This window comes from Castanea sativa, chromosome 5, assembly GCF_040712315.1.
Source record: "Castanea sativa cultivar Marrone di Chiusa Pesio chromosome 5, ASM4071231v1".
NCBI lineage: Eukaryota > Viridiplantae > Streptophyta > Magnoliopsida > Fagales > Fagaceae > Castanea > Castanea sativa.
This window is the reverse complement of record NC_134017.1, coordinates 43,598,003-43,742,181: the sequence shown is the minus strand read 5'-3', so window position 1 is coordinate 43,742,181 and position 144,179 is coordinate 43,598,003. Positions and strand designations below refer to the sequence as shown.

Below are 144,179 nucleotides of genomic sequence, written 5' to 3'. Positions count from 1 at the left end.
AAGTAGGATTTTGGCAATTAAGAATCCACCCAGAAGAAAGGTACAAGACAACATTTTGCATTCCAAATCACTATTACCAATGGATAGTCATGCCTTTGGCCTAAAAAATGCCCCATCCCAATACCAAAAACCAATGGTAACGTTGCTCTAGCCACTCTTGGCCAATGCATTAATCTGTGTGGATGACATCCTCCTGGTCTCAAAAGATGCAAATTCTCATGAAAGGATGCTCATTGAATTTTATAATCTAGTGAAATCTCAAGGAATAATGCTTTTTGAAAAAGAAAATGGTTATTGGACAGTCTTCTATAGATTTCTTGGAAGTAAGCATTTTAGATGGAAAGTACTATGCAGCATCACATGGCCACCTCCCTTGGCTAATTTCCAGATAAGCTCACAAGTGCCAAACAAATACAACAATTTCTTGGAATTATTAATTACATGTCCGACTTCATCCCGAAGATTTCGAGATACAAGAACTATTTAGCTCAACTCCTGAAGAAAACCCTTCCAGAGTGGAGTTATGTTCACATAGAAGCAGTCCAACAATTGAAAAGATTAGCAAAAAAGCTTCCCCTGCTACAGATTCCAGGACTAGGCAAACAAATTTTGTAGAAAGATGCAAGTGACGAGTACTGGGCAACAACTCTTTTTGAAGAAATTGATGGAAAAAGAAATATTTGTGGATATAAAAGTGGTGCATTCAAGTCTTTAGAACTTCATTATCATTCTACTTTCAAGGAGATTCTTGCAGTTAAACATGGAATTGAAAAATTCTAGTTTCATCTCCTCGGGAATAATTTTCAAGTGGAAATGGACATGTCCTCTTTTCCAAAAATGTTTCAATTCAAACGAAAAATTCTTCCTCATCCTTAGTTACTCAGATGGTCAAATTGGTTTTCACAATGGTCTTTCCAAGTAAGGCACATCAAAGGAAAAGATAATCTGATCACTGATTACCTTTCTAGAAAGCCTCCAACCTTTAACACCACAATTGTTCCTCCACCCTTGTGTGTAATCCTATTACAGATCCATCCTTATCCTCAAGATCTTCCTTTGCAGCCCCTATGATATCCTTAATATGATAGAAAACCTTCCTCCAGACATAAAAGACCAAATAAAGACCTTGACCCTTGAAGCCAAATCCAAAAAAACCATCAAAGTCCTCCATAATTACCTTAAGGAACACCACAATCACTTTCTTGCTATTTATCCTAATTTGGACCAACCAAGGAAAACCATTTTTGCCTTTTGGATAACCAACTGGGTTGTCATGGATTATCTTTATATGTCGTATTTAATCAATGAGTATTACTTGTGCCTTCATTTTGAACTAGGATTTTGTAGACTTTTTTTTCCCCGTGAAAATAGATATATTCAAATATTTTGGTTTGAAATCCTAAAAAATAATGCTCGTAATGGAGATTGGAAAAAGGTATCCCATAACAGAACATCCAAGATTTGGTCATAAAATTACTACTGGATGTATAATTGCTAAGCTCAATTCAAAAAAGGACATTCGAGCAGAAGGTATCTTTCATCAGTTAGAAATGCATTGGGTCACTAACCAAGATGACACCCTCCATTTACACATGGACACCACTTGGGCATTTTGTCACCATGCTCTTACACAGGGTGAATCCCTTAATAAGGGAACCTTATTTGAAACAGGACCAAGTACCCTAGAAGCTTACAGACAACAGTGATGACCCCTATTATGATAACCATAACCCAGATGTTGGCACTGATGTCAACGAAGAATGGTTCCAAGGAAGAGATGGATGGGACTAAACAGGTCCAACACTTTTTTTTTTAAAGGTCCTTGAAACGTCCTGAAGCAGCTCAGCCTATCCATGCATGTCAGGAACACTTATTGCCCCTGTAGCAGCCTTATCTAGCAGCAACTTTGTCTCTAGCAAGGCCTCTACTTCCTTCAATACTTGTCAATCACAAGCCAAGCCCCTATCATCTCATGTAAAGCTGATTGTAAATTGTATCCGGATATTTGAGTTCCATGGTTTATAAATATCTACTTTGTATCATTGTAAAGGTAGAACTTAACCACCTTCAGAAATTCTTATGACTTATGTAAAGAGTTTGTTATATCTAATAATACCAGTCAACCTGTTGTATCTAGTTCTCTATTCTATTCTATACTTTCAAATAATTTTCTTTTTTTATTTTCTATATACGTACATAAATATATATATACACACACTCACATATACACATATGTGTGTGTGTTTATTTATTTAAACGATAGGCATTTAACTCTTTTGGAAAGGAATTTAAGGAGACAACGAAGCAAGAATTTATTGTTTGTGGAAAAGAAAATCGCAGAAGTAATGGCACAACACAACCATTAGGGGGAGCAATTATAGAGGGTGAGTAATTCAAACCAAAAGCAGAACGAATATGTGCCATTGGTCAAAACCAACTAATTAATGCAGGCTTTTTATATAATATTCAAAACTATTTTGGAGAATACAAGTAGATAACATATATATTAGGCAGATTTTTAATTTTTTTTTTTTTTGAGAAGAAGATTTTTAATATCTAATATTATTTTTTAGAATAATATTTAAAACTATTTGTTATATAATTTATGTGTAAAAAATTAACATTACTAAAACTATAAACACTTATTAATATTATCAAAGGTATACACATATTTAATAGGAAATTTGTTATATATATTTTTATAATTTTGAAAGGATTGAGTTCAAGGTGTAACTTCTAGTAATGTTACATCACTAAATATTTTTTAATTGGATGTGAATTTTGACAAATCCACCATTAGATCATATTATCTTTATATATTCTCCATGCTTGCAAATTTTCAAGATGATCAAAGATTAATAATCATGTCATCAATCAATTGTTTAAATTCAAGTTTTTGTAGTTTAAAATAATGCATAAAATATGAGTTTATGGATTGAATGGTAAATAATATCCAATTGAAATGAAAATTGACATAAATGTTAAGAACATATAGAACATGTAATTCAATGGTAGGGTTTTCAAATTATGATTTCTATAAGAAGTTATTGGGTGGTGTAACATTGCTTAGAGTTATACCAGGTGTAACTTGAATCCAACCCATTTTTAAAATTATTAATTAAATTATTTATGACGTCACTAGTTAGATCGCGAGTCATAACCACCAAGACCAACACCCCTAACACGCGCATGCGTGCTCAGAGGCTAGTATAGATGAAAAGTAGTCCCTTAGAGAAAAGTAAAAATAAAAAGAAAAGTCTTCAAGAACGTGCAAAAAGGCTAGTTTCTTCTAATGTGATTGTCAAATTGTTTATATCATTAGAAAATTAGTTTTAGAAACATTACCCAATTTGAATGCTCCTCAAACTAATGCTTATTGGCCAATAACATAAATGTGCTACAATGTACATAATAGCCTTTAATGCATGTTTAGAGACTTTTCTATTTTTTAAACGTCAATACTTTCTTTATCTTAATTTTTTTTCCATTAATATACAAATTGTAATTATAATGATAAGATACAAAAACAACAAACTTTTGTCAATGGATTCATCTCTTTCTACCTTTACTTGATTTATAAAGAAAAAATTACCAAAAATTAGTGTATAATTAATTCCAACATCTTAAAAGAATTATGTAAACATCTAGAATTGACTATTAAAATATTCATAATTTTTTGACCACTTTAAAGTCAACAAAGCATTTGCTATTCAGGTAACAATACTTCATATTAGTGTCATGATTAATATGATACAAAATTAAGACTCAACTTCAACTAAAATATTTATCCAAAAAAAAAAACTTAAACTAAAATATTCTTAAAATTTTATTTTAATTTTTTTTTTACATTCTTGGAGGAGAGAATAAAAATCATTACGTAGAACGTTGCAATTTTTATAAAATCCAAATTCAAATGAGAAAAAAATGGAGGAAAAGGCCTTGAAAGGTAAATGATTTGTATATCTTGCAAAGCTATAATATTTTTAAAAGTTTTGAATGCATGCATGTAGAGACTTTTTTATTTTTGTAAAATTTTTCATTAATGATTTCAACATCAATAAGTTTTTTTTTTTGTGAGTGGGAGATCAGAGCATAACTTTTAAAATACCACTCGTACTATACATGAATTTGTACTATACATGAATTTGAAATCCACTTTGATTTGTAAGATCTTAGACATATTCCCATTCACGGTTTTTTGGAGCCATAATTTGCTAAAGAAATTGTATAAGAAATTCAAAAATCTAAAATGTAAAGGAAAAAAAAAAGAATTTCAAAGAATAAGTTAGACATGGTCATGAACATCAATTCTCCTGAGTATAAAGAAAACCAACCGACAAAAAGTTCTAGGCATGCAGAAGAAATACTATCATGGTCTTCGAATATTTTGGCAAACAGAAGCAGTAAACAAAAAACAAAAAACTTAAAAAGACCATGAAAAAGAGATAGGGATGCTTAACATATAGTTAAAATACTGTCCAACGTTATGAAAAAATTCCCACTTCCATTCCCACTATCCCACATTCTATATATAGAGAGAGATTAGAGTACCTACCTTTTAAATTCTATTTTGAGCAGTGGCATTTTTTTTTTTTTTGCACTTCGTCTCTGCCTTTTTTCTAATTTTTTACTTTGATCATAGTCCTCTCTAGCTCTTAACATAGCAAGGTTGGTTTTTTTTTTTTTTTTTTTTTAATTAGCATTAAAGATTGGACGTGAGGATAAGGATGGCCTGCCTTAAGATAAAATTGTAACTGCAAGATTGCTAAGTGCTAACTGGTTGATGATAATGGGGAGTTTAATCTTTAAATTTGTATTGGGTTTGTGCATGGGTGAAATCATGGATGAGGATAATTATAAATAGTTTTTTTTTCCTAAAGTTTAATAGTTTTATTTATTTTTGTTGCGGTAAAAGGCTCACATGAAAAAACTGAATGAATTAAAAGCATTTTTTTAGGAGTAAAACATGGGAAGTGAAATTTAAATATAATCCGTTGTGAAGGAAAAAAAAAAGAATTTGGTAATTGAAAAACAAACTACCCCATTCGGCCATTCCCACATTTTATCAATAAGCATTACTGTTTACTCAAAAAAAAATTTTAAAAATTTCTTCCATAAAATAAAAAAACCACAAACGTCACATTAAAAAAAAAAAAAACCATGTAGAAACCAATTATAACTTCTTAGAAATAACTTCTCCTTTCATTTGTTCCTTTTCCCACAAACTCCAAACTCCTAATGGAGGGTTCCCTTCAAACTTTTTTTTTTCCACATGTGAAACCTAAATAGAACTTTATTAAAGAATATATCAACAGAGTTGTCTATCCTGTTTATGTTATTTTGGCAGAAAAAGACAAAGACAAGGAAAAAGATATTGATGATTTTTTTTACATTCTATCTTAATTGCTTTAATGATAAAGAAGAAGGGTTAAAATGGTCAACTTATATAAAAAAAAAATACAATTTCCTTTAAGCTTGGGAATTTGGATACCCACCTGATGGGACTGACGAAATCAACTACCGACGAGACTAAGGCATCTGATGGGACTGACGAGACCGCTCTTTGAGACGAGCCTAAACAAGTATCCACGTCACCGACGAGGATATCAGGATCATTCAATGCCACCAATAATACCCCGAATGGTTATGTAACTAGCTGGACGAACCGTTGAAGGCATATTAAAACCCCATCACTCAACAAGAAGCGTTACTAAAAGAGGCATTAAAGTCACAATAATTGCCACAACGGCTAGAATCTAGAACAACATATATAAAGCCCACGCATTGCCAACAGAAGGTACGAACATAGTTACAAGATATCCCTAATCATTCTTATAGTCTATTATTATAAACTCCCATGTACTAACTTTGGCATCGGAGGTGTTGTGGCAGGCACCACACCGGTGACCATTCCAGAGAATTTCTTCTTTCGTCGCGACACAAGCAGACCTTTAGTCCCATCTGGACAACCTCACTACAACTGACGAACCTGTGATTCATCAGTCTAGTTCCATTTGGATGACCTCACTACAACTGACGAACCCGTACTTCATTAGTTTGGCGCCATTTGTGGGAACGACATTTTCGTATTAACGGTTTGAAAGCGTAGTTTCTACCAACTTCAATATTCAGATGGAGTCCAACCAGGATTCAGTGGCCTTAGCCCAGCAAGTCAAAGCTTTTCTGGCCACCGTTGAAGAGCTCACCAGGTAGAATCAAGAGATGAGACAACAGCTTCAGCATAAGGAGAATCGGTCCAGAGTTGTCCAGGAGGATGAAGGAGACAGCCATGGAAGAAGTGACCGACGAAGGACCACTACTCTAGACGAACAAAATTCTGATCTTCTTCAAGAGATGAGGAAAGAGATGGACGAAATGAGAAATGCTATTAAGGGGAAGACAGATCGGAGCCTGGATAGAATGGTCAGGGCAACAGATTCTCCTTTCATCGTGGCAGTCTTGGAACGATCAGTGCCAGTGAAGTTTCGGTTGCCTCAACTTGAGCATTTTGACGGGCTTAAGGACCCCCAGGATCACCTTAATACCTTCAAGACGACATTAGGCCTCTAACAACCCCCTAATGAAATAATGTGTCGTTCCTTCCCTACCACACTTAAGGGAGCTGCAAGAGAGTGGTTCATAAAGTTGCCAACCTCATCCATTGATAGCTTCGAATAGTTGAGTAGTGCCTTTCTGCGCCATTTCGTTGAAGGGCAACGTCCTAAGAGACCAGCGGACCACCTACTCACTGTTAAGCAAAGGGAGAAAGAAACCTTACGGTCATACGTGAAACGCTTTACCCGAGAAACCTTGGAAGTGGACGACACGATGACAAAGTACAGCTGACGACCTTTAAAGCAGGGCTGAAGTCTAGAGAGTTTGTGGTTTCGCTGGCAAAAAATCCACCTAAGACGATGGCAGAAATGCTCTTAAAGGCGCAAAAGTACATGAATGCTAAGGATGCACTAGCCGCCATTAAAGATATGGAGAAAACAGAAGAAAGGGGGAAGAGGGAGGACGAATGTAAAGGACGAAAGAGGGAGCGTCCAGATCATCGGTTTACGGACGAAGCAAAAAGATCATAAAAAATGGCTAGGTAATAACATTCTGCCTTGACGGATGTACATTACCAACGAAGCCAAAAGATCATCGAAAATGGCTAGGTAATAAGATTTCGCCTTGACGGATGTATATTACCGACGAAGTAAGTAATAAGATTCTGCCTAGACAAATGTACATTACCGACGAAACCAAAAGATCATCGAAAATGGCTAGGTAATAAGATTTCGCCTTGACGGATGTACATTATCGACGAAGCCAAAAGATCATAAAAAATGGCTAGGTAATAAGATTCCGCCTTGACGGATGTACATTACTGACGAAGCCAAAAGATAATAAAAAATGGCTAGGTAATAAGATTTCGCCTTGACGGATGTATATTACCGACGAAGTAAGTAATAAGATTCGGCCTAGACAAATGTACATTACCGATGAAGCCAAAAGATCATCAAAAATGGCTAGGTAATAAGATTTCGCCTTGACGGATGTATATTACCGACGAAGTAAGTAATAAGATTCCGCCTAGACAAATATACATTACCGACGAAGCCAAAAGATCATCAAAAATGGCTAGGTAATAAGATTCTGCCTTGACGGATGTACATTATCGACAAAGCCAAAAGATCATCGAAAATGGCTAGGTAAAAAGATTCCGCCTTGACAGATGTACATTACCGACGAAGCCAAAACATCATCGAAAATGGCTAGGTAATAAGATTCTGCATTGACGGATGTACATTACCGACGAAGCCAAAAGATCATCGAAAATGGCTAGGTAATAAGATTCCGCTTTGACGGATGTACATTACCGACGAAGTAAGTAATAAGATTCCGCCTTGATGGATATACATTACTGACGAAGCCAAAAGATCATCAAAAATGGCTAGGTAATAAGATTCCGCCTTGACGGATGTACATTACCGACGAAGCCAAAAGATCATCGAAAATGGCTAGGTAATAAGATTTCGCCTTGACGGATGTACATTACTGACGAAGTAAGTAATAAGATTCCGCCTAGACAGATGTACATTACCGACTAAGCCAAAAGATCATCGAAAATGGCTAGGTAATAAGATTCCGCCTTGACGGATGTACATTATCGACGAAGCCAAAAGATCATCGAAAATGGCTAGGTAATAAGATTCCACCTTGACGGATGTACATTACCGACGAAGCCAAAAGATCATCGAAAATGGCCAGGTAATAAGATTCCGCATTAACGGATGTACATTACCAACGAAGCCAAAAGATCATCGAAAATGGCTAGGTAATAAGATTCTGCTTTGACAAATGTACATTACCGACGAAGTAAGTAATAAGATTCCGCCTTGACGGATGTACATTATTGACGAAGCCAAAAGATCATAAAAAATGGCTAGGTAATGAGGTTCCGCCTTGACGGATGTACATTACCGACGAAGCCAAAAGATCATCGAAAATGGCTAGGTAATAAGATTTTGCCTTGATGGATGTACATTACCGACGAAGTAAGTAATAAGATTCCGCCTAGACGGATGTACATTACTAACGAAGTCTCGTGATAAGATTCCGCCTAGACGGATGTACACTACTGACATAGCCAAAAAATTATTAAAAAAAAAAAATCTTTCATCTTCTATGGTCATCATGGCACATCATGACGAGCACAGGATCCAGGGGCATTTGATGGGACTGACGAAATCAACTACCGATGAGACTAAGGCATCTAATGGGACTGATGAGATAAACTACAGACGAGACTGAGTCATCTGATGGGACTGATGGGATCAATTATCGATGAGACGAAGGCATCTGATGGGACTGACGAGACCGCTCTTTGAAACGAGCCTAAACAAGTATCCACGTCACCAATGAGGATATCAGGATCATTCAATGCCACCAATAATACCCCGGACGATTATAGAACCAACTGGACGAACCGTTGAAGGCATATTAAAACCCCATCACTCAACAAGAAGCGTTACTAAAAGAGGCATTAAAGTCACAATAATTGCCACAACAGCTAGAATCTAGAACAACATATATATAGCCTACGCATTGCCAACAGAAGGTACGAACACAGTTACAAGATATCTCTAATCATTCTTATAGTCTATTATTATAAACTCCCTTGTACTAACTTTGGTAACGGAGGCGTTGTGGCAGGCACCACACCGGTGACCATTCCGGAGAATTTCTTCTTCCGTCGCGACACAAGCAGACCTTTAGTCCCGTCTGGACAACCTTATTACAACTGACGAACCCGTGATTCATCAGTCTGGTCCCGCCTGGATTTCCTCACTACAACTGACGAACCCGTGCTTCATCAGTTTGGCGCCGTCTATGGGAACGACATTTTCGTATTAACAGTTCGAAAGCGTAGTTTCTACCAACTTCAATATTCAGATGGAGTCCAACTAGGATTCAGTGGCCTTAGCCCAGCAAGTCAAAGCTCTTTTGGCCACCGTTGAAGAGCTCACCAGGCAGAATCAGGAGATGAGACAACAACTTCAGCATAAGGAGAATCGGTCCAGAGTTGTCCAGGAGGATGAAGGAGACAGCCATGGGAGAAGCGACCGACGAAGGACCACTACTCTAGACGAACAAAATTCTGATCTTCTTCAAGAGATGAGGAAAGAGATGGACGAATTGAGAAATGCTATTAAGGGGAAGACAGATCGGAGCTTGGATAGAATGGTCAGGGCAACAGATTCTCCTTTCACCGTGGCAGTCTTGGAACGACCAGTGCCAGCGAAGTTTCGGTTGCCTCAGCTTGAGCATTTTGACTGGCTTAAGGACCCCCAGGATCACCTTAATACCTTCAAGACGACATTAGGCCTCTAACAGCCCCTTGATGAAATAATGTGTCGTTCCTTCCCTACCACACTTAAGGGAGCTGCAAGAGTGTGGTTCATAAAGTTGCCAACCTCATCCATTGATAGCTTCGAACAGTTAAGTAGTGCCTCTCTGCGCCATTTCGTCGGAGGGTAACGTTCTAAGAGACCAGCGGACCGGCGAGATGGGATCAACTACTGACAAGACTAAGGCATCTGATGGGACTAACGAGACCGCTCTTTGAAACGAGCCTAAACAAGTATCCACGTTACCGGCGAGGATATCGGGATCATTCAATGCCACCAATAATACCCCGGACGATTACAGAACCAACTGGACGAACCGTTGAAGGCATATTGAAACCCCATCACTCAACAAGAAGCGTTACTAAAAGAGGCATTAAAGTCACAATAATTGCCACAATGGCTAGAATCTAGAACAACATATATAAAACCCACACATTGCCAACAGAAGGTACGAACACAGTTATAAGATATCCCTAATCATTCTTATAGTTTATTATTATAAACTCCCTTGTACTAACTTTGGTATCGAAGGCGTTATGGCAGGCACCACACCGGTGACCATTCCGGAGAATTTCTTCTTCCGTCACGACACAAGCAGACCTCTAGTCCCGTCTGGACGACCTCACTACAACTGACGAACCCGTGATTCATCACCACCTATTTTAAAGGGAATCCACATTTCTATGGAGAGGGGCTTAAAGGGAAAATCTAGATTCCCGTAGCATCTGATTCTCTGGTATGATTTGCAACCAAACATAAGAATCTTTAAACATTCCTAGAAATTCTAAAATATTACCCCGTACCAAACGTCACATTAGCTTTTTCTTCATTCTTTTATCTTCTATACTACGACTTAAGAGGCTTTCCATGTTTAGATTCCTCAATGCCCCTACAATCCTATGTTAAAGTAGGGACAAAACTTAAGGACAATCCGGTAAAAATGCAACTCTAACTCCCACTAAAACATTACCTAAAAAATAGGACCACTCTCCTATTAATTTTTAAAATTGATTTATTTACTTATAGATTAGATTTTTAAAATAAAAATTATATATATAAAATAATTAAATACAATTTTTTTTTTACAAAATAGGACCACTAAAAAAAAGTTTCATTGCACGCGCTTCGAAATTATCTTCTTTTGATTGACTATTTCATATACAAAATTCTTCTCAATGGTTAAGGGTTTCCCAGTCAAAATTGGTAAGTTTTTTGACAAAATTTAAAACTTATATTCTATATCATATTTTCTCAACCACATATATTGTGAATTGGTAATTTTATGACATTTTGTGATGTGCGATCCATATGAAAGATGCTATAGAAAAATTTGGTTATGAATAAAAAACTATGACACAAAATAAATAAATAAATAAATAAATAAATAAGAGTGCATGTAATAAAACTAATCTTTATATCAAAATTGTGGCATAAAAAATTGTGAGATAAAAAATTGTGTTCCTAGATTAACTCTATTTAGTAGAGTACCTTAAGAACTCTAGAAGATCTGAATCTTTCATGGATTCAGATCTTCTAGAGTTCCTAGGGTACTCTACCAAATAGAGTTCTTTTAATCTTGACCTCTCATTTAAAATTCAATGGTTCAGATCACACCATGTCATTAATTCTTAAACAAAACCTTAAAAATAAATTCCACATCAGCTATTAAAATGGACATGTCACATTTTGAATTTATTTTTAGCTTAAAAAAATTTTAAAAGTCAGATCTGAACAAGAGTACCAAAAGCTCCACCAACCAAAACCCAACTACCAACGCCTTGAAAACCTCTCCATCAATAAATCAATCAGAATGAAATAATCAAAATTTTTTTTTATGTATTAAAACATGAACAGGATTCTTTCAAGAATACATAACCACCACAGCTTACGAAGAATGACGTGAAGATGTAAGCAGAAGAAGAGCCAAGGACACCAAACTTTTCTCCAGCAAGATCTGAGCGCCGGAATGAATAGAGAACTGGGTGGAATTGGCATGGCAGAGAGATTGAAGTTTCCGCAATTTGAGAATTGCCAGACGTGAACCTCCACATTTTCTCAGTATATTCCCTTTGAGATCGGTTGCCTCTTCTTCTGCTATTCATGCCTCCTTAAAGAACAAAATCTCCTCATCCGTCATTCTTCGCCGGAGAAAAGTTTGGTGTCGTTGGTATTGGCATGGCAGAGAGATTGGATTCAGATATGACTTTTAAAATTTTTTTAAACTAAAAATAAATTCAAAATGTGACATGTCCATTTTAATAATGGATGTGGAATTTATTTTTAAGGTTTTGTTTAAGAATTAATGACATGGTGTAATCTGAACCATTAAATTTTAAATGAGATGTCAAAATTAAAAGAACTCTATTTAGTAGAGTACCTTAAGAACTCTAGAAGATCTGAATCTTTCATGTGAGAGGGAGAATTACGCATTTATAGTACTCCCGGAGTATTTAATAATTTTCCATAGATACCGAACACCAATTAAACCATGCTCTCCTGTTTCCTATATTGGTCGCTGATTTGCAGTTTTAAACAAACACACAAGTGAAGATGTAAATGATTATTATATTACATAATATATCAAATTCAATTACCTCTACCAGGACACAGCCTCCTAAACACGACCCCATTTTTTGCCTTCCCAAACGGACAATTTATAGGCTGTTCCGAAGCTCTTTTTCGAGCTCTCACATAAATGGTGGGCTGCATATGACGTATGAAGCCCATCCATTTGTGGGAGAGTTAGGAGCACTGTTACGTGATTATCTAAATTTTTTCCCCCAAACAGATCCCATCGTCTATCTTTCGTAAATCTAGGGGAATAAATCCACCAACACCCCCACCACGCACGTTGTTTCTCCAACCTTTTTCCACGTAACGCTTGTGAAATGTCGGTACGTTAATAAAAGCGTTACTAGTCCCCACCGTAATTCCATATCAATCCAAGCCCCAAAGTCTATCTCCTCACGCCAAATCTTCATCATAGAGTAGCCGTTATCCCCTATAAATACCAACCACCAATCAAACCTTCTCTCTCAACCCAAACCGACAGTTACAATGAAGATCGAGATCCAGTGCTTTTACTTCCTTACCCTTCTCGTCCTTCCGATTTACGCTGCCACAGCCCTGGGAGGCAAAAGTGGTGGTGGTGGTGGGGATCTCACCGGTGGGTGGCAGCCAATAAAGAACGTAACAGAGCCGCATGTGACGGAGATCGGAGAGTTCGCGGTGGAGGAGTACAACAAGGAGTCCAAGTCTCAGTTGAAGTTCTTGAGCGTGGTGAAAGGCGAGACCCAGGTGGTGGCCGGAACCAATTATCGGCTCATCGTGGCGACTAAGGTTGGTGGCCTCACCAAAAACTACCAAGCTGTTGTGTGGGAAAAGACTTGGGAGCATTTTAGGAACCTTACTTCGTTTACGCCTGTTAATGCTTGATTTTATTGAATGAATTTGTAAGTGGATGGATGGGTTTTGAGTGTTGAAATGTATTAATGTATCAAACTTATTTTGGAGAATAAATTCTACTATCCTCTTTGCACCAAAGAAGACAATTTCTTCTTCTTCTTCTTCTTCTTTTCTTGGTTTTGGTGATTTGGGTGCCCCACGTGAAACTGGCTAGTCTCCAGTCAAGACCTCAAGCGTTGAAATTGGAAAAGACTAAAGAATACGTGCGGTGGAAAAAGAAAAAAGGAAAAAAACATATAAAAAAGGAAAGAGAAAATCTATTGCCGGTTACAATTTTACCACAATTATGATACAACAAAATTTGAGTGATGAGCGTATATAAAAGTGGTAAAAGATATGGAATGCTAGAAAGACAATAATTTTGTTGAAAAAGGAGTTCTGTAGTTTTCACAAAACAGTGTACGGAATCCATTAAAAACGCATTAAGTAACGCTTGACACAGACGCAAACGTTGACACAGACGCAAACGTTATCATCAGTATCTAAACGTTACTTTAGTTTAGTATTAATGTAGTTGTTGACCCATGCTCTACTCGTTTTTTTATTTTTTATTTTTTATTTTTTTTTTCCTTTCTATTTTGTAAATATTATAAGTATATATGTTTGAGAAAGTATTAATTATTGCTAATCATACTATTTATTATTATATAGAGTTTTCATTATTACTATTTTTTTTTGTTCAATTTTATGCTGAAATTAGTTTCTCAAAAAGAGAAAAAAAAAAGAGTTTATCCTAAAATTTGTTAGAAAGTTTTATCCTCCATAAAAGGATAAGTTGTAAATATCATAATTCGTTAAATTATTATTTGTTAATAGCCTTTGTAAGTAATTCAAAGTTTCATATTTAAGAAAGTATTAATTTTTAATAGTACTATTTATTATTTCAAAAATTTCTTTATTATACTACTATATTTTGTTATTCCGTTTTAGGCAAAAATTTGTTAGAATTATGTATTTATATGGATAAAATTTGCAAGAAGATTATATCCAATTTGAAAGGATGATTTGTAAATATCATAATATGAAAAATTATTTGGTCAATTTAAGAATCAAGTTAGTAATGTTCAGTGATTTTTTTTAGTTCAATAATATGATATAAAGTATTTCATATTATACTAAAGATTGTTACAATTTGGCTAAGAAATGAAATAATTTCGTATATATTGGTATATCAATTTGATATATATTGATGGGAATCTAAATTAAGTCAAGATCGTCCATGATAGTCATCCATGGATAGGTCGTCCAAGAACGTTTTACAAGAAAGGAAGCCCAACAGAAGCATCTCAAACATGAATAACATCCCTCCATAAAATATTACTACTGTCCAAGCACTACATAATCAAACCACGATTTGTTGTTCCAGAATGTAGGGATAACTCCCCGAAATCTGCTCCATTTTCTCCATTAACTCCACAAATCTCCCACGATGATAATGGATCCAAACAAGTAGACCAACTCCTAACTCTCTATAAAAGAATAAAATCTCATTCAACCAAGGTAATGTCAAATATTCACAATTCACCATCTTTGTGTTCTATAGAGAAAACTAACTTAACCGTCAGATGGTCCTTGGCCGGTTAACACTAGTCACCTTTGAAAGTCTTTTCTTTCTCTTAAGGTCATCAAGCCTGAATCATTCAACCTACTGATTTTCGTGCATCATTAGTTGCCGCCGTCTGTGGGAAAGTAGTGAGCAAAGATTCCAAGCGTTAATCGCCTTACTTTCCAAGACAAAAAGGTTGCATGGTTCAAACCGCCGTCTGTGGGAAAGTAGTGAGCAAAGTTTCCAAGCGTGAACCACCTTACTTTCCAATACAAAAAGGTTGCATGGTCTCGACTAGGTCGACGGCCACCAGTCCAGAACATCAGGAGAGTGGAAACTCCTCCAGTCACCCAAATCGTGCACCTGCACCACCATTGACTGTCCAGCAATAGTTGCAATCCACGACAACTGTGATGGCGGACTTAACACAACAACATCAGGAGTTAACTGGAGAAGTTAATAGACAACGTCAACACCAACACGGCGAAGAACATGGGGAAAATTCAGAGAATAGAGGGGCGGAGAACGATGTTGAAGGAGGAGATCAGTCCAGAGGTACCGTCACTCGTAGGGTACCACATTTGGAAAGAGCTATGGAACATATGAAAAAAGACAAGGAGGAGATAAAGGACTCCATGAGGAGGGAAAATCGTGTGGATGACCTTGTCCATAGAACTGACTCTCCCTTCATTGCGTCCATCACAAGTCATCCTCTACCCTTCAAGTTCAAAATGCCTACCTTGGACTCATATGATAGAACGCGAGATCCTTGTGATCACATTGCCACGTTCAAGACAACCATGCATCTCCAAGGTGTTCCAGACGAAATCATGTGCAGAGCCTTTCCTACTACATTAAAAGGCCCCAACTAAGATATGGTTTGGTAAGCTACCACCAAACACCATAACTTTATCCCAAGATTTAAGTAAGTTATTCGTCAACAACTTTGTCGAAGGCCAAAGGCATAAGCATTCCTCGTCCAATTTGTTGAACATAGAGCAAGAAAAAAAAAAAAGTTTGCGGACTTTCATTAGTCACTTGATTAGGGAAGCCCTATTGGTAGACGAGATGAATGATAAGATCCTCTTAGCAGCCTTGTACAATGGGGTTACTTCAAATTTGTTCATCTATAAACTATATGACCAAGAGCCACAAACGATGACTAAGTTGATACACTCAACCCAAAGTTTCATGAATGCTAAGGAAATGATTATTGCCAAGAAAAAGAAGAAGGCTGAATGAGTGGAAACTAGTTGTGTACACCATCCAAAGCAAGGTCCTCATCCAAAGAAGGCCAAGACAAGGGAGAAAAGGGATCAAGACTGCAGGCTAGCAAGATCCTCCTTAGGACTATATTCCAATTATACTCCCTTGAAGACCCCACTTGACCAAGTACTAATGTAGATCAAAGACAACCCGTCCTTGAAATGTCCAGAGAAGATGGAAGGAGATCCTAGCGAATGGAACAAAAGCAAGTGTTGTTGTTTCCACTGAGATCATGGCATGACATGGAGGAATGCTACGACTTAAAGTAGCAGATTGAAGTCCTTATTAAGCAGAGAAAGTTAAAGAATTTCCTTGGACGAGACCACTATGGGCACTAGGGATGAGTCGCCACCTAGTTTTTGCAATGGTTTAGGAACCATATATATAGCGTCCTCTCGAGGGAGGACCTTTTGATCTTACTACCAGAGTATGAGTTCAAAGTTTAGGTACACTCTTGGGAAGGTGTTAGGCACCCAAGTTCGCCCAACTGTAAGGTTGGCCTCCTATATTGTGTCTCATACCTTAACCTTACTAAAAACAATCTCAACACTTATATCCTAAACTAACACACACACTAGAATGCATCTAACATACGATCATGAAATCTTTATCTTTAAACAAGCATACTTATCTATCCACCAAGCAAAAGAGGGCCCAAGCACATAAAAGAAATCCTAGCATTCATCTAGCATATTAAAACCTTATCATACATCTAAAACAAGGCAACAACTTAAACATGGTAGCAAGGCATCAACATATTACAAACTCTAATCATACATCTAAGCATGTTTCATCATATCATCAAAGTAAAACCATAACACAAATGCATGAACATTTTTAATGCATGACTTACCCTTTACTTACCTTGCAGCAACACACCACCTAAGGCATTAATGCATGGACATATGAATGAATGGCGTAGTATTAAAGCAAGAAAAAAAAACATAAAAATCATAATCTAAGCATGTTAAGCATTTAAGAGACACAAACGTATAAACATATGAAAAAGGGGCTTTAAAAGAAAAGAGACAAAACATGTGAAACAAACAACAAACAAACAAGAAATCTAGATTAGGGATTCTAGGTAAGCACCTGCGTACACAGCCTAAAACCTATGTACATGAGCATGCGTGCCTAGGACTTGTTCAAAACCCTAACCCAGAAACAAACAAGGCAGAAAACAGAGCATGAACTAAAAACCCTAATTCTAACAAACAAACATACGTTTTAAGCATACCAAAACTTAAACCTAACCTAGAGAAGCATATTAAAACATGTTTTACAAACAAGCAAAGCAAACAGAAAGATTTAAAGACTGAAAAGAAAGAAAAAAAGTTTAAAAGAAATACCTCACAAAAAGCTTTCCAAGCTTGATTTTGATTGTTCCCCTTTGTCAAATCTATCATAATTCAATAAAATAATGATTAGCAACGTTAAACTAAAAGGATTTGGGCCAGAAAGGTCTTAATCAAATAAAATTGACTTGAGGATGTTTTGTAAAAAATCCCTTTTGATTCACTATTTTCTAGTGAATCTTAGGTTTTTCCTGTGAGATTTCTGTGTGTCTTGAAAATGTATCATGCAAGACTTTTTATAGTGGAAAAAATGAGGTTTGAAGTGGCTCCCAGACTATGTGGGATTCATTCCAAACCTTAGCCATTATTGCAGAAAACTTGCATTTCTTATACTTCTGAAACCCTAGCTGCGTATGTAGGAATATGCTTATGTACGCAAGCTTTAGCCCACATACGCAGGCCATGGCCCGCATACACAAGCCGAGGGACATTTTGGTCATATTATTTCCAAAAATAGATTTTTGCTCATTTATAAGGTTATACTTTCCATTTTAACACTCCTTAAGTCAATTTAATATATGATAGGGCTCGATGCTAGCCTTGGGCCTTAGAGTTTCAGCATCATTGGGGAACGGGGGCTCGAGTTGTAAGGGATACAAAATACAATGTTTACAACCACAAAGAAGAAAGAAAATGATTGAAAGGCAAAGCGGAATTGCCAGTGCGTTAGCCACTTGGAGAGATAAGGGTCATTGTAGGAGGAATGTCAACCGGAAGCTCGTCCAAAGCCAATAAGACTTACTTGCAGGGAGTTCAGAATGTTCAACTCACTGGCCGCCCACCAAGGATGTCCAGATAAGACGAGCCTGCCATTAATTTCATGGACGAAGATGCGAGGCGACTACATCATCCTCATGACGATGCAATTGTTATTACTTTGACGATTGCAAATCATACAACTAGAAGAGTGTTAATAGATAATTGGAGTTCAACAAATATCCTTTACTATCCAGCCTTCCAGCAAATGAGAATTAACAAGGAGTTACTTCATCCAGTGAATGTGCCTTTGATTGGATTTGGAGGAATGAAGGTTCTACCAGAAGGCACTATCTCCTTGCTAGTCATGGTTGGCTCTTACACACGACAAATCAATAAGGAAGTAAACTTCCTTTTTGTGGATTGTTCATCCTTATATAATGCCATCATAGGATGACTAGCTTTGAATAGTTGCAAAGCCACAATGTGCACCTATCACTTATCAGTTAAATTCCCAACGGAGTATGGCATTGGAGAAGTACAAGGAGACCAGCTAGCTGCTAGAGAGTGTTACCTAGCAATGTTAGCGATGGATAAGTAGATGCAGACGATAAACATTGAAGAAAGAAAAACAATGGCTGAACTGATTGAAGTATTGGAAGATGTTCCACTGGACGAGTCCAACCCGAAGAAATTTACTAGAATCAGGACAAGCATGGAAGACAAGATGAAGCGAGACCTCGTCCAATTCCTCAAAGAAGAGCACGGATGTTTTTGCTTGGAGCCACGAAGACATGCCTGGGATTGACCCAAGTGTGATTACTCATTGTCTAAATGTCTCCTAATCGTATAAGCCCATCTGTAAGAAAAGGAGAGTGTTCGCTCTAGAACGAGACAATGCTATCAAAGAAGAGGTCCAAAAGCTAGTGACAGCAGAGTTCGTTCGCGAAGTCTACTACCTTGACTAGCTAGCTAATGTAATGATGGTAAAAAAAAAAAAACTAACGGCAAATGAAGGATGTGTGTGGACTTCACAAATTTGAACAAGGTGTTCCCCAGAGATAGTTATCTGCTACCACGCATTGACCACCTGGTAGACTCAATGGCTAGACACCAATTGCTGAGTTTTGTAGACACATTCTTAGGGTACAATCAGATCAAAATGGACGAGGCGGACCAGGAGAAAACATCCTTTATCACGAGCTAAGGTTTTTTTTGTTACAAAGTAATGCCTTTTGGTCTAAAAAATATAGGAGCTACTTATCAAAGGCTAGTTAACCATATGTTTTGTCCACAAATTAGGGAGAACGTTGAAGTGTACATGGACGACATGTTGGTCAAAAGCGCGAGGGAAACACAGCCCTTGGATGACCTTCAGAAGATATTTGACATGCTTAAACAATACAATATGAAGCTGAACCCGAGCAAATGTGTCTTCAGAGTTTCATCAGGTTAGTTCCTTGGTTTTATGGTTTCACAAAGGGGAATTGAAGCAAATCCTAACTAAATCCAAGCGATACTGAGCATGGAGCCCCTAAAGAATGTCAAAGAAGTCCAAAGCCTCATTGGATGGGTAGCAGCCCTTAACAATTTTGTCTCAAAGGCTACTGACAAGTGTTTACCATTTTTCAAAGTATTGAGAAAAGCATTTGAATGGATGGATGTGTGTCAACAAGCATTTGAAGACCTTAAGGCTTATCTCACCTTGACTCCATTGTTGAACCCATCCAAACCAGGTGAATAGTTAAATCTGTACTTGGTGGTGTCCCCTCATGTAGTAAGCTTAGCTTTAATTGGGGAAGAAGGAAAGGTGTAGAAGCCCATTTACTACACTAGCAATGCCTTAAGAGGAGCTAAAGAACGGTATCCACCGATGGAAAAGTTAGCTTTCTCATTGGTAATAGCAGCAAGAAAGCTTAGGCCTTATTTCTAGGCTCATATTATGAATGTCCTGACAAACCATCCGCTTAAGAAAGCCATCAATAAATTGGAAGCCACTAGACAACTAATTCAGTGGGTGGTTGAGCTTAGTGAGTTTGACATAAGATATCAACCAAAGGAAGTAATAAAAGCTCAAGTCCATGCTGATTTCATTGCAGAAATTACTCCTACCTATGATTAACAAAGTGAAGACCAGGGGGAAAAATAATGGATCTTCCATCTGGATGGTTCATCCATACAGTATGTTGGAGGAATCGGAATAATATTGCAATCACTAGAAGGGGATCTTCTAGAATATGTCATCTATCTACAGTTCTAGACACCTAAAAATGAAGCTGAATATAATGCCCTCCTCAAAGGCTTTGAGTTATCTAAATCACTTAAAGCTGATTCAATTCTCATCCAGGGAGACTCGCAATTGGTGATAGGCCAAGTGAATGAAACGTGTGAAGCTAAGGAAGAACGAATGAAGAGGTATTTAGGCAAAGTCAAGCAGTGCATCAAGGACTTCACAACGACCTAGTTTCAACAGATCTAAAAGAGGAAAATGTGGAAGCTGACATCTTAGCCAAGGCGGCGTCTGCAGATAAGTTGGTTGGTGATCAAATTAAAGTCTAGTACATCCCAAGTATAAACGTTCCAAAAGTACATCAGGTAGATGGAGTAGCCAATTGGATCACTCCCATCATGTCTTATTTCAAGGACGGACTCCTCCTCGACGATAAAGAAGAAGTAAGGAAACTAACGGTAAGAGTAGCAAAATTTGTCCTTATGGACTAGGTACTATATAAGAGGGGTTTCTCTCAGCCTTACTTGAGGTGTTTGACCCCAGATGAGTCCTACTATGTTATAAGGGACGTTCACCAAGAAGCTTGTGGAAATCATTCAGGGGCCAGGTCCCTCGTCCATAAGATAGTCCTCGTTGGATACTATTAGCCTTCCATGAAGGTAGTTGCCAAAGCCTATGTCAGAGCTTGTGACAAGTGTCAACACTACAACAGTATACCTAGATGACCTTTTAGAATACCTCACTCCAATGGTGGCTCCTTCGCCATTCTCCTAGCAGGGACTTGACATCCTTAACCCCATTCATATGGGGACGAGGCAAATGAAGTTCTTGGTGGTAGGAGTTGATTACTTTACTAAATGGATGGAAGCGGAGCCATTAGCAAAGATCATCGAGCAGAACGTCAGAAGCTTTATTTGGAAGAACATTATTTGCCACTTTGGAATCCCTAGGGTGCTCATCTCAGATAACGAATGCCAATTGGATGATACACTCATTAGAAAGTTCTGCAAGCAACTGGGAATCAAGAATCACTACTCCACACCCTCCCACCCACAGGCTAATAGATAGGCAGAAGTTGCAAACTGATCCTTGCCGAAGATCATCAAGACTCGGCTTGAGGGGCCAAAAGGAATATGGCCAGATGAATTACCAAGCGTCCTTTAGGCATACAGAACAATAGTGAGGACTCTTACTAGAGAGACTCATTTTAAGCTAGCATATGGAAGTGATGCAATGATACCCATAGAAGTTGGTTTGACTAGCTATAGGGTGGCCCACTATAAGGATGAAGAACATGAGAAACAACTTCGTCTAAGCCTCGATCTCATTGAAAAGGTGAGGATGGACGTGGAACAGAGGGTGACACGCTACAAACACCTAATGTCTAAGTATCATGATGCATTGGTCAAATCAAGGCAATTCAACATTGGAAACCTCATCTTGAAAAGGGTGTCCTTGGCTACTAAAGACCTCGCTCATGGAAAGTTGGAACCTAATTGGGAAGGATCATATAGAGTCATCAACTACAAGGGACGAGGATCGTACTACTTGGAAGCCTTGGATGGACGAAGGCTAGAGCATTTGTGGAACGTGGAGCACTTGAGGAAGTACTACCAGTAAAAATCCATCAATGAGGTCAACATGGACGAGCCTAAAGACTACTAGCTCCCATTAGCAGTCTGTTTATGTCATCTTTCAGCACTTTATGTTTTCTAGAAGTATTCTACATTTTTAGCATTTGAATTCCCTAAAACGCATGAGCTACTAGCATGTGCAATGTTTGTGGATGATGTCATGCGCAAAGTCATTTTGTTTATAAAGTAGTTTGAATTTCCTAAAAAAGAACTAGGTACTAACATGAGCAATGTCTATGGACAATGTTATGTACAAAGTTCCCTATTGTATATAAAGCAGTTTGAATTTTCTAACTTAAGTGCTAATGATTCTCTATAAAACTAAAGTTCATAAAAAGTTATAGGCGTGCAAATTACCTAAACACAAAGACGTAATGTTGTGAGCCATCCTTAGACGAGGAAATGGTAAATTAATATATATAAAACCTTAAGGTAAAAATAAAAATGCAAAGGGAACGAACAAACGCCTCTTCATATACTCGTCCAATAATAAAAGACGAAGAAAAGCATGCATGCAATAAATAGACAATTTTTACAAATGACAAATGTCCAACCGCTGAGAAGTCCAAATTATGGATGAGAAAACACGCAGCCACTTCAAAATTCCTAAAATAAGTCCAAGTTATGGACAAGGAAATACTTAGCCCTTCCAAAGTAAAGTCCTAACTATGGATGAGAAAATACTTGGGTATTAAAATTGGCTACCAAAAGAAACAAAAACAAACGTTCAAACATGGATAGAAACATATTTATAGATAAACTTAAAGGTAGAAAACCGTCATCCAAAAACCCAGGCAATTGTATGAGACCCTGTCCTTAAACATGGATGAGGTAACATACTTGAAGAAATCTAAAATGGTCCAAAACAATGGACCCAAAAAAAAAAATGGAAAAAAAAGAAGGAAATAAAGATAAAAGTAAATTTTTACTTTGGGGATAAACCCCTGGAGGTAGTGCCCTTAGACTTTAAGTTGTCCTTTGCATGATGAGGGGTAGAAGCATCATCCTCCATATTCACGTCCTCCAAGCTTTTCTGGAGTAAAGAACTTTCAGCCATGATGGGAAGCTTGATGGAGTTAAAATCCACCATAGGAAAGGATTAATAGCGTCCATGCGAAAGTCCTCAAAACCTATGGCATAGTTCTTGTCCAAGAGGTCAGTGAACATGCTAGATGCCCTAAATTCTCTGATAGCTTCCTCCTTAGCCTTGCCTAGAGAAGAAGAGAGCTTGTCACTTCTCTTTTGTAAGTAATCTAGATGAGTGTCCTTCTCAATGGCGTCTACCGTCAGCTCCTCGACGAGATTCTTTAACTCCTTTATTTTTTTCGCTCCAGCTTGACCCTCTCCCCAACTTTGCGACTAGATTCCTTCTCCATATCACAAATCTTCATCTCTAGCCTGATCCTCTCCTTATCCAACTCGTAGGCTTGTCTAGACGCCACCTTAAACTTGGACATAGCCTGTATTAAGAAACATGGACATGAGATAAAAGAGTAAAGTTCAATTTTGTATTGCTAAGGATGAAATAAAATAACTTGAAGAGATCATGAACTGTAGATTGTTCAAACTCCTTCACAAACATGCCATAGCAAATGGAGATGTCTTTGTCAGTCATTGCCTACTTAAACCTGTCCCAAGTAAGACCTTCACTCCTTAAGAGGGTCATTGGGCCACTGTCAAGAGGCCTAGCAGGAGAAGGATTGGATGGATTCACATTAGGTTAAGGAGTTTTCACCTCTGACGATTGTTTAACAACAACAAGAGGAACGAAAGGGTTAGTCTTGACGACCGGGAGATTGGACGAACCATGTCTTGGCTTTTTATGGCCTCGACGGCTAGGAAGACTCCTAGTATTAAGCGTCCTAGATAAAGTCTTCCTTTTCCCCGGAATGGTTAGATAAGACTGGGTGAGGACGTCTTCCTCAACTTGGATGGCTTCTTCATTTGCCAGGCCTTTCCCTTTGTTCTCCTTCATAATTGCCATTCCTGCACAAAAGAAAGACGATCGTTAGAGTCTAGATGGACTAAATGAGTAAGAATAAGCAAAATGCAAGAAAATGAATAGCTTACGTCGACAAGTAGTAAGCTTGTGGGCTAGTGCTTCCTCTATACAAATAGGTCCCAATCCCAAAGTGGATAGACGATGGAGCGTTACCAAGGAATGAAAAGTTCTGTCAGTAAAAGAGTGTGCTTATTAGACGCGATTCAAATAAAATTTACTAAGCGAAGGACGAGCTATAGCTGAAAAGGAAACAATAAAAAGTTAGACGAAGATAATGAGATATTCAGGACTAGATAAAAGAAAGTGGCATACCTTAAGGACGTAGACAATCCATTTCACCGGTGTAAGGAAGGAAGGTATCCCTGCCTACCTCAATGGGGTTTCCAGCTAGTACCCAAAGATGAAGAAGAACTCTGTCTTCTACCTTCTTTCAGATGAGAGAAGGGACCTAATCAACCTACAACTAGAGCCCCTTGCTGAAAATTGGTAAAAACCTACGGATTGGCTTATCGTAAAGGGCTTGTAGCAATACAGGAACTTGTCCACAATAGGAGGATGGTTCCCATTGAAAGCCTCTCTCCATATTACATGCATAGACACTATGGTTCTCCATGCATTGGGGTATAGCTGATTTGGCCTTGTACCTAACCTATGAAGAAGTTCTCTAGTAAAGGTGTTCAAGGGCAATCTGAGTCCCCTTAGAAGGTAAGCCTCGTATATACCAACCTCAAGGGAATTAGGAGTACAACACCATTCTCCAGGGGCAACAAGACGAGGGTTAAGCTCGTTAGGAATTTGGTATTTATCTCTGAGCATGATAAGTCTTTTTTCATCTACCCTGGATGGAATATTCACAGCACAACCATATATGATGTCCACCTCCTCACTAGGAGAAGGTATGGACGGCTTAGCTACTAGGGTTTGTGCCTTAAAATCCAATTTATTGGCATGTTATAAATAATTAAATTGTTTAATTATAGGAGACTATTTATAAATGAACTAATGGGACATTATCATAGTCTTTGAGATGCATTGTATGTGATTTAGTTACAGAAGATATAGTTCGTAGTCGGTGATGAAATCGGGCGTTTAATCTGTAAAGACTATAACACACCAACTAGGATGGTTTCTCTTGATCATGGAAGTGGAGACTTCTAGTTGATGTGTTGATATGTCTTAAGTGTGTAAAACATATTGAACTAGACCACTGTGAGATTAATTTTTCAATTAACAACTGTCACTTGAATAATTAATCTCACAACTTCTAATTTCATAGACTCTCAATCCTGAGAAAATAGTGAACCAGATCATGAAATGTAGGTTATTTTAATATGTCAAGAGTGAGATCTATTTTAACGATCAAAACTTTAGTATGTTGGGTAACCGCACGTAGTGTTGAGGGATCACATATTCTCAAGATGGAATCCATAATCTCTTTCTATGGAGACACAAAATATCCCCTTGAGATAAGTTTAATGGGAACTGGTTATTCACGGCTGACCACTTTAGTAAAGAGTTACTAAAGTTCATATTTTATGAAATTAGATTTCATAAATATGAATAACTAAAGGATTAAACTGTGTACTCAAGAAATAAAATAGTTGTTTATAAAGTGACAATTTATTATGACTTTGTTCACCATGAATATTTCATAGAGGGGTCAAATGATATCATATTAAAGTCTTAAGAAATAATTTACTAATAAGGCCTAGAGTGCAATTATATTTCCATGGTGGTACTTGTTATATAATTAATGGTAATTTTGGGCTTGTCAAGAGTTGACAAATAAGTCTGAAGCCCATTGGAGCTAAAGCCTTATTAGTCTCTTTGGTCCCATCCCAAGCCACATACTAAAGCCCAATTGGGCTGGCCCAAAAGGCACACCCAATTAGATAATTAGTTTTTATTTAATAAGAGTTATTAAAATAAAGTAACTGCTAAGACAATTAAGATGTACTTATGATTAAAAGAAGAGAAAATAGTTTTTCTCTACTGATTCTAGGAAATACAATTTCTAAAGTAAAATCAACGTACACAAGAACTGATTGAGAGACCACTCATCCTGGGCACCATGTGAGATTGGGATGAAGATTGAAGGAATTCTTAAGTTTTGTTTTGTTTTTTTGAATCTCACAGCATCAAGGTATGCTTTCTTTTCTTTGTTTGAGAATTCAAGGTTACATATTATCTTTTATGAATGAAGTAGATCCTTGTGTTGCTTCTGTTGTGGGTTTTGTATGAGATGCAAGACTAGTTTTTCTAACATTAGCACTCATGGAAGGGCCAGTAGATGATCCAGAAGCAGCCTTCATCCTTAATTCTTCTTGAAGGACCTCAAGAGGAACCCTAGGGACTCCAGATGAGTATTGCTTGTCTGTGGTATTACCCCTTACTACTACTACTACCCTCACTACCACTACCACTACCACTACTACTACTCTCGTCGTGATACTCTACTATTTTTCTCTTATCCCTATCACTAGACGAGGACACTACAATCTCATCCATTTGTAAAGAATTCTAAAGAAGAAAACCTATAAGATGGGGAAGAAGGATACCTGATTCTAGACGGAGAGGACTAAGAACAAGAGGAAACTTCTAGACGAGGCATGGAGGATGATTGAGGTTAGAGAAGAAAATATGAGAAATGTGAAGGAGTAGGAGAGGTATTGCCCTATTTATAGGTAACAAGGTGGGACATTGAAACAACATGAACCAATCAGAGTGTGCCATGTGGAAATTTTTTGAAAAAATGAAACAATGCAATCTATAAACCGATAGGATTATGCCACGTGTCAACATCCAGGATATCAGATCCCAAATTTCCCTGGCATGCCATTTGTAGAATTCTTTGACCAATGAAAAGTTGCCACATGTCAGAGTAACAGTAATATGGACAACACAAGGACAAGGGGGCAATTGATGGGAATCTAAATTAAGTTAGGATTATCCATGATAGTCATTCATGGATAGGTCGTCCAAGAATGTTTTACAAGAAAGGAAGCCCAACAAAAGCACCTCAAACATGATTAAGATCTCTCCATAAAATATTATAACCGTCCAAATCAGGATGGTTGTCCATGGCTCACAAGGGTATGGACAACCAAACGAGACTTAGCTAATTTCAGAGGAATTATTTACAAGCTATACACAATTAAACCATGATTTGTCATTCCAGAACGTGGGGAGGATTGCCCGAAATCTACTTCATTTTCTCCATTAACTCCATACATTTCCCATGATGATAGTGGATCTGAAAAATTAGACCCACTCCTAACTCTCTATAGAAGGATCAAGTCTCATTCAACCAAGGTAAGTTCTACCATTCACAATTCACCATCTTTGTGTTCTAGAGAGAAAACTGACTTAATCGTTGGGGAGTTCTTGGCCGATTGATATCGGTCACCCTGGACAGTCTTTTCATTCTCTTTAGGTCACTAAGCCATCACCGTAGACTAAAGAATTCATCATACTAATTTTCATGCATCATCATATATGTATACTAGCCTCTGAGTATGCGTTCACACATGTGCTTAAAGGCTCTTCTATTTTTTTTTGGGTAAAGGTTAATAATTTGCATCTATTATAATTTAGAAATATATTTTTTATTTTTCAAACAAATAAAAAGGATAAACTTTAGATATAAGCACTAATTGTAATTTCTTTTTTGAACGTGAAGGGAAAAAATCCTAAATTTTAGGAATTCTTTTTTTGAATTCAAAATGAAATTTGTTATTTGGCATTTATGACCCTATTTATAAATGAAGTTACCCTTCATTAATGAGGGTATTTTTGTGTTAGGATTAGTGCTCTTAAATCCTATTGCACGATCATATGAATGTTATTATATATGACATTATGTATGACTTAATGTTGTATTTAATAAAGTTATTTTATTATTATCTGAAATAATGGTAACATGAATATTGGGACATTATCATATAGTCCATGAGATGCATAGTATGTGATTTATGTGAAAAGTCACAGAAGATATAAATCACAAGTTCTTTGTAAACTCAAAATTTAGTTCGTAGTCGGTGATGAAATTGAGCATTTCATCTGTGAAAACTATAACATATCAACTAAGATGATTTGTCTTGATTATGGAAATAGAGATTTCTAGTTGGTACGTTGATATGTTTTAAGAGTTAAGACATATTGAACTGGACCGGTGTGAGATTTATTATTCTACTAATGACTGTTAAATGAATAATAAACTTACGACTTATATTTGCATGAACTCTTAATCCTGAGAGAATAATGGACCTGATCATGAGGTGTAGGTTGTTTTGATAAATCAGGAGTAAGGTCTAAAGAAACGATCAAAATCTCAGTATGTTGGGCAACTACATTTAGTGTTGATGGAACATATATTCTCAAGATGGAATTCACAGTCTCTTAACAAAGATACAAAATATTCCCTTTAAGATAAGTTTAATGGGTTTGTTATTCAGAATGTTAGGCCTAATTACTCTAGTAAATTGTTGCTAGAGTATATATTTATGAAATTAGATTTCATAACTATATGATGAATAATTTAAAGGATTAAACCGGGTACTCAAGGATAACACGTAGTAATTTACAAAGTGGCAGTCTACATCCATGACTTTGTGTTACTATGAATATTTTATGAAGGGGTTGCATGTATAATAAAGTCTTAATTTATAAAAAAGGCCTAGAATGCAACTATATTTATATAGTGGTATTAAATATAGTTAATGGTAACTTTAGACTTGTCAAGAGTTGACAAAAAAATCCAATGCCTATTGGAGCTAGTTATTGGTCCATTTTGGTCCCATTCCAAGCCACACACTTAAGCCCAATTAGAAAGGCCCAAAAGGCCAGCCCAATTAGATAATCAGTTAGATACAAAGGGAGAAACATACAGATTTTTTTGTAGAGAATTTTGTATGAACACTATTGTGAAGTTGTGTTTGTAAGTGTTAGACACTTTGACATTCTCCCTTTGGAACTGATTGAAAGACCACACATCTTGGGCGTTAGTGGAATTGGAGTGAAGATTGAAAGTGTTTCCAAGGGATTTTGATCTTCGATTTTGAAATTCACCGCTCCAAGGTACACTCTCTAGTTCTTTAATTCTAAACCTTATATAGTACATGTTAACTTTTATGAATGAAGTAGATCTGTTATTTTTCCGCTGCATACATGCATTTTTCCATTATTTTGAACCACATAAAAGTCTAGTTGAAAGAGAGAAATCCTCTTAAATATAGAGTGTGTGTGTGTGTGTGTGTCTACACACACACACATACACACACACTACTATTTAAGAGGTTTCTCATGTTTGAAATTCTCATTTTTATGAGGGAAGATATGAACCTTATGGTACAACAGTTTCAGAACCTGAAGAGTGGCCAAGAGGAGAACAAGACTAACTCTAATTCCCTAACCTTGGAGGGAGAGAAGAAGATCAATGAAAGAATAAACAAGGTGGAAGAGATGATTATAAGAGCCCGTAAGATGGAAGACCTCATGGACTACCAATCTCTCTCACTATTCCCAGATGTGAGATTGCCACCTAAATTCAAGATGCCAACCTTGGGCAAGTTTGATGGAATCGGCTGTCCAAAGTCCCATCTGAAGATATATATGAGAGCCAACAGTCCCTAGGAGCAACCAAAAAATTACTTGCTCAAATGTTCCAAAACACTCTGACTGAAGCCGCTCTTAAGTGGTTCCTCAACTTGGAAGACACTTGAGCAAAGAGTTGGGAGGACATTTGCCATGAGTTTCACAAGCAATACAAGTACAACATAGAGGTGGATATACCGTGAAGCAAGAGCAGAAAGAATCCTTCTCTACCTTCATTACCAAATGGAGGTCCAAAGCTGCACAGATAATGAATAGGCCAAGTGATATAGAACAATTAGTTATGGTTGTAAAGACTTTATTACTTGTATACCATAAATACTTGCTTGCCCAATATTTTCCTAATTTTAAAGCCTTGATTGTTGTTGGAACCTAAATTGAAGATGCAATAAATATTGGCACTATAAAGAATGAGGACCCACCTAGGTTTAAAAAGAATGTAGGATCTAGTTCTAAAACTGCGGAAGTTTCTAATATCCATAAAATTGATCCTTATCGACTGATTGCACCCATTGCACCCGTGCAAATATCACAAGGGCCACCCCCAAGACCTAGGAGGGAATTTCATGAGTTGTATATGCCTTTAAGCCAAGTATTTAAAAAGCTAAAAGCGAAAGGGTTACTAAAGCCTTTGGACCCAAGAACAATTTCAAACCCATTGCTTGCAAGATTTGATGTGAGTAAGAGATGTGCCTACCACTAAGGCCATGGCCATGATACTGACAAGTGTTTTGGCCTTTGTCATGCAATTCAAGACCTAATAGACAGCAGGTGATTGCACTGCCTACAAGGCCTAGCATCACTAATAATCCCTTACCCAACCACATTTTTAGGAGAGGACCAAGGATTAATTGCCTGATGACCAAAGAGGAAAGTAAAAAAGACCCATTTGAACTGATCTATGACCTACTTGAGTGTTTTATGATGACATGGGAAGAATTGATGGGTATGACATCCACTACAGGATATGATAAATGGAATGAAGATATACATGAAACCAAAAATTACCCTATATCCACCAATGAGGGGAGACACTTTAAACCCCGATCAAATTACCCAATATCCACAAATGAGGGGAGACACTTCAAACCCCAAATAAATAACCAAGCATCCACAAATAGGGGGAGAAACTTTGAACCCCAACCAAATAATCAAGCATCTACATACAAGGGGAGACACTTCGAACCCCAATCAAGTAACCCGACATCCACAAACAGGGGGAGACACTTCAACCCTAAGATACTGATCCTAATAACCCAACAAAAATTTCCCACATCACAAGGGGGGGGAGACACTTTAAACCCCCACATTTGGAGACAGACAACTCGATAGAAACCTTGAATAAATCTACCCAACAAACACCTGCTGAAGAAGATGAGGTCCTCAAGCAACTACAGAAGACACAAGCTAACATATCCTTATGACGTTTACTCATGACCTTATACAAGCACCGCCAAAATATAGTGGACCATGTCAATCAAATCCAAGTCCCTACAACCACAACTTCTCAAGATTTAAATGCTATGATTGGGTCCATAAGTATGGAACTCACTATTTCCTACTCTAACAAGGATTTGACAAAGAAAGGGAAGCACTACAACGACCCATTGCACATTACTGTAGATACCAAAGGAAAAAGGATTCTGATGGTTTTAATTGATGACGGAAGTACCCTGAATGTGTGTCCTTTGAAGACTGCAAGTTGCTTGGGCCTAAGTGTAGAAGATTTTGTGCCAACTAACTAGAATGTGAAGGCATACGACAATAGTAGAAGAAAGGTCCTGGGAACTGTAACATTGGAGCTCATTATAGGGCCGATGATCAAGAAGGTGGAGTTTCAAGTCTTGAACATAGCATCATGCTTCAACATGCTCCTTAGGCGATCATGGATCCATGACACAGAGGCCGTACCTTCATCCTTATACCAAAAGGTTCGGTTTCCACATGAAGGAGCCATACTTACCATATGTGGCGATACCCTGACTGCACCTAAGCCCATCTTTGGTATCGATTCTAAGAAAGAGACATTGACTTTGGATGGCTTTGAGATTGAGAGGCCTAGATTTAAAAGAACGGAAGAGGAAGTGGTGAAGATCTCGATGGATTCTATTCCCTATAGCAACAATAATGTGGTGGCAATGATAAGGAGAATGAATTACCTTAAGGGATGAACTTGGGGAAGACTGTGAAGAAGCCAATTATTCAAGTCCCGATGATTCCTACTACCACACCACCTTTTGGGCTAGGCTATAAGCCCACTGATGATGACTTGTTAGAGATGGAGGTGAGAAGAATGGCTTGTGCCAAAGCCAAAGCAAAAGGACTCCCTTGTCCTCTGAAACCCCTAAAGCCCTATACTCCTACATTGAATGGGAAGTTTGTCAAAGCTAGAGATAGTCAGCGCTATTGGGGGTTTCTCAAACCAAGATTTGATCCTGAGACCAGAACTATGATGTTTGGGTTTGAGCTACTACTAGAGTGCAACAACAAACTTCTAGAACTGAAGAAGGAAGATACAACTAGGGTCCCTAATGATTGGGCTAATTACATGGACCCTGATGCCATGATTATGCTCCTTGGAGATGCCATTTGTAATATAGAATAAGAAGAGTACTAAGAGGCTTGTCAACATGCCTTGAAAAGCCCGTATGAAGTAAGAAAAGCCAATGATGAAGATGAGGAAGGGGGAGAAGCCCCTAGTGACAATGATGAAGGTAGCAACAATAAGAGTGATGATACTAGTGACAGTAGCAGTAGCAATGGTGGAGATGGTGATGGTGATGGTGATAGCAAGAATGATAGTGAAAGCAATGATAGTGAAGATTATGATCTAATATAGTGGCAATAATTAGAGTGAACCCTTTACTGATAGAGAATATGAAGATGATGGGCTCTTTTATGAAGATTATGATGATGATGTAGACTACTATGATGAAGATATCAAAGATGATGCAAAAGCTAACAGGTGGAGCGATAATAAGAGTGATTAATATAGGCTGGAAAATGTATTAGAGGCTGCAGGAAAGAAGATTGGAGAAGCCAATGATGTAAACTATGATGATTACCCTTATGGGCCTGCATTACGGATGTTAGTTCAAAGTCAGGTCCTCAATATGACAAGCATGGTAGAGAGATTCCAGAATTGGGATCATATTACGATTCAGAACCTGGCTCACTGACCCCGTATACTAAAGAAGAGGATGACATAGATGCTAGATTAACTGCTCTAGACCAAAAACTGATGGTCCATAGTCTTAGAAGCATAAAATTAGAGAACCATGAAGATGATAAGGAGAAAATGGAAGGGGGCGTGTCAGAACACCTCCCTCAACACACCCACTTGAGCAACAAAGGGAAGCGAGATTTGTTTGATGAATGGATGGATAGCATAGAGCGCCTAGATGCTTTTGTGACTAACAAGAACACAAACATGGATATTGATGATGAAGCTACAGATTATATGGATGAAGACACCCCAGTGCTGATGCTGAAGGAAGAAGGAACTTATTAGGAGCCACCTACCATTGTTGAAGCCACGACTGAGTTGAAGAACTGGGTATGGGAGGGAGCCGGCCACCCCATGGAGGACTCAGTAAAGAAGATCAAGATCATCAAGTCAGTCACTCTTGCCAAGAACATCAAGACCGTCGAACCAATCACTCCCGCCAAGAACATTGTTTCTGTTCCCATTGAGTCTATTTCTACTAGTATTTCTATTCTTGTTAAGTTTGTTTGTGATAGTATTCCTGTTAAGTCTGATTTAGTTAAGTCTATTGAGTCTATTGAGAACTCTTTTCCTTATAATATGATTTCTGATTCTGCTTATTTATTGGCTTTGAATGTTTTTATTTCTTAAATTGGTAAAGAAACTCTTAATAATAAGGAATTAAAACAAGAGCATTTTAAAGAGGTATTTGTATGGTCATACGAAGACATTCCTGGGATTGATACAAATATAGTGCAGCATTGCATTCCAATAGATCTAACCATGAAGCCAGTCAAGCAGAAGTTGAGAAGAATGAAGCCAGAGTGGACACTTAAAACTAAGGAAGAAGTCAAGAAACAGTACAATGCAGGATTTAGATGGGTGGTCAACTATCCAAAGTGGTTAGCTAGTGTCATTCCGGTGCCAAAGAAAGATGGGAGAGTGAGAATGTGTGTAGACTTCCAAGATCTAATAAGGCCAGCCCAAAAGACGATTTTCTATTACCTCACATTGGCATCCTGTTTGACAACACAGCAAGTCATGCCTTGCTATCATTCATGGATGGATTTTTAGGGTACAATCAGATTGATATGGCTCCAAAAGATATGGAAAAAACCTCCTTCATTACTCCATAGGGGACATATTGCTACAAGGTCATGCCATTTGGCCTTAAGAATGCCGATGCTACTTACCAACGTGCGGCTATCAAGTTGCTGCATGATTTGATCCATAAAGAAGTAGAAGTCTATGTTAATGACATGATAGTGAAGCCCAAAGACTATGAAGGGCATATGCTAGCCTTACGGAAGTTCTTTGAAAGAATCTGGTTCTACAAGTTATGAATGAATCCAAAGATGTGCACTTTTAGAGTCACATCCGGGAAGCTACTAGGGTTTATGGTAAGTCAAAGAGGAATTGAAGTCGATCCTAATAAAATCAAAGCAATTTTAGAGATGAAGCCTCCAAGAACTAAAAAGGAGATCCGAGGGTTTCTGGGGAGGATATAGTACATCAACAGATTCATAGCCTAGCTCACTATGACATGTGAACCAATTTTTCGGCTACTCAAGAAAGAATTTCCTATAGTGTGGAATGAACAATGCCAAGAAACTTTTGAAAAGATCAAGAACTATCTGATGAAGCCACCAATACTTGTCCCACCAGTACCTGAAAAGCCATTATCGTTGTATCTCACAACTACGGATACAGCAATGGGCGCTTTACTTGCTCAATACCTAAAAGAGACTAGAAAAGGGAATGCAATCTGCTACACCAGCAAGAAGATGTTTCCTTATGAAGAAAAGTATTCACCACTAGAGAAGACATGTGTAGCACTTGTATGGGCAACCCACAAACTCAGACATTATATGTTTGCTTACAAGGTCTTGTTGATTGCAAAAATGGACCCATTGAAATATTTAAGGGAGAAGTTTATGCAAGATGGGAAGATAGATAAATGGGTTTTGCTTTTATTAGAGTTTGATATTAAATATGTGACTCAGAAATCTGTAAAGGAAAGAGCAATTGCCAATCACTTAGCTCACTGTTTGCTAGAAAAAGCTGAAGAGATCTAAGGGGACTTACTGAATAAAGATATCATGGGAATCGATGTAGAATCATGGAAGATGTACTTTGATGGAGAGGTAAATCAAAATGGAAATGGTATTGGAGCTCTTAATTTCTCCAAACGGGACACTCATCCCATTCTCTAGTAGGCTCAACCTTCTTGCCACTAATAATGCCACTGAATATGAAGCTTGCATCATGGGGTTACGAGCAGCTCTAGGCCTTGGGGGTGAAAGAATTGGAAGTATATGGTGACTCAGCCTTAAAAATCTCTCAGATTCAGAATAAATGGAAGATCAAAGAAGAAAGGTTAACGCCTTATTGTGAATGTCTTCAGAAGTGGGCCTCAAAATTTAGCAAGATCCAGTATCAATATGTGCCAAGAATGCAAAATCAGATTGCAGATGCTTTAGCAACAATGGCATCAATGATGGATGGGCCTAAAGAAGAGGAGAAGAATGGAGAAGGTGAATGGTATTCAAACATACTACAATACCTCAAGGATGGGACATACCCACCATCTGCAGATAAAAATGACCAATTGACCATCAAAAGGTTGTTGACTAATTATATTATTTGTGGTGAGAGACTTTACAAAAGATCATATAATGAAATTCATCTCCTTTGTGTGACCTCCAAGGAAGCACAACAAATAATTGAAGAGTTACATGAATTAAGTTATGGGCCACATATGAATGCACACATGCTATCAAGGAAGATAATGAGACAAGGGTATTACTAGACCACTATGAAAGCTGACTGTGCAGCTCATGTTCAAAAATGCCATCAATGCCAAGTCCAAGGAGATATGAAGCACATGCCACCCATGTCATTACATACCATGACATCACCCTGACCATTCTCTACATGGGGGATAAACATTATTGGAAAGATTCACCCTGACCATTCTCGTAGCCATTGATTACTTCACTAAATGGGTAGAAGCTACCTCATACAAGGTTTTGAACTCAAAGAAAGTTGCTCAATTTATTCAGACCAAAATCATTTGCAGATATAGAGTTCCACATGAAATTATTTTTGGCAATAGGCTACATTTTAAAGGAGAAACAGAAAAGCTGCTGCAACAATTCAACATTCAACACCACAAATCTTCACCCTACCGTCCTCAAACCAATGGCATAGTTGAGGCTGCTAACAAAAATATAGGGTAAATCTTGAAGAAAAGCATGGAAAACTACAAGGACTGGCACCTATAATTACCCTTTGCACTTTGGGGGTATAGAACATCAATTCAATCTTCCATAGGAGCCACTCCTTATTCATTGGTATATGGGATGGAAGCGGTCCTCTCCATTGAAATAGGTGTTCGTTCATTGAGAATAGTGCTGGAAGTGAAATCCCTGAAGTAGATTGGCTGCAAAGTAGATATGAGCAGTTATGCATGTTAGATGAGAACAGACTTAAGGCCTTGTATCATATCCAAGGTTATCAAAGGAGGCTTAGGAAAGCTTTTGACAAGAAAGTAAGAACCAGAGATTTGAAGTTGGGAGATTTGAAGTTAGAGATAGTTCAGTTTTCAAAACTTATAACTGAAACCTAAAACTCATAACTCCTTACTCAAACTTCACCTTCACTCAAAAACTGCAAAACACCTATTTGGACTCATAACTCAATCACATATCTCTACAACTTTTTGCCAAAGTCGTGGACCCTACCCACTGACACTACCCAGTGTTTTCTACTATTGCTACCTGCGTCTCCATAACAAAAAATCTTCTTCTGCTTTACTTCTCCCACTGAGTCACCGTGGAAGCCCATCTTCTTCTTTACTTCCCTCTCTAAGCCACCGTGTTTTGCACTCACATCTCGCCTCTTGCCTCCCACATCGATGCACGCCCATAACAAACCAGGTATTTTTCTCTAACACTCTTCACTCTATCTCTCTATCTCCCCTGCTTTGTTTGGATCTGATTTGAGATAGCTCAAGACTGTATCTAGTTGATTGAGTAGTATGTTTGAGAAAATTGAAGCCTTGCATTTGAGTAATCTGCTAAACATTGGTAAGCTTATCATTAAAGAAATCACATGAATTTAGTTTGTGTAAAATTTTACCACTAACAAAAAGGAAAAAAGAAAGTATAGTTTTTTTTTTTTGACATACTCAATTGGTTACTGAAGCTAAATTTTGAGTTTTTGTTTGTTGTCTTTTGTTTTTATCAAAAATATTTGCTTGGATTAGTTATGGGATTTTGTGTTTCTATATCACCTATTAAATCCAATTTTAGGTCTTTAAATTGAATTGAATTGAATTTTCAAAATTTACATTAACAATTAGCAAAACCATGTATATGAGTTGATGTGTCTATTGCTGAATCTGGTAATTGTGTTTTGGAAATTTTTTTGGAGTCAGGGTGTACTGGTAGGTCAATTGTGATTGGATTTGACAATGGCATGGTTGTGGCTACTGGGAGGTTTGGATTGGACAATCACTAATTGAGGAATGGAGGATGAAATGTAAAACAACCAAAGAGTTCCTTAGGCACTAAGCACTGAGAATTTCTTGAATGATTATTCTATAACGTTCATCTATAAGCAAAATCTTAATAAATTGCAATTTAGGTTCTCCAGGATTACACTTATTTTGTTCTTCTAGATTGTATAGACTTTAACATGGAAATTTTTTAACATGTAGGATTTGGATCTAGTGACTTCAACTATTGAGTACTGTTGCACAACAGCTGGTATGTGCCAATCTTGTTTACTACCTTTGTACGACAGGCTTTATGGTAATATCATTCCCATGAAGCATTCAAATTGTATTGTTTATCTATTGTAAGCTGTGGCATCTTTTACAATGGATGGTTACTTCCCTTTTCAAGTGGGACTAAATGGCTATGTGACATAGACTAAGTAACATAATTGACATTGATTTGTTGTGTCATAATATTGCAATCTGGTATAAAGTTTTTCTGAATTTGATTTTTGGACAGAAAAGCTAGTAGAGGAAGACAGGAAGTTTGATGCTGTGATTGCTCTAGAAGTATGCTCTCTCTTTCCCTCTCTCATTCTTTCATATATATGTACACATGCTTGTTGAAATAAAGCATAGGGAGTAAAGCATACTATTGGGAATATCTATTCAGCCAAAAATTAAAAAAAAGGCTTATCTAGCTTGATTAGAAGATGTATGTTGCTTCACTGAATTTAAAAACTTTTCTGATTGCGACACAGGATCTGATTGTGACACAGGACAAGCTAGAATGATGCAGCAATATAAATTAAGAATAGAAAAATAAAGCTAAAACCTAGGAGTTATGTTACAGCAGCTATTTTTATTTATTAAGAAGTTTTTAGTTAGAGAACATTATAATAATCGTATGGCTCTCTATTTATGTAAGCCCAATTTGATTGGAGAACCTATTACTATGGATTTGGATTGCTTTATTCATGCTTGTATAGAATCTTTGTATAGATAGTATTGGTCATTGATTTTGTAGACTGTTTGTATAGAATGTTTCAAGTGTTCTTGTATTGGTGATAGATATAGAGGTAGGTTCTTACTAAAGTCAGAAACAAGTAATTATTACTCTAGTACCAGTGGGCATCTGTGTGACCTAGACCATTGCACCCTTAGGATGTCCCTAAAACTTCATACTTTTGGTAGGAGGTTTTATGGTTGTTGCTATTTTACACAAGTAAGTACCACATCCAGAATTAGTAAAACATTGATTATATGCATTAAGTCACCAATTTGTTGAAATGCTATTTAAGTGCTATATTTGATTATACAGGGTGATGACAATGAATGTAAATTCTTCAAATGGTTGGACACCTACACTTGTACGAGTGGCGCAGCAACAACACCTATTGTGTTAGCAAAATTCCGAAGATTGGAGCACGAGGTGGAAGTTGCTAATGAAGAGTTGAAGCAAGCACGTGCTATAGGAGAAGCAACATTGGAAAGGGAGCAAGCTGCAAAACGAAAGGCTGAAAGAGCCAAGGTTGCGCACAGGATTTCTGAAGAGAAAGCAGAGAAGTTCAAGATACCTCTAGTAATATCATGGGTGATGTTTGGAGTACTGCTTATTTTGTCTACTAGGTTTGGGGATGTTAGTAGCAGAAAAAGGTGTTTGCCTAGATGAGTTGGTTATGTGCATAATAAGCTAGACTTGTATTATTACATTGGAGATCATTTGTATTATAATGGTACAACATCATGTTTTTTTTTTTTTTTTTTGGTATTGTAAGTAGTAATAGGATTATGGTATGTATGACATTGTACTTCTATAATATGTTGATAGCGTTCAACTTTATTCAAGATGGACTTGCAAACTATGGGCATTTTAATTGTAATTATATTATTTTTGATACGCCAAAGTGGATCCCTAAAAGTAACTACTGAGGGGAATGTTTTTTTTTTTTTCTAAAATGAATGACTAGGGGGGAATGAGTAATAGTATTAACTCTGAAACTGTGGCATATCAAATCCATAATAGTCCATAATACTCATATTCCATGTTCGTATTAACTCCAATCTTCTTAAGCAAAAAGGGTGATATATCAAATCCATAACATCAACATATCACATACACAATATCACAACAATGTATGATTGTCCTCCTATAATATCACAAGAATATATAATTGTCCACTTGTAACCATATCACATACACAATTATATGGTCGTTGATAAAAGGATTAATTGTGAAAAGGAATTACATACAATTGCATATAAGCATGTCCGCCTATACTTACATTACCAATAGGTATTAGATACACCTATTTTTACATTGCCAAAAGGAATTACATCAGAATTGTCAATGGGTTATTGACATTAAGCCATTACATGTAATCATTGTTCACAGTTAATGTAAATTTACAAAAAAATGCATCATAATATCCGAAAGAATGCATCATGTATCTAAGTGACTTCTAGTCACGGTACCTAACTTTATACAAAAGTCCCCACAAAAAGTCATAGGTAGAGGTAATAACTCTTGAAAGCTCGAATTTGTGTGAAAAACACAAGAGCTTGTTTAGACCCCTAATTAAAAAATTACGGCTAGATTGCTTTTACTCTAACTTATCTAAGTGTGGAACAAGAGTAAATGAAGCACAATAAACCAATAACTACTCTAGTGCACAAACATGAATAGCAAACAATAAAAGTAAAGCACAAGAGTAAGGGAAGAGAGATGCAACTACAAGATAACACCAAGACGTGTTATCAAAGAGGAAACCGAAAAACTGGGAGAAAAACCTCTCCGTTGCCCTCCAAGCAGTAATCGATCCACTAGAGAATAAAGTTGGAGTACACGAATAACAAAAGACCCTTCAAGCCTAGTCTACCCAATGTACTTGAGTCCTCCCAATGTACTTGAGTCCTCCAAGCTCCTACACCCGATTGCATTTGCCAAGCCTCACCGGCTTCTTTTGGTAAATCTCCAAAGCTTCCCAAGCTCCAAAACACTCTCTACACTCTGAAAATGTATGAGTTGTGTTTGGGTACAAATCTCCTCTCAAGGTATGACAATGGAAGAGGGAAGGAGAAGAGGTTACAATGATTTCTCACTAAGGATGAGTAGCTCTCTCTCTAAAAGATGGGTGTGTGTGTTGTAGAAAATCTATCTAGGGTTTTTCTCTCTGAATGGCCTCTCATACTTTTGTGGGTAATAAAGACATATATAGTATGGGTGAAGGGTAAGAAAGTCCTACTTAAAAATCCTCCAAGTAGAATGTTTCGCGAGTATTTCATGGGAATGCCTTACCCGTAAGACACTCACGAAATTGACAGCTTGGCACGACTCTTCAGCTTCCAGCATGTGCTTCTCATGTGGCTCTTTCGCGGGTTAGCTTCTCGTAAGCTTCTCGCGAAATCCACTTGTTCTTCAATTCATGGTCGATTCTTCTCCAACTTAATACTAAACTCAATACAATAAAATCCCACAGAATACAAGGAAATAAATTAATGTAATTACAACACTTTTTGTCATGAAATAAAGCCAACATAGAACATAGTTGTAAATCACAACTTTACAACTCTATACAAAAGTCCCAACAAAAAGCGGTGAATCTATATACGTTCCCACCATCAACCTTGACGTCGCGCGTACTCCTCCCACATGCAGGCAGTCACATCATCCCTAAACTCACCCATTGCCCTCTTCGCCGCATCAGACATCTCCCTCACGTGCCTCCTTTTAGCACTTGCACTCAACTCAAGAGAATTCCCATTGTTTCCAACTTGTACATCAATTCTATTAACGTCAAGGTTCTCCCATGAGTTAAACATTTCATCTCTACTATTATTGATGCTTATAAAATTGTGTAACGCACAACACGCAGAAACAACCAAACGTTGACGAGATTCCTTATAGTTTGCCATGCAACTCAAGATGGGAAAGCAAGCCTTAAGGACTCCAAAGCACCTCTCAATTACCATGCGCAATGAAGAGTGTCTATAGTTAAACAACTCTTTCCCCGATGCCGATTGCCTATTGCTCCTCCTGAACTCCTAAGCATGATATCAGGTGGCCTTGTGTGGTGGAAGAAACGATGTACCAATGGGGTACCTTGAATCAACCAAGTAATAGGACCCTACAAGAATAGCATCACTCAATTAGTAATAGGAACCTACATAAAGGAAAACAAGACAAAAGAAGACAAAAGGAATAAAAAGCTACCACATAAAGTGTTCAGCTAAAATATTCTCAAAGGCTGCTGCAAGTGCAAGGTATAGTGAATGAATGTTTTATATATATATATATATAAAAGAATCACTAAATGGCATTAGCATTACATAGGTGTAGAAAGGACAGGAACCTCAAAATCCAGCAACAGGGTTAGAGTGTTCAGCTTTGGGGTATGGTAGACATGTTTTATTTCATTTTTTACATATGCTAATGATGTAAGGTGACAGAATTTTGTGCAATATATCTTTCAAAACTTCCAGTTGGTAAAATGATAACAAATGTTACACCTATGCACAATGTTATAAAGTTGACTGCATAAGATCAAGGTGCTTCCATAGAGTAGGGAGTAATGCTGCAGTTATGCAATCCAACTTATTCGCTATAAAGTGGAAAGTGAGCCAGTACAAAGTGGTAGCTAAATATGAGTAAACACATTCATAATCAGTCACAGGACTACAACCACTTTGATGAAGATGAATAGTTGGGAACTATATATCTCAAAATTTGATTAGAAAGAAGACTAGTAGTAGGCTTTTGTTAATGGAAGCAGTGGCCAAAGTTAGTATTGTACCCACTGCACGAAATGACTAAAAATACCAATTGCGTGTACAAGTTGCAAAGAATTATACTACTTATATGAATTTTTTAATGGCAAAGGCATCTCTTTTTATCTTTATCCACGAGTATCAAATGTTTGGTTCTCAAGGGGTTCATGTAAAAAGTGATAGATGGTGTGGAAAATGTATTTGCTCCACTAATTAAGCTTGAGGCTGATTATGATAAGTATGATTCATATCTCTCTATGTCTTCTACTCTCTTTTTTCTGTGCTTATATGGTTACGTTATTCTGTCCGAGTAGAGTGCTAAAGAAGATAATATTTAGCTTAATGATGCCTTTATGCTCCTCGAATGATTTATTCTGATTTCCTGAACAAAACATTGCTTTATGCAAAACATTGTGTGGCATCTTATGATATCTTATTTGTTGCAGATGGTGAAAGAATCTCAAAAGGCAGGAAAATAAATTAAACAAATGGCAGTTTGATATAAACAAATGGCAATTTCAATTCATCAATTAAACAAATGGGTCACATAAATTCAAGTCTCAAAAGGTTTGTACTCTACTAATTTCTTACATGCAATTTCATACCACAAGAAAGAAAGAAAGACCCACTTCAATAAAACACAAATAACGAAAAGAAAGACCCAAGTGCAGACCAATAAAACAGAAATTATAAAAAGAAAGAAAGATCAAAGATGAGTCCATGGAGAAAAACCCACTTCAAAACACTCGCCAATACCCGTGGGCAAAAATCAATAAAACAAAAATTATACCACAATGCCCAAATCATACAATGGTCATAGACAATGGAGAGGGAGATAGAGATATATACTGCACCTGGGAGAAGATCACATAAATGACTTCAAATGGTTTTTGCAATGGACAAAGCTCTAACTCACTATTTCAGTTCTGATTCAGATGTAGAGAAATCAACTAGGTTTCGTGCTTTGGTTTCGATCGCTAGAGGCTGAGATTTGATGGAGTAGATGAAGTGTGAGACAAAAAGGAGAGGGACAAGTGAGAAAGAGGGAAAATTTTGGCTGAAATATTTTAAGGGAAGTGAGAAATGGTCTTCGCCCAAATTTGCAGTGGTAATATCACATGGTTTCTGAGCTGACTTGACAAAACACAAGTTATAGGCCCCACAAAGTCCTTATATTTACGTTGGTGCCACTAAGAACCAGTTCTCAGTTTTTGAAAACACCCATTTGCTGTTCCTATTTCCATCACTCTAACTCAAATTTTTGAGTTTTGAGTGATGGAAACAAGTGTTGAAAATCAAGCCAAACACAAAATTTTTTGTTAGACCCACGTGTTTTGAGAACTCAGTTATGAAAACTGAGTGATATGATCCAAAAATCCACTCATCCAAACAGGCTCTTAGTGCTAAAAGAGATCTAAGCCTCGATCCAAGATGCAAACAGGAAGTTCAAACAAAATTGGGCAGGTCCATACATTGCCAAGTTGATATATTTATGGGGAGAAGTAAGGTTGATGGATTTAGATATGAACCCTTTCACTAAACCAACCAAAATGGATCAATTGAAGAAATACCACGTTTGAGGTGTTAATCTCATAGCACCACGTCTGAAGTAGTTGTAAATTATGTTATTTCCATTCCCAGTTTTGTTCAAAAAAACAAAAACAAAAAAAGAGGATAGGTTGAAAACCCGAAAGGGCAATCTATGCAAAAGGAGAATGAAAAAAAAAAAAAGAGTGAGAGGGCCTGCTTGGTTGAAAACTCAAAAGGGCGGCCTAGGCAAAAGTTAAGGCAAATAAAAAATGAACAATGTGATGACCTGATCCTTCTACCAAGGAGGTACGTAGGCAACCATGCATTGGTCCTGTCACAATTTCCCCAAACCCACCATTTACCCGTTGTAGACACTCAATTTTGCACCCATGATTTAATCGCGGAAGATGACTGGAGTGACCATCCATGTACCCAAAAAAATTATTCTTACATTACATGCATCAATTTGTTCTTGCATCACATGCATCAATTTGTTCTTGCATTGCATGCATTAGTCTATTCATTGCATATTGTAAAGTTGTGATTTACAACTATGTTTTATGTTGGCTTTATTCCATGACAAAAAGTGTTGCATTTGCTTTAATTTGTTCCTTGTATTTTGTGGGATTTTATTGTATTGGTTTAGTATTAAGTTGGTGAAGAATCGAGCATAAAATGAAGAATCAGTGAATTTTGCGACTATCTTGCTAGTAGCTAACCTGTGAAAAGCACATGCTGGAAGCTGAAGAGTCGTGCCAGCCTGGACGATTTCACAAGTTTCTCGCGAGTAAGGCCTCCCCGCGAGATACCTGCAAAACTCTCTGCCTAGAGGATTTTTAAGTGTGACTTTCTTACCCTTCACCCATACTATATATACCCTCATTACCCACAAAAGTAAAAGAGACCATTCAGAGAGAAAAACCCTAGATAGATTTTCAACAACACACACACCCATCTTTTAGAGAGAGAGCTACCCATCCTTAGTGAGAAATCATTGTAGGCTCTTCTCCTTCCTTCTCCCATTGCCATACCTTGAGAGGAGATTTGTACCCAAACACAACTTACACCCTTTCAGAGTGTAGAGAGTGTTTTAGAGCTTGGAAAGCTTTGGGGATTTGCCAAAAGAAGCCGGTGAGGCTTGACGGATGCAATCGAGCGCATTACGGGATCCAAAAAGCTAGAGAAGACATGACTCTGAGAAGTCTGTTGGTAGCAAGAGCTTGGAGGGCTCAAGTGTTGGGGTTTATGCCCTAAAATCCAATTTATTGGCATGTCATAAATAATTAAATTGTTTAATTATATGAGACTATTTATTTATGAACTAATAGGACATTATCATAGCCCTAGAGATGCATTGTATGTGATTTAGTTACAGAAGATATAAATCACAAGTTTCTTGTAAACTCAAAATATAGTTCGTAGTCGGTGATGAAATTGGACGTTTCATCTGCGAAGACTATAACACATCAACTAAGATGATTTGTCTTGATCATGGAAGTGGAGACTTCTAGTTGATGTGTTGATGTGTCTTAAGAGTTAAGACATATTGAACTGGACCGCTGTGAGATTAATTATTCAATCAACAACTATCACCTGAATAATTAATCTCACGACTTCTAATGTCATAGACTTTCAATCCTGATAGGATAGTGAACCCGATCATGAAATGTAGGTTACTTTGATATATCAGGAGTGAGATCTAATATTCACAGTCAAAACCTCAGTATATTGGGTAACCACACGTAGTGTTGAGGGAACACATATTCTCAAGATGGAATCCATAATCTCCTTTTAGAGAGACACGAAATATCCCCTTGAGATAAGTTTATTGGAAACTGGTTATTCAGAGCGCCAACTTTAGTAAGAAGTTACTAAAGCATATATTTATTGAAATTGGATTTCAATAAATGTGAATAACTAAAAGATTAAACCGGGTACTCAAGGATAAAATAGTTGTTTACAAAGTGACAGTTTATTATGAATTTGTTCACTATGGATATTTCATGGAGGGGTCAAATGATACTATTAAAGTCTTGGGATATAATTTATTAATAAGGCCTAGAGTGCAATTATATTTATATAGTGGTATTAAATATAATTAATGGTAACTTTGGACTTGTCAAGAGTTGACAGAAAAGCCTAAGGCCCATTAGAACTAGAGTTCTTATTTGTTCCTTTTGGTCCCATCTCAAGCCACAAACTAAAACCCAATTGGGTAGGCCCAAAAGGCTAACGCAATTAGATAATCAGTTTTTATTTAATAAGAGTTATTAAATAAATTAACTACCAAGGTAGTTAGAATGTACGTACGATTGAAAGAAAGAAAATAGTTTTTTTCTACAAGAAAAAGAAGAAGGATTTGTCTTTGAGAATCAACGTACATAAAAACTGATTGAGAGACCACACATCTTGGGCACCATGTGGAATTAAGATGAATATTAGAGGTATTCTCAAGTCTTGATTTTGAATTTCACTGCATCAAGGTACACTTTCTATTCTTTGTTCTAAAATTCAATGTTGCTTGTTATCTCTCATGAATGAAGTAGATCCATGATTGTTACTTCCGCTGTGTGTTTTGTATGAGATGCAAAACCAATTTTTCCAACATCAAATACATTGGGTAGACTAGGCTTGGAGGGTCTTTTGTTATTCGTGTACTCCAATTTTATTCTCTAGTGGATCGATTTACCGCTTGGAGGGTGGAAAAGAGGTTTTTCTCCGAGTTCTTCGGTTTCCTCTTCGATAACACATCAACGTGTTATCTTGTGTTTGCATCTCTCTTCCCTTACTCTTGTGCTTTACTTTTATTGTTTGTTGTTCATGTTTATGCACTAGAGTAGTATCGGTTGACTGCGCTTCATTTACTCTTGTTTCCGCACTTAGATAAGTTAGAGTAAAAACAATCTAGCTGTAATTTTTTAATTTGAGGTCTAAACAACTTTGTGTTTTTAACACAAATCCGAGCTTTCACATATCATAACAATGATCTTGAGAATCTAATGGTCGTAACGGTGTGTTTAGTTTCTAAATCGAACCATAGATCGAAAGATATCGCATGATCAAGTTTACAAAGTCCAAATGCATTATGTCTAGGTAGAGTTGACCACGCACGATTAATTTAAATTAATTATGATTGGTTAAACAATTGAAATTTATTAAATAATTTTGTGATTAGTTGATATTTAGTGTTTAAAGTAGGGTTGCATGCATATGAATAAAAGGGATGATTGGATAACAATAAAATTGTAGATAATCTGAATTTTATCAAGATTTATTTTAGGATATTTATCTACAAGATAATTGTTTTAAAAAGGATAAATTATCTAGAAAATAGATAATAAAAAATCATAGACGGAGGATGAAAACACGTCTAGGTGCAAGGTTAGGTCAAAAAACCCTAGAAGGAGAGTCCAAAACGCACCTGAACACAGAAGTACGTTCAATGTCCAAAAGCCCATTCGGCACTTTTGGATTGCCGAACGGCACGTTAAAAGTGCCAAATTGGCATCTTTTGGGCTTTGCCCAAGAGCCTTCGGGTGACAATAGGGCACACCCTTTTCGACCTTTTCGCAAAAGGATGCATCCCAATTCGCATTTTAAGCGTCGTTACTTATTTTTTAAGCACTCCAGTCCCTATAAATAGAGGCTAGGTCTCATAATTCAACACATTTTTTTACGCTATAAGAGGCATACGTTTTGAGACTCTCAAATTGCTAATACTTGCTGATCCTCTCTGAAGTTATGGTTCTTAGGTTTCAAAGATAACTGAAGAAGTTTCTTTGAACCCTAAAACATCCTCTCAAGAACGAAGAGTGCTCATGCAAGCAGTTGTTTCTATCACCCTATCCTTGTTATGCTTCTTTTATTGATGAATGTTTTTATCCACAGTATGAATGATTCACCATTGTTTTGTTTAAAGCATGATTATTTTTCTATGTGATTGTTATAATCTCTTTCTTGAATGTCAATAATCTGCATGTGAACAACTCTTTTTCTCAAATAAAAACATATCTGCATTTTCATTAGATGTCAATCTAACTTTTTCCTCAAATAAAAACGGATCTGCATCTTCACTAGATGTAGATCTGACTTTTTCCTTAAACAAAAATAGATCTGCATCTTCCTTAGATGCAGATCTAACTTTTTTCTTAAATTAAAAATGGATCTTCATCTTCATTAGATGCAAATCAGAACTTTTCTCAGTAAAAAATAGATCTATATCTTCCTTAGATGTAGATTTGACTTTTTCTTAAAACAAAAATGAATCTGCATCTTCATTAGATGCAAATCTAAATTTTTCTTAATTGAAAACTGATTCGTATCTTCCTTAGATACATATCTGATTTTTCTTTAACATATGCAGATTTTTGAAATAAAGAAAAAGATAAAACATGATTGTGTTTGTGTTTGTTTTATTTGATTCATGTTGCATAAATTTAAGTTATGAGTGAAACTCTTTTTTTTAAATCTTTTTCATTCTTTTACAACATAAAAACAAATTTGATATTATTATCAAAAAATCACTTTTTTTACATACCACAAAACAAATCTGATTTTCACAAAGTTAAAATCACTTTTTCCTACATATTACAAAACAGATCTGGTCTTTCAAAAAATCAAAATCAATTTTTTTTACCTACTAAAACAGATCTAATTCTTTTCAAAAGAAGAGGCTTCATTCATAATAAATTTGTGTGATTTAATTTGTATTTCACATGCTCAACATATCATTCATGACATGCATAAAAATTGTACATTGATCACAGAAGTCTAGAAGACCAGACTCTGTCTGGATGGAATGGGTGCCTAACACATTTCCATTCCATAACCTAACCTCCAAATTTAGTTTCTATGGATAGGTAGACCTATGTCTTATCTTTGTTTTTATTTTTGGTAGATTGGAACTAGGACAAAAAGGCATGTATTTTTGGTAGTTTGTAACTAGGACCCAAAGCCATGAAATTTTCCATTTTTCAAATTTGTACCCTCTTTATTTAATCAATGAAGCAAGCAATTCAGTTATGTATTTGTTATTTAGTTTTTCTTATTTTTTGTACATAAAAAATAAGTGGCAACTCCACACCACTTACCCAAAAAGAGAGGTGCCCTAAAAAGCACACCACAAAACTCTCTCTTTTTTGAGAGGCACTCTTTTGGCGAGGTCTCTCACACCCATTAAGCAAAAAAAAAAAAAAAAACAAAAAAAAAAAAAAAAAAAAAAAAAAGAAGAGAGAAGAAGAGAAATTTTTTCCGAAGTTCAACCATTCCATTAAACCATGCCATTACACAAAATCCAAGACCTAAACCCTAAACCCAAACCCTAAACCAAAGCCTAAAAAAAAAAAGAAAAAAAAAAAAAAACCAAACCCAAAAAACCTTAAACAGAGCCCTTAACCTAAAAGTCCTAAATAATTCTTAAACTTAAGTGTTTCACATCCACTTTTAAAAATAAACATGTTCAAAGCCATAAAAATAAGATGGTCATTTTTTCTTCAGTCTTTTCTCCTTGGATCGTTCATTACTTTCATCTTTGTTAGATACTGTGTCATCTGGGTCCCTCCTTTTAAATTCATAGTTGTCAGTCTCATGTCTTTCTCAGTTGTCTCTAACGAACTGCTTCCTCATAGCAAACATGTCAGTCTCTTTGTCCACAATCTTGTTCACTAGCCAGTTAGAATAGTCTATGGTCATCCTTTGAAAGTGAACCTTAACAAAGGATTGATCCACTCAGTCAGTCATCTCCAAGCCCAACAACATGTTCTTTGTAGAATTAGGATTCGTGCCCACAGGAGTAAAAGGTTTTCCTCTTTTTCCACCAGGCATTCCTTGCTCATATTGGAAATACCTCAAGAGTCTATCAGCCTTGTAGAAAGTCGCTTTCCTTAACCCAACTAGGAAACTGTGATCTGATCTCGGAGACCGCAACAAAGGGGGTGGGAACTTCCACTAATAACAATTCCAAATGGAAGCACTAGATTTCTTGTTCAGAAATTTTACTCAGTCACTCTCAGTTTGACACTCAGTTTTGAGGATAGTCTTGTTGAGAAAATTTCCAGGACTATAATCGGCAATATAAGGCGTGGCAATCATGTCCAGTCTTTCCATCAACCATATTTGCAAAGCTAAGGGACACCTGCGAAAGTTTTATGATTCTCCACCATGGGATACAGAGTCCAATCCCATAAGAGTTTCTGCTAAGATCAGAGAAACGGGATTATCACCATCTTTAATCTGATTCACAATGCTTATAGCTCAAGCATCCACAAAACTAGGCCTGCCAAAGCAAAGCAAGAATTTTCTCATAAAGCAAAGAGCTAAGCCAAAATTCTTCTGCGTGTTGTTCATCACGCCATGAGCGCGTTTAATGATCAATCTAGAAAGAACTATACGAAGATTTACCATGTACCCTTCGATCATGGTGTTGGTAATTGAAGTAGGAAGTCCTAGAGCATCAGACTAATTTTCCCTATTCCTAGGATCACAAGAAACTGCTACTGATTTCTTGCTAGGATCATAACAAAGGATGGCTGAAAATTCTTCAATGGTGGGACAAAGTTCAGCAGTTTAAAACCGGAATATATGATCTTCAATATCCTAGAACCTCACAGCAGTACGAAGAAAATCCCACTTTATCTTGATATTCCTCAAAGCCTTGATTCCCTCTAGTTTGAAGGCTGTAAAATTAGTCTTGGTGCTGAAATGAAAGCTATGAACCCATCTGTTGATATCTTGGATTTTTGAATGAGAAAAATTTTGTTTGTTTGCTATAGGTAACTTTTGCTTGTGATTATTGTGTCCTACTAACCTTTATGCAGAGAGTTGTTGCAGAAGAGATTACTAAAGTAAGCTACATCAGTTCTTATTCAGGTTTAAATAAGTTCCAAAGAGTTTGTAGCTGAGTAGGAAAGTATTTTATGGTTACAAACGAAGAAAATATTTTTCAAAAAACCTAAAAACGCAAAACACACATAGAAAAACCGTGAGGAGTCAGCCCACCATGGTGTAAGCATGGTGGCGTGACAAAGTGCCATTTGGCACTCTAAAAGTGCCGATCAGCACTTTCAAAGTGTCGAACGGCACTCCCTGAGTGCCGAGCGGCACCCAGCTCTACCAATGTTCATTTACACAATTTTGCATTCTTGAACACTCTCTTGATCCGTTTTTTACTCTATTTAACACTCAAAAAAAAAAATTGGTTAAACTGGGGCATTCAAACATGCCTTACTCATTTGTTTAAAAAAAAAAAAAAAGTCATCACCACTTGCATCACTACTTTCAAAAAAAATTTTGATCAAATTAAGATTTTTCAAGGCCATGAACACATCTCTCAAACTAGGGGCATTCAACCAGGCCTCATTCATTTTCAAAAAAAAAAAAAAAAGGACCATCATCATCATTTCATAAAAAACCAAGATTTCAAGATTTCCAAAAACCATGCATTCATTCCTAAACTAGGGGCATTCGGCTCTGCCTCATTCAAATGAGTGCAAATTCCATCAGAGCCAATCAAAATAAGTTTAAATCGGTACTACTAGACCTCATCAGGTGAATTCTAAACTTGTCTCATTTAAAGTTTCTACATGATCACAAGCAATTCCAAGGGCAAAGAGCTAAAAGTTGAAATTATTGTTTAAGGAACACTTCTTCTTATTTTGCAGGAAAATTAAGAACATAAATCAAACATCATTGGGACTCCAAGTCCGCCTATGTGAAGACCTCCTCGACCCACCTCTAGAGGAGCTGCCTTCAGTATTTCCTTCTTGACTCGCATAAAATCGAGGATCATGCTGCTGGTTCTCAAGCTCAAGAGTCCTGATCCTTTCCTCCCAGGATCTTCTGTTGGCATCAACCAGTGCCATTTGACTCACCTAAAAATCAGCAAAGACAAGTGTTAGATCCATTATCAGGAAGAGTCCAACCAAAAGGCACTCAGAACGTATCATCTTATACCTAGCTCGCTTCATTGATCACATATTGGGAAGACTAGGTACGAGCCACTAGGTACGAGCCACCAGTTGCAAGCCTCCAATCATCTACATACTTTCCTCCATAAGATCAACACCAACCTGAAACACAAGTGTGTCAATTCATGAACAACTCAGTGATCCAAAAGAAATGAAGTCAAGGAACTGAAAGATTTAAGAACACACCGCATCGAGCCAAGGAACATTTGGCATGTGCTCTGGCCTATCCAATGAGATAAGTTTAATGGGTTTGGTTATTCATAGTGTTGGGCCCAACCACTTTAGTAAGGAATTACTAAAGTATATATTTATGAAATTGAATTTCATAAATATATAATGAATAACATAAAAGGATTAAACTGAGTACTCAAAGATTAAGATGTAGTAATCTTCAAAGTGGCAGACTATATTCGACTTTGTATTACTACGAATATTTTAATGAAGGGGTAGCATGTATAATAAAGTCTTGGGATATAATTTATTAATAAGGCCTAAAGTGCAATTATATTCATATATTGGTATTGAATATAATTAATGGTAACTTTGGACTTTTCAAAAGTTGACAGAAAAGCCCAAGGCCCATTGGAGCTAGAGTCTTATTTGTTCCCTTTTGGTCCCACTCCAAGCCACATACTAGAGCCCAATTGGAATGGCCCAAAAGGCTAGCCCAATTAGATAATCAGTTATATATAAGAAGAGAAACATACAGAATTTTATAAGTCTTTTCATAAGTGTTTTCATTAAGATTATACTAGGAATGAAATGGTTTGTATGTGAGTGTTGGACACTCTCTTATTCTCTCATTGGAAACTGATTAAGAGACCACACTTCTTGGGCATTAAGTGGAATTAGAGTGAAGATTAAGTGTTCCCAAGTACTTCTAATTTTTGTTTTGAATTTCACACCACCAAGATACGCTTTCTTGTTCTTAAATTCTAAAACTTACATAGTACATGTTATCAATTGCGAATGAAGTAGATTCGTTAATTTCCATTGCGTATGTTTTGTATGTGATACAAACATGTATTTTTCCAACACCACGAAACCCCACGTGGAGGCGCAAAGGAGGAAGAGGAGAAGTTAAAACAGTCGGGGGCCATAACGAAAGTATTCTTTCCTGAATGGCTAGCTAACATGGTGGTGGTTAAGAAGAAGAATGGAAAGTGGAGAGTGTTTGTCGATTTCACTAACCTTAACCGAGTAGGCCCAAAGCACCCTTTTCTAGTGCCGATAATAGATTAGTTGGCAAACAATACGGTTAAGCACCAGCAGATGAGCTTTTTGGATGCCTTTCAAGTTTACCATCAAATAGCTTTAGCTCTCGAGGATTAGGAGAAGACTTCCTTTATAGCGCTTGAGGGGAATTATTGTTACACGGTGATGCCATTTGGGCTGAAGAATGCAAGGGCTACGTACCAACGGATGGTTATACGCATGTTCAAGGAGCTGATCGGTAAAACAGTGGAGATTTATATTGATGATGTGGTGGTTAAGACAAGGGAGAGAGTGGGTCTATATTTTGAGGCAACACAAGTTACGCCTTAATGTAGAGAAATTTGTCTTCGGGGTAGGATCGGGCAAGTTCTTAGCATACATGATCACCACGCGTGGTATAGAGGTGAACTCTGACCAGATAACAACTATCCAACAGTTACACCCGCCTAACAACCCTAAAGAAGTCCAAAAGCTTACTAGCATGATTGTTGCACTAAATAGGTTTGTGTCAAGATCAGCAGACAGATGTTGACCATTTTATCAGTTGTTGAAAAAGTGGAAGGGTTTTCATTGGACAGAAGAGTGTGATTTGGCATTCAAAGACTTAAAGTCTTATCTAGCCAACCCACCTATTTTATCCCGACTCGAGCCAGAGGAGGATTTATAAATGTACTTAGTAGTCTCCAACCATGCTGTTAGTTTGGTATTGATTAGGCAGCATGAAGGGACCCAGAGGCCTATGTATTACCTAAGCAAAACTTTGGTGGATGTAGAGATGTGGTATTTGCCACTGGAGAAAATGGCCCTAGCCCTGTACATGCCACGAGGAAACTACCATACTACTTCCAAGCTTACACAGTATGGGTAGAGGTGTCCACGGGTCGATCCGGGTCGGGTTTGTTCCTACCCAAACTCGACCCAACAAACTTGAATGGGGGAAATCATAACCCGCAACTGACCTGTATGAGCTTCGGATCGGCCGAATCAAGTCTTGTCGGTTTCAGGTGCATATCGATCAATTTCGTGTTCGCTATAAGAGTCGAAATCTGGCCGAATTTTGGCCAAAATCTGGCCAGATCTTGGCCGAAATCTAGCCAGATCTCGACAGATCTCGACGAATTTTGGCCGAAATCTTGCCAGATCTTGATAGATCTGGCCAATATTCCTCCATATCCTTCGATATTTTTGGCTAAGATCTCACTACATTTGTCGAGATCCAACCGAGATCTCTTTATATCGGCAGAGTTTTGAGTTTAGGCTTATCGAATTTTTGCTAAAACACGAGATCTGCGACTGGAAGAGAGATATGATCGAGCAAGTCGGGTGCTTCGGTTTCTCAGACAGGCAAATTAAGACTCGAACCGATGGCATCAAGTCTTCGCGCCGGCGACCCGTAGCTGGCCGAACCACTGCTCAGATTGGGCGGTTATCAGGTCGAAGAGCGTCAAGCCAGTCAGATTCTTCAAGTCCAGGTAAGTGTTGGATAGCCCTAAGTATGGGTACTAACCGAGTACCCTTTGCAATCATTGTTAAGAAGGTCGGATTTCACGGGGAGGATAGCAAAATGGAGGATGAGACTCGGGACGTTTGACATACGTTACAAATCGAGGAATTCCATTAAAGGACAGGTGCTTGTAGACTTTATGGCTGAGTTTACCCCTCCTCTCTAAGGCTCGATAGGAATATGTCAGGTCAAATTTGAACAATGGAAAGTGTTTGTGGATGGAGCATCTAATGCAAGAGGATCGGGGGTCGGGATAGTGTTAGTGTCACCCGAGGGAGTAAAGTTGGAAAAGTCACTTAGGCTGGGCTTCTAGGCCTCGAACAATGAAACCAAGTATGAAGCCCTTATCGCGGGGCTGCAGGCAGCGAAGAAACTTGGAGCAAAAGAAGTGGAGATGTTCTTGGATTCAAGATTGCTCGTAAGTCAAATAGAGGGGAGTTTCAAGGCAAGGGATCATCGTATGTCACAATATTTAAAGTTGGTCAGGAATCTACGAGTAAATCTCCAAAAAGTTAGTGTGGTCAGAGTGCCGAGAAGTTAGAATAGTCATGCGGATTCTCTAGCTATGTTAGCATCTTCTTTAGATGACTACATACCCCAAATGATTACTATAGAATTATTAGAGCAACCGAGCATAGAACAGCAGACATTGATAGTAGCTACATCGGAGTTAGAGCCAAGTTGGTTGGATCCATACATAGCCTTTTTATCTGATGGGTCCTTGCCGAGGGATTTCAAAGAAGCTGAGAAGGTACGGAGAACATCAGCTCATTTTTGGTTATCCGAAGATAAGAGGTTGTACCAACATTCGTTTAGAGGACCATACTTGCTGTGCCTTCACACCAACAAAACCACCGAGTTATTGGCTGAGCTTCACGAAGGAATATGTGGTGACCACTCGGGGGGTAGGTCACTCGCACGCCGAGCTATGACTTAGGGATTCTAGTGCATGAATGTGCAACAAGAAGTGGTGCCAAAGACATGCAACTATCTTGCACCAGCCAGGGGAAAATCTCAATCCAATCGCCAATACTTGGCCCTTTGCCCAATGGGGGCTAGATATAATCAGGCCGTTCCCTCAGGCTTCAGTGAATAGAAAATATGTGGTGGTCACGACGGACTATTTTACCAAATGGGTGGAATCCGAAACCTTGGCAAATATTAGGGATGTGGATGTAAAGAAATTCGTTTGGAAGAACATCATTACAAGGTTCAGAGTTCCCTGAGCACTGGTGTCCGACAATGGGGTATAGTTTGATAGCAAGATTTTTCGGGAGTACTGTGGTAGCCTCAGGATAACCAACAAGTACTCATCGCCTGCATATCCTCAGAGCAATGGGCAAGCTGAAGCAACGAATAAGATGATCGATAATGGTTTGAAGAAGAGACTAGAGGGGGTGAAGGGAAACTAGGTCAAAGACCTGCCTAATGTTCTGTAGGCATACCAAACGACTTCTAGAAGGTCAATAGGTGAGACGCCCTTCTCCATGACCTACGACATCGAAGCAGTTATACCGATAGAAATTAGCTTATCGAGTATGAGGGTTGTAGACTTTATGCAAAGCCATAATGATGAATGTATGATCAGGAACTTGGATGCCCTAGAAGAATGAGGAGATGTGGTATTAGTATGGGTTGCTGACTAGCAACAAAAGTTGGCTAAAGGATATAACAGGAAAGTGAGGCCTCAGGAGTTTGTGCCAGGAGACCTTGTTTTGTAGAAGGCTGTTAGGAGTATGAAGGATCACAATGGCCCTAAATTGGAAAGGACCCAACTGAGTGATAGCTACGGCCAGAGTAGAAGCTTATTACATGGAAGATATGGAAGAAAGACCCCTACCCTGACCATGGAACGTCTGTAATCTAAATAAATACTCCCATGAATGTAGTGTAGTAGATGAAATTCAGTGGAAGTTCAAGGATGCGTGTCTAAATTTGTAGGCTGACGAGAACAGTGGAAGTAGATGAAATTCAGTTAAAAGATCTTGTGTAGATTATGAGTAAATAGTAAAGTGCCTGTGCATGTACTTAACATATATTCATAAAGACAGAAACCTGGCCTCTACCTTACTTTGGCCACCAACCAGGTGAAAACCTTAATACATATTCATAAGGATAGAAACCTAGCCTCGAGCTGACTCTGGCCACCGACCTGGTGGAAACCTTAATACATATTTCTATGGACAGAAGCCTATCCTCGGCCTGACTCCGGTCACCGACCAGGTGGAAACCTTAATACACATTCCTAAGGACAGAAACCTAGCCTTGGCCTGACTCCAGTTACCGACCATGTGGAAACCTTAATATATTCCTAAGGACAGAAACATAGCCTTGGCCTAATTCTAGTCACCGACCATGTGGGAACTTCAACAAATTTTTCTGTTTCACAAGATGGATCATGGCATAAACTCGACCTTTAATCACCAAACATTCCTACATGTAATTACTGATCAGGGAATATAAAGTGCATCTTCAATATTATCTAATGAGGACACTTGAGAACAGTGAACCATGATTGTTGAAATTATTTGCTGTGTTACCGAACGATAACACTTAAGCAATTTTTAGCATTATATCAAAATGTTGATATTGTTACCAAATGTCTGAATTATTCCATTACCTAACGTTAACACTTAAGCAATTTTCAGCATGAACATCAACATATTGATGCCGTTACAGAATGAGTAAAAACTTGAAGAAAGTAAATTTTTGGTATTAACCCTTCTCATATAATCATGATAAGATAGGGAAAGATGAAAGATGAAGCAGGGAAAACTTAAAACCATTAGTTTCAAATAAACTTTTTAAAAAAAGTTTAGTATGCGGGTATCAATTCACTTAAGAAAATACATAGAATATCAATCAAAATAAAAATAAAAAATAAAAAGGAAAAGGGGGAAAGGGATAGAAAAGAATACAAATATTCATAATAACACAATCCAGCACCACTACATGGGAATTAATCTGCTCTAATAGCTCCCTAGTCTTCGGACTCTCCGTACTTTCATCTTTATCGCTGTTTTCCTCGCCCTACTCTTCGCCCTGGGTTTCAACCTCAGGGTCCTCTAGCAGTAGGACTCGGTCAGCACACTTGAAAGGGGAATCCTCCGGGAGGTCGACAACATCAATTGCAGCCATCCAACCCTCCATGACCCCAAATTTTCGGGCCTGAAAGATCAAGCGGCCAGCCAAGTTCTTAGCGTTACTGAAACCCTTATTATAGTAGGTCTACTTCTGAGAATTCTCCATGCTTTTAAGGTCGGTGAGCTCCTTGTCCCAAACAAAGAGGAGGTTGGCAGTCTGCAAGCTTAAGCTCGATCCCCCGAGTTTACCTTGAAAATCACTGGCTTTCTGCTCTGCCAACTCTAGTGCCTTCTTGATAGTAGTTGCCCACCGCTCCATCACATTTAGCCCTAGAGTTTTCTCTTGTAGGCTGGCCTCGTTACCTGCCTGAGGACCTTTTCTTTGTCGGCCTCCTCCAGTGCCCCCTTTAGCCAACCCTCCACCACATGGGTCAATTGGATAGCCTAAGACAACAGAAAAGCAAGGCGGAGCTATTCTAGCTCGATTGATAACACTTGTAAAATGAGAAGTATGTGAAGGAAAAGAAAGGAACCAAGCCAACAAAACAGTAAAAGTTTGGACAAATAAAAGCTTACCGTTATAGTGTGCCACTTCACTTTTAGGACGAGGTCATCATCCTTACAGCAAAAGTAGTGCTCTAGATCAATAAGCAGCAATAAGGCCTACACGAGGCTATTTTATACCTACCTTCCTTGTCCGGACATAAGAATCCAAGGGCAAGACCTTGTCCCCTAGATGGAAGGAGCACTCCCACTTGGCAGCAAAACCCGAGGAAGAAGCCGTCAGTTGAGAGTCAATTATGATCGACTGGCTCACAGGCTATCTCTTGGGGGGTCCTACTAGTCGGTTGAGTGGCTACCCGACCCAAGGCTAGAGTGGGGAGGTGGCAAGTGGGGGAACTGTAGCGCCTTTGGCACCCTTTTGCCACTTCCTCTGTTGTTGGGAAGTAGGGGGCATAGTTTGTTGGGGAGTAAGCCGAGCGGCGGCCTAACCCTTCAAAGCCTATGCGGCTGGAAACCAACGATCCAAAGCGATGGAGCGCTTCCGGACCATTTCTTCTACTAGTTTAGGTAGAACAGGCTCTTCAGGAATTGCCTCATCAACAATTGGATCCTCTTCTGTAGGGTCTCCTAAAATGTAGGCCTCCAAAGGAAAATGTACCGCCTAACCTTGGTAGACGGTATCTCTCGAAATGTCTTGTATAGGTTCAAGAAAGTCGTGTCTAACTAATAGGGACCTAAATGCCTTGCTTCCCCCCTAAAGTGATTCCTTGCAACAGGAATCCAGGCAATCGTACGTCCAGGTACGATAGAAGTGGGTTGCCGACTATTAAAGCACTCGATGAATCTTGGTAGCTTGTGTAGGAGGGCACGCCGCCTAAGATCAAGTGAGAAGTACTTAACTGTCCGTCGTAGTGTACGAATATCTCCGAGCAAAGGACGAAGTTAAGCTCCTGAACTCGCACTACGTTTATATCCAGCCGAAATTTCTTAGAAACTACAGTCAAGGAGGGGGTACGAATTAGTGAGATGCCGAGAAAATAATTAAAAAAGAGAGGGAGAGACATGTGCATATGAAATAGATAAGAAATAAATGACAATGCGCATATTAAAAAAATAAAATACAAAAGGGGGAGGGGAACACGATTTGTGTATGTTAAGGAATCGGGGAAAAGAAAGTATAGACCTATCTAGCAAGGAGAGTCGAGCAAGTCAGCTCACCATTCAATTAATTTTTCTCTCACCCTCACATGCTCCCTCGTCGAGTTCCTATTGGAGTCGGGGAGGTAGGATATCAACCTAACCATTGTGTTTCAGGTTTGAAGGTAATACCCAAGCTTCAAACTCCCCCAAATGGCATATAAGAAGTTGATGTCGTGGTGGCTAAGTCTAAGGCCTTACAATCGGTTGAGACACCCCACACAGTTGACTACCCTATAAAAATTAGGTAAACACAGGTTGGGGCTAATGCCATAAAAACTAGGGATCCTAAGTAACAAGGGATCTACTGGGAACCTAACCCCGCCCTCAAGTATGGACATTAAAGGGAAAAATACTACATGGGGGAGCCTTTGGACTTCTATATCTCCCTCGTGACAATATATAATTTCAATGTCATGAGGATTGTTGTATTTAACTCTGAAAGGTTCTACGTCTAATCTAGTTTTCAAAAGGTAAGAAAACCCATATTTTTTAGTCTAACTATGTTATAAGGAGATAGTTAGAGGGAAGAAGACTTACTGAGTGACTTCTCGAAGAGGAGAGTGGTCTTGTAGGGAGATTAAGGGATCGGGGACAGGAGGAAGGCAATATTCTGAATTTAGAAAAAGGTGAATTAAGGACTGTATTTATAGAAACAAGGATCATTAATTGTAATTGCCCAAAAAAATTAATGCATACCATCATGTCTCCTCACATGTGCCTCGATAAGCGAAGCGTCAGGTCATCTGAACCGTTCGATACCTCGAATTTTGCCACGTATTTGAAAGGAGCAAGCTGTCTTGTCTGTTACATTAATTGATAGACTATTGGTCTTCCCAAGGAGTAACCGTCATTTCTCTTAAAAAGGGAAGGCCAAAAGCCCTGACCACAGGGCAAGAAAGCCCCGATCCTATCTTCATTTTGCAGAAACAAGATCATAGGGGGCTATTGTAGGGGGTCGAGCCCAAGCAACCCATGTTAGCCCACCTAATCAAAACCCAACATAAAACCCGAGGCCCATCAGACAAGTTAAACTAGGTACATAAGGGGGGAGTCAACCTTGGGCCCTATCACAATGGGCCCAACCCTAAGGTCAATTGATGGGCCGAGGAGACGACTACTTGAAGGAGTCCTGAGTGGTTGGCTAAACACTGACTAGTGACGAAGGAAGTCAGGGTGAAACACAAACCTAGCGAGGTTGGTAGCTGAGGGCTGATAGCGTCATTGGGGAAACCACCACTGAACACTATTTGGCATCTGGAACAAGTTCCAAGGGAATCCTCTAAAGTTGTGAGGATCCTCTGAGATTCTGATGAACATAGGAATACGTGTGAAGTGGAAAAATAATGATGATCACCCCACTAACAAGAGACTATCAAAGGGGGAAAAGGATAAAGGCTTAGGGTTGGAAAAACTAGGGAATGAGAGATAGAGAGAAATACATAGGGAAACACTGGGATTTAAGGGAAACCAGGTGAAGTTTGGGGCCTAATCGATAGGATTAAGACTTAACCCACATATATAAAAATTGTGTCCCAAATACCATCATCGAATCAGTCTTGGGTGACCACATGAATAATTATAAAAATAAAATATATTAGCGTAAATGGACTTTTGGTCCCTATATTTTGACCTTATTTCTATTTTGGTCCCTACTTTTTTATTTTACCGCTTTTATTCCCTAAATGAAAAAAGCATTCCATTTTTATCCCTACCATCACTCACTTAATGAAAATATCCCATGTGGCAAACGGAGTGCATTATTGGCACATTAAATTCTAACATGGCCATTAAAATAATAATAATAATAGATGCCACATCAGTATCTAATTTTTTAAGAAAAAAATTATCAATTTTAACAAACTAAAAAAGAGAAAACTTAATTTAAATCCAAAAACTACATGAATTTAGATCTGGTTCATCTTCAATAAGAGCACTAAAGAACACAAACCCAAATTTTCTAGCCAAAGAACACACCCAGATTTTTTAGCATTTTCTTGCCGAAATCTGACCAAACCCAAATCCAAACACAACAACTCTACAGATGAACAAGATAAACAAACCAAAAATTCAAAACCACATGGACACAATGAACAAGGCATCACTAGATCTAATAACAAACCCAACCAACACCACTCTAACCAGCTGACCACCTTGACCACCAAACCACCACCTTTCTTTGTTACAACCACCAACAACCCACACTTAAACCAATCTCCAGCATACCTAGAAGATTCAGAATAGCCATAGGAAAACAAACCAAAAACCCCCATCAATCATCAAATCTCAAAGCCCAAAAATACCAAAACCAAACCAAAAAATTCAACATAGCAACAAATTAATTCTCTTACCTAGTAACAACCTAATTCTCTTACCTCCATTTACACAAACTCCCAGTACAAACAAACCAAATGAAAATCCAATAGCAAAAACCAAAACCTAAACCGAATATCTAGGTGATCGAGTCTCATGGAAGCAAAAATATCATGGTTGATGTGGTGAGGGGGTTGGTGAAGAGGAAATCGGAGAGAGCGGAATTGAGATAGAGGTTGTGGAAAGCAAAGGAAACGTGAAGGGATAAGGCTGGTAAGGTGAACATGGTGGAGCTTCCTTGCTCCGCCAAAAAAAAATGCTAGCCACCACCACGTGCTCTCCTCTCAATGTTTTGCTCTACTTGCAGAAATGATTATCTCTCTCTCTCTCTCTCTCTCTCTCTCTCTCTCTCTCTCTCAGCTATGTGTGTGCGCAGGTATGGGTTAGTTTCAAAAAAATTTATGGGTGTTTCAGTGGATTTTGAGTGCTTAATGTGGGTATGGGAATTTTTTTATACTCTTTTGGGTATTTTAGTGGGTTTCAATAAATTTTATTTTTGTAATGTTTACTTTAAAGATTAGTAAATTTAATTTTTATGGGTTTGTGCTCTTGTGATTGAATTTTCTGGGTTTGTGTTCATGTTTAAGATCTAAATTCATGTGTAATTTGGGTTCTAATTTTTTTCCCTTCAAATTGATAAATTAATTGTTTAGAATTAAAGGTTTATATGGATGCTAATTTGTCTTTGTTAATTATTTTTTATGTTGACGTGTACATTTTTTAAATGCCAAATAATTTTTCACTATTATTTTAATGTCCATGTCAGCATTTAATGTGTCAACAGTGCACTGCGTTTGCCACGTAGGATATTTCCATTAAGTGAGTAATGGTAGGGACCAAAATGGAACGCTTTTTTCATTTAGGAACTAAAAGCAGTAAAATAAAAAAGTAGGGATCAAAATAGAAATAAGGTCAAAATGCAATGACCAAAAATGCATTTACGCCAATAAATATATTAACAAATTAAACAACAGAAAAGGTTTCTTTTTATTTTGTCTACAATCTAGCCTAGTCAAAACCTCACTAAGCCTTTCTTTTTTGTTCCTATGGATCATAGAAAAAAAAAGGTTAATCTTAACTAGAGGATAGATGAGCAACTTACTCGGCTCCTCAATTAGCCTTCAAACAACTAAATATATTAACAAAATAAATAATAGAAAAAATCACTTTAATTTCGTCGGCAAGAGCCACTTCTACTTTCCTAACCCAACCTCTTTAGGACCTCGCAGAGCCTCTCTTTTTCTTTTTTTCCTATGAATCATAGCAAAAAAAAATGTTAATTGTGGTGGCGTTTTCCTAACAACCCTGAGTTGGTTGGGCACAAGCCCCCAATTTATTTGCATTCTAGGTTATGTTTAACCCACAATGGGAGATCCTTGAACCAATTTGTATTATGATGGACCACACCCTAATTTTATTTTATTGTTGGGCCACTTTGAGTTAAGCCTAGCCAAAAAGGCTTTCAAATAGCTGAGCTTCTCTTTTGAAGTCCGAGCAAGGTCTCCATTCGCAAGAGTGTGTTCTTAATAACGCCTTCAAATGTATACTTGTTATATATTTATGTGGCCGTTATCTCCTTATTACTATGCTTACTTTGTATAATTAAGCCATGATTTGCATTAGTCCCTATTATTTATCTTTACATAATTTCTTGAATAAGATGCTATTCATTGTGTGTAATTTTCTACTTTCATGAAATCATGTGAGAAAGATGAGTTTACAGGAATTTGTGAGAGAATGGAGGCCAAACTAGAATTAAGTGGAGCTAAAGGACCATGCTTAAATGTCTAAGAAGGTGCCTCTGGAGTGCTTGGATCGTCTACTCTGATTGGAAGCTTCAAATAAGAAAAGAAACCAAAGAGGCAGAATCTGAAAAGGAATAATCAGATTTGAGTACTGATCAGTATTTTGAGTGTATCTCACTCATCAAAAATCCAATTGACACATGGCTAGATGGGTTGGAACCATGACTTAATTATCTACAACTTTCCAGTTTTGGGTTATTCAAAATTCACAAGTTTTAAAGGTAGAAATTAACTCACAAGTTACCTCTGTAAACCTGGATGGAAATTAAAATAGTAAAAGTTTTATTTTCTTTAGACACTTTTATGTCAGGGTTTTGGAGGGAGGCTGGGTAGAACGAATTTTGGTAGAGAAAACCTGTTGGGGTTTATGCCCTAAAACCCAATTTATTGGCATGTATTTAATAATTAAATTGTTTAATTATATGAGACTATCTATAAATGAACTAAGACATTATCATAGTCAATGAGATGCATTGTATGTGATTTATGTGAAAAGTCACAGAAGATATAAATCACAAGTTCTTTGTAAACTCAGAATTTTAGTTTGTAGTCGGTGATGAAATTGGGCGTTTCATCTGCGAAGACTATAACATATCAACTACGATGATTTGTCTTGATCATGGAAGTGGAGACTTCTAGTTGGTATGTTGACATGTTTTAAGAGTTAAGACATATTGAACTGGACCGCTGTGAGATTTATTATTCTCCTAACGACTGTCAAATGAATAATAAATCTTACGACTTCTATTTACATCAACTCTAAATCCTGAGAGAATAATGGACCTGATAATGAGATGTAGGTTGCTTTGATATATCAGGAGTGAGATCTATTATTTACGGTCAAAACCTCAGTATGTTGGGCATCCACATTTAGTGTTGATGGAACATATATTCTCAAGATAGAATTCATAGTCTCTTAATGGAGATACAAAATATTCCCTTGAGATAAGTTTAATGGATTTAGTTATTCAGAGTATTGGGCCCAACCACTTTAGTAAGGAGTTACTAAAGTATATATTTATGAAATTGGATTTCATAAATATATGACGAATAACATAAAGGATTAAACTAGGTACTCAAGGATTAAGATGTAGTAATCTTCAAAGTGACAGTCTATATTCATGACTTTGGATTACTACGAATATTTTAATGAAGGGGTTGTATGCATAATAAAGTCTTGGGATATAATTTATTAATAAGGCCTAGAGTGCAATTATATTTATATAGTGGTATTAAATATAATTAATGGTAACTTTGGGCTTGTCAAGAGTTGACGGAAAAGCCCAAGGCCCATTGGAGCTAGTGTCTTATTGGTCCCTTTTGGTCCCACTCCAAGCCACACACTAAAGCCCAATTGGAAAGGCCCAATAGGCCAGCCCAATTAGATAATCAGTTAGTTATAAAGGGAGAAACATACAAAATTTTTTATTAGAAGAGATTAGAAAAGAAAAAGAAACGGTGTGTGAGAGAGTGTGAGACACACTTTCATTCTCCCTTTGAAAAACTGATTGAGAGACCACACATCTTGGGCGTAAAATGGAATTGGAGTGAAGATTAAAAGTGTTCCCAAGTGCTTCTAATCTTTGTTTTGAATTTCTCCACACCAAGGTACGCTATCTTGTTCTTAAATTCTGAAATTTACATTGTGCACGTTATCAATCATGAATGAAATAGATCCTAGTTCGTTGCTTCCGCTGTGGATTTTGTATGAGATACAAAACCAGAATTTTTCCTTCAATTGGTATCAGAGCCAGGTTTTCATATCATGATTGTATAGCGTGTGATTGAATTTTAGAATTTTAGAAAACCGTTATCTTTGTCTTTCAATTTTCTGCATCATTTGGATATAATGAAGAGAATTGTATCACTTGTGTATATATATTTATATGTGTATATATATATATATAAAAGAATATATGTATTTTTGTTGATCAAGTGCCGTGTTCTTAGTTTTGTCCATGGAGTTTTTAGTTATCAAACAGTTCGGATTGAAAGGCATTGTTTTGTGGCCTACGGTATCTTTGTGATACACCAAGACGGAATGGAAACAACTGTTTTATAACTGTTTTTGTTTGCACCGCTTGGTCTATTATTTTCATGGCATTTGATTTAATGCAATTACATGGCTTCCATGGCTTGACTTTAATTGGCTTGGTGAATGTAATTGCATGGCTTCCATGGCTTGACTTTAATGCTTGGCTATCTTGTTTTAAGAGATTGAATTCCTATAAAGCATTCTAAGCATCTGAAGGTTACGTGTGTGCATATAAATATATGAATCCTTGGTTGGCATTTAGTGCATGTTTTGGCTTATTGACATAAGTGTCATGTACTTTGTTTTATGAGGATTATGCATGCCAACAACCAAGCCATGCAATCCGTACAATATATATATATATATATATATATATATATATATATATATAATGTAATAATTATATATTATATATATTAATTTGTATATTATATTATATATAATATAATATGGATTTTTATATGTAATAAGGATTTTTATTACGTTATATATATTTATATTTGTTAATGCTAGTTTAATGAAATTTATTCCTAATGAGATTAGGATTATATTTTTTCACGTGTCTAGCATTATTATGGTTCTTGATCGGTAAATCTTCCTTGATAAAATCAAAAAGTGTTTTTGATGGCAGAACAATGAAGATGTCAAAAACGGTTACCTGAAAATTCTAAAAAAATCAGTTTTGCGAGTCTCGATCGATCGAGAATTCCTTTCGACCGATCAAAGGCACTGAATTTTGAATTTTCACTTGTTTTTGACTAAGTGTTAAAACTTTAATAAAAGCAAGGCAATATGATTAATTTTATAGTCCTTAAAAGTTAAGGATATTTATTAATCATTATCTAACTAAAAGACCTACTGAGATCAAAGATGTTAGTTAAATAGAACTCTTAGTCCTAAATTGTTTTATGATTAAAAGTCCTTAATTTATTTTAATTAGAGGGTTTTAATGAGATTAAAATTCTAATTAAAAAGTTATATAGTTTCTAATGAGATTAGAATCTTTTATTTAGTAAATTAAGGAGAGAGTTCTATATAACTAATTTTTGATTCATTAGTGTTTAAGGAATCCTAAATAGTTTAGGACTTCCATTTTAGTTAGTGATTCTAATGAGATTAGAGTCTTAAACAAGTGCAAGGTTATTAGTTGTGATGGGATCACAATTATTTAAGAAAAAAAACCCAAATAACGAGTGGGAGTGCTTAAATAACCCTTTTGTTAAGTTTATTGTAATGTGAATAAATACCTTGTCTTGACTTCGAGTCTTGCATACCATGCGGAGGGTATTTACTTCACGGATTACAAGGTTAAACTTCTTTATGATTAAGCGAATGTTCGTTACACTAAAGTGACGTGACTTAGTAACATCACATCGAATTTAAACAATTAAACACATTTGATGTGTAGGGTTAAATTTGTGATTAGATCACAATGTTTTTAGGACAATCCACTTGTTTTAATTTTCTAGTGGGAGAGAGATACAAGGGTTGGATCTCACGGCCTCCATTGTTGGTTCATAGTAGTGTGAAATATATACTTTGTCTTTGCTTCGAGCTTAGCATTCCATGCGGAGAGTATTTATTTCATGGTACTACATGATTGAATTTCTTGGTTTATAGTAGTTTGATCAAACACCTTGTCTTAGCCTCGAGCTTTGCATTCCATGCGGAGGGTGTTTTGTATCATGACACTACATAATAAGCCTGTTTAAGGGGATGAAATGTGGCTACACATGATTCTAGGCAATGGTGTACACTAGACTAAGTTTGATAGTATCCTCTATGTTGAGTTCTTGCTATTATCACTTAGAGGCCAAAGAAATAGCGGCATATTATTTTGTTTGGTAAGAGTTACCATGATAGCATTAATAATGAGAGTAATTCTCGCCTGATCGTAGTGGTTGGTATTTACTCTATGCTGAGGAATATTAATTGTGAGATTAGGTTGTCGTTGCACCTAGTATAGTATGTTTTTCGGGTTTTATACTATATGGTTATGGATGCAAAATATAATGTCCCTGTAATTATGTTCATAGTCTCGAATTGAAGTTGTCATAAATTTTTGTTCTCTAACTATTTTTTTTATTGAATCACATTAACTAAGATATAATTTTGGACATGGTGCTTAAGGAGCTGAAGTACATATATATGTTTCAATTCAGCATTATCATAATTTCCTATGCATGATGCATTGATGGAAGATGGCTTATGATATGATCATAATCTCCATTGAAATGCTAATATGTTACATTGGCTTTTATCTCAAATGTGCTACAGCATGAGATGCAAGAGTTAGTACTAGACTTTGACTTTGTATTAAGTCTAAATGAGATATTTGGTATGAAATATCGTGCTACTAGACGATATTTAATATAAGTCATATTGAGTGCCAAGAAAAACTTAAGTAGTTCCAATTCTATATCATTTTATGAAAATATTTTCATTTTAAAATGAATTGGAATTCTTGGATGTAGAGATTAAATGTTAATCTCATATGGATATGATCCATAAGTCCTTGTTAGAATCATTTGACCAATTCAGATTGTTTTGAAAATAAATTTCTTTTATATTATCTGAATTGATGAGTGAGTTCTACACAATGGAAGACATCCTAAAAGCTAAGGCTAGGATCAATATGATTTAATCAAATTCTTAGCCTAGACCAAAAGGAAAAGGTGGTAAGAAGAGGAATTAAAATACCAAACAGTTGGGCAAGCTATTTGCCCTAGTAGTTGCCAAAAGGAAATTAGACTCAAAAGTATGACCAAAAGGAAAGTGTTTCCGTTTTGGTAAAGCTAAATTTTGTCCATGATTGTTTTCTAGATGGAGATTTACATGTTTTACTTTTTAAAGAGAAAGTTTTCATCCTTTGGTATTGTATGTTTTTGGCACTTATGTCTAGATCTTATTAATCTAAATGGTATTCAAGATTGGTGAAAGATGGGCTTTTAGAACCATTATCTTGTTAAATTCCCAATCTATGAATTCTATTTAGATGATAATATGATCTAGGGTTCCTTTATTGTAAAGGAATATAGTTTCAATGACTTCTTTAAGTCAGTGCATATATGAAGGAGGAATAAGACTCTTTTAGAAATAGTAAAGTACATGATAAGTATTTACATTTCCTTATTTCTTTTGGAGATATACTCTATGTATTACTATACATTTTCTAAAATTGATTTCAAAAGTTTGTTCCTAGGACATTTGTCAAATTGTGGATTAGGTGAAAACCTAGTATATGATACTTCCACTTTTGGGGATGTCCAGTACTTGTGCTAGAAAGGAAGTCTATCAAAATGAAATCAAAAGGTAGAAAAATGTGTGTTTATGTTGTGTATCCAAAACAAATTTCAAAAGATTGTTTTGGTAGTCATAAAAGATGTTTGTAAAGTACAAATACAAAGTTCTTGATGATGACTATGTGAATAATCTTAAAATTATACATAAAATCGTTCTAGAAGAAAAATGTCAGAATTTGTTGTAAGACAACTATAAAATACATTTAGAAATGAGATGGTTGTGTTAGATACACCACAAGAAATTATTCTACATATATAGCTAATACACCGATACAATATCGTAGTGGGAGGATTATCAATTATCAAATAAATTCATACTTTTGGAATAAACTTTTCAAGTCATTCCACAAGGATATGAATTAATCCTGGCCTTAACAGAGGCAATAGATGATATAAATATGAATTACTGGATCAAGGTTATGTAAATAGAATTAGATTCTATTTAAAGTCTAGAACTTATAGAGGAGCCTAATGGCATTAAGCCTATTGTTCTCAAATAGGTCTATAAGAAAAATTGAGATTGATAGATTTGAAGGTGCAAACCTTCAAAGTCAAGACTAATGGTGAAAATATTTATTCAGAATGAAATGGTTCGACTATGAAAAGATTTTTTCACCAATAGTCAAGTTTGACTTTATCTAGATTCTCTTATCCATTATATTTCATTTGGATGAAATATGACAATGGATATCAAGAAAGCTTCTTTTAGTAGCAATCTTGAGGAAGACATCTATATGATGTAACTAGACTTGTACATAGTAAAGAAACGGTAGTATTTCGATTGCAAGTTGCTTAAATTCCATTTAAAGATTAAAGCAAGCATCTAAATCATAAAATATCATCTTTGATCAAGAAATCAAATTGTTTGATTTTGATCAAGTATTAAAAGGCCTTAGGTGTGTAAAAACTATATAGAATAATAAATTTCTTAATGTATGTTGATGACATTCTAATCATTTAGAATGATGTTGATTTATTGTCATCAATGGAGTTTTTGGTTGTCTAGTCCAGTTTGATATAAAGTACTTGGGAAAGACTGGTCACATCCTAAGAATTAAACTTTGTTATAATTCAGAAATTAGGATGTTGGGTCTATCTCAAACTACTTAAATAGATTAGATTCTAGCCAAGTATAGCATATAATACTTCAAGAAAGGATTCTTTCTTTTTAAGTTTGAAGTTCCTTTATATAGGATTGTGGTCCTAAGACATATAAAAGAAAGAGCATATTAAGACGGTTCCTTATATCAAATAGATAAGAAGTCTTTATGCTATGCTACATGCTAGGCTAAATATCTATTTTACGGTGGGCATAGTAAGCAAATATCAATTGAATCAAAGATCACTTAAGTTAGTGGGAGTAAAGCATATACTCAAATATCTTATGGGAATGAGGTGTTATATGCTTGTCCACAGAAGTGAAGTTTTGATTATTACTGGATGTGCAAATACTGATTTGTAGTTTGATTGTGATTCATGAAGTTGGACTTTAAGATATGTGTTCATCCTTGGTGGTGAAGATACACATTATGAAATTGAACTTCAAGATATGTGTTCACTCTAAGTGGTGAAGATACACATTAAGTGTAAATGATATCTTCTCATTAGAGAGATATGAGTACATGAGAAATAGTAGTAGTAGAAAAGATAATTTATGCAATAAATTTGGCTGTAACTTGTTTCCAAGCCTTGCCTTAGAGTGATTATGAATTACTTTAAAGGGAAATAAGTGTCAGATATATGATAAATTGTCTTTGAGGACAAGTGGGAGATTGTTGGGGTTTATGCCCTAAAACCCAATTTATTGGCATGTATTTAATAATTAAATTGTTTAATTATATGAGACTATCTATAAATGAACTAAGACATTATCATAGTCAATGAGATGCATTGTATGTGATTTATGTGAAAAGTCACAGAAGATATAAATCACAAGTTCTTTGTAAACTCAGAAGTTTAGTTCGTAGTCGGTGATGAAATTGGGCGTTTCATCTGCGAAGATTATAACATATCAACTAAGATGATTTGTCTTGATCATGGAAGTGGAGACTTCTAGTTGGTATGTTGATATGTTTTAAGAGTTAAGACATATTGAACTGGACCATTGTCAAGATTTATTATTCTCCTAACGACTGTCAAATGAATAATAAATCTCACGACTTCTATTTACATCAACTCTAAATCCTGAGAGAATAATGGACCTGATCATGAGATGTAGGTTGCTTTGATATATCAGGAGTGAGATCTATTAGTTACGGTCAAAATCTCAGTATGTTGGGCATCCGCATTTAGTGTTGATGGAACATATATTCTCAAGATAGAATTCATAGTCTCTTATTGGAGATACAAAATATTCCCTTGAGATAAGTTTAATGGATTTAGTTATTCAGTGTGTTGGGCCCAACCACTTTAGTAAGGAGTTACTAAAGTATATATTTATGATATTGGGTTTCATAAATATATGACGAATAACATAAAGGATTAAACTGGGTACTCAAGGATTAAGATGCAGTAATCTTCAAAGTGGCAGTCTATATTCATGACTTTGGATTACTACGAATATTTTAATGAAGGGGTTGTATGCATAATAAAGTCTTGGGATATAATTTATTAATAAGGCCTAGAGTGCAATTATATTTATATAGTGGTATTAAATATAATTAATGGTAACTTTGGGCTTGTCAAGAGTTGACGGAAAAGCCCAAGGCTCATTGGAGCTAGTGTCTTATTGGTCCCTTTTGGTCCCACTCCAAGCCACACACTAAAGCCCAATTGGAAAGGCCCAATAAGCCAGCCCAATTAGATAATCAGTTAGTTATAAAGGGAGAAACATACAGAATTTTTTATTAGAAGAGATTAGAAAAGAAAAAGAAACAGTGTGTGAGAGAGTGTGAGACACACTTTCATTCTCCCTTTGAAAAACTGATTGAGAGACCACACATGTTGGGCGTAAAATGGAATTAGAGTGAAGATTAAAAGTGTTCCCAAGTGCTTCTAATCTTTGTTTTGAATTTCTCCACACCAAGGTATGCTATCTTGTTCTTAAATTCTGAAATTTACATTGTGCACGTTATCAATCATGAATGAAATAGATCCTAGTTCGTTGCTTCCGCTGTGGGTTTTGTATGAGATACAAAACCAGAGTTTTTCCTTCAAAACCTTGTATTTTTCTTTCTCTAATGGTAGCCTAAACTCTTTGCTAGGGCTAAGGGTTATGTTTCTTCTATACGGTATGAATATTCAATGTGATTCTTTCTAAGATTTTATCAACAACATATTTGATTGTTCAATTAGATTTCCTTTGATGTATTAGTTCTTCCATGCTTTCAATAAGTTCAATCATGTTTTTCTTATTGTTTAGATGAATTTCTAATAGTTTCAAATAGAAATTAGGTTTTAAAGTGAATGGGTTTTTCTAAAAACTTTTCTAACCGCATTATTAATCGAGGTTATCATGCGTTCTTGAATTGTCTCAGTTCAACCAAATCATAAGTTTTTAATTGTATAAGAACAATCAATTATGAAATATATATTTTCTTAGATCACAAAAAATCTCATATCGATATAGGGAAACACCCCGATGCCCTAGTATTTACATTATTGATTTAAATCAGTTTTTATTATTATTCTTGTTAACAGTCACCAAGCAAAATTATTTATCTTCTTCACCCAAATTGTTATTTAATTATATTGTCTTTGAATTTACCTTACTCCTTGTGGTTCGACCTCGGTACTCCGAGAATTATATTGCTACGATCTCCTGCACTTGGGAATGAGCAAGCAATTTTGGCGCCATTGCCGGGGAGTTACTACGTGTTCAGAGGCAATTTTTGGGAGCAAAGCACAACCGGTGGAAATTCTTCTATTCGTAACTTCATTCCATTTTTTGTCCCTTATTTTGTTTTTATTTTTCTGTTTGTTTTTATTTGATTGTGTATTCATTGTTACATGAGCATTTGGGTTAGAAACGAGAGAGGCAGATTAGAAATTTTTGAAACTTAGTTTGGTAATCTTTTTGACACACCTTCACTTTCACCTTTTTATCAATCATGGGTGATGAAGCATGTAATAATCATGAGGAGAGTAGAAGAACTATGTATGAATTGTTGCATCCCACACAAAATTTTGTTCCTTCATGCATCATGTTTCCACCTAATGCACCACATGTAGAACTGAAACAAGGTATAAAGCAATACTTCCTGACTTTAGGGGACAAGAAAATGAAAATCCTTATGTCCATGTTAGAGCTTTTGAAGAGGTAATTAGTAGTTTCTATGCAAAAAATGTTATTGAGACTGCTAAGTTACGTTTCTTTCCTTTTTGTCTTAAGGATAAGGCAAGAAGTTGGCTTTACACCTTGAAACCTAGGTCTATAGGTAGTTGGGGGGAGATGGCCAAAGAGTTTTTTAAGAAACATTTTCCTCCCCACAAAGTCCAGCAAGTAAAAAGAAGGATAGCTAGTTTTGTCCAAGGAGAGAATGAGACCTTTTACCAAGCTTGGGAAAGGTACAAAGATCTTTTCGATTCCTGCCCAACTCATGGGTATGAAGATTGGTGGCTGGTTATCTATTTTTATGAAGGACTTACACCTAAGGACCGACAGTTTGTTCAACTCTCATGCTAAGGGGAGTTTTTACAAAAAGAACCCAAAGATGCAATGGATTATCTTGATGAGATAGCTGAAAACACTAACACATGGACTGGACCTAGCTCAATGGACTTCACTTATAAGACTAGAAGTAACACTACCACTTTTAGTGGAAGTGTTTTCAAGTTGAGGGAAGATGATAACATGAGTGCAAAAATCAGCATGTTAACTAAAGAAATTAAGGCACTCAAAATGAAAGGAAGTAAGAGTGTTAGTGCTACCTTTTGAGAGGACCCAATGGAGGTGTGTAAAATCTATCATGAGATAAACCATACTACAAATGAATGTGCATCACTTTCATCATTCTTTAATGTGCCAAAAGAACAAGTACATGCACTTAATTCATATTGGCCAAACAATTCTTCATATTCTAACAATTATAATCCAAATATGTGAAACCATCCGTATTTGAGTTATAATAGTGACAATGTGTTGAATCCTCCTGCTCCAAGGAATTTTAATTCACCACATGCATCATCATCATCATCATCATCATCTAGAACTTCTTGGAGGATGCACTTAGTACTTTCATTCAAAAGCAAAGTGAGCAAAATCAAAAGTTTGAATCCATGCTCACTAGGCTAGATGAAGAGGTAAGAGAGACCAAGAGTCATATAACTAGGTTTACAAATTCATTGAGTGGGATAGAGAGAGGGAAGCTTCCTTCCCAAACTCAACCCAATCCCATCAATCAAAATCTAAAAATTGGCTCTAAGGATAAACATGAGGAAGTAAAAGCTATGACCATTTTGAGGAGTGGTAGAGAGATTGATAAAAGTGCTCCTTTAATAACTAAGAAATCTAAGGAGACCCTAGTTGAAGAAGAGAATGTTGAAACTGAGTCACTTGGGCTTGATGACATTGAACAATGTCCAATCCCTCCACCATTTCCACAACCCTTAAAATTACCTAGGAAATTGGACACCGCATCTGAGATATTAGAGCATTTGCATCAAGTCAAGATAAATTTGCCATTATTGCATGTTATCAAGCAAGTGCCTACATATGCCAAGGTAATTAAGGACTTATGCACCATCAAGAGAAAGCATCATGTGAAGAAGATTGCATTCTTAACAGAATAGGTAAGTGCAGTTATTCAACATAAGACCCCACCAAAGTATAAGGATCCAGGTTGTCTTACGATCTCTTGTACTATTGGAGATTACATCATGGAGCATGCATTGCTAGATCTTGGGGCAGGTGTTAATTTGATCCCTTTCAGTGTATATCAAAAACTTGGACTTGGTGAGTTGAAACCTACTTCAATAACTTTACAGTTGGCTAATCGCTCTGTAAGGGAGCCAAGAGGGATTGTTGAGGATGTGTTGGTGAAAATTGAACACTTTTATTATCCAGTTGATTTTATTGTTCTAGATTACCAACCTGTTTTACATCCTAATGTTCATACCCCTATTATTTTGGGTAGACCTTTTCTTGCCACAGCTAATGCTTTAATTAATTGCAGGAATGGAAGAATGCAACTCACTTTTGGTTCCATGACTTTGGAGCTAAACATATTTCATGTGGCTAAACAACCACATGAGAATGATGACTGTGCTTATGTGAACCTCATTGGGGCGGTGGTTCAAGAAGAGTTTAATAAGAATTTTTTTTCTGATCCTCTTGAAACTCTTCTTAATAATTCTGTTAGTTCTTATGATTTAGAATGTGATAATCATTTATTTGAAAATTTTTCTTTGTTGGATTCCTCACAAGTTTTGGAAGAACAACAGATGATAAAGGATGGAAGCCTTGCTTTGAGGAGCTACTAGAAAATGAAAAAAAGCTCATGCATTCAAGTAAAGAGGCACCACAACTGGAGCTTAAGCCGCTGCTCGTTGGTCTTAAATATGCATATTTAGGCCCAAGTAAGTTAAAACCTAGGTGGGATGGCCCTTTCATTGTAAGGGAAGTGTTTAAACATGGAGTTGTAGTAGTAGAGGACCCTAGGGATGGTAGGATTTTGAAAGTAAATGAACAAAAGTTAAAACCAACTTAGGGGAAGTTATACCAGAGGAGGAGACTCTGTCACTTGAGATCCCTGCCTATTGGGATGCTACGTGAAATCTGAAAGAGCCTTATGAAATTGTACCATATTTTTTTCTTTGTTTCCTTTTTCTTTTTGCCTTTTGTTTTTGTTTTATGTTTTTTGTTTCTTTTGTGAGCTAACATTTGCAGGTGTGAAAGAAATTTCAACAAAAAAAAAAAATTTTAAATGCTAAAGGTAACTTCTTCCTTTTATACTTGAATTTATTTTGGCTTTGATACATTGAAGACAATGCAATATTTTAGTTGGGGGGAGAGGTCTACACATTTTGCTGCACCTTGCATGATTTTTTTTTCTTTCTTTTTTTGTTGCAACTTTTCAATTCTAAAAAAAAATAAAAAATAAAAAACCTTGAATTTGAATGCAGAAGAGTTATAAGCTTTATTTTTATATCATGTGATGGAGTGAATAATGCTGAGTTGGTTATACTATTTGTTATATTAAGACTCTTTCATGAAGAGCACAATTGGAAACTTTTGAGCACAATAGCCAGGTTAGCGGACAATTGGATGTTGGATATGCATGGATCATGAACAAGCTAGATATAAGCTGAAACTCAACCCATATAGAGAGTTCTTGAGCCTTAATTTTCTTTGTGAGAGTATATCTTTGTTTGAACTCTTAAATTTCTTTCATATGCTTCAATATTTGTAAAAGATCTCTATATTTTTTGGTTGACTACTGGAAATATTATGGGGAGATATGCCATGATCCTACTTATTTTTGTCCTTAGGCATGCTGGTTTATGTGAAATTTTAAGAGATGAGAGCCTAAGACCACCAATTTTTTTGTCACCTGCTAAACAAATATTCAGCCTACCTGTACATTAACCATTGTCACCATCATTTGAGCCATGGGAAATACTTCTACAATACCACAAAAAAAAAATATTTATGGGTATTTTCATGGGGGTTCAAGTTTTGAGCAATTGATGTGTTTAGATGCCACCATTGTCTCTCTTTTCTTCAAAAAAAAAAAAGAGAAAAGAAGAAGAAAGAAAGAAAGAAAAAAAGAAAAAGAAAAGAAAGATCAAAAAAGAAAAAAAAAGAAAGAGGAGACATACATGATCAATCAATAAAGCATTGTTGTCTTACACATCTTTCATGTATTTCAGAAGGGTTGAGTAAAAGTTATTTTAATTCAAGTTGGTTGTTATCGCTATGAGTTGGGTTGGGCTTGGATTTTATGCATTTGATTCATATACCTCATATTTCAAAGAGAGCATTTTTGCCTTTACCTAGCCATAAAATTATACTACCACTGAGCCTAAAGTCCTACTTGATCCTAAAGGTGCATGGCTGGTATGTGTTTGGGATAAAAACTAGGGACGAGAATGGTATTAACCTCATGTTTTCAGGAATTCAACATCCTTTCCAAGAGATCTTTTGTATACACATGTGATATTCTTAAAACTTCTTCTTTCCTTTTTGTTCACATGTGATTTGAAGAGAGAAACCATTACTTCTATGTGTGTTCTATCAGAGTGTTGATGACTTAAGAGAGGTTTTGGAGTAAAGGCTCTAATCTAGATTATTCTTGGTCTATGCATGTTTGGAAAAGCCAGTTTGATTGGATGGGCTATGCACACACACACTTCAAAAGTGAAGCTAGTGAAAACTCTTTAATATGATGAATAGTATCCCAACTCAAAATTGAAAGTTCATTTGTATGATATAATGATAAAGCAGACTAACATTTATTGCAGGAATTTTCAGGAAATCATTGACTTTTGTGGGTAGAGTCACTGCAAACCCTCACGAGAGTAAACTCGTCCATTAGGGTGACCTAGGGGTTCAAAGACTTGCTGCACATCGGAAGTGTAGTCGTGTAGCCTACGAAAATGGCTTGAATTTTAGTTTTAATTTTTCACTTTTAGTAGACATGGGTGCTTTGTGGATTGCTAGGGACTAGCAAGATTTAAGTTGGGGGTTGTGATAACGCCTTAAAATATATACTTGTTATATATTTATGTGGGCATTATCTCCTTATTACAATGCTTAATTTGTATAATTAAGCCATGATTTGCATTAGTCCCTATTATTTATCTTTACATAATCTCTTCAATAAGATGCCATTCATTGTGTGTAATTTTCTACTTTCAAGAAATCATGTGAGAAGGATGAGTTTACAAGAATTTGTGACAAAATGGAGGCCAAACTAGAATTAAGTAGAGCTAAAGGACCATTCTTAAATGTCTAAGGAGGTGCAGCTGGAGTGCTTGGATCGTCTACTCTAATTGGAAGCTTCAAATAAGAAAAGAAACCAAAGAGGTAGAATCTGAAAAGGAAAAATCTGATTTGAGTATTGATCAGTATTTTAAGTGTATCTCACACATCAAAAATCCAATTGACACAATACTAGATAAATTGGAACTGTGACTTAATTATCTACAACTTTCCAGTTTTGAGTTTTTCAAAATTCACAAGTTTGGAAGGCTGAAATTAACTCACAAGTTACCACTGTAAACCTGGACGAAAATTAAAATAGTAAAAGTTTTATTTTCTTTGGACACTTTTATGTTAGGGTTTTGGAGGGAGGCTGGGTAGAACAAATTTTGGCAGAGAAAACCTTGTATTTTTCTTTCTCTAATGGCAACCTAAACTCTTTGCTAGGGCTAGGGGTTATGTTTCTTCTATACGGTACGAATATTCAATGTGATTCTTTCTAAGATTTTATCAACAACATATTTGATTGTTCAATTAGATTCTTTTGATGTATTATTTCTTTCATGCTGGGTAGAACAAATTTTGGCAGAGAAAACCTTGTATTTTTCTTTCTCTAATGGCAACCTAAACTCTTTGCTAGGGCTAGGGGTTATGTTTCTTCTATACGGTACGAATATTCAATGTGATTCTTTCTAAGATTTTATCAACAACATATTTGATTGTTCAATTAGATTCTTTTGATCTATTAGTTCTTTCATGCTTTCAATAAGTTCAATCATGTTTTTCTTATTGTTTAGGTGAATTTCTAATAGTTTCAAATAGAAATTAGGTTTTAAAGTGAATGGGTTTTTTTGAAAACTTTTCTAACCGCATTATTAATCGATGTTATCATGCGTTCTTGAATTGTCTCAGTTCAACCGAATCATAAGTTTTTAATTGCATAAGAACAATCAATTATGAAATATATATTTTCTTAGATCACAAAGAATCTCATATCGATATAGGAAAACACCCCGATGCCCCAGTATTTACATTATTGATTTAAATCAGTTTTTATTATTATTCTTGTTAACAGTCACCAAGCAAAATTATTTGTCTTCTTCATCCAAATTGTTATTTAATTATATTGTCTTTGAATTTACCTTGCTCCTTGTGGTTCGATCCTGGTACTCCAAGAATTATATTGCTACAATCTCCTGCACTTGGGAATGAGCAAGCAGTTCTCCACTTTCTCTCCATTCCCAAGGTAGCCTATGGGAGCTGCCTTGGCTTTGGTGGTGTGCCTTAGCCATGGCCACCTTGCCCATGGGTGTTGCCTTGATCTTGGCTACATGCCTTTGCTATGGCTGCTTCCCCTTGAGGGTTGTCAAGGACTTTGAAGCATACAGGTGCGCATTCCCGTGGGTGCTGCCTGATGGAAACATTACTTGTTTGTATCGCATACAAAACATACGCAGCAGAAAAATAACAGATCTACTTCATTCGTAAAAGTTAACATGTACTATATAAGTTTCAGAACTTGAGAATAAGATAGTGCACCTAGGAGCGGTGAATTTCAAAACCGAAGATCAGAAGCACTTGGGAACACTTTCAATCTTCACTCCAATTCCACTAACTCCCAAGATGTGTGGTCTCTCAATCAGTTCCAAAAGGAGAAAGTCAAAGTGTCTAATACTTACATACACCATTTCACAAATGGTATTCTTACAAAACTCTTCCAAAAAATTCTGTATGTTTCTCCCTTTTTATCTAACTAATTATCTAATTGGGCTGGCCTTTTGGGCCTTTCCAATTGGGCTTAAGTGTGTGGCTTGGAGTGGCACCAAAAAAGACCAATAAGACACTAGCTCCAATGGGCCTTGGGCTTTTCTATCAACTCTTGACAAATTCAAAGTTACCATTAACTATATTTAATACCACTATATAAATATAGTTGCACTCTAGGCCTTATTTATAAATTATATCCCAGGACTTTATTGTACATGCAACCCCTTCATAAAATATTCGTAGTAATACAAAGTTATGAATGTAGACTGCCACTTTGTAAATTACTACATCTTATCCTTGAGTATCTGGTTTAATCCTTTAAGTTATTCATCATATATTTATGAAATCTAATTTCATAAATATATACTCTAGCAACAATTTACTAAAGTAGTTAGGCCTAACATTCTGAATAACAAACCCATTAAACTTATCTCAAAGGAATATTTTGTATCTTCGTTAAGAGACTATGAATTCCATCTTGAGAATATATGTTCTATCAACATTAAATGTGGTTGCCCAACATACTGAGGTTTTGAGCATAACTCTAGATCTCACTCCTAATATATCAAAATAACCTACATCTCATGATCAAGTCCATTATTCTCTCAGAATTAAGAGTTCATGCAAATATAAGTCGTGAGTTTATTATTCATTTGACAGTCGTTAAGAGAATAATAAATCTCACACCGGTCTAGTTCAATATGTTTTAACTCTTAAAACATATCAACATATCAACTAGAAATCTCTATTTCCATGATCAAGACAAATCATCTTAGTTGATATGTTATAGTCTTCGCAGATGAAATGCCCAATTTCATCACCGACTACGAGCTACAATTTAAGTTTACAAAGAACTTGTGATATATATCTTCTGTGACTTTTTACATAAATCACATACTATGCATCTCATGGATTATATGATAATGTCTCAATATTCATGTTACCATTATTTTTAGATAATAGCAAAACAACTTTATTAAACACAACATTAAGTCATACATAATGTCATACATAATAACATACATAGCATCATACAATAGGATTTAAGGGCACACATCCTAACACTGCTTGATCTTAGCTACGTGTCTTTGCTATGGTTGCTTCCCCATGAAAGTGGTCATGGCCTTAGGAGCATATAGGTTCGCATTTCATGGGCTTTGCTTCTTGCCTATGGGAGCTACCATGGCCTTAACAGCGTGCCTTAGCCATGGCGACCTTGCCCATAGGTGCTGCATTGAATATAACTATGTGGCTTTGCAATGGCTGCTTCCCCATGAGGGTTTTCCTAGCCTTCGGAGCATGCACGTGGGCTTGGCACGGCCTTGGCAGTGTGCCCATAGCTGCTACCTTAGCCTTGGCTGCTTACCCATTAGATGGTTATTTTCCAAAATAGAGTTTTTTTCTAAAAGGGGATTATTTTCCCAAAGGAGGTTATTTGGGCAGACCAACATCCCTTGACCTTGGCAACGTGCCCACAAGGGTAGCCTTGGCCTTTGCTGCTTGCCTATGGGGGATGTTTGGCCCTGTCTGGGTGCCTTTGTCATGGCTGCTTCCTTATGGGGGCTACCATGGCCTAGACTTGGGCATGTCATAGCCTTGGTAATGTGCCTACAGTGGCTGCCATGGTCTTGGTTGCTTGTCTATTGGAGGGTTACTTTCCCAAATGAGGGCTTTTTACAAAAGATGGTTTTTTTTTTCTCAAAGGAGCTCATTTGGGCAGGCCAGCATTCCTTGGCCTTGGCAGAATGTCCACGGGGGCTACCTTGGCCTTTGCTTCTTGCCTATGGGGGCTGCTATGGCTACGGCTGCCTTAGCCATGGTGGCCTTACCCATGGGTGTTGCCTTGATCTTGGCTGGGTGGCTTTGTCATAGCAGCTTCCCTATGGGGGATAGCATGGACTTAGGAGCATGCACGTGGGCATGCCATGGCCTTGGCTGCTTGCCCATTGCATGGTTATTTTCCAAAATAAAGATTTTTTTTTTCTAAAAGGAAGTTATTTTCCCAAAGGAGGATATTTGGGCAGGCTTGCATGCCTTGGCCTTGGCAGAGTGCCCATGGGGTCAGCCTTGGCCTTTGCTGCTTGCTTATTGGGGTTGCCTTGGCCTTTGCTGTGTGCTTTAGCCATGTTGGCCATGCCCATGGGTGCTACCTTGAACTTGGCTATGTGGCTCTGTCATGGCTGCTTCCTTATCAGGGCTGTCATGGCCTTGTGAGCATGAACTTGGGTAGGCCATGGCCTTGGCATCATGTCCACAAGAGTTGTCTTAGCCTTGGCTGCTTGCCCATTGGAGTGTTATTTTTCCAAATGAGGGATGTTTTCCAAAAGAAGGTTTTTTTTTTTCTCAATGGAGGTTATTTGGACAAGCTAGCATGCCTTAACCTAGGAAGCATGCCAACAAGGGCTACCTTTGCCTTTGCTGCCTGCCTATGGGGACTGCACCGGCCTTGGCTACATGCCTTAGCCATGGCAGCCTTCCCATGGGTGCTGCCTTGATCTTGGCTATTTTCTTTTGCAATGACTACTTCCCTATGAGGGTTGTCATGGCCTTAGAAGCATGTACATGGGCATGCTATGGCTTTGGCAACGTTCCTACGAGGATTGCCCTAACCTTGGCTGCTTGCCCATTGGAAGGTTATTTTCCCAAATGAGATTTTTTTCTAAAAGTTTTTTTTTTTTTTCTCAAAGGAGGTTGTTTGGGCAGGCAAGCATGCCTTGGCCTTGGCAGCGTAACCACAGGGGCTGCTTTGGCTTAGCTGCTTACCAATAGGGCCGCCTTCACTTTGGTTGCATGTTTTAGCCATTGCTACCGTACCATGGGTGTTGCCTTCATTTTTTAAATCTATCTGTTACTAGCTTCTGTTGTGTAATAAGTAATTTCTTGTTTTACTTTTAATAGCATTTATCACTTATAACAGAAAGTTAGTTAGCTGATAGGTTGTAAATAATAAGTACAGTAGTATATTAGTTAGAAAAGTTAGTTAGGCTTTGGCCAAATCACATGGCAGCCACATGGTGGGATCTTGTAACTAACTCAACAACTTGCTTATGTAACTATAAATAAGCAAGGCTACCTTCATTGTCACTAGTTGAATTTGAATGTAAGAAATCTACCTATGAGGTACTATTACAAGAATGTGTCTCTTGAAGAGCTAGATCATTCTTTCTTTTCTCTAAGCAACTTAGCTTTCTAAATTATCTTTCTTTTTCACCATTTTTTTCCTCCATCATAAATTGGTATTAGAGCTTGAGATCCTTAGGATTCAAGTTGGTTTGCAATTTGTTGTTAGGATTAGTGTCCTTGAATCCTATTGTATGATGCTATGTATGTTATTATTTATGACATTATGTATGACTTAATGTTGTGTTTAATAAAGTTTTTTTTGTTATTATCTAAAAATAATGGCAACATGAATATTGGAACATTATCATATAGTCCATGAGATGCATAGTATGTGATTTATGTGAAAAGTCACAGAAGATATAAATCACAAGTTCTTTGTAAACTTGGAATTTTAGTTCGTAGTCGGTGATGAAATTAGGCATTTCATCTGCGAAGACTATAACATATCAACTAAGATGATTTGTTTTGATCATGGAAATGGAGATTTCTAGTTGATATGTTGATATGTTTTAAGAGTTAAAACATATTGAACTGGACCGGTGTGAGATTTATTATTCTCCTAACGACTGTCAAATGAATAATAAACTCACGACTAATATTTACATGAACTCTTAATCCTGAGAGAATAATGGACTTGATCGTGAGGTGTAGGTTGCTTTGATATATCAGGAGTGAGATCTAGAGTTACGGTCAAAACCTCAGTATGTTGGGCAACCACATTTAATGTTGATGAAACATATATTCTCAAGATAGAATTCATAATCTCTTAACAAAGATACAAAATATTCCCTTCAGATAAGTTTAATGGGTTTGTTATTCAAAATGTTAGGCGTAACTACTTTAGTAAATAGTTACTAGAGTATATATTTATGAGATTGGATTTCATAAATATATGATGAATAACTTAAAGGATTAAACTGGGTACTCAAGGATAAGATGTAGTAATTTACAAAGTGACAGTCTACATTTATGACTTTGTGTTACTACGAATATTTTATGAAGGGGTGCATGTATAATAAAGTCTTGGGATATAATTTATAGATAAGACCTGGAGTGCAACTATATTTATATAGTAGTATTAAATATAGTTAATGGTAACTTTGGACTTGTCAAAAGTTGACAGAAAAGCCCAAGGCCTATTGGAGGTAGTGTCTTATTGGTCCATTTTGGTCCAACTCCAAGCCACACACTTAAGCCCAATTGGAAAGGCCCAAAAGGTCAGCCCAATTAGATAATCGACTAGACACAAAGGGAAAAACATACAGAATTTTCTGGAGAGAATTTTAAAAAAGAACACCATTGTGAAGTGGTGTATGTAAGTATTAGATACTTTGACATTCTCCCTTTGGAACTGATTGAGAGACCACACATCTTGGGCGTTAGTGGAATTGGAGTGAAGATTGAAAGTGTTCCCAAGTGATTTTGATCTTCAATTTTGAAATTCACCACTCCAAGGTACACTCTCTTGTTCTTAAGTTCTGAAACTTATTTTGTACATGTTAACTTTTATGAATGAAGTAGATTCGTTATTTTTCCGCTGCGCACATGCATATTTCCATCAAATGGTATTAGAGCGGTCTTCATTTCGTATCTGTTTAACATGTTTATAGTTTTGGAATTATAGACAATATTTTCATGTTGATAAAAACTGATTTTGATGTAATGATGTTGTTTAATTTTTAGTTTAAGTATGTTAAACTGAACTTTAAGGCTATAGCATCAATGAATTTCAATTTTGATATCAATTTTTGTTCATTATGATCGTATGCTGGTTGTTTTGTACATGAAAATGTACAAAACTGTCTTAGAAAAATTTTGGAAAATTCGAAATTCGCGACGCTCGATCGATTGAGGATCTGTCGAGCATCTATCGAGCTGACAGAAGATCTCTCGATCGATCGAGGATCTGTCTAGAATCAATCGAGCTTCGTAGAACTTATTCTCGATCGATCGAGAATTTGTCGAGGATCGATCGAGGACTGTGGATTCAAAATTTTTCTAAGTGTTTTTACATATATAAAGAGCAAGGAAGTGTGTAATTAGTTTATGGATGTTTTAAATTTAAAGACCTTTATCTTAAAACATCTTTTGGGAGAAAGATACAAGGGTTGCATCTCATGGCCTCCATTGTTGGTTCATAGTAGTGTGAAATATATACTTTGTCTTTGCCTCGAGCTTAGCATTCCATGCAGAGAATATTTATTTCATGGTCCTACAAGATTGGATTTCTTGGTTTATAGTGGTTTAATCAAATGCCTTGTCTTAGCTTCGAGCTTTGCATTCCATGCGAAGGGTGTTTTATCATGGTACTACAAAATAAACCTGTTAAAGGGATGAAATGTGGCTATACATGATTCTATACAATGATATACACTAGACTAAGTATTATAGTATCCTTTATGCTGAGTTCTTACTATTATTACTTAGAGGCTAAATTTAAAAACGACATATTATTAGTGTTTGATAAGAGTTATCATGATAGCACTAAGAATGAGAATAGCTCTTAATCAATCATAGTATTTAATGTTCACTCTATCCTGAGGAATATTGAATATGGGATTGGGTTGTCGTTGCATATATTATGTTACAGTTTTATTAAGGTTCCATACTATATGTTTATATGCTAAATTGATAATGTCCAGTTTACTTATTATATTTATGTTTATTATTTTTAGATTTGAACATGGCATCATTTAGCCCACTTGTTTCTATTCTTAATCAAAACAAACTGACTGGATCCAACTATGTTGACTGGAAAAGAAATTTGGACATTGTTTTAACAGCTGAAGAGCACAAATATGTGCTCACTCAACCATGTCCTAGCTTTCCTTCATTAGATGCTCCTTTCGAGGAAAAACAGCGATATGATCGTTGGCAAAAATCTAATGAAATGGCCAAGTGTTATATCCTAGCATCTATCTCCAATGTTTTAGAGCATCAAATGCAGGATGTAGAACTTGCTTCGGACATTATGCATTAAAACTTGCTTCGGACATTATGCATAGTTTGAAGGAGATGTTTGGTGAGCAAGGTCGTTCAGCAAGGCAAGAAACCATGAGGCAAATTTATAATACCAAAATGCTGAAGGTACTTCAGTGAAAAAGCATTGTCTTACAATGATCTCTAATCTGAATACATTAGAGATTTTAGGTGCCGACATTTATGGAGAATCCCAAGTGGATATGATACTCCAGTCACTACCAGAATCATTCAAGGAATTCAGACTGAATTATGATATGAACAAAAAGGTTTATTCCTTGTCTGAATTAATGAATGAATTGGTAGCGGTAGAAGGCATCCTTGGTACTTCTAGTGTTGAAGTCAATGTTGGTGAAGTTTCTACTTCTCAAGCCAAGTCGAAAGGCAAGGGTAAGAAGAAGGACTTCACTAAGCAAGAGGGTAAACAAATTGCCTTGGGAGTTGCCGACAAAGAAAAGAAGCTCAAAGGAAAGTGTTTCCATTGTGGTGAGAAATGACATTGGAAGAGAAATTGTTCAAAGTTTAAGGCTGCCAAGAACAAGGGTATGACAACTTCCTTTCTTCTTGAAATATGTTTGGTACAGAATCCCACGGATTCCTGGTGTGTGGATTCAAGTTGTACTAATCATATCTGCAATTCTTTGCAGGGGTCTTAGGAGACCAAAAAGCTGAATGAAGGAGAATTGTTTCTTACCTTAGCGGATGGGAGTAGAGTTCCAGTTGTAGTTGTTGGTGTTGTTAATTTGTGCTTTAAGTCTAGGGTTTTAATATTGGAAGACTGTCTATTTGTACCTAATGTTTGTAGGAATTTAATTTATGCAACTTATTTAGGTAAACATAGGTATTGTATTATCCTGAAAGACAATGTTGTAATAAAGAATGATAAAATGTTTATCTGTTCTAGCAATATTGTAGATGGTCTTTATATTTTAACTCCTGATAAGCATGAATTATATAATTTTGAATTAGATAATAATTCACATGTGAAATCATTAAAGAGAAAGTTTCCTTCTACTAGTGAAGCATATCTTTGGCACTTGCGTTTAGGTCGTATCAATTCAAACAGAATTCAAAGACTTATCAAAGATGGACTTTTGGGGTCCATGGTCTTTAATGAATTTCCAATTTGTGAATCTTGTTTGGAAGGTAAAATGACCAAACGACCTTTTAATGCAAAAAGGTAGAAGAGCTCAAGATTTGCTAGAACTAGTACATTCATATGTATGTGGTCCTATGTCAATCCAAGCAAGAGGTGGTTATGAGTATTTCATCAACTTTACTGATGATTACTCTAGATTTGGTTATGTGTACCTAATGAAATGGAAGTTCGAAGCTTTTGACAAGTTCAAAGAGTTTAGGCTAAAGTTGAGAATCAATTGGGAAAACGCATAAAGGCTATTCGATCTGATCGAGGTGGCGAATACCTTCTTAGGGATTTTAAGGATTACTTGACTGAAAATGGGATTATATCCCAGTTGATTGCACTTGGAACTCCACAACAAAATGGTGTAGCAGAAAGAAGGAATAGGACTCTTTTAGATATGGTTAGATCTATGATGAGTTATTCGACTCTACCAATTTCTTTTTGGGGATATGCCTTAAGTACTACAATGTATCTTCTGAATTTCGTACCTTCAAAGTCTGTTCCTAAAACACCTGTAGAGTTGTGGAATAGGCGTAAGCCTAGTATGAGACATCTCCATATTTGGGGTTGTCCAGCACATGTGTTAAAAGGAAAGTCTGACAAGTTACAATTTAAAACAGAAGTGGTTTTCTTTGTAGGGTACCCAAAAGGAACAGTTGGAGGTTTATTCTATAGTCACAAGGATAATAAAGTGTTTCTTAGCAAAAATGTCAAATTCTTGGAAAATGACTATATGAATAATTTTACTCCTAGAAGTAGAGTTGTCTTGGCTGAAATGAATGAACCTGTAGTTAATCAATCGATGGATAAAACTAGGGATGATGAGGATGTATTGGATACACCACAAGATACTATTCATGATATGTCTAGTACACAGGTGCCTCGTCGTAGTGGGAGAATTGTTCGGCCTCCTATGAGATTCATAGGTTTGGGAGAAATTTATAAAGCTATCTCAAAAGAGGCTGAATCGAATCCCTACACTTATGATGAAACAATGAATGATATAGATGCACATCATTGGATCCAAGCTATGAAATCTGAATTAGATTCTATGTATTCCAATCAAGTTTGGGATCTTGTAGAGGCGCCTAACGGCATTAAACTTGTTGGTTGCAAATGGGTTTACAAGAGAAAGAAAGGAATAGATGGAAAGGTTGAAACCTTTAAAGCAAGACTAGTGGCGAAAAGGTATATACAAAAAGATGGCATTGACTATGATGAAACTTTTTTGCCAGTAGCCATGCTTAAGTCTATCAGAATTCTCTTATCCATTGCTGCTCATTATGATTATGAGATTTGGCAAATGGATGTCAAGATTGCATTTCTTAATGGCAATCTTGAAGAAGAAAACTATATGTTGCAACCAGAAGGTTTCATAGCAAAGAACCAAGAGCATATGGTATGTAAGTTGAAAATGTCCACTTATGGACTTAAGCAAGCATCTAGGTCATGGAACATCGGATTTGATCAGGCAATCAAATCATTTGGTTTTGAGCAAAATCTTGATGAACCATGTGTGTACAAAAGACATCAAGACAAAGTAGTAATGTTCCTAGTGCTTTATGTTGATGACATTCTACTCATTGGAAATGATGTAAGGGTAATGTCATCGGTTAAAGTTTGGTTGTCAAGACAATTTGATATGAAGGACGTGGGTGAAGCTAACTATATTCTAGAGATCAAGCTTTGGTGAGATCGAAAGAATAGGATGTTAGGTTTGTCACAAGTTAGATATATAAATAAGGTTCTAGAACGGTTTAGCATACAAAACTCCAAGAAAGGATTACTTCCTTTTAGACATGGAGTTCCTCTGTCTGATGACCAAAGGTCTAAGACTCAAGAGGAAGAAAACATGATGAGACAAGTTCCCTATGCTTCTGCTGTGGGAAGTCTCATGTATGCCATGCTTTGTACTAGACCGAATATTTGTTATTTAGTTGGCATGGTCAGCCGATATCAATCAAATCCAGGACCTAAACATTGGCAAGCTGTAAAGCATATTCTCAAGTATCTACGGAGAACGATGGATTATATGCTTGTTTACCGTTGTGAGGATTTGATTCCCATTGGCTATACAGATTCGGGTTTTTAGTCGGATCTAGATTTCAGAAAATCCACGTCGGGATGTGTTTTCACCTTGGGAGGTGGAGCCATAAGTTGGAGGAGTGTTAAGCAATCTGGTATTGCTGACTCCACCATGGAAGCCGAGTATGTTGCTGCTTTTGAAGCAGCAAAAGAGGCTCTTTGGCTCAAGAAATTCCTTTCTGATCTTGGTGTTGTGAGAATTGAGCAAGTTCCCATTACATTGTTCTGCGACAATAGTGGAGCAGTTGCACAATCCAAGGATCCAAGGAATCACAAGAAAGGAAAGCACATAGAGAGAAAGTATCACATCATTCGAGACATTGTTACTCGTGGAGATGTGGTAGTAGCAAAGATTGATGGTGCAAAGAATCTAGCGGATCCCTTTACCAAAGCCTTGCCCTAAAGGACTTTCGAGTTTCATTTGGAGGAGATGGGAGTTAGATTAGTGCACAATAGTCTTTAGGGCAAGTGGAAGATTGTTAGGATTAGTGCCCTTAAATCCTATTGTATGATACTATGCATGTTATTATTTATGACATTATGTGTGACTTAATGTTGTGTTTAATAAAGTTTTTTTTTGTTGTTATTATCTAAAAATAATGGCAACATGAATATTGGGACATTATCATATAGTCCATGAGATGCATAGTATGTGATTTATGTGAAAAGTCATAGAAGATATAAATCACAAGTTCTTTGTAAACTCAGAATTTTTGTTTGTAGTCGGTGATGAAATTGGGCATTTCATCTGCGAAAACTATAACATATCAACTAAGATGATTTGTCTTGATCATGGAAATGGAGATTTCTAGTTGATATGTTGATATATTTTAAGAGTTAAAACATATTGAACTGGACCGGTGTGAGATTTATTATTCTCCTAACGACTGTCAAATGAATAATAAACTCACGACTTATATTTGCATGAACTCTTAATCCTGAGAGAATAATGGACTTGATCATGAGGTGTAGGTTGCTTTGATATATCAGGAGTGAAATCTAGAGTTACGGTCAAAACCTCAGTATGTTGGGCAACCACATTTAATGTTGATGGAACATATATTCTCAAGATGGAATTCATAATTTCTTAACAGAGATACAAAATATTCCCTTCAGATAAGTTTAATGGGTTTTTTATTCAAAATGTTAGGCCTAACTACTTTAGTAAATAGTTACTAGAGTATATATTTATGAGATTGGATTTCATAAATATATGATGAATAACTTAAAGGATTAAACCGGGTACTCAAGGATAAGATGTAGTAATTTACAAAGTGACAGTCTACATTTATGACTTTGTGTTACTACGAATATTTTATGAAGGGGTTGCATGTATAATAAAGTCTTGGGATATAATTTATAGATAAGGCCTAGAGTGCAACTATATTTATATAGTGGTATTAAATATAGTTAATGGTAACTTTGGACTTGTCAAGAGTTGACAAAAAAGCCCAAGGCCTATTAGAACTAGTGTCTTATTGGTCCATTTTGGTCCCACTCCAAGCCACACACTTAAGCCCAATTGGAAAGGCCCAAAAGGTCAGCCCAATTAGATAATCGGCTAGACACAAAGGAAAAAACATACAGAATTTTCTGGAGAGAATTTTAAAAAAGAACACCATTGTGAAGTGGTGTATGTAAGTATTAGATACTTTGAAATTCTCCCTTTGGAATTGATTGAGAGACCACACATCTTGAGCGTTAGTGGAATTGGAGTGAAGATTGAAAGTGTTCCCAAGCGATTTTGATCTTCAGTTTTGAAATTCACCGCTCCAAGGTTATACTCTCTTGTTCTTAAGTTCTGAAACTTATTTAGTACATGTTAACTTTTATGAATGAAGTAGATCCGTTATTTTTTCACTGCACACATGCATATTTCCATCATTTGTTTCTTCATTTCTGTCATCAAGAACCTATCAAGATCCTATCTTGATTTCATTTTCTTATCCTCTACTAATGAACTTAAGAATTTGTGAAGATGACACCAATAGTTTACAACAAAAGGAACAAGAAAGGTGTTGCAGTAGATGAACTTGAGGTGCAGGTTCAACCTAAGTAGCAACCACAACCACACCAAGAAGGAGAACCCCAGGTGACATAGGAGGAGACTATGGAGCTGCTAAGGGGGCAGCTTCCTACCTTGACCAAGGAAGTGGTAAGAAACTGGCGTTATCATCCTAGAAATGATGATGAACTTGCTGAGAATGCTGAAACTAACAATCACAACAACTTTAGTAACCCAGTTGGTCAACCTAGAGGAGGTGGTCCAAGGCAAGTGTCTAGTCCTCCAAGGGGAGAACCAAAATGGCAATCAAACTTCAAGATTGAGTTACCTGAGTTCTATGGTATCTTGAATCATAAAGAATTCATGGATTGGCTTAACCAAGTGGGAAAAATATTTGATTTCCATGAGGTGCCAGATTCCAAGAAGGTGAAGTTGATCTCTATCAAGCTGAGAGGGAGAGCTTTAGCCTAGTGGGAACAACTCCAAGTTCAAAGAGTTAGAAAGGGTAAAAGAAAGATCCAAGATTGGGGTAAGATGAAGCAGAAAATGAGAAACCAGTTTTTGCCTTTCAATTATATGCAGTCCTTGTACAAACAACTGCATAATTTGAGGCAACATAGCAATGCGGAAGAGTATACAAAGGCATTTTATCAGATGGTAGCTCGAGTAGACCTGAATAAGAGTAAAGAGCCGATGGTTGCAAGGTTCTTGAGTGGTCTTAAACCACCAATTCAAGATGCCTTATATTTGCACCAACCGTGGTCTATTTCTAAAGCTTACAATAAAGCCTTGATGTTTAAGAAGAAACTTGCAAGACAAGCTTTTGTGCAATTCCAAGCTTATGGTGGTAGCAAAAGTACCCAAGTCAGCACTCAAGGAAGGCCAACTACTAATAGTGCACAACCTTTCAAGATTGAGAGTGAAGGTCTGCCTTCAATTTCTGGTGCAACCAAGCCAATCCCTAAAGTAGCACAAAGTTTTACATTTAAGTGCTACAAGTGTGGAGAAGTTGGGCACAAGACCACAAATTGCAAGAAATGGGGAGTTAGTGCTCAAGGCAAGGGTAAAGCTTTGATAATTGAAGGTTGTGAAGACTAGAAAGATGAAGAATTTCAATTTTATGAAGAAGAAATTGTTATAGGTGACTCAGATGAGGAAGAAGGCTTGGCCTTGGTAATGAAGAAGACCTGTTAGCACCAAAATAAGAGGAGCTGGAGGATTAGTTAAGGAGCAACATTTTTTACACCACTTGTAACATTAGTGGTAGGATTTGCAGCTTAGTTATTAATGGGGGAAGCTGTGAAAATGCGGTTTCTGAAGAAGTTGTTGACAACCTTGGTTTAAAGACTGAAGATCATCCTCACCACTACTAACTAACATGGCTTAAGATAGGCAATGATATAAGAGTTTCCAAGATATGCATGGTCTCCTTTTCAATTAGGAAGAAGTTCCAAGATTTAGTTTTTTGTGATGTAGTGAAGATGGATGCATGTCATTTCCTATTGTGAAGGCCTTGGCAGTATGATAGGCATATCAACCATGATGGAAGGAAGAACACCTATACAAGGATGGACAACATATTACACCCTACTGCCAATGAAAGAAAAGGTGATTCTTAAAATTCCTACTACTGTATAGCCTAATTTTTTGCTTATTGTCAAGAAATTTGCACAAGAAACTCTAGCAACTAGTGTGGTTTACATGTTATTGACTGCATTAGAGTTAGATGCTATGATAGTGCCTCAATCTATAAAAGATTTGATCAAGTCATTTAAAGATGTCTTCCCTAATTAACTAGCTACTAAATTACTCCTATGAGAGACATACAACATGCCATTGATTTCATTCCAGGTTCTGCATTACCTAATAGGGTTGCCTATAGCATGACACCAATGGAAAAGGATGAACTTAATAGGCAAGTGCAAGAACTATTGGACAAGGGATATATTAGGCCAAATATTAGTCCATGTGTTGTACCAACCCCTTTAACCCCTAAAAAGGATCTTAGTTGGAGAATGTGTGTTAACAATAGAGCAATTAACAAAATTATAATCAAATATTGGTTTCCTATACCTAGGCTAGATGATATGCTTGATTGTCTAACTAGTTCTAAAATCTTTTCCAAGATAGATCTTAAAAGTGGCTATCATCAAATCGGATTAAGCAAGGGGATGAGTGGAAGACTACCTTTAAGACTCATAGCGGGCTTTATGAGTTGGTTTCTCATGCCTTTTGGTCTTACTAATGCACCCGCTACTTTCATAAGGGTAATGACTCAAATGTTACAGCCTTTGCTTGGTGTATGTGTTGTAGTTTACTTTGATGATATTTTGGTATATAGCAAGACTTTCAATGATCATGTGAATCATTTGCAATCTGTGTTTGAGTTACTAAGAAGGAATAAGTTCTATGTAAATACCAAGAAATGTACCTTTGCAGTTAGTAAGGTAGGTTTTCTTGGGTATTTGGTGACTGATAAAGGAATTGCAATGGATGAAGGGAAGGTTAAGGCAATTCTAGATTGAACTGTTCCAAAATTTGTGGCTGAAGTAAGAAGCTTCCATGGGTTAGCTAAATTTTACAAGAGATTCATCGAAGGGTTTAGCACAATTGTAGCGCCACTCATTGACTATCTCAAGCTGTCTACTTTTGCGTGGGATGATGCTAAGCAGTAGAGTTTTGAGTCTTTGAAAGCTTCCCTTACTGCAGCACCAGTAATGTAGGAACCTGACTTTGAAAAGATTTTTGAATTGGATTATGATGCTTCTAGAGTTGGCATAAGGGGTGTTTTAGTCAAGAAGGCAAGCCAGTGGCCTATGTTAGTGAAAAACTCAATTCAGCCAAGCTCAACTACAACGCCTATGATGTGGAATTCTATACCATAGTACAAGCAATAAAACATTAGGAGTACTATTTGGCTTACAAAGAATTTATACTCTAAACTGACCATGAGGCTCTTAAACACCTCAACAGCCAAGCAGCCCTCAATAAATGGCATTCCAAATGAGTTTTCTGCCTACAACAGTTCAACTTTAACTTAAGGCATAAAGCTGGAGTCCTTAATAAAATGGTAGTTGGTCTTAGCAAGAGATCTTCCTTACTAGTGCTGATGCAAAACACAATTGATGGCTTTAAGGCACTAATGGAGCAGTAGAAGGAAGATTCCAAGTTGTTTCAGATTACACATAATTTGCAACAAGGCAACAGAGCTGCCTGTCCTAGATTCAACCTACAAGATGGCTACTTGTTCAAAGGCCTGCTCCTTTGTATTCCAAAATGTTCTCTCAGGCACAAGATTCTACTTGAAGTGCATAACCAAGGCTATTTTGGGAGAGAGAAGACACTACAGCTCCTACAACAACAATTCTATTAGCCAGGCATGCTTAAGGATATGGGAAGACTAGTTCAAAGATGTATGATATGTCAGCAAAGCAAAGGGATAGCCACCAATGCTAGATTGTATTTGCCCTTCTAATGCCTAACAAGCCTTGGACCAGCATTAGCATGGACTTTGTGCTTGGATTACCCCTTACTACTAGAAGATTAGACTCTATTCTAGTGGTAGTGGACAAATTCTCCAAGATGTCCCATTTTGTGGCTTGCAAAAAGACTAATGATGCCTCCAATATTGCAGGTTTAGTTTTTAGGGAGATCTATAAGTTACATGGAGTTCTAACCAACATTGTGTTTGATAGGGACGCCAAGTTTCTTGCCTATTTTTGGAGGACTTTGTGGAGGAAAATGGTACTAACTTGCAGTACAACACTAGCATCCATCCTCAAATGGATGGACAGGCTGAGATGCTCAATAGGAGCTTGGGCAACCTCCTAAGGTGTTTTGTAAGGGACAAACCTAAGGAATGGGAGAATGTTTTACCTATAGCAGAGTTCACCTATAACTCATCTACCAATAGAACAACTCAACACTCTCCCTTTAAGATTGTTTATGGGATACAACCAAGAAGGAGCATCCGAAAGCCGCTGAGTAAGCTAACTTCATACAACAACTACATGTAGATATTAAGAAGAAAATAGAGGCCAACAATGCTAAGTACAAGGCACAAGCTGACAAGAAGAAAAGGCAAGTGATTTTCAAGGAAGGTGACCTAGTATAGGTGATCCTAAACGAGGAGAGGAACACGGACCTAATACAAAGTTGCAGTAAAAGAAGACTGATCCTTGTCCTATACTACATAAGATCAATGACAATGCCTACCAAGTCAAGCAACCTGATCATCTACGTGTTTCTAACAGTTTCAATGTACATCACTTACTACCCTTTCATGAACCAGATCAGCTTACAACAAGTAACACTTAAGGACAATTGTGTTCCAAAGAGGTATAATCCTGATGTAATTCATTTTTTAAATCTATCTGTTACTAGCTTATGTTGTGTAATAAGTAATTTCTTGTTTTACTTTTAATAGCCTTTATCACTTGTAACAAAAAGTTAGTTAGTTGATAGGTTGTTAGTGATAAGTGCAATGGCCTATTAGTTACTTAAAGAAGTTAGTTAGGCTTTGGCCAAATCACATGGCAGCCACATTGTGGGTTCTTGTAACTAACTCAGCAGCTTGCTTATGTAACTATAAATAAGCAAGGTTGCCTTCATTGTAACTAGTTGAATTTGAATCTAAGAGATCTACTAATGAGGTATTATTCCAAAAGTGTGTCTCCTGAAGAGCTAGTTCATTATTTTTTTTCTCTAAGCAACTTAACTTTATAAAACATCTTTCTTTTTCACCATTTTTTCCTCCATCAGCCCAACATGCCCAACATGCCTTGGCCTTGGCAGGCGTGCCCACGAGGGCAACCTTGGCCATTTTTTCTTGTCTATGGGAGCTACTTTGGCTTTGGCAGCATGCCTTACCATGACCGCCTTGCCTATGGGGGCTGCCTTGATCTTGGTTACGTGTCTTTGTTATGGTTGTATCCCTATGGGGGTTGTCATGACCTTGAGAGCATACAGGTGGACATGCCATGGCCTTTGCTTCTTGCTTATAGGAGCTGCCGCCTTGATAGCGTGCCTTAGCCATGGCAGCCTTGCCCATGGGTGCTACATTGAACTTAGTTGTATGGCTTAACCATGACTGCTTTTCCATGGGGGCTTGACATGGCCTTGGAGTCATGTATATAGGCTTCCCATGGCCTTGGCAACAAGCCCACGAGTTCTAGCTTGGACTTGGCTACTTGCTCGTTTGATGGTTATTTTCCAAAATAGGGTTTTTTTCTCAAGGGGGTTATTTTCTCGAAGGAGGTTGTCTAGACAAACCAGTATGCCTTGGCCTTGGTAACGTGCCCACGAGGGCTGCATTGACCATTGGTCCCTTGGCCTTGGTAACGTGCCCACGAGGGCTGCCTTGACCATTGGTCCTTGCCTATAAGGGATGCCCACGGGGGCTTCCATGTCCTTGGCTACTTGTCCATCGTAGGGTTACTTTCCCAGATGAGGGTTTTTTAACAAAACAGACTTTTTTTCTCAATGGAACTCATTTGAATAGGCCAGTATGCCTTAGCTTCGGCAGAGTGCCCACGGGGGCTGCCTTGGCCTTTGTATCTTGCCTATTGGGGCTGCTATGGCTATGGCTACGTGCCTTAGCCATGGCAACCTTGCCATGGGTGCTACCTTAATCTTGGCTAGGTGGCTCTGCCATAGCTACTTTCCCATAGGGGCTATCATGGACTTGGGAGCATGCACGTAGGCATGCCATGGCCTTAGCAGTGTGCCCACGAGGGCTACCTTAGCCTTGGCTACTTGCCCATTACATGGTTATTTTCCAAAATAAGGGTTTTTTCTAGAAGAGGGTTATTTTTTCAAAAGATGTCATTTAGGCAGACCAGTATGCCTTGGCCTTGGAAACGTGCCAACGAAGACTACCTTGGCCTTTGATACTTGCCTATAGGGGATGCCTTAGCCTTGCTTGCAAGCCTTTGCCAGGGCAGCTTCGACATTGGGGCTGTCATGGCCTAGACGTGGGCATGCCATGGCCTTGGCAATGTGCCCACGGGGGCTGCCATGGCCTTGGCTACTTGCCCATAGAAGGGTTACTTTCCCAAATGAGGGTTTTTTACAATAGAAGGTAGTTTTTTCTCTAAGGAGCACATTTGGGCAGGCTAACATGCCTTAGCCTTAGTAGAGTGCCCACGAGGGTTGCCTTGGCCTTTGCTCCTTGCCTACGAGGGCTCTTATGGTTGTGGCTACGTGTCTTAGCCATGGTGGCCTTGCCCATAGGTGTTGCCTTGATCTTAGATGGCTAGCTTTGCTATGGCTGCTTCCCCATAGGGGCTATCATGGACTTGGGAGCATGCACGTGGGCATGCCATGGCTTTAGCAGCATGCCCATGGGGGCTAACTTGGCCTTGGCTGCTTCCCATTGCATGGTTATTTTCCAAAATAAGAGTGCTTTCAAAAAGGGGGTTATATACCTAAAGAAGGTTATTTGGGTAGGCCTGTATACCTTAGCAGAGTGCCTATGTGGGCTGCCTTGGACTTTGCTGCTTGCCTATGCGGGATGACTTGGCTTTGGCTACGTGCCTTAGCTATGGTGGCCTTACCAATGGGTGCTACCTTGAACTTGGCTATGTGGCTTTGCCATGGCTGCTTCCCCATAGGGGCTGTCATGCCCTTGCATGCATGCACATGGGCAGGCCATGGCCTTGGCAACGTGTCCACGGGGGCTTCCTAGGCCTTGGATGCTTGCCCATTAGTGAGTTATTTTCCCAAATGAGGGTTTTTTTTCTCAAAAGGTTATTTGGGCAACCCAACATGCCTTTTTCTTAATAGTGTGCCCACGAGGGCTGCCTTGGCCTTTGTTTCTTGCCTGTGGGAGTTGCCCTAGCTTTGGTGGCATGCCTTAGCCAAGGCTGTGGCGTGCCTTAGCCATGGTTGCTACCTTGATCTTGGCTGCGTACCTTTGCTATGGTTGCTTCCCCATGGAGGTTGTCATGGCCTTGGGAGCATACAAGTGGGCATGCCATGGCATTAGCAGCGTTCTCATGAAGGCTGCCTTGGTCTTGGCTACTTGCCCATTAGAAAGTGATTTTCTCAAATAAGGCTTTTTTTCTAAAATGATGTTATTTTCCCAGAGGAGGTTATTTCGGCAAGCCAGCATGTAATGGCCTTGCCAACGTGCCCACAAGGGTTGCCTTGGTTGCATGCCTTAGCCATGGCAGCGTAGCCTATAGATGCTATCTAGATCTTGGCTGTCTGCCTTTCCCACGGCTACTTCCCTATGGGGACTGTCATGGCCTTAGAAGCATGCCATGGCCTTGGCAGCATGCCCAAGCTACCTTGGCCTTAGCTGCTTACCCATTAAAGGGTTATTTTGTTAAATATAAGTTTTTTCAAAAGGAGTTTATTTTTCAAAAGAAGGTGATTTGGGTAGGCTAGAATGCCTTGGCCTTAGCAGCTTGCCCATAGGAGCTGCCTTGGCCTTTGTTGCTTGCCTATTAGGGTTGCCTTAGCCTTAGATGCGTGCCTTAGCCATGGCAACTTGGCTCAAGGTTGTTTCCTTGATCTTGGCCATGTGCGGACTAGGGTTACCATGGCCTTGGTAGCTTGCCCATTTGGTTATTTTTCCAAATAAGGGTTGCCTTGGCTATGTGCCTTAGCCACGGTGACCTTGCCCATGGGTGCTGTCTTGAACTTGGTTGTGTGGCTTTGCCGTGGTTGCGTTATCATGGCCTTGGGAGAATGCACGTGGGCCTGCCATGGCCATGGCAATGTGTCCACGAGCGCTTCGTTGGCCTTGGCTAGTTTCTTGTGGCAATGCATCCACGAGCACTTTGTTGGCCTTGGCTAGTTTCTTGTTGGAGTGTTATTTTCCAAAATGTTGGTTTTTTTCCAAAAAAATGTTTATTTTCTCAAATGTAGTTATTTGGTCAAGCTAGCATGCCTTAGCCTAGGCCGCGTGCCCACAGGGGCTACCTTGGCCTTTGCTACTTACTTATGGGTGCCGCCTTGGCCTTGGCTACGTGCCTTAGTCAAGACGGCCTTACCCATGAGGGCTACCTTGATCTTGACTATTAGCTTTTGTCATGGCTATTTCTCTGTGGGAGCATGTACTTGGGCATGCCATGGCCTTGGTAACATTCCCATGAGGACTGCCCTAGCTCTGGTTGCTTGCCCATTGGAAGGTTATTTTCCCAAATGAGAGTTTTTTCTAAGAGAATTTTTTTTTTTCTCAAATGAGGTTATTCGGGCAAGTCAGCATGCCTTGGGCTTGGCAATGTAACCACAGGGGCTGCCTTGGCCTTTGCTGCTTGTCGATGGGGGCCACCTTCACTTTGATTGCGTGCCTTCATCTTGGTAGCTTGCCTTTGCCTCAATTGCTTTTCCGTGGGGAAAATAACCATGGCCTTGACAATGTGACCACGAGGGCTGCCTTAGCCTTGGCTTCAAGCCAATTGGATGGTTATTTTCCCAATTGTGTATTTTTTTTTCCAAAAAAAAAGGTTTTTTTTTTCCAAGGAGTTTATTTGGGTAGGCCAACATGCCTTGGCCTTGGTAGCTACGAGAGCTGCCTTAGCCTTTGCTGTGTACCTTAGTCGTGGCTACTTCCCCATAGGGGCTATCATGGCCTTAGGAGCACACACAATGTCCTTGGCAATGTACCCACGGAAGCTGCCTTAGGCCATGGCAACTTACCCATTGGAGTGTGTTATTTTCCCAAATGAAAGTCGATTTTGTTCTCAAGGGAGGGTATTTGGGCAGGCCAACATGCCTTGGCCTTGGCAGTGTGCCCATGGGGGCTGCATTGGCCTTTGCTTCTTACATATAGGTATTTCCTTGGCTTTGGCTGCATGCCTGAGCCATGGCTGCCTTGCATGTAAGTGCAGCCTTGATCTTGGTTGCAAGCCTTTGTCATAGCTGCTTCCCTATTACAGTTGTCATGCCCTTAGGAACATGCACGTCAGCATGCCCATGTGCCCACGGGGGTTGCTTTAGCCTTGCCTGCTTGCCCATTGGAGACACTTTTCCAAATAAGGTTTTTTTTTTTTTCATAAAGAAGGTTTTTTCTCAAAGGAGATTGGGTAGGCCAGCATACCTTGGCCTTGGCAGCATGCCCACGGGCGCTAACTTAGCCTTTGCTACTTTCTTGTAGGGGTTGCCTTGGCCTTTGTTACGTGCCTTAGCCATGGTGGCCTTGCCCAAGGTGCTGCCTTAATCTTGGCTATGTGTGTTCCTTTGCCATGGCTGCTTCCCTGTTTCTCAAAGGAGGTTGGGCAGGCCAGCATACCTTGGGCTTGGCAGCATACCCACGGGGGCTGCCTTGGCCTTTACTACTTGCTTGTGGGAGCTGCCTTGGCCTTTGTTACATGTCTTAGCAATGGTGGCCTTGCCCAGGGTGCTGCCTTAATCTTGGCTATGTGTGTTCCTTTGCCATAGCTGATTTCCCATGAGGGTCATCGTCTTGGTAGCATGTCCATGGTGACTTCCTTAGCCTTTGTTACTTGCCTATCCAAAAGAAGGTTTTTATTTTCTCAAAGGAGCTTATTTGGGCAAGCCAGCATGCCTTGGCCTTAGCAACATGCCCATGGGAGTTGTCTTGGTCTTTACTGCTTGCCTATAGGGGCTATCCTGGCTTTGAGTGCATGCCTTAGCCATGGTTGCTTGCCTTTGCCATAGTAGCTTCCCCATAGGGGTTGTCATGGCCTTGGGAGCATGCATGTGGGCATACCATGGCCTTTGCAATGTTCTACGGGGGCTACCTTGTCCATCAGAGGGTTGTTTTCTCAACTGAAGGTTTTTTCCAAAGTAAGGTTTTTGTTTTTCTCATACCTACCTTGCTTTGGCAGCATGCCTATAGGGACTGCTTTACCCTTCGCGCTTGCTTGTGGGTGCTGCCTTGACCTTGGTTGCATGCCTTAGCCATGGTGGCTTGCCCATAGGTCCTACCTTGTTCTTGGCTATGTGCCTTTTCCATGGCTACTTCCCTGTGAGGCTGTCATGGCCTTGAGAGCATGCGCATAGGCATTACATGCCCTTGGCAACGTGCCCATGGGTGCTGTCTTGACCTTGGTTGCTTTCCCATTATTTTCCCAAATAAGGGTTTTTTCCACAAAAAAAAAAAAAAAAAAAAAAAAAAAAAAAAAAATCTCAAATGAGGTTATTTGGGCAAGGTACTAGGTAGTGTGCCAACGAGGGCTGCCTTGGCCTTTTCTGCCTGCCTATAGGAGCTACCTTGGCCTTGGTTGCATGCCATAGCCATGGAGGCCTTGCCCATAGGTGTTGCCTTGATCTTGGTTGTTTGCTTTTGCCATGGCTGCTTCCCCATTGGGGGTACCATGGCCTTGGCAATGTGCCCACGAGGACTGCCTTGTCCTTGGTTGCTTGCCCATTGGAGGGTTATTTTCCCAAGTGAGGGTTTTTTCCTCAAAGGAGATTATTTGGGTTGTCCAACATGCTTTGACCTTGGTAACGTGCCCACAAGTGCCACCTTGGTCATTGCTTCTTACCTGTGGACCTTGGCTTTTGCGGCGTGCCTTAGCCATGGCCGCCTTGCCCATGGGTGCTGCCTTGATCTTGGTTGCATGCCTTTGCTATGGCTGCTTCCCCATGGGGGTTGTCTTGGCCTTGGCAGCGTTCCCACGAGGGCGCCTTGGTCTTGGCTGCTTGCCCATTAATGGGTTATTTTCCCAAAGAAGGTTATTTCGGTAGGCCAACATGTAAAGGCCTTGCTAGCATGCTCACAAAGGTTGCCTTGGCCTTGCTGCTTGACTATGGGGATGCCATGAATGTTGCCTTGATCTTGGTTGTGTGCCTTTGCCATGTCTACTTCCCTATAAGGACTATCATGGCCTTGGCTGCTTACCCATTTAGAGGGTTATTTTGTCAAATATGGGTTTTTTTAAAAGGAAGTTATTTTCCCGAAGAAGGTGATTTGGGCAGGCCAAAATGCCAGCCTTAGTAGCTTGCCTACGAGGGCTGCCTTGGCGACCCGGCCCATAGGTGCTGCCTTGCCTTGGTTGTGTGCCTTTTCCATGGCTTCTTCCACATAGAGGCTATCACGACCTTACGAGCATGCACGTGGACATGCCATGGCCCGCTGCTTGCCCATTGGATGGTTATTTTCCTAAATAAGGGTTTTTCTAAAAGGGTGTATGCCTTAGCCTTAACTTATTTTGCCAAAGTAAGTTATTTAGGTAGGTTAGCATGCCTTAGCCTTGACAGCGTGCCCACAGGGGCTGGCTTGGCTTGCCTATGGGAGACGCCTTGGCCGCGTACCTTAGCCATGGTAACCTTGCCTACGGGCGCTACCTTGTATGGCTTTGTCGTTGCTGCGTCCCCGTGGAGGCTGTCATGGCCTTGGGAGCTCGTGGACACGAGCGCTATGTTGGCCTTGGCTAGTTGCCCGTTGGAGTGTTTATTTTCCCAAATAAGGGACTTTTCCAAAAGAAGGGTTTTTTTTCCCTCAAATGTGGCTATTTAGGCTAGCCATCATGCCCTAGCCATGGCGGCCTTGCCCTTGAAGGCTGTCTTGATCATGGCCTTAGGAGCATGTACGTGGGCATGCCATGGTGCTGGCAACATTCCCACGGGGACTACCCTAGCACTGGTTGCTTGCTCATTGTAGGGTTATTTTCCTAAATGAGAGTTTTTTCCAAAGAATTTTTTTTCTCAAAGGAAGTTATTTGGGCAGGCTAGCATGCCTTGGCCTTTGCTACTTGCCAATGAGGGCTGCCTTCACTTTGGTTAGGTGTTTTAGCCATGCTGCTTCCCCATAGGCAGTCATGGCCTTAGGAGCATGCACACGGGCATGCTGCATGGCCTTGACAACGTGACCACAGGGGCTGCCTTGGCCTTTGCTTCTTGCTTATGGGAGCTTCATTGGCTTTGGCTGCATGCCTAAGTCAATTGCCTTACATGTGGGTGCATCCTTAATCATGTTCCTTTGCCATGACTGCTTCCCAATTGCTGCCTTAGGAACATGCACGTCGGCATGCCATGGCAGTGTGCTAATGGGGGTTAATTTGGCCTTGCTTGCTTGCTTGTTAGAGGATTATTTTTCTGAATAAGGGTTTTTTTTTTTTCTCAAAGGATTTAGGCAGGCCAGCATACCTTGGCCTTTGCTGCTTGCCTATAGGGTTTTCCTTGGCTTTGACTGCGTGCCTTAGCCATGGCTGCCTTGCCTATGGGTGCTGCCTTCATCTTTGCCATGGCTACTTCCCCACTGGGAGCATGCATGTGGATGCGCCCATAGCCTTGGCTACTTCCCAAATGAGGGTTTTTTCCAAAAAAGTTTTTTTTTTTTTTTTCTCAATGGAGGTTATTTGGGAAGGCATGCTATGCCTTGGCCTTGGGAGCGTGCCCTTGGTGGCTGCCTTGGCCTTTGCTGCTTACCTATGGGGACTTCATTGGCTTTGGCTGCACCTTTGCCATGGTTGCTTCCCCATGGCAGTTGTCATAGCCTTGGTGCATGCACGTGGGCATGCCATGGGTAAGGTCATTAGTGGAGAACAGCTTCTTCTAAACTTTTAGATAATCCACTTAGTACATGTACGTTTTTCATATTTTAATCTTTTTATATATCCTAGAGGACACTTATGAAGTATGGTCAATAAAAATAAAAAACAATGTTCACATGGAGTGATAGATGACTATTATGCCAACTACCATGGAAATAAAATTACTTGCAGTATCACATAACATATAAACACGAAAAAAATAGAGAAATATAAAAAAGGCAAGTAGTTTCATAGGAAATTACCTGTGCAAGATTCCATGACCATGGCAAAAGGCAAAACCCACACACTAATAATGTTTTTCTGCCAGTAGCAAATCCCATTGAACAATGCTGTCAACCAGAAAGGGAAGACAAATTGTCAGCTATGCATATCTAATAGCTAGAGGTCATATGTAATAAACAAATTGAATGCAATAAAAGAGCTCAATACCACTTAGTTGTAATAAACAAATACAGGAAAGCACATTGCAATCAAAACTGATCATCTATATAATTCTGTCCTCACTGCAATTCAAATTCAAGAATTTATAGTTTTCTTATTAAAACGATTATCTTTCTACTTGTAGCTTTGGAATTTCCTTTTGTTACAAGTTTGTTTATCCTTTTGTTACTTGAAATTCACAAGAGAATAAAACAAGTTAATTTTAGTCATTATGTTGTAGATTTTATTGATTTTCTCTCTTTCTTATTGTAACGACTTTCTTTCATTGTAATTCTTTAACACTACATCATGTAATTTGTAGGACAGATTACATAACCTTTTTATGCAATAGTGAGAATCTATCAAAATGGCACATGTTCCTCACACGTTCTAACAATTTTTTTATTTTATTATATAATATAAGTAAGAGAGTAGCTAGCTGCATTAATTACCACAATTACTCATAAATGTATTTAGGATTGGATCCCAGATAATGGTTATTTGCAAACTCACACAATACACATCAAAGTTAAGGAAAAACTTACCTTTACAATTCTCAAATGCCTTCCTCATGTGCTATCCTTGTCAATGCAGGAAGCATACGTAAGTAATTACATCCCGCCTCATTCCTTGTGTCTGAATAATGAAATAGAAATGAATATCCAAAGCACCTCAATGAAAGACAACACATTCTGGCCAGCTTTCAAGCATAGAATCATCAGTTCATGCCTTAGATTTTAAGACCACTTAAGACAATAAACAAAATGTGATATATTCTGGCCATATCATTTTATGAAAGACAACACATATTCTGACCAGCTTTCAAGCACAGAATCATCAGTTCATGCCTTAGATTTTAGGACTACTTAAGACAATAAACCACAATGCTACTAACCATTTTAAGACCCCTGGTTTAGTTCGTACAAATGGTGGGACAGGACAGGTCATAGGTGAAAATCTAATTGACTAATAAAAACAATACTGCCATCCACTATAATCATATAAAAAAGTGAATATATATATAAAACTAAGTTTAAATATGTTAATTTGTTGATAATATTCTTCTAATTGCTCCCCTTTCCTTAATTTGACACCTTTCTATTTTCTTTCTTTAAGAGCAAACACATCAGTTCATGTAAAAATTTCCTCTATTTTACACAAAAAACCTCCTTTTAAAATTTTACACATTCATTTTTACAAATTACCCACATCAGTTCATCTATCCTACTCCCTCTATTAATTAAATAATAATTTCCTCACTTTTTTTTATTAATTCTCTCAACTAACCTACGCGCCTCTTCATTTCATTTCTTCTCTTCTTCAGTTCTGATTAATTTCTCTCTCTCTCTCTCTCTCTCTCTCTCTTCATTTCTTCTCTTCATTTCTCTCTCTCTCTCACTCTCTCTCTACCCAGCCAGATCAACGCTCGATCCGAGCTCCGATCCAGCGCTCGGAGCGCGATCGCGAGCTCCGATCCAGCGCTCGGAGCGCGATCCGAGCTCCGATCCAGCGCGATCGCGAGCTCCGATCCAGCGCTCCGATCGCCGATCCGCCAGCTCCGATCCAGCGTCCGCGAGCTCCGATCCACGGCAAGACCCACGAGCTCCGACTAGTCAAGCACCGATCTACAAGTCAAGCACCGATCTGTGGTTGTTTGTGTATGTCTGTGTTTTTTTTTTTTTTGAGCAAAGTATATCTCTGTATTCTGTGTTGAGAAAATGATGGAGTCTGTTGAGAACGGATCAGAGAGAGAAAAAAAGGAGAGAAGGAGAAATGATAAAATATTGTTTACCCGAGCTACAGTAACCGTGTAAATATACACGGTACTGTAGCTCGGGGATGGTTTTACACTATTTTACTTAGTTTTAGCTCTACTGATGTAGCTCAAAATGTGTAAAATTGAAAATTTTTTGCATTATACATGATTATCCACACACTGATGTGGATGCTCTAATACCCTTATCTAATTCAACCCCTTTTCCCAAAATTAATTTGTCCATTGATATCACATTATCAACAAATCAACATATATAGACACTGTTTCCCATCTTACCATGTCAGGCTTATACAGCCCTTCATGTCATATGGCAGGTTGCAAATTACAAGGATTGAAGACAAAGTTAAACTTATCTTTATGGAAGAGAGAGAGAGAGAGAGAGAGAGAGAGAATGTAGAGACCAAATCATACTTATATAAGATCCAGGTCAGCAATCTGTCAAAAAAAAAAAAAGGATCCAGATCAGCAACACATAGCACTTTAACCGAATAAATAAATTCTATATCAATCTGCCAATGTAATTGAATGCAAGAAATTATCGCTGTAAGGTGCTGGTGGTAGAAATAGAGCTTTTTAAGACTGCCCCGCTGTGATAATTGAGATTTCCAGTTCATCAACACATCTGCCATTATTGTCGCTTTCGCAAAAATCCAAGTATGCATTCATGTCATCAATGCTCATCATATGTGAATTTTATCAATATAAGTTAACATGCTTCTGAACTAGTTCAACAGCTTTAAGCAAATAAACAACTTAGATATCACTTTGAGAATACGATGACCTAGCCCACTAAACTTGGAAATGTCTCAAAAATGCACTGAAAACTAAGACACTGGCGTATTCAGACTAACCTTCTTGGTTTTCCAACATGTTATATAAAAAAAGGAACATGAAGTTCTTAATTCACTATTGGATTTTTCTTTTTATGGCCAGATATTAAGCGTTAGATTGAAATCACTAGTGATGATTAAAAGAAGGAATAATGTAACTTCAAGCATTTCACCAGAAAAAGATTCCAGCTTTAACTTGCCTCTTTCCCTCTCATTTTCTTTTGTGTGTGTAACATATGGATCATCTAAAAAAACCATACAGATCATTTTAAAATGTTTCTTGGAGTTCAAACAATACCTAGTATTCCTTTTTTTTCCCCTTGACTATTAAGCTCTAAGAATCCTCTATTTCCAAATTGTAAACAATGAGTCTTCTTTTCAGTGCAACTGCAATATTAATTTTAATTGTGTAAGTTATTGCAACTATGGCCTATGACATTTAGCAAACTAATCAAAGTCAGATATATAGAACACCTGGACCAATTGTAAGCAGCATTTCCCTCTGATAATAATCCTTCCTTCCCGGTGGAGACTGTAGCTTTCTCCAAATGTATTGTGTTTATGTTAGACCAGGAAGATGTGACTATCATCAAAATTATTAACCAGTCCTTCCGGAAATCCTGATTAATTACCACAAATAATTATTTATCCATAATGTGCCAATAAAGAAGCCAGTAAAAAAATGAGAACTATGATACTTACAAAACAATGAGGACAATTTTCAAACAAGACTCACTTCAAAGCAATTCAGCTGAGGATGAATAACAAAAGAAGCATATCTAGAAACAACACACAAGTTTGTGTGCACGATGAAATATAAAACAGCTACAACTACAAACTCTTGAGTACAAACAGAATAACATATATATATATATATATATATATATATATATATATATATATATAAAGTACGAATAATTTTGTTGAAACGAGACAAGGCATTACAAACAGAAGCACACCCAACTTACAGCTATCACTTGAAATTACAGCATAAGGACATGTTCTCACTTGATAAGTTTTAATGATATCAACCAATAGTTCCCTAGTGAATGTTCAAACCAACACTGCACTACTCTTGTGTAGACCATGTGCGATAAGTTTTAATGATACAAGGAAATTTTTAATTAGTAACCCGTTTATAAGCCCACTAATATCCTGTGAAGATAATATAAAAAGAAATGCAAATTTTTGTGCGAGGATTATAGTTTTGTTTAGCAGAATCATCATGATTACAGAGACAAATTAGGAATTTCACAAGATCCTTAGCAATATTATTTACTAAGTTTGGTATATTCTTGAGAATTTTGTTTACAGAAAATCAATTTGATACAATCTCATTTTAACATTTGAATATAGCTTGGGGATAATAATCTATTAACATGCAATAGTTTAATTTTTCAAAATAAAAATCTATGTTGTCAATTATTAATCTAACATTTGCTCAAAACATTATAGAAACTTTTCATTCATGAAAGTCAAAGTCCAAATCCTCAATTACATGTGAAAGAACCCATGACCATGGCAAAAAAGCAAAACCCTTCTGCCCCATCACCCTATGGATCAAACAAACAAAGTGAAGCTTCTTTCTCTAGATCTTTTGAGTTTTGACAAAGGAATGGATAAGAATAGAGTCACAGACACACAGAGAATAATAAGAGAGAGAAATTAAATCATTCAATCCATATCCATATTTATCTCAGTTTCAAGAACCACAATTTCCCTCAAACACAGCACGGTATAAAAAAAATTACGAAAGGCATTAGGTTCCTCAAAACAGATATAAATTTGGTTCAGCAACAAATACAAATGGAACCTAGGGCTCAAATGAATAATTTAAAAAAATCTAATTATACCCAAAACCAACGCGCAGAATACAAATAGGGTTACCTTTTACATAGAAAATATAGCACATAATGAAATTAGAAAGGCGGTAGGGTTGGGGAATCGAATAGCGTACCTGGAGATTTGTGAGAAAGTAATTCTTGAGGTGAGATTACGGTTCTGTGTTAATGGCTAATTTGATGGGAAGGCAGCACTCTCTGCGCTCCTCACCCTTTCTGGATCAAAATAACGCCTCCATTGCCGATACCCTTCTCTCTCACTCTCTCTCTCTGATTTCCAAATCTAAAACAGAGTCTGGTTTTATGTGAGAGATTTCAATTTATAACGAGATGGGAAAGCAGGGTTGGGGCGTGATTTTTTACTGTTGCTCAACTCAACGGTAATATTTTTTGAAATTCAAAAGAGAGAGTTGGACTTGGATCAGACTTGGATCACTGCTTGGGCCTATACTCGTTTTAATTCGGCCCATTATTTTTAAAATTTTAAAAACTGAAATAAACAATAGTATTTTCTAGCCCACTAAAAAAAACCTAAATTTCTTTCTCAAAAAAAAAAAAAAAAAAACCTAAATTTATTAGTATATATTTTTAAAAAAATCAGTAGTGTTTGAAGTGAAATCAAAGTTGATTTTTCTTTTCTCATAAAAAAAAAGTTGATTTTTGTGACAAGTTTTCACTTTCAAGTTTTGATGTTTTTTGGCGATCACCCTTTGACCATCATGATTAAAAAGAGTGACAGAATAGGGAGAGTAGGATATTGTTGGCGCAAATACTTTTTTTTTTTTTAAATGTATTTAGCTAGAGAGAAAGTTAGCTTAGCCTACTGTGGGTGTAAATACATGTTTTTTATTTACTTTGATGTATTTGTTATTTGAGTAGCTTTAACATTATGTATGGAGTTTAGAGTTTAGATTCTCTACCTATTTATTTGATATCATTAAGCTAAATTATTATATTTTAATTATTATTAATTTCATTTTCACATACCTATGTTGAATTGAATATTCTATTATTTTATGATATGTGCTTTTTGTAGGAAATCTAGAGCGAAAACAAATATTATCTATCATTAAATTCCATATGGAATGCATAACTTTTTTGTTATTACTTTAAATAAAAATAAGAATAAAGCTTATCAAGTTAGTCATCCTATTTCGTTCTATGGTCTTTCACGATAGATTGAGTTTGATAAGTTTTCGTTCTATGGTTTAATGTCCATTAATTTCGCTACCTTTGTCACTAAAGGAATAATGATGTATCATTTTTTAAGTGATTTGACAATTTTCTCATTATTAAAAAATTACATATAAGTGCAACTCACAAATGTGAGTTGTCAAACATAGAGTTTCTATGTTAAAAGATTAAATGAAATTTCTCATGCACTGGGCATCTATAACAAAGGTTGAAAACCATTTGAAAAGCTTGCTTCAAATGAAAATTTAAATTTCAAACCATTTACCTCCTAATCTATAACATCACCTTCTTTTCTTTACCTCTATCTTTAAAATATCACCACCATTGGCCACATTCCAATTGGATATTCACATGAGCAAATTGGTTATTGTTAAAAAAATCATAATTCTCAAAATCCTAAAAACAAGAGCATAAATTTTATGGAATGGTTGATGTGTACAATCATCTAATCTATTGTCATCAATCAATTACATATTAACAAATCAATATTAATATACTAAATAACTAACCAATGTGAGCAACCGCAACCCCGGCCCCCCAATTTTTTTTTCTCAAACTAGGCCTAACCCGCGTGAACATGTGGGATCATGATGCTCAAAATGTCGAATTCACTGTAAAATGTACTCCCCCCTAGATTGAGGGTTTTACATTGAGTCATCACTTATTTAATTTAATTGGAAAAATAAGAAAACCTTCATTCTAAAAAAATGCATCTGTTGTATTAATATATATGACAATTTACATCAATTTTGTTGCAAAATTTACAATGTTTTTTTTATCCTAGATACAATCTAAGAAAGTAAATTACATTTCTTTGCTTCTTAGCTACATTCTAAAAAATGTAAAATTGCATATATAAGAGCCTAGTCTAGATCCCTTGATCTTGGTTCGGAGGCTAATTTAAGAGATGGGAAGGTGTTAAGCACCCATCTCGCCCTGCAAAACTGGTCTCCTAGGTTAAGATGGTCAATATCATGTCATGTAAAACAAATACAAATAATATATCATATAAACATGTTAATTTGCAAGAATTGTAAACAAATATGTGTTAGAGAATTTAACATAAAGAGAAACAAAAAGTGAAATTTGTTAGATAACAATGTAAATGTAAAGAAAGCATGAAAGTCATGGCATGTTCATCCAAGAAACTAATGTAAATAAGGAATTCCTAGCCCAGACATGTTCATCTAACATGTGAAGGAAAACAAAATCGTCATGTTATTTGTCATCAACATAATTGCAAAAGAAAATTTATTTTTAAGCCGACCAATCATCCAAGCAATCATGAGAAGAACAAAGAAAACCACCTAGACATGTTCATCCAAGCATTTAAGCAAAAAGCATAATGTTAATTAGACCTATCCGTCTAAGCATTCGAAAAAAAGAGAAACAATTACCTAGACATGTTCATTTAAGTGTGTTATGAAGAGCAAATAATAACTTAGAAGTGTTCATCCAAGCATGTGAAGGAAAACAAAGAATTGTCATGCTATTTCTCTAAACAAGTTCATCTAGAGAAAATCAAAATACTTAGACATCTTTGTTTAAGCATTTAAAAAATTAAAACAACTACCTAGACGTTCATCTAAGCATTCAAGAGAAATTTGTGCATTAGCCTAGAAGTGTTCATCTATGCATTCAAGAGAAAGTTGTGCATTAGTCTAGAAGTGTTCATCAGCCTACAAGTGTTCATCTAAGCATTCAAGAGAAAGTTGTGCATTAGCCTAGAAATTTTTATCTAAGCATGTAAAAGGAATATTAATGAGATATATAGGCATGTTCATCTAAACATATCATCAAAGAAACAAATAATGACTTGGAAGCATTTATTCAAGCATGTGCAGAAACTTAAAGAATACAAATAACTACTTACCAACATAGAGCATAAATTAAAGGGGATAGTGATCACTTAAAGGGCTAGAAAAAAAGCAAGGAATTACTAACCTACAACCAAAGTAAGAACAATGGTTGCACAACAACTTTTTTTTTCTGCTATCTCACTAGCTCTCCAAAGGGAATGAGGTGTAGAAAATGGAAGAGGTCTTCTCTATTTATAGAGAAAGGGATGGCTTAGCTTTAAAGTTAAGTTATTAGCTTTCTTCTAAAGCTAAAGGAGGAGATAATCCTGTTTAAATGAGCTGGAACGGATTTGGTGTTGATCCCCATTTGAATTTTGAAAGGAAGTTGAAGATGATGCTGAACTTGTGTTATATTCTGCACCTGTTTCGTATTTTGGCTCTAAATTTCTGTTCAAAATTCCAATTGACTCACAATTAGTGTTTTCTAAAAGGAACTTCAATTCTATACAACTTTTCCAAAAATAGAGAAAACTAAATTTCAACATTTTCCAGGCCAAAAATGTGATTCAAATTGCTGCTGAAAATAGTAACGTCTTTTGAGCATTTTTCTGTTTTTTGAAAATTTTTACAGTACGTATCTGTTTGTCTATCCAACTTATTTTTCAAAAAGCTTTCTTCTGAAGCTAAGGGAAGGGATAAGCCTATTAAATAAGCTTGAACAAATTTAATGTTGATACCCATTTGAAATTTTGAAAGAAGATTGAAGATGATGCCGAATTTGTAATATCTTTTGCACCTGTTTTGTCTTTTGGCCATAACTTTCTACTCGAAATTCCAATTGATTCGGGACTGGTGTTTTTTGATAGGAGATTCAATTCTCTACAATTTTTCGGAAAAAAGATAAAACTAAATTTCAATGTTTTCCAGGCCAAAAATGCGATTCAAGTTGGTGCAGAAGATAACAACGTTTTTTGAGCATTCTTCTGGTTTTTTTTTTTTTTTTTGAATTTTTTGAATTTTTTCATGGATCATATCTTTTTCTCTCCAAATTTTTTTTCCAAAAGAGTAGATAAGATTCCATAAAGGAAAAAAAATTTATTAAATAAATAAATGAAATCCAATCAAAATTCACACTTAATTAATTTTAAATTAATTCTTGTTAGAACCAATCAAAATTATTTTTTTTAAAATAGGACGTGATCAAGCCCATTGTGTAAGTGAGCCATGATCATTGAAATTTTTTTGTATGATAACTTTTGATCAGGTGGTCTGATCAAAGCCCATGACATACCATTATGATCTTTAGAGCATCAAGATTTGTTTTGTATCACAAATCTGAAGATTTACCTGTTGAAATTACGAGTGTGCCCTTGGTGCAACATTACTGTTTTTCTCTTAATATTAGTCAAATGCAAGTTGTAAAATGGGGTGTCTACAACCAACAACTCATGGAATGCACAAGAAAATTTAATAAAATATAATTTTATTTTAAAAAGAAATTCTTCCTCTTTAAGTTGTATTTGAAACTTGATAATTACGATAGTTATTATATTAGACATTTCTTTTGATTTTTCTTGTATACAAAATATTATGTACAAATTTTGATAATTATGGTAATTATTAAGGGATATTTTTTTTGTTTGTGTTTTATAAAAATTTATTATAATAATATTAATTAATAGAAGATATTTATCACAATATTAGTAGGTATTTATTGTGATAATTATTAATAGATTATATTTATTATGAATGTGTGTGTGTGTGTATGAAACTATAAAGCAAATATGATACGACAATAGTTGATAGTCATTTTTGCTAAGAAGTTTCGTAAGCCTCTACATGCCAAGACCAATTTATTCTTGGGCCCAATTCATTTATTTTATTTCATTTTATTAGTATTTGCATGATCCAAGCTCATGTGTTTAATGGGAGATTTAAGGGAATGTGGTTTAGATGGTACAAATAGACTTTCTAAATGAGCCCATAACATAGGTTATGCAATACAAGCTGAGGATGCTTGTATGGCTTAATACTCATTGAGAAGGTCACATGTCCAAAGTTTTCACCAAAGTAGGGACTTGTAGTTCATGTTGTATGTAACTAAAACTTTCAAACGAACCATTTTTAGTCTCTAAGAACAAGCTAACTTTTGGCTGACTTTGGGCTACATACTATTACTTAGGGTAGCTTTCCAAGGGGCTGAATTGGCTAGGAAGAGCAACCAATCACATTTGGTCAAGCCTTTTTATCATTTACGCAAAAAGCAACACATTATTTTACCCAAACAAACAAAAATATGAAGTTTTCTACTTATGTAACTTGGGTGCTAATAGCTTCACTTCTTATCTATAGACCAGTTATTAAGAGCTCTCAAAGCATGATAAAAAGTCCTTTTATCAAATCTAAAGGAACTAACCATGTTTTACCCAATACAAACGCCCTCACTTTAGAGTGAAAGCCTATACAACAGCAACATAGGAGCCACATTATGAGGTCATGAGGTGAAAATAATGGCATACACAAGTCTTTCCTCTCTCTCACTACCTTTCTCAAATTTCCCTTTATGTTATATGTAAAGAAAACTTTTAAACTTATGCATTTTATGTGTTGTGCCATTTTTCCTCATTATTGCATTTTCTAAGAACCCAAAAGGATTTCGAGCTCTTTTTCTTCAATTTTTTCCATTAAAAAATTGTCCTCGATAGCAATCTAATTGAGGGTTTCAATATACAAAAGAATTATCACTCAATTAAAAATATTATATGTGTGTGTGTGTGTGTGTGTGTGTGTGTGTGTGGCCGGGAACTTGGCACTTAAAAGGAGTTAGGCATTGGCACCTCCCTTTTCCGGCTTATATGAAGCCGCCACTTATTTTATAAGAAAAATAAGAATACTATACAAAAGATTACAAGATGTCTTAAAAAATACACATTCTCATTAATTTAAAAGAATACAACTTGATAGAAAGAACTATACATAACTTTGTTTCCTAGTTACAATCTAGTAAAAAAGTTACAAGGCCTTGTTTCCTAGTTACAATCTATCAAAAGAAAATAAGACATTATTCTACGAACCTAAGATCTAAAGTTTGGGGTCTAGATTACAAAATAGGAAGATGTTAGGCACCTATTCTGCCTATACAGAGCTTGGTCTTCAAGACTTTAAAATGACCATTTAAATACCCTTAAAAAATGATATGCAACTTGTTGTGTTAATATTCCTAGATCTATAGTTGGTTAATATGAAAAAATCTTAGAGATGTAGCTCTTATGTAAAAAGATATTAAATCTGAATTTTAATTATAGGAAAAGAATTTTCAAAGGGAAATCTCTTAAATAAAAAAATGATTTAAAATAAAATTTTCAGATCCACTTTTAATTATCAAAAGGGATAAATTTTAATGAGAAGTTTCAAATCTAATTCTTAAATTAACAGACAAAATAAATTTTTGACAAAAAATTTCAGATCTGATTTTTAAAATAAAAAAGAATGGATTTTAAAAATGGGTTTTCAAATCTGATTTTTGAAATAAAAAAGGAATGATCCTTGTAAGTGCACAATTTGTCCCCGGACCCAAACGAGTGATGGACTCAGGCCAAAAGAGCCTTATACAATGAAATTTGTAGAGTATGGGTTTGAAACCTAGGTTAGGGATATTGGAAAGTTGATAAACAGGCTAGAATGCCGCAATCTATGCAAGTAATAGATGAATATGACAAAAAACTCTCCTCGGACGTAAGCCGAGGACAATTTATATAGCCTTTCTTTCTCTAAGCAAAAGATTACAATTTTTTGGTTTCCAAAAGAGATCCCCCCCTTCTTTCCTCTCTCGTTCTCTTATATCCTTCTTCTTTTTCCCTGTTTCATCCACGTGTAACACAGATTTTCCTCCTAGATACTTGTCCCATCCACCACCTTCCTAAAGTCTTCAAATAATAGCTGGAAGGCTGAATACTACTGTTCAGAGGTCATTTCTCCATTAATGCGGCCAGGGAGGTAGATGCAGAGCCTTTAATGCGGTGGTAGCAACTTTTTCCTCAGATATTTCTCGCAAGTTCCTGCTTCTAACGAGTGCTTGGATCACGCCTTTACCCAACAAATCTTCCAAAATTCTGTCTCTAAACCCTTTAGCAAGTCCCTTGGCCTTTACTAGGCCTGTCCGAGGAGATACTCCTCCTCGGACAACTCCTCGGCCCCTTGTAGCGTAGACTGACCTATGGGCCTCGAAGACTCTGACTGAATAGACTTATACCAACAAACCAGGCCCAAAGCCCAAACGTGCATTTAAGCATTTTTACCCCCCACAATAGCCCCTCAAAACTTCATTTCCCCCCCCCCCATCCGAGGAGAGAAATGGAGTTTTGAACCAACAGCACACCCTCCACACACTTTGCAAACCGCCACACGTGTAGAGGGCCTTTCGTTCCTTCAAAACCGCCTCTGACGCTTCGAAACCCGGAACACTCGTATTAATGACAGCAAGTTACGTCTTGTTCCCCATGTTTAACGGTGAGATATGCATCCAACGGTCCCGGTTCATTCTAAAAAATTGGGCGGGATAATTCTGATTTGAGGCCGCCTCCCACACGCCAAAACGCCTAGGAAACCGTATCTCCATCCATCCTTTTAGAAATTAATCAAATCTAAGAGTTAATCATTATCTTTTCTCTCAAGAAGCTCGTGAAGAATCGCCTAATTATTTCCCGTAAGTTTTCAACTTCCTTTACTCATTTCTTCTCGGCTTCTGTCCTCGGCCACCATCTAGACCCCTCCCCTTCTCTAAACTTTCATTCTCACTCCCACCAAATGGGTATATTTAAGTGTTTAGTAGATACCAACGCCGGTATTGAGGGTTTTCGGGCCAAATATCAAATTCCCCAAGACGTAGGTTTAAGATATTGCCCAGTAGAAGCCATAGGTAACGTTAGGAAAGAGTGAGAAGTTATCATCCCCATCATCGCCTTCCCAGAAGGTGGGATGACCCTCCCTATGAAAAACGTAACCAGCGAATACCTACGCAACCGTAGGTTATGCCCAAATCAGTGCATGCCAAATGTATTTAGAGTCTTAGGTTGTGTCGATGCTTTAAACGAGCAGATGGGTCTAAACCTCACATGGCACGACGTTGTTTACATATATGAGTGCCATAAGCTTAAAAGCGTAGGATACTACCTCAAATCCAGATCCAGCATTGTTAGGCTCATATCCTGCCTTCCCAAATCCAACAAAGGCATGAAAGACAACTACCTTATCGTCTCGGGAAACTGGTCTGACGGCCCTCACTGCCCTGTCGAATGGGGAGACCTAGGTGTGACTCCATAGGAGTTAGATTCCCTAACCCGTGACTTAGTCCCATTATCTTTCCCTCTTTTTTTTGGGTTACATTGCATATTATTACACCTTTCTTTGATATTTATTGCTGATTTAACCATGTTCGTCTCCTCGGATGTTTTTCACAGATAAACAACACGTACGGCCGCGCCTAAGTCTTTGCAACGTCGCAGACCTCAATCGCGTTCTCCGATCCAAAGTCTTTGTTTACGAAGACCTACAAGTGAGAGTAGCCCACCTGATATTAGGATACGATCCTTTATCAAATGACTTCCAAGAGATTGACAACACGATCACCGCAAGAGACAAACGACGCAGAAGGATAGACGTTTCACGACGAGGCTTCCTTTCTGACCACGAACTCCCAGACGACCCCTCCATCATTCTATACTCTTGCCTTATCGCAGCAATTCCTCTCTCGGCACATTCCCAAACAATAGTCGTCCGAGAAGAACCTGTGTCCTCGCAACAATCGTTGGACGAGGAGATTGACCAGTTTCGCCTTGAAGAAGCTGAGAGACCTCGAGAGGATCAACTCGTCATCCTCTCGGACGAAGAGCACGTGCCCGCAGAAACTTCGGGCATAAAAGGTTTAATAATTGCACAGCCCGACTCTAGCTCCGAAGAAGACGATATGTCCACCCTTAGGAAGTTGATGTCAAAAAGGGGCACGAAAGCCTCTAAAAAGGACGCGGGTGAGTCCCAGATCCCTCCCCCTCAGCCACCGCCCCCTCCTCCCTCCGACCCTAAGGTTCCTATTCTAGAGCCTAAGAAGAAGAGGAAAAATGAGGCCAAGGAGGCTAAAATGGAGAGGCAGAAGAAACTAAAGCAACAACAACAACAACCGAAAATAAGCAAAGGTAAGGGAGGTGCCTCTTCAGTAGAGAATGGGGAGAACCATGACCTGGCTGAGGTACGCCGTACACCAGCCAACTGGGCTCCCGAACTGAAGCTAGATGAAGCCCCAATCTCCTACCAATCTAGCATTAGGGCGTTCCAACAAGGACACACTCATCACCTTGCTGAGGCTTTGGAAAGACCTCTTCTCCTACCAAAGGACATGGATACCCTAGATAAGATAAATCAACCACATCTTTTTCTCTCGCTCAAAAAGGACTTGGCTTTGGCGAGTGTCTCGTGTTTACCCCCACCTTACTGCTTTCATTACACCTTAACGAAAAAATCATTCTCATGTACTTTGAATTTGCTTTAACAACAATGAAGTTATTTTAATATCTTAACGCATGCCATTCAAGAAGTCTTTGCCGCCGAAAAGTGGGTGGAAGACTCTCGGAAGAAAGCTACAGTTGAACTTGAGGTCAGGCAGGAGACCGAGAAGTCCCTAGGCTAAGCTCTTGCGGAAAACAAGAACCTAACCAAGTAGCTGGCAGAGCAGAAGAAGGAGAGGGACGGTGCCGAGGCCAGCCTAAAAACGATGAGAACCCAGGTGGAGGGGCAACGCAAGCTTCTGCGTCAGAAGGACGAGGACTTGTCCAAAGCCCAGCAAGAAAACTCCGACCTGAAGAAGGAGCTTGCTAGAATGAGGGAAGAGGCTTGTACCTTCAAGGAAAGCATAGAGGCCGTGAAGTAGGCTGCTTACAAAGAAGGGGTGGAGGCGACAGAAAATCAACTGGCAGAGGAGTTCACCGAGCTATGCCGGGAGTACTGCCAACAAGTGTGGGCGGAAGCTCTAAATGTGGCAGGGATTCCCACAACTTTGGAGTTGAGGAAGCCTGAGAACATTTGGCTTCCTCAGGACATCCAAGTGCTCGAAGAGCTTTCTCCTGTCGCACCTACCCCCGAGACAGCGCCTTCTTTCCATCCATGATTCCAGAGTCCATTCCAACTCCTAAAGAACCTAGGGGTTCTGACAAAGAGAAGGAATAAGGCGACGAAGCCAAGAAGCCTACGAACCATAATGCTGAACCCAATATTCCTCCACCAGTGGCAAGAGACGAAGGGAAACAAGTCCAGACCTCGTTTGAAGCAGAGCTGAAACAAACAGAGGAGGACTGCAAAGCAAAAGGGGCTGCCAGCACTTTCAAGCGGGACCTCCCTACCAAGGCTTAAGGCTCAGGCCACTTAGGACCCCTTTTTTCCTTTTTGTGATGAGTTTTTTTTTTTTATATTAGGAATTTCATTTTAACTTTTTTATTTCAAAATTTTATTTCCAATGTATCCATTGACAAAAATTAATGAGAAATTTGAAAGGTTTGATTTTTCAACTGGCTTTCAACCTTCAGTACAACAATAATAATTCGCTTCTTCTTACCGCAAAATTACATGAAGTACCTTCAGTACAACAATACTAAAGTCTTTACAACATTTCGATTAGCAGTAGCTTCAAATAAAAGTACATACACTTGGTGTATATATGTAAATCATGCCTCAAAACCATAATACATGTAATACAGCAATACACAATCTAAAAATGAACTTAGCATTTAGTTTGGGGCATAAAGCAATCCATCAAACTTACTGTAGCTCATCAACACATCAACACTCATGTCATATGGTTTTCGCTAATTTTCCCAAAGTAGAGGGTCCGAGGACCCGACATAACTAAGGTTCTGTTTAACAATCAATAAGATATCAATTTTCACAAGGTATGTGGTCCAAGGACCATACATAACCAAGTTTCTGTTTGATATTTAGAAATAATGAATTGAAATGTTAATTTCCCCAAAGTAGAAGGTCTGAGGACCCGACATAACTAAGGTTCTGTTTAACAATCAATAGGATATCAATTTCCACAAGGTATGTGGTCCGAGGACCATGCATGACCAAGTTTCTACTTGATATTTAGAAATTGTGAATTGAAAAGTTAATTTCCCCAAAGTAGAAGGTCTGAGAACCCGACATAACTAAGGTTCTGTTTAACAATCAATAAGATATCAATTTCCACGAGGTATGTGGTCCAAGGACCATACGTAACCAAGTTTCTGTTTGATATTTAGAAATAGTGAATTGAAATGTTAATTTTCCAAAAATAGAAGATCTAAGGACCCGACATAACTAAGGTTCTGTTTAACAATCAATAAGATATCAATTTCCACGAGGTATGTGGTCCGAGGACCATGCATGACCAAGTTTCTGTTTGATATTTAGAAATAGTGAATTAAAATGTTAATTTCCCCAAAGTAGAAGGTCTGAGGACCCGACATAACTAAGGTTTTGTTTAACAATCAATAGGATATCAATTTCCACGAGGTATGTGGTCTGAAGACCATACATGACCAAGTTTCTGTTTGATATTTAGAAATAGTGAATTGAAATGTTAATTTCCCCAAAGTAGAAGGTCTGAGGACCCGACATAACTAAGGTTCTGTTTAACAATCAATAGGATATCAATTTCCACGAGGTATGTGGTCCGAGGACCATGCATGACCAAGTTTCTGTTTGATATTTAGAAATAGTGAATTGAAATGTTAATTTCCCCAAAGCAGAAGGTCTGAGGACCCGACATAACTAAGGTTCTGTTTAACAATCAATAGGATATCAATTTCCACGAGGTATGTGGTCTGAGGACCATGCATGACCAAGTTCCTGTTTGATATTAAGAAATAGTGAATTGAAATGTTAATTTCCCCAAAGTAGAAGGTCTGAGGACCCGACATAACTAAGGTTCTGTTTAACAATCAATAGGATATCAATTTCCGCGAGGTATGTGGTCCGAGGACCATGCATGACCAAATTTCTGTTTGATATTTAGAAATAATGAATTGAAATGTTAATTTTCCCAAAGTAGAAGGTCTGAGGACTCGACATAACTAAGGTTCTGTTTAACAATCAATAGGATATCAATTTCCACGAGGTATGTGGTCCGAGGACCATGCATGACCAAGTTTATGTTTGATATTTAATTTCCCCAAAGCAGAAGGTCTGAGGACCCGACATAACTAAGGTTCTGTTTAACAATCAATAGGATATCAATTTCCACGAGGTATGTGGTCCGAGGACCATGCATGACCAAGTTTCTATTTGATATTTAGAAATAGTGAATTGAAATGTTAATTTCCCCAAAGTAGAAGGTCTGAGGACCCGACATAACTAAGGTTTTGTTTAACAATCAATAGGATATCAATTTCCACGAGGTATATGGTCTGAGGACCATGCATGACCAAGTTTCTGTTTGATATTTAAAAATAGTGAATTGAACTACATAATGATAATTTGAACAACGAACGACAAAAGTACTTTTTATTAATAATAATACATTCGTAAGTTGTTTACATTCCAAGGGCATTGTACAATTTTTTCATCTAGATCAGCTAAGCGATATGACCCTATGCCTGCTACAGAAATGATCCGATATAGTCCTTCCCAATTTGGTGCTAGCTTTCCCCACGCTGGATTTTTGGAAGTACCCATGACTTTCCTCAACACCAAATCCCAGGCGCTAGTGACCTTAGCTTCACATGAGCATCATATCCTCGTTTGAGCTTCTGCTGATAATAAGCCATTTGGACCATGGCGGCCTCTCGCCGTTCCTTAACCAAATCCAGGCTTCTTTCCAGGAGGCCATCGTTATTTCCCGGGCTGAAAGAACTCATCCTTAATGTGGGAAACCCAGATTCCAAAGGTATTACCGCCTCGGCCCTGTAGGTCATGGAGAAGGGTGTTTCTCCCATGGATCTTCGCAGTGTAGTCCGATATGTCCACAAAACGTGTGGCAATTCCTCTACCCATCTACCCTTTGCGTCATCCAGCCTCTTCTTAAGTCCACTGACTATAACTTTGTTAATAGCCTCGACCTGCCCATTTCCCTGAGGATAAGCAGGAGTGGAGTATCTATTTGTGATGCCCAAGTCATTACAATATTTCCTGAAAGCTTTACTATCAAATTGCATGCCATTATCTGAAATAAGTGTGTGAGGTACCCCAAATCTAGTGATAAAGTTCTTCCAAATAAATTTCTTGGAGTCCACATTCCTAATATTTGATAAAGGCTCAGCTTCGACCCACTTGGTGAAGTAATCAGTTTATACAAGTAGCCACCTTTTATTTCCCACAGCCCTTGGAAAAGGCCCAACTATATCTAGTCCCCATTGAGCGAATGGCCAAGGACTAGACAAAGGATTAAGGACACCACCGGGCTGATGAATATTGGGAGCAAACCTCTGGGATTGGTCACATTTTCTTGCGTAGTCCTGAGCCTCTCTCTGCATATTGGGCCACCAATATCCCTGAGTCAGAGCTCTATGGGCTAAGGATCTCTCCCCAGTATGGCTTCCATAAATTCCCTCGTGTAGTTCTTCCAAAAGTGCCTCCATCGCTTCAGGATGTACACACAACAGGTATGGTCCGGAAAAGGAACATTTATACAACTTCTGATCCTCGGACAACCAGAATCGAGGCGCCTTTCGACGAATTTTATCTGTTTCAGACTTCTCCTCGAGCAGAACATCGCTTTTTAGAAAAGAAACCACGGGGTCCATCCAGCTAGGTCTGGGCCTTATCAGAAGGATATGGACGGCACCTGTGGTAGTTAAAGTCGATTTCAACAAGTCTTCGACGAGGATAATCCTAGGCAAACACTAAGCTGAGGACATCGCCAAAGTGGCCAACGAGTCCGCATGCGTGTTTCCACTTCTAGAAACATGCAAAAGGATGAAAGAATCAAACTCGGATTGTAAACATTTGACCTGGGTCAAGTACTCTTGCATTTTTGAATCTCTAGCCTCTATGGTCCCCGTCACTTGGCCCACAACTAATTGAGAATCTGAGGACATATGAACTGCATTTCCCCCCATTCTCCGTACCATATCCATACCGACTAAGACAGCTTCGTACTTAGCCTCGTTATTAGTGGCCAAGAATGCTAATCTCAATGATTTCTCAAAGGTAATTCCCTCAAGGGATACCAAAACAAGTCCAACGCCAGATCCCCTCTGGTCCGCTGCCCCATCAACATAAACTTTCCAAATCGGAGGCCCTTTGCATGTGATCATGCCAACTGATTTTTCATCCATGTGCGATTCCTTCGCAGTTTCTTCTAACGATGGTTCGGCAAATTCTGCCACCAAATCAGCGAGGACCTAGCCCTTCACCGAGGTGCGCGACATATATTTGATATCGAAAGCTTCCAAAATATTTCCCCACTTGGCTACCCTCCCCGAGTAGTCAACACTTCGCAATACTGACTTGAGAGGCAGTTGAGTCAAAACCACGACGGTGTGGGATTGGAAGTAGTGAGGAAGCTTTCGTGTAGCATGGACTACGGCAAGAATTGCCTTCTCCAAAGGTAAATAATGCAGCTCAGCTTCATTCAAAGATTTTCTGACATAATAAACCGGTCTTTGTACCCCACCGTTGTCCCTTATCGGAACCAGGCTGACTGCATGGATAGCTACAGCTAGGTATGCAAACAGGATTTCATCGACCTCCAGCCAAGACATGATAGGTGGCCGAGAAAGATATTCCTTAAGTTGCTGAAAAGCTAAAGCGCACTCCTCAGACCATTGGAATCCTTTCCATTTATTTAACAATTGGAAAAAAGGTCTACACTTATCAGCGGACCGAGAGATATATCTGCTGAGAGCAGCAGTCATCCTGGTCAATTTATGAACTTCCTTCGGATTTCGAGGTGGTTGTAAGCCCTGAATGGCTCTGACCTGTGCCGGATTTACCTCTATTCCTTTATGAGTCACCATGTAGCCTAGGAACTTTCCGGAGCCCACCCCAAAAGAACACTTTGAGGTGTTAAGGCGCAGCTTGTACTTCCTAAGTATTTGAAAGGTGTCGTCCAAATCTTTCACATGCATAGGTACTGTCTTACTCTTCACTACCATATCATCCACATATACCTCAATGGTCTTCCCAAGCTGAGATTCGAACATCCTGGTCATCATCCTTTGGTAAGTAGCCCCTGCATTTTTCAAACCGAATGACATCACTTTATAGTGATAATTCCCCGTAGGAGTAATGAAGGCAGTCTTCTCCTGATCACCCAACGCCAAAGGTATTTGGTAATAACCTTGGAAGTCATCTAAAAAACTCATCGGAGGATGCCCAACCGTAGCATCCACTAGTTGATCAATGCGAGGCATCGGGAACGAGTCTTTTGGGCAGGCTTTGTTTAGGTCTGTGAAGTCCACACATACTCTCCACTTTCCGTTCTTCTTTTTTACTACGACAGTGTGCGCCAACCATTCTGGGTAGAAAACTTCATTAATAGCCCCTGTCCTTTTGAGCTTGAGCACTTCTTCCTTGACGGCCTCGGCATGTTCTTTCGAAGAACGCCGAGGTGGTTGCCTCCTGGAATAGCGGCAGGGTTGACGTTCAAATGATGGCAAATGAAACTTGGGTCAACCCCTGGAGCCTTATAGGGATCCTAGGCAAAAACATCAATATTTTTTTTTCAAAAACATCACCAATTCCATCTTCTCTTGGTGTGGTAACCATATCCTAACTTGAAAGAACCTTTCGGGGTCATCATTTATGAGAAATCTTTCCAAATCTTCACAGTTGGCCTCCTCTACTGTCACCGCATCGGGCGCATCCAGAGTTGTTAATTGCTATAAGTCTTCTACAGTTGAGGTCGAGGATTCTGATTTGGCTTGATGCAGCACCGCGGCCGATATACATTGCCTTGCTACTGATTGGCTACCAAGAATTTCTTCAATCAATCCACCCGAGGGAAATTTCACTTTAACACGTAAAGTCGAGGAGACAGCACCCAAAGCATGCAGCCAAGGCCTAGCGACGATGGCCGTGATGGAGAATATGCGTCAACCACAATGAAATCTACATTGACCGTTTCCGAGCCCGACTGTACGGGCAATCGAATTTTTCCCTTTGGTAGAACAGCCTTCCCTTCAAAGCTTATCAACGGTGAGTCACAGGGAATGAGATCCCCCAGCCCTAACTTAAGCCCCTTGAATAAGTCAGGGTACATAAAATCTGCACCGCTACCCTGATCGACCATCACCCTCTTGACGTCATAATTCCCTATCCTCAATGTGACCACCAGGGCATCGTCATGTGGTTGGATAGTCCCAACCTTATCCTCATCAGAGAATCCTAAAATAGGCGTACTCCCTTTGATCCTCTTCAGCCTCGAGCCAGACTCCTCGGCCTGGGTATGTGACATCGCCATCACCCTTGTAAGACAAGAACCGGTCCTGCCAGGTGCAGCAAAGATGACATTAATCGTTCCCAAGGGCGGCCGAGATGAGTTGGTCTTCTGATTATTTGAACCCGAATGATTTCCTTGTCCGTTGGGTTGATACAGGTGCTGCTTCAATTTTCCCTCGCTAACAAGCTGCTCTAGATGGTTCCAAAGGGTCCAACAATTCTCGGTAGTATGACCCACATCCTGATGATACTGGCAAAAGAGGTTCTGATTCCGTTTCGCAGGGTCCCCCGCCATCTTACTGGGCCACTTGAAGTAGGGTTCCTTACAAACTTTCTCCAGCAATTGGTGCATTGGTTCTTGGAATACGGTATTAACTACTTGAGGAGTGGCTGAACCAGATTGCCTAGAGAAATCTCTCCTCGACTTATTGTTCTGGTACTTGTCCAACCTGAAATCCCTTCTCTCCTGGGGGATAACCTTCGCCTTACCCTAACCTTGTTGTTGATCTTTCTCAACCTTTTTGTACTCGTCAATGCGATCCATGAGGTGACGTACACTTCGCACGGGCTTTTTGGTCAGAGATTTCCTTAAATCGTGATCAGTTAGGAGGCCCACTTTGAAAGTGTTAATCGCCACTTCGTCAAAATCTCCATCGATTTCATTAAACAATTCCCAGTATCTGTCAGAATACGCTTTCAAAGTCTCACCCTCCCTCATGGCCTCGGATAACAATGAGTCCAAAGGCCGAGGGACTCTGCTGCATGTAATGAATCGAGACGCGAATGCCCTAGTGAGTTCCATGAAAGAATCGACAGACCCCAACTTTAGTCCGTAAACCATCTCATAGCAACAGGTCCCAGGCTAGAAGGAAAGACTTTGCACATCAAGGTTTCGTTCTGAGAATGTACCGCCATCCTTTGATTAAAATGGCTCACGTGTTCGACTGGGTCTGTCCTGCCATTATAGATGGTGAAGGTGGGCTGAGTGAACCGCCGTGGGAACCTTCCCTTCTCGATCCTGCGTGAGAAGGGTGACTTGGAGAGTTGGTGCAACGCTCGGCTCATAGCATCATTCCCCAAGCCCTTGGAGGGAAACTTCTTATGCCTACGACCTGGAAGCTCATCCTTCTCGCAAGAGAAGGTTTCGCTAGGAGGAGTCCTGGACCTTGGACTGTAATTGTTTCCCTAGGAACCCCTAGAGGAAGGATTGGACGGAGGTGAAGCCCGCCTTCGTCTGACACGGCGTAACTTTTTCTTAAGGTGGTCAATCTCCCTTTGCATGGCCTTGGCATCATCCTCATGGGTGGCCCTGCTCCCACCACGCGAATGGCTTGCATCAGGGTATACTGTATGCACGCTTCCCTCTCGATCCCTCCGACGCTCAAGACGCTCAAAATGATCTTTGCGCTAAGACCCCTGAGACTCTGCATGATGCGAACCTAAGCCTGCCATGATGTTCCAATTCCTTCAACACTAGATTTCCCACAAACGGTGTCAATTGTAAGTGCAAAATTTGTACCCGGACCCAAACGAGTGATGGGCTCAGGCCCAAAGAGCCTTATACAACGAAATTTGTAGAGTATGGGTTTGAAATCTAGGTTAGAGATATTGGAAAGTTGATAAACAGTCTAGAATGCCGCAATCTATGCAAGTAATAGATGAATATGACAAAAAACTCTCCTCGGACGTAAGCCGAGGACAATTTGTATAGCCTTTTTTTCTCTAACCAAAATATTACAATTTTTTGGTTTTCAAAAGAGATCCCCCCCTTCTTTCCTCTCTCATCCTCTTATATCCTTCTTCTTTTTTCCTATTTCATTCACGTGTAAAACAGATTTTCCTCCTAGATACTTGTCCCATCCACCACCTTCCTAAAGTCTTCAAATAATAGCTGGAAGACTGAATACTACTATTCAGAGGTCATTTCTCCATTAATGCGGCCAGGGAGGTAGATGCAGGGCCTTTAATGCGGTGGTAGCAGCTTTTTCCTTAGATATTTCTCACATGTTCCTGCTTCTAACGGGTGCTTGGATCATGCCTTTACCCAACAGATCTTTCAGAATTCTGTCTCTAAACCCTTTAGCAAGTCCCCTGGCCTTTACTGGGCCTGTTCGAGGAGATACTCCTCCTCGGACAACTCCTCGGCCCCTTGTAGCGCAGACTGACCTGTGGGCCTCAAAAACTCGGACTGAACGGACTTATACCAACAAACTAGGCCCAAACATGCATTTAAGTATTTTTACCCCCCACAATCCTTTAAAAAAGAATTTTTAAATCTAGTTTTTTAATTTAGAAAACAAAATAGATTTTTAACAAAAATTTTCAAATCTGAATTTTCAATTAAAGAAAAGAATGAACTTCAAAGAAATTCAAATCTGATTTTTTAATTAAAAAACAGAATGGGTTTTGAAATGAATTTTCAGATCTAGCTTTCAATTTAGAAAACAGAAGAGGTTTTGAAAATAATTTTCAGATCTGGTTTTTAATTTAGAAAACAGAAAAGGTTTTGAAAATAATTTTCAGGTCTGATTTTTAGTATAAAAAACAGTAGAGATTTTGAAAATAAATTTCAGATCTGATTTTTAATTTAGAAAATAGTAATGATTATGAAATTAGTTTTAAGATCTGATTTTTAGAATAGAAAAAGAATGAGTTTTTAAAATAAAACTTCAGATCTAGTTTTTAGAATAGAAAAAGAATGAGTTTTTTTAAAATAAAATTTCAGATCTGATTTTTAGAATAGAAAAAGAATGAGTTTTAAAAATAAACTTCAGATCTGATTTTTAGAATAGAAGAAGAAATATTTTTGAAAAGAATTTTCAGATTTAATTTTTTATTATCAAGGAACAGCAGATCCAAAATTGTATCATGCATATTCTACATCTATATGATCAAACATATACACATGAACATATAATCATTATATATTTCCATGAAATAAAATCCAAAAACAAAAGAAGATTCATGTTAGAGATGCATGGAGAATTGAATTGGATGCACATGTTAATGACAAAACAAACACGTAGATAAAAAAGATGGAAGCAATGCCTGCATCAATGCATCAACAAATTCTACAAGAGAATGAGAAAATTACTTTAGCGTTAGAGAGAAAGTGAGTCTCTCTAAGTATTAAAGAAATTACACTTAACAAAAAAGGAAGTCTTAAAGTTGAACTTCTAGAATTTCTTTAACGTTAAGGGCAGAAGAGTGTCGAAATCTGAATTTAATTCTCTATTTATAGAGGTGATGTGCTTAAAAAAATAAGAAAATCAGTAGATACGAGTTAGGTCAAATTTTATCCCTAAAAAATCGAATCTAATGTGTTTAAACCTGATCTAAAAGTTTCTGGGCCGAATTTGGGACCCGTGCCAATTGGCATTGTTGAAGTGCCAATTGGCATTGTTGAAGTGCCAATTGGCACTTGCCATGTGCCAATCGGCACTCCTAGAGTGCCGATTGGCACTCTTGGGTGCTCGACCCAATTTTCTCTTTTGGTTTGATTTGGGCTCTTTTTTAGGGATTTTCTAAGTTGAAAATTGCACTTGGACGTCTTTTAAACTTGTATTCTAAAATAAATCCATCTTAATTTGATAATCAAATCCTTAAAATAATAATTATCTAAAACGTAATTTTTTTAAAAAAAAACTTAATCATCAACAACTCCCTTATTATCTAATTATTCATTTTATTCCTATGCAACCAAGCTTATTTTTTATAAAATCCATCAGTCAATCATATAAATTACTTGATTAATTTTAATTATTGACCAATCAAAATTAATTTCAATTAATCACACATGATCAACTTCTCCCACATAAAATGCATGTAGACCATGAAAACTTGATCTTATAATATCTTTCAATCCAATTGTCCAATCTGGGAATTGGGCATATCGTCGCGATCGTCAAAGTCTCACAATCATTTTTATGATATGTGATGAATGATTTAATGCATGAAAAAATTCAATTATGATTTTTCGGTATTCAAAATGATCATTTCAATCATCTTCCAAGATTAAATTATGGATGCAAAATTAAGTATATATATATATATATATATATATATATATATATATATATATATATATATATTAGAATATTAATGTGTAAAATTAAGGAGACATTGGAAACTTCATAATTACAGTTGCAGTTTTTCCTTAGAAAATCATTTAATTATTCTATGGAGAGACTTCCATATCACCTTAGTAAGTCTTCCACTAGCTAATGCATATTACCTTTTTTCAAACGTAATTTTGATTTTTTTAAAAGAAATAATCGAATGCCAATAAGAAGATAGAAAAGATAAGATGGAAGGTCGTCTCCCACTTCTCAATAAAAAGACCCAATTAGAACGAGAGATAAAACAAAGTCATCGACATTATAAAAGTTTGCCCATTTAGCAAGATTATGGGTTAAATGGTTTGTTTGCCTTTTTACAATACAAAATTTGACACAATAGTTTGTAAATTACTATTTTAAGTATCTTTTTATTTTATGTTTTAAAATTTGATATATCTGTTTATTATTATTTTTTACTCCTTTTTCTTCTCTTTTTTTTAAATTGTTATTTTTTTTCTTCTTTGTTTGCCTATTTATTATTTTTTATAAGTACTATGCAATTTATTTTGTAAAATCTGACCTCACTCCTTTTTACTCCTTTTTATATACTTAACAATGTGAGAAATTCACAATTCAAAAATAAATAAATATCATGAGAAACCTTTAGATTTTCTTTTGCTAAACCCTTTAGCATTAATTATAATTATTATTTTGCAAGAATCTTCTACCTATGGAAAACACATAAAAAGGTTCATGTTAAATTTGGTGTAACTTTGAGTAATATTAAACTACCTAAGAACTTTTTTTTTGAATTAATAATTTGAAAATTTCACTATTGTAATTCATCTTTTCTATTTTATTAACACTCATGTCAAATTTCTTACCAATCAAATATTGTTTACTGTTGGATCTATAAACTCATTTTTCATGCATAATCAACACTTTACTCTCTTAGTCTATACCTCCATTTACACTTACCCTTCTGAATTATAAAAATGCATGATCACCCCTCTAGACTAATGCTTGTGTGACACTCTATGTCATGTCCGTCTATTTGGTAGTTAAGTTGGTTGAAAAAACAAGTCATGCACGTGACTCACATGACTTTTTCTGTCCAACCTAACGGCTAAATAGACGGTAAGGTGCAAGATGTTACATAGATGTTAGTTTAGGGGAAAGTGTAATTTCTCATTATTCCCCAATAAATAAATGAGAAGATTACAAAACTGAACTTTGCCTTAATTTTTTTTTTAAGTTTTTATTTATTAATAAGTTACACGCACACTTATCCATTTATTTTGAAATGAGTAGATTGGATTTTACCATGTCATTAAATTTTTTTTTTTTTTAACTTTGAGTATTGTCATTTTGGTATCTATTTAAAATTTCGATGATGTGGGAAAAATTAATCAACTAATTGCAAAATGAATAAATATGATTTTAAAAACTCCATAGTGAAGTAACCTAAAAATTCTAAAAGATCCGAATCCTAGTCAAGTTAGACCTCATTAGTATGAAGACAGGGATTAGCCAAATCAACCATCTTCATTATAGACATCATCAACAATAAACAAAGCCTTAGTCCCAAAATTTATGGTTAGCAATAGATTCTCAACATATTAGTTATGATGTTTATTACAGATATGTGTGTTGACAAATGGTTCCCACACAACTCATTCCTTAGCGTCCTAAAACGTCGAACATCTGCCACTTGGATAGTCATCCGGAGAGGGCAGCATTTATTACTTAAAGCATTACATTGAAAATTTGGGATTAGGAAACAAGTTCATTTTTGGCATGATAATTGGTTACCTGTTGGTCCACTTATGTCAAAGTCTCATTGGCTCCCACCCTGCCAACGAACATATATTCACAATTGTAAAACTATTAGATCATCTAAAAGACCGACAATTGCATCTAATCCCCCTAAGGATCCCCACCATATCATAGACTTCATTCTAGCTATTACAAATGCATGGATTATGAAGTTTGGAACTCAGTACTCACCGTCAACACTTATTCACTTCGTAAATACTACAAATGTCTCGCTGAACCTCACCCCCACTCCATCCTAGAATTGGTTATGGCTTACCAAGCCTCCAAAACTCATTTACTTTTCTAAGAAATACGTTTAGAACTATAGACCTCTCAAAACGCCCTTTTGAGACTACACCCTCGGAGTAGGTTTTCAGAACACGTGAATTCTACAAGATTGTCATTAAGCCAGACAAATGAGCATTTGGAGCAATGGCTGAACGGTTTTTCCATCCAAATGAGCAGCGCTGCTTTGGAGTTTGGACAGAGCACGAAGTACTGCCACTTACATCTTACATGACACAAGGGTTATAAAAATATTATTTTGAAGGTTGAGAATTGAGATGACTCTTATATTGCCTTCCCATGTTTGCATAGATGAGCAAACAACCCAAGTACCAACCATAGGCATTTGTGGTTGTTTCTAATCGCAACAAATTACTCGTTAATTTGTGAAGGGTGATGGTACAAGTACAATGCCAGTACCAAGAAGCGAACTTGCGTGTTGACCAATTAACATTCAAGGGAGTACATACCAAATTGAAGACCCAAGCGATCTCATAATGTTTATTACATTTTTACTTTTATTTTAATTTCTTTTTTGCTTGAGCTCTCCCTTTGTATACTTCTCGTATACTTGGATTGTGCCCTTTTTGTGTTTTTTATAAGGTAAAATGCAAAAACTGACCCTCTAAGTTTCATCAGACATTTCAACCATCTAACTTTGCTTTTGTTCATTTCAATCATCTAACTTTTAAATTTATTCAATTAAGGCTTTTCCATCAACTTTTGTTACATGTTGTGGTTAATTTTTCTATTTTATAAATTTTTCTTCAAATTTCTTAAATTAAAAAAATTCAATTAAAGATTGAAAAATATTTTCAGATTTTTTTTTCAAAAAATTTTAACAAAAGTTAACAAATAAGCCTTAATTGAATAAATCTGAAACTTGAAAAACTGAAATGAACGAAAGCAAAGTTAGAAAGCTGAAATAAAATCTGAAGAAAGTTAAAAGGTCAATTTTGCATTTTAGCCTTTTTTTTATAATTAGAAGTAGTTTCATTTTTTGAGCTCCAATTATTAGTGAAAACTTCCAACATTATATGAATGCGGATATCCTTTTCTTCTTCTTTTTTGCTGAATGCGGATATCCTTTTCTTGAGCAATCATTTTCAATCCACATGATCAATTGTATGCATTAAAAAAGAAAAAACTATATCATTTTGCAGAAATCCATGTTGACTGAGTCACCTCTAAAAATGTAAACTAGCCATCTATGTTAAACATACACATTTTTTTTTTAAAGGGAAACTACCATTAAAAAAGAAAAAATTTGCCGGTAGAGATTGCATTCTGGAGGAGCTAAGTAATTAAATCATTATTTTGCTTGTTTGATTAGAGATGCAAGTATGAAATAGAAAGCAGAACAGGATAAATTAGAAAATAGAAGGGGACAAATAATGGGTAGAAATCTCAAAGGGTAAACAAATTTTGGCTAGCCATTGTTTCATCCAATGGGTCACCATCCACATCAAGGCTGAGCAAAATATACAACTAACCATTTTGAATTACAAGGACATAATTCAGGGTAATTGGCCAAATAAAAAACGGGCATAAGTATGACAGACCAAAAATTATACACCGGGGGAAAACAACAAAAAGTAAAAACAATAACTCCCATTAGTTGGGAAGTTAGAAAATAGATAACGTAATGAAAGCAGCAAAGCCCTACACAAATATGCTGCTGGCTAGCAATCAAGTCAATATAGAGAGAATTCATACAGGTGCCTCTCCATTACTATACTTGTAGAAAGGAACAATCAGATTACCTGCAGGATAGCATCCTTCAGAATGAGTCAATGATTCTGAGCCACTAAGACTTTTTAGAGAGGAGTGTCGCTGCTGTAAACACTGCTTCTTTAACATATGACGAAATCTCCATGCACCTACACCATTGCAAGTAACATTAATCAGCACAAAAGAAAGATACTGAGAGAATCAACCACTTGATTTACTAGACTCAAGATTTTGTCATCTAATTTCAGATAAACACAGCACACTTCATATATAACTAACAAACAAAATGATTTTGTCCAAGGAAATGTCATGATATCCTCACAGTTTACTGCTCCCGCAAGTAGTGACTTTTTAGATTGAATTTTTTAAAAACTATTTTTGGTATTGTTTTTGAGATATAAATCTCAGTTCAATATTGAGACTGCTGTTCTGTAGTTATAGACATGATTCAAAATGAACTACGGTGACTTCCAAGCTGTATTATAAGTTTGGGTAAAAACTAAATATCGCCATCATGATACAAGTAAAAACCAATCAGAGGTAATAAAATTTTCCATTAAACAAGCGTGTCATGTTGAATTTCAGGGAAAAAAATTATATAGAAAACACAAGTTGATTTGGCTGTGCCCTTTGGTAAATAATTTGACTTCTCAAGGTAATAGATTTTGACAGTTTCTTACACAATAATTTTGGGCTCTAATGATTGGTTGGTAAATTAGAGTACGTGATCCTGGGTTCCAACTTTGTCTCCACCCTACCTCTCGTTTAAAATTAAAAGTTCAAGTTGAGCCCCATTTATTGAGGGGGATTTGGGCTCATACATGAGTAGTGTTAGAAAAAAAAATTTAAATGATTAAATTCACCATTTTCTATTAGTATAAGTTTTTGGATTAAGTGATAATTTATTAGAATTCATGCAAAGAGAACAAGCAAAAGCAAGTTAGAACTCATGACTATGAGCCTTACTCATCAGTTCTCCTCAAACTATTGAAAGCAGAGATCATATTCTTGCTTATTTCCACAAGAGAGTTGCCTCTCACATCTTCCTTGGAATCTGAGATGGCTTCAGCAGGGCATTGTTCAGACAATAGCAACAATTGAGCCTGAAAGAGAGTTTTATCTGAACTTATCAGCAAGAAAGGGAGCTCTATCCCAAAAATGGTACAGATGACAAGTTAAAGCTTGTTATATATTAACCGCATATGTCAAGATATATACGAAAATAATTCATATTAGTCAATATGAAGACAGGTATACTAAAAGAATGAGTCGTGGTAAAACACAATAACCTGTAGCTGTAGGGCATCAAGAAGTAAATGTTGCTTGAGATACTAGAAGAATCACCTTATAACCATGTGCTAAAAGCAACTGAATTTCTTTTATACCAATCCTTTTTATGATGCCTTTTGTGCTAGTACCATTTAAAAAGCACTTCAAAGCTCCATTGAAAGTTTCATCATCTACAAAATCAGTTGATCTTCGAGTACGAATAGAAGGCTGTGCAAAATGGGATGCAATTAACCATATGAAGATAATACAATAGTAGGAAAAACATATCGTATTACCTTTAAAATCATGTCAAGGACAGTTTTCCTCTAAGCCGGATTAAAGGAATCTCCACTAACCCGTTATGTGACAGTTCAACTGATTATCCACATGTATTTTTTTAGATAATTCATTAAGTCATTTAAATTAGTCACATGACTTTAATATGTCATGTAACTAAAAATGCTCATATAAGTCACCATTTAGTAGGTTGGATGAACATAGGAAAGTTCTGTCCCCAAGTCAAAAAGCCTTGATATATAAAGGCAAACATCATAGACATGAATCATTTGGGACCATTTAAATGGAGGTACCAGTAATCTAACAACTTACTTTTGCTATGTACTTCCAGAAATACTGCAAAATTATATCCAGCTTCCATTTGGGTTCATTGAAGACCTGCAAACCATCCCCATTATTGGCACTAAAAAAATATTGGCATTCTTAAAAATAAAAGAAGACCAAAATATATTGTCAGTCCTTGAACTTCAGCCCATGAGCAATTTTAGACCCTACAATTTAAAGCAATCACTTTTAGTCCCAAACGTGTCTAACGAAGTGATGACATGTTAATTTTTAGTTAGGGCACGTCATCGTTCCATAGAGAGATTTAACAGATGTTAACAAAAGGACCTAAAGCAACCATTTTAAGTTTGCTATGAACTAAAAGCAACCACTTAATCTTCAGGTGCTAAGCACTAAAGTTTAGGGACTAACAGTGTATTTTCCCATAATATAACTACTAGAAAATTGTAACTTACCAAGACACAATAAGAAACTAGAATCACTTGAAACTATGGAAACACGGACCTTTACAAAGTAATAGCAAATACAAATTGTGCAATAAATTAGGAAACAAATATAATCAGAAAAACTTAGCCAACTTACTCTCCATTTGTTTCAACAAAAAATAATTTCCTGGGACATGAAAATGACTTGTTTTTTCTATTTTTGGTTGGTACATTGAAATTGATCCTGAAAACATTTTCCGATGTTTAACTTGCATAGAAATCACTAATATTTCATGTTGGTGAGGAGGTGGCAATAGTAAAGGTGGTGTGATGGTGGCAATGTGGTAACAATGATGTTAGTAGTGTTGGCAGTGGTAGCATCAGAGGTGGTGTGGCAATGGCAGTAATGATGCAGCTGAAAATCTTGATCAATAGAAAAATGGTTACAAATCTAAATGTTTATCATGTGCAACATCATAGTAGATTAAGAATTTCCTAGATAAAAAAATAAAATAAAATAAAATAAAAAAGTAAAACTACGCACTAATGAACCCCCTCGTTCAATATTTAATAAGGGATACGGATTTTTTGGTATGTGGTCAGAGTTGCAGCTAACACCTATGCCATTGTTTTCTGGATAAAGCCAAGTGCCTATTGAGGCATCCCCATCTTTTACAATGCATTAAACAACGTATTCACATGTGTGGGTACATATAAATACAGAAATGCACACTTATTGCAAATGAGAGAGTAGAAAAAATATTTGGATGAATACCTGGAGAAATGGGGAAAGTAGGCCCTTATTGTAAGTTAGTTCATCAAGAATTATCTCCAACAGTGGGGTCCTGCACATATTCCAGCAATGCTTTTATTTTTCAACAACTATACACAAACACAGACCAATACCTAAAATTTCACTACTTGAGGAAAAGAAACAATAACCTCACACCATCGGCTCTGGTAGTCAAACCTTTCATATCTGCTTTCTTCTTTGATATATCAAGTTCCATAATCTAAAGAGTTAACATTATTAGAGCCCATGGTGAGACTGATTCAAACATCCTGAACTAGAGGATGTTTTGGAACTTACTAGTATCAGAAGTTTCTGCATGGCAATGCAGGTATTCTGTCCTATTTCAGGCAAAGAAATTGCCACAGCAGTGTCACAACGGTCAGATGGTTTTGCCACATAATTCTCCGAGCACATCTTATCATTACTGAATGCAGATTGAATTTGACATAGTCCACATATAATGGTCAAGCAATCTCTCACTAAGCCTTTGTAGTTTAATTTTCTTGACCCCTGCAAAAGAAATCTAGTCTAAACCTCACATTCTCTCAAATAAATATTAAATAGTGTCTCCAAGAAGCAGGAGTCTGAAGTTAAATCTCTGTAAAGAAAGACAACAGAAGAGCCATGATATAGAACATCAATAGATGATTAAAGTATTAGTACTGTAAGAGTATACCAGAAGCACGTTAAGCAAAGATTCCCTCAGAAGGGCCCAGTTCATAGTTTCTGCAGCACACAATGAACTACTTCAACCTCCCAAAGATGTGATGGCATAAAAGAAACAAATATCAGCATACCTTCATACACACTGTTACGAGGTAGTATATCTGCTTCAAGAACATTCACAAGATACTGGAACAGTAACATGCTCCCAAGGGACTGCCAACAGGTAAAGTAACAAATAAGAACCTAACAAAATTTGTGCCTAAGTGAAGTGATAAAGCCAAGGAATTGATAGCAAATACCTACTGGATATAAATCACTCAATTGTAAAAGAGCATCAGATACGATATATACAATTATACTGAAAGAGTCAAGGAATTCTAGGTCAAAAAATCTGAAACAGAAGTTAATATCAATAAGGGGCATTGATGATGTATTCCGTGTGGCCATTATGAAGCAACATGTTCATAAACTGGGTGTAGCAAAAATGAGATTGTCAAGATAGTGGAAATACAAAGAAAGATGGAATTCAAAATGAGGAAATTCACTTAAAAATAGGGGCTGGTCCATATTAATGAAAAGATGAGAGAGAGTCTAATGGCTTGGTCTTGTGCAGAGAAGAGCAATCAAGGAACTTGCAAGGAAGAGTGAGTTGATTCAAGTCAAAGGAAAGGAATAATAAACGTTAGAAGAAGGTCATAGAACAGCATTTGTAGAAATAGTAAAAAAAGGACGTCAATTAAAGAGGTAACATAGAGTATGACTTCAATGAATAATGGAAAAGAATACATGTGAATGTGATCCAACCTGATTAGTATGTTAAAGATCCATAGCCAACTTTAGAATTTTGGGACTACAGTTTGGTTGTTGTTAATGATGCATTGCATGTCTATAGGGAAATTACTTTATTAGTAATGTTTTCAAACAATTGAAACAGGAAAATGCAATCAAGAAGTAGCGAATTCATTTAGGAAATAAACCTACATTGTCAAGTACATGATTTGTTGCATATGAGATCACAAAGTAGTTATTACACATGCACACACACAACCAAGAAATAGTGAACACATTTAGTAGAATAATCTACATTATTAAGTACATGATTTGTGGCATATGCCATCATCAAAAGGCTTTGAATGAGAGCACAAGAAATTATGACCACTATTAGAGAATTATAGAGATATTATTGGGTTGTACACATTTATTATATGAGTGGTACTCGTCTATAAAAGTCTAGAAGATTGAACTGATGAGGTATCCCTACCAGGTGTCACCATCAAAATATTCTCCATCTTATAACAAACTCTCCCATATATAATGAATGAATGAATGGTTTTGGGGATGGAATCTTGGAAACACAGGTCCTCCTTTTCTGTACAATTCCATCTTTTAGTCTCTTTACTTAACATGGTATCAGATCATTAAACCCCATTCACTTCTGATTCATCTCACATCACTCTTGTTTTTGCAAAACACCTTTTTCTGCTAATTTTTCTTTTGTCCATACTAAGAGCAATGTGATATCTCTGTTCACAGCAATAAGCAATATATATGACTCTCTAACAAGCTACATTAAATCTACTAAACATGGTTGAAGTATTCCAACTCACTATTTAGGCTCCACAGAATGCTCTGCTCGGTACTCTAGAATTGAAGCAACATCTATTGGCACTTATACTTCTCTTTCAACACTAGGTTCCAGTGGTCTAGATGTTTCTTCACCAAAATCTCAATACCAACACTATTGTCTCTTGTGTGGGGAGCTACAATTTAATTGCTAGTGGTCATCGGTAGAAAGGAAGGATCCATTAACATGATCCATGAAGACAGGTCTTAGATGAATTTCAGTGTGGCTTTTATTGATACCAAAGTGGGCTCCATTACCAATTGGGATTCAGAATACGAACAAGCATCTTGTATTCTTCAAATTGTGCTAAGTAATTAGTAGGACTGAAGTGATATTCTCTTGCCTCAAACTATTTTTTCGATCTAAAAGTCACCCAAATAGGATTTGAGGTAGAGGTTTCTCTTGATAGGAATATAGGACTGAGGTGATATTTTTCTGAGGTTTTCTTTCATTTGAATCATTTCTAACCAAATAGCTATAGTATGCTTGTTCCTTATAAAGAGATGTTCTCCACACTCTACCAATATTTTTTTTCCTCTACTAATGAGCTTCATCTTGACAAAACCCAGGTATGGACTAAACGTTGCTGTGTTTTGAACCTTGATTGGCTAATGACAAGCACATATGGGTCAAGGCCCACGTACGGCTTGATGTTAAGCTAAATTAATTACATGGGCTAGTGGGCAAACCCATATGCATCATTACTTGTTTTCAGGCCTTCAATTTTATTTACAATGGATTGGGTCTGAAATTCACAAGACCAAGTGGCGGTGTGTTAATTTTGGTCAAGTTGCACTATTTGGTTGTAGGCATGCAAAACAAGTAAAACAAAGATCCATTATAATGAACATCAACCCAAGCAGTGATAGAATCGGCACAGCTCCAATGGCAATGAGTCAATATTTTCCAACAGAGTAATGGCCGCAGAGCAACCTGTCAAGCAATTGGGGCAGCATGGCTCGGCTTCAATGAATGAAAAAATTGATTTACAATGAGGTCTAAGTGGAATGAAGATGCCATCGGCAATATTGCTTTGATGTGATGATGACAAAAATGTAGGACCCGCTTTTGCATGTGGGATTGTCAGTAGAAACTTGTTATAGCAAGCATGGATGCTGCTTTGGTCTCGATGACAGTTAAGGTGAAATCAGCAACATGGGCTTCAATAGGTTTTATAGTGACAACGGAAGAATACGTTTGGGCGGTAGCATTTGGGACTCACAATTGCAATCTTCACAATCTAGTGTAGGCAAACTCACAAGCTCAATTGGGAGAACCCAAATGGATGAGAGGTGGCCCTAGGTTTGTTTGGGTTGTGATCTAGGCGGTTTGGAAAGTGTTGCCAAGCTCAGTATGACGATGGTGTTTGGGTATTTTTTAACGAACGCTCACATGGATTTGTTTAGGGATAAATTATGAGTTTTTAATGGGGTTTGAGTTGACTTAAGATTGGATTTGAAAGTTTTGGAGGCTAGGTTCACGGCTTGGTGGTGGAGGCTTGAGCTTTGGGTTGTAGGCTAGAATGCATGGACACGAACACAGGTCTGGGTACGAGTATAGGTACGATACGGTGACACAAGTAATTTTTGAAAAATTATAACATGATATGGCAGATTAGACACCATTACAACATGGGTACGACACCCCAAATGAAGTGTCCGTGCATCCTAGGTTGCAGGTGACTAGGTGGTTGTGATGAATCGAACTTTGCTCTGGTACCAAAGCTTAAATAAATTTTACCAAAATAAGAAAGAAGAATACAAGAAATTCTAATCTTCGCCACCTAGAATGGCATGAAACGTAGGCTTCAGCACCTATTGTTGAGTGGAATCAGCACTAAACATGAGCATAATACCAATAAAATTTTTATCATAGACTGTCCCCACTAGAGTATAATAGCACACTTAAATAGCTAATAAGACTGGACTATAACCCTAATTGACTTGGGCCAAAGCTTAATAATTGAATTCTAAAGATAAACTTGACTCTAAGAAATAAAATAAAATATTAATCATGTAATAGCTAAAAAAAACCTAAAATAAAATGCAATCGACCAATAATAAACCTAAAATTGACAATTTTCTTCTAAAATTTAATACAACTGTCTTCGCACTTTCTGCATCAACCCTTTCTTCTAATTGTTTTTTTTTTTAAATAGAAACCTTTTTAAATAAGAACCCTTTGGACTTGCCTCTCCTTCCTAATTTCTAAGGTAAAACTTATTCCCTCACCCTTTTTCCATCTTTAATATTTTACTTCTAATCAAACATATCCTAAAGGACAGGGCTCCCCTCAAAATATTTTAAGATATGTGCCTCTACAAAAGGCTTACCTAATTTCCACCTTACCAAACAAGGTAAGACTTATTCCCTCACCCTTTTTCCATTTTTAATAATTTACTTCTAATCAAACATATCCTTAAGGACAGGGCTCCCCACAAAATATTGTAAAATATGTGCCTCTACAAAAGGCTTAACATGAGGAGGAAGAGTGTTACTGAATTGAAAAAAATGAGATGAAAACCATAATAATGGGGCACAGCACCAGTTCATGTTTGCACCTATATTCAATATATGCGTACAATTGGGTTTTGTATTTGTTTTCCCAAACATGATCTTTACATTTTGCATTCCAAGTTTATCAAGATAAACATAGGGTTTAGAACCAACATCCATGTACACTCTACAAATGAATCACATTCATGTGACTGCAATTAACATACTTCGCTTTACTAATATGACCTATGATCAAATATGCCAGGCCCTTCCAATGAAGCCAGAAAATAAGTAAACCAACCTTTGTGTCTAATGCTTGAAATTTTTCTTCACCAGCCACTGCAGCAAGGTCTTGAATCAGAAGATGAAAAGCCTGAGATAAGCATTGACACTTATTTGAAGGCGGAATTGCAGTAATTAAGACAGTTAAAATCAAGTTCAAGTGCTCAACAATCAAACACTCCAGAATAGTAAGATATAGGAACTAAACGGCATCATCCATCATTAATATTTCCATCATATAACAATAAAAAATCTCTGCAGTCAAAAATGATTCAGGTTGTCAGCCTGATGGGGAACATAACTGGTGGCCCCCTTTAAAGATTTATAAGTTATAAGAGGCAAGGATAAGCTGGTTCTAATGCTCAAGCATTATTTGGGATGTTTTGGATGATGGAGAGCTCTCTTAGGACATAGCTTATTAAGTTTAGAGTATTAAGTTTTCTTTTACTGTTTGTTTCTGTTTATCTTTTATTGGATTAAGGTTTAAATTAAGCTTTACCAAAATAAGGGCAATCTGGTCATTTTCATATATCTAGAATGGGCTGTCCCTGGCTGTATGAAAAGCCAATCACTCTTATTTTTTGTTTTTAAGCCCTTTTCCTATTTGGTTTAGAAGCTCTTATGTACTTTTTCCTTTGTTATTAATAATTCTAATCATTCTAGGAATAGGTTATTAAGAAGTCTCGGTCCTTCTAGGAATGGATTTAACAATAACCTATAACCTATATAAAGGTTTTATTGCAGTAAAATTCCAGGAGCTTACTCTCAGTTTTGAGGGTGTAATTGCCTTCTCCAACCTAAGTTTGATTTCTTAGGAAAACCTAGGTGTGATTGCCTAGTATTTTATCTTGCTTTATTTCATGTTGTATTCATTGATTTAACATCAAACAGCCATCAACACATTCAAAATCTCATCAAGAGTCTAATTTAGTGCTGAATATCTAAAGATTCTACATAAAATCCATTACTCTATACCTATGTGTCACAAACCACCACTTCCCACGTCCTCCCCACAACCAAAAAGTCTACATGCTCATAGAATGCAAAAACCTGTTTTAGAATCATGGAAACGCACAATTGATATTCACAACTAGGTTACTTTTTATAGACATTAACTCACGATTCAGAACTTCGTTCGCCAGGTGAAATATTTAAGATAAAAAGTTCATAAAATATAACACAAAAGAAAGAGGGAAAGTAAAAAAGTTGCAAAAATCTTGATTTATTAAGCACCTCTAAGTACTTCTACTTTCTTTATCTCCCTTACAATCCAAATGGAGTCCTAGAAATTGTAGATGAGGACAGTTTTTGAGAAAAAATTAAATAGCTTTCTTAGTAGAAACACTAGTGCTGTAGTGCAGTTTATTGCGGATTGGTCATAGTGAGCAATATACAACTTACTAACGTCTATGAATTACAAATTAAAGGAAACAGAACAAGAAAGCCAAGAACAGCAAATCAAACTCACAGAGGAATCAAGTGTTGCACCAGACTTTTTGTGTGCTGCTTCTCTCTCACTATCATTGGTACCCAAGCCAAGAACAAATGGCAACCAAGCCTAAAAGAAAACAGAGAGAATTGATTATCATACACGACATAGAAATTTAAAAAATACAGCCATGAGCCTTCTAGCTCATCTAGCACCTCCTAGTATTTCTAACATAGACATCCAAGGTTCAAATTCCCCCTCCCAATTGTAACTATTGAATTATCAAAAAAGAAATTTAAAAAATATACATATAAATCACAAGTATAAGGGACACATTAAGCAGCCATAACCAATCTAATACCTCTTTAACCAGGTTCAAATTCTCCCTCCAAATTGTAACTACTGAATTATAAAAAAAAAAAGAAATTTAAAATATATATAAATCACAAGTATAAGGGACACATTCAGCAGCCATAATCAATCTAATACCTCTTTAACCACGACTAAGTCAAGTGAAGCGCTAGAGGATGAATTTGATAAATACACCCGAGGGTAACGCTGCATTGAAAATAAAATAAAAAAATAAATTAAAAAAAAATCACACAAGATCGAGAGTGATTCTCGTTAGAATTATGGGGCATCTGAGAAGTAAACTTTATGTTGAATTAAAATTAAGGGATCAAAGATACACCTTGTCTAACTCATTCAAAAGCTGAAAACTTGCCATAATCAGTTCTAGGGATTTACCAAGCCTCAATATCTGAAACACTGCCTCGCTCATTTTGCTTCACAACCAAATTCAAAACTTTCAAAAATAAATATAATATTTACTCAGGCTAAGAGAAACATAACACATTTTACTATAAAGAAGTGAAAAATTTTCCATTCCAATCCATTGGCATTTATGCAAATAAAGAAAATGATGGCTCCATTTTGAAAAGAACAATAATGAATATGGATTTTTATATATATATATCATTAGTTGGTAACACAGTCAATCAAAAGAAGAAGAAAAATTGCTCTGAGAGAATTACTTGGTTGGAGGAAATCCACTTTCTGGAACAATCGAAGCAGCAAAAATAGCTTCCAAGAAAGCAATCCCTACGCATCATCAATCAACAAATGTAGTCTTTAGCCTTTGTTTGGTTGGCAAGAAAATCGTAACAATAAACTTCAGAAAATTCAAATTTAATCATACTAGACACAGCAGGATCAGTAGACTTTTCAACAGTCCATTTCCGGGAAAGCAACATAAAATTGAAATCAAACTTCCTATTTTTTAAGCTCCTGCGGTTTTTTCTCGGAAACCAAACAGAGAATAAGCAAAGAATTTAAAAGTACATACTATCATCATTGGCGTCCTGAGTGTCTTTAGTCACGGAAGCGTCGAGAAAAGCCAAAATGTTCTCTGCAATTCCTCCTCCTTTATTGCTTCTTCCTCTATTGATATCGTTCTCCTTCTCCATCTTCAACTTCTCCAATGAGAAAATGAGAGAAAAAAAAATTTTGAAACCCTAATTTGTTAGAAACTAGAAAGTAAAGTTCTGATGAAGTTTTTAGATTTTGAAGGAAAATTAATAATACAACTGTTTTCGTTTTCCCGCCAAAGGCCCAGCCTGATCTACATGAAGATTCGTATGGAAGAAGATCTCGGGTCGTGCCCGATTAGGGCTGGGCCTTGTTGTGGGTCTCTAAAGAAAGAGGCAATGGGTGCAACGGGTCTTCTTGGGCTTGAAAATTTAATATTGTATAGGAATTACATATTTGTGAATTTTATATATTATTAGACAAATATATTATGAGACATTGGTTGTATACAATCTATATATAAGATACTAGAGTAGGGGTGTCAATTTGGTTAGCGTGTCGGGTTCGTGTCATATCAAGATAGGGGTATTCGACTAAATGGTTCAACCTAACCCGACTCATTTAATAATCATGTCATGATCCTTCAACCCTAACCCAACCTGTTAATAAGGCAGATTGACCTGACCCAACTCATTTGACTCGTTTAATAAACGAGTCTTGTTGGGTTGACACGAATGTAACACAACCCATTTCAATCCATCTATAAATAATTTTTTTTACATCTCAAAATTAGTGCATACACTTTAAGTTTTCAACCTACATTCAAAATAATATAGTTGAACAAAAATATAACAATCATCTAAAAATAAGTTCTTCACACTCCAACATAAGTACATACACTTCAGAGAGAGAGAGAGAGAGCAATAACCGGTTTGAGAGTTGACACTTTGAGTTTGAGAATTGAGCGTGAGAAGAGTAGTACGGCTGAAATATAAAATATAAAATAAAATAAAAAGATATTCATAAGAAGGTTT

General features: G+C 37.3%; 3 protein-coding genes and 2 long non-coding RNA genes across 6 annotated transcripts; 2 read left to right on the top strand and 3 right to left on the bottom strand.

Moving 5' to 3' along the window:
* Nucleotides 1–12,830: 12,830 nt before the first annotated feature.
* Nucleotides 12,831–13,442, top strand: LOC142633445 (cysteine proteinase inhibitor 5-like). Its single transcript, XM_075807686.1, has one exon. The coding sequence runs from the start codon at nt 12,957–12,959 to the stop codon at nt 13,332–13,334; it is 378 nt and encodes a 125-aa protein (XP_075663801.1). The 5' UTR covers nt 12,831–12,956; the 3' UTR covers nt 13,335–13,442.
* Nucleotides 13,443–21,690: 8,248 nt separating this feature from the next.
* Nucleotides 21,691–22,077, top strand: LOC142635245 (uncharacterized). The gene has a single exon (XM_075809437.1). The coding sequence runs from the start codon at nt 21,691–21,693 to the stop codon at nt 22,075–22,077; it is 387 nt and encodes a 128-aa protein (XP_075665552.1).
* An 18,793-nt stretch (nt 22,078–40,870) lies between these two features.
* Nucleotides 40,871–43,269, bottom strand: LOC142636825 (uncharacterized). Its single transcript, XR_012844404.1, has 2 exons — nt 43,028–43,269; nt 40,871–41,533 (listed from the first exon to the last, which is right to left on the bottom strand). It is a non-coding gene; the product is annotated as an uncharacterized LOC142636825 (long non-coding RNA).
* Nucleotides 43,270–61,332: 18,063 nt separating this feature from the next.
* Nucleotides 61,333–108,274, bottom strand: LOC142637423 (uncharacterized). 2 transcript variants are annotated; one of them, XR_012844634.1, is made up of 6 exons: nt 108,100–108,274; nt 106,617–106,762; nt 105,724–105,747; nt 104,081–104,171; nt 103,358–103,444; nt 61,333–61,396 (listed from the first exon to the last, which is right to left on the bottom strand). It is a non-coding gene; the product is annotated as an uncharacterized LOC142637423 (long non-coding RNA). The 2 variants fall into 2 exon arrangements; XR_012844633.1 differs by lacking the exon at nt 61,333–61,396 and having other exon boundaries at nt 102,764–103,444.
* A 23,645-nt stretch (nt 108,275–131,919) lies between these two features.
* Nucleotides 131,920–143,584, bottom strand: LOC142634139 (negative regulator of systemic acquired resistance SNI1). The gene is made up of 15 exons (XM_075808417.1): nt 143,183–143,584; nt 142,872–142,938; nt 142,529–142,622; nt 142,327–142,395; nt 141,877–141,966; nt 140,428–140,499; nt 136,139–136,220; nt 136,018–136,067; nt 135,639–135,851; nt 135,491–135,561; nt 135,324–135,393; nt 134,151–134,216; nt 133,617–133,769; nt 133,239–133,375; nt 131,920–132,421 (listed from the first exon to the last, which is right to left on the bottom strand). Exons 1-15 carry the CDS (start codon nt 143,301–143,303, stop codon nt 132,349–132,351), a joined length of 1,428 nt encoding a protein of 475 aa, XP_075664532.1. The 5' UTR covers nt 143,304–143,584; the 3' UTR covers nt 131,920–132,348.
* Nucleotides 143,585–144,179: the final 595 nt, after the last annotated feature.

Bases quoted from the DNA above. Each gene is read 5' to 3' on its own strand.
- LOC142633445 (XM_075807686.1), top strand. From the start codon at position 12,957: ATGAAGATCGAGATCCAGTGCTTTTACTTCCTTACCCTTCTCGTCCTT.
- LOC142635245 (XM_075809437.1), top strand. From the start codon at position 21,691: ATGATACCCATAGAAGTTGGTTTGACTAGCTATAGGGTGGCCCACTAT.
- LOC142634139 (XM_075808417.1), bottom strand. From the start codon at position 143,303: ATGGAGAAGGAGAACGATATCAATAGAGGAAGAAGCAATAAAGGAGGA. The intron at 142,396-142,528 runs GTGTATCTTTGA...TTTTCAATGCAG, and splicing joins TTTTGAATGAGTTAGACAAG to CGTTACCCTCGGGTGTATTT. The intron at 133,770-134,150 runs GTAAGTTGTTAG...CATTTTGCACAG, and splicing joins TCTGGAAGTACATAGCAAAA to CCTTCTATTCGTACTCGAAG.